The sequence below is a fragment of the Lytechinus variegatus genome, chromosome 1 (assembly GCF_018143015.1).
Source record: "Lytechinus variegatus isolate NC3 chromosome 1, Lvar_3.0, whole genome shotgun sequence".
Lineage (NCBI taxonomy): Eukaryota > Metazoa > Echinodermata > Echinoidea > Temnopleuroida > Toxopneustidae > Lytechinus > Lytechinus variegatus.
The window spans coordinates 21,198,236-21,315,294 of NC_054740.1; the positions used below are offsets into that span (position 1 = coordinate 21,198,236).

General features: G+C 34.7%; 6 protein-coding genes across 9 annotated transcripts; 4 read left to right on the forward strand and 2 right to left on the reverse strand.

The window, feature by feature from the left end:
- Positions 1 to 549: 549 nt before the first annotated feature.
- LOC121429743 (rho guanine nucleotide exchange factor 17-like) lies at positions 550 to 39,078 on the forward strand. Its single transcript, XM_041626945.1, has 13 exons — positions 550 to 582; positions 1,626 to 1,853; positions 9,158 to 9,258; positions 10,835 to 11,036; positions 15,909 to 16,030; positions 16,650 to 16,741; positions 18,171 to 18,453; positions 32,221 to 32,483; positions 33,254 to 33,353; positions 33,609 to 33,763; positions 34,471 to 34,630; positions 35,325 to 35,500; positions 36,656 to 39,078. Exons 1-13 carry the CDS (start codon positions 550 to 552, stop codon positions 37,138 to 37,140), a joined length of 2,400 nt encoding a protein of 799 aa, XP_041482879.1. The 3' UTR covers positions 37,141 to 39,078.
- On the reverse strand, positions 25,081 to 29,310 carry LOC121408975. 3 transcript variants are annotated; one of them, XM_041600739.1, is made up of 5 exons: positions 29,261 to 29,310; positions 28,587 to 28,681; positions 28,020 to 28,162; positions 27,717 to 27,816; positions 25,081 to 27,240 (listed from the first exon to the last, which is right to left on the reverse strand). In XM_041600739.1, the coding sequence occupies exons 2-5, from the start codon at positions 28,658 to 28,660 to the stop codon at positions 25,164 to 25,166; spliced, it is 2,394 nt and encodes a 797-aa protein (XP_041456673.1). In that variant the 5' UTR covers positions 28,661 to 28,681; positions 29,261 to 29,310; the 3' UTR covers positions 25,081 to 25,163. The 3 variants fall into 3 exon arrangements, with proteins under 3 accessions (XP_041456673.1, XP_041456680.1, XP_041456663.1); XM_041600746.1 differs by having other exon boundaries at positions 27,717 to 27,813; positions 28,587 to 29,304; XM_041600729.1 differs by having other exon boundaries at positions 28,587 to 29,304.
- A 6,902-nt stretch (positions 39,079 to 45,980) lies between the features above and the next one.
- LOC121408991 (steroid receptor RNA activator 1-like) lies at positions 45,981 to 51,244 on the forward strand. Its single transcript, XM_041600759.1, has 6 exons — positions 45,981 to 46,065; positions 46,797 to 46,925; positions 47,221 to 47,516; positions 48,146 to 48,254; positions 48,628 to 48,698; positions 50,518 to 51,244. The coding sequence occupies exons 1-6, from the start codon at positions 45,981 to 45,983 to the stop codon at positions 50,959 to 50,961; spliced, it is 1,134 nt and encodes a 377-aa protein (XP_041456693.1). The 3' UTR covers positions 50,962 to 51,244.
- A 3,223-nt stretch (positions 51,245 to 54,467) lies between these two features.
- LOC121409000 (alpha-N-acetyl-neuraminyl-2,3-beta-galactosyl-1,3-N-acetyl-galactosaminide alpha-2,6-sialyltransferase-like) lies at positions 54,468 to 73,918 on the forward strand. Of its 2 annotated transcripts, XM_041600778.1 has the most exons (10): positions 54,468 to 54,669; positions 58,555 to 58,764; positions 59,916 to 59,975; positions 61,031 to 61,046; positions 66,465 to 66,565; positions 67,554 to 67,722; positions 68,808 to 69,044; positions 70,051 to 70,211; positions 70,847 to 70,954; positions 71,628 to 73,918. In XM_041600778.1, the coding sequence occupies exons 3-10, from the start codon at positions 59,917 to 59,919 to the stop codon at positions 71,881 to 71,883; spliced, it is 1,107 nt and encodes a 368-aa protein (XP_041456712.1). In that variant the 5' UTR covers positions 54,468 to 54,669; positions 58,555 to 58,764; position 59,916; the 3' UTR covers positions 71,884 to 73,918. The 2 variants fall into 2 exon arrangements, with proteins under 2 accessions (XP_041456712.1, XP_041456705.1); XM_041600771.1 differs by lacking the exon at positions 61,031 to 61,046 and having other exon boundaries at positions 54,469 to 54,669.
- A 5,595-nt stretch (positions 73,919 to 79,513) lies between these two features.
- LOC121409013 (39S ribosomal protein L28, mitochondrial-like) lies at positions 79,514 to 87,454 on the forward strand. Its single transcript, XM_041600788.1, has 8 exons — positions 79,514 to 79,677; positions 81,480 to 81,582; positions 82,382 to 82,535; positions 83,244 to 83,385; positions 83,896 to 84,042; positions 84,551 to 84,683; positions 85,320 to 85,374; positions 85,965 to 87,454. Exons 1-8 carry the CDS (start codon positions 79,561 to 79,563, stop codon positions 86,032 to 86,034), a joined length of 921 nt encoding a protein of 306 aa, XP_041456722.1. The 5' UTR covers positions 79,514 to 79,560; the 3' UTR covers positions 86,035 to 87,454.
- A 4,122-nt stretch (positions 87,455 to 91,576) lies between these two features.
- On the reverse strand, positions 91,577 to 116,011 carry LOC121409019 (kelch-like protein 5). The gene is made up of 10 exons (XM_041600799.1): positions 115,933 to 116,011; positions 106,361 to 106,739; positions 105,489 to 105,685; positions 104,571 to 104,783; positions 103,811 to 104,000; positions 102,615 to 102,839; positions 97,103 to 97,265; positions 95,845 to 96,057; positions 94,738 to 94,909; positions 91,577 to 93,392 (listed from the first exon to the last, which is right to left on the reverse strand). The coding sequence occupies exons 2-10, from the start codon at positions 106,665 to 106,667 to the stop codon at positions 93,333 to 93,335; spliced, it is 1,740 nt and encodes a 579-aa protein (XP_041456733.1). The 5' UTR covers positions 106,668 to 106,739; positions 115,933 to 116,011; the 3' UTR covers positions 91,577 to 93,332.
- Between the last annotated feature and the right edge of the window lie 1,048 nt (positions 116,012 to 117,059).

Below are 117,059 nucleotides of genomic sequence, written 5' to 3' on the forward strand. Positions count from 1 at the left end.
AATGATTTTAATTTTGGTGTGAAGGGGGAGATTGTCGTCCACACCTGAAATGCACTTGATCAATTTCATGTATGGATTTAGAGCAACTGATTCTGTTATCACCAGACGATAGATGCCTGGGGATCAGTCCCCTGAGTATGTCTGTTTACATTATAAAAGCTTCCTAAGAACAATAAGGATGAACTTAATATCTAGATGCCCCTTTCTTATCTTGATAAAGATTGATATCAAAATGTAGATGAGCAGGGAGTCTCTGATAGGTTCATGGTAATTGATTGGATGCAGCCTGTACTAACCATAAAACGAAGAGTTTTGTATGATTGGAGCAAATCAACTCGTTTCATGTTGTTAAAAATTGTTGAAAGATTCTCTAACATATGTTGTCCCTTTTGTGGTTCTACAAAGCTGTCTTGATAAGGGTATTGTGATATTCTCACTTATCAGTAATGATTTCTCTTAACTCTGCTAATTGCTCCTTAGTGTACAATGTTCAGCCTTGGCCATTTTGCCCAATTCCCAATCAGAATCCCTTTGAAATTTCTTCCCAGTATGACTATGTTCACATCAGCATTAGATAGCCTTGTGAGAAAAATTACTTTGTCAAACCAAACAATGTTGAATTGCAGCAGTGTAAAGTTCTTAATTGTCTAAACTTAAACATTTAGTAAAGTGTGGGTTTGCAAGCTGTGAATATAAAGTTCACCATGTTATATGAAAATAATATTTGGGTAACTTTGCTATTATGTTAGCTACTATGGAATCTCTATATTAAATGGGAAGCTGAAGCCTTTTATGATAATAGTTATCATAATCCAAAAGCTACCATAATTTTAAGTTTTGAACCTTGAGGAAATTGCAAATATTTCAAAATTAAACACCTTTAGATCTGACTGTCAACTGTGTCAAGGCTTGAGGAAAATGATTCATATCACAAAAGACTCTGATAAACACCATGCTATGCTAAGAACAGAAATTTTCTGGCATGCACATAGTACAGTAGGTCCGCATGCAGGTGTTAGCTACACCATCTTCTGAACAGAGATTTAATTATAGAATTATTCATCATCATAAAACAGATTCGGTACATAGTGTTGTCATCTGCTAATAAGATGACAACAATAAGATCCTTACGTTCCTCCTTTTCCAATTCTCTTGTTGCCCCCAAAGTTTCCGAAACCTGGGGTGAAAGATCATTTGTTTACTCATCCTCTAAGCTATGGAATAGCCTCCCTCAAAACATCAAACAGTGCTTGACTTCTGAAACTTTCAAACATTACCTCAAAACATTTCTGTTCAATTCTTCTTAATTTCTTTTATAATTTCCTAAAAAGCGCCTTGAGCACTCTACAGAGTGGATTTGGTGCGATATAAGTGTGTGTGTATTTGAGTTTTGTCAGACGTGTATCAATCAGATATGATTATTTACGTCTGGGACCGACCTTTAACGTCACCATCCGAAAGAGGTGACCAGGGCTCGAACCTCGACCCTCTGCATCAATTTGTAACTTCCCCACAGCTTGGATTACAGGCTCACGCCTCAACGCCCAGTTGTGGCGTCAAAGTCTAGTTGTTATTATTATTAATAAAATAAAGTATGATTTTCCTCTTTTCTTTCAATGATCCAGGAGCTCATAGACAACACCCCCGATGACCACCCTGATGGTGAGTTACTACAGAATGCTCTGAGTACCGTCAACACCCTTGCCAAGGCTATCAATGCTAGTAAGAATGATGCCGATCAAGCCCTCATCGATCGCCAGATCATCCAGGAGCTGGCTGGACTCATTGATGGCATGGACGATCTCAACGTCCCTCATCGAAGGTTCGTCAGACAGTATCCTATATCAGAAACGGTAAGAATTCCTTCGTTATTCCTACGTATTGGTGCAGTTTGATCCTTTCTCCAAGATATGTTTCTTAATCAAAGGTTCAGTGGACAGTATCCTATATCAAAGATGGTGAGAATTCCTTCACTATTCCCATGTATTGGTGCAGTTTTATCCTTTCTCCAAGATATGTTTCTTAATCAAAGGTTCAGTGGACAGTATTCTATATCAGAAATGGTGAGAATTCCTTCTTTATTCTAATGCATGCTGCAGTCTACTGACAATAGGAAGTAACTTTTTGGAATGAGTTTCTTAGTAAATTAGGAATATGCGTTGTTTTTTCTGGAAATATGGAAGTGTATGTGAGTTTCAATGGCTTGGCCTTGGCATCAAGGTGAGATGCCTGAGCCTTGGGTTTCAATGCCTTGACCTTGGTTTTGGTGTTTTGGCTTTGAGGGTCTATGCATTGACCACAAGTACACTGCAAGATACAAAGCAACAAATGGAGGAATCATTCCTAAATCCATAATGCAAACCAAGGTCTCATCACTCTATGGTGCCATTTTACATCGAAATTGGTAGCTCGAGGCTTTTCTTTAAAGCTAATGAGTGATTACTGGCCTAAGCTAAAGATTAAATGATTTTTGTAAAAATAAAATGGAATCAGCCTGCCTTGTAATCAACCATAATTCAGTCACTACTTCTTGATCAGTGCAACATCTGATGATTCTATCGTCACTGTGATCATGACTGCATCACCGTTGCCATGGCAATTCCCAGCACCCATCATCCTCTTGTAATCAGAATATGAAATTGAGGATGAGGAGGAGAAGAAGGACAGATGAAAGCAGATGACTACTGTCAATCAGAGATTAAACCGTCTGTCTTCTTCCCAACCCCACAGCAATCATGGTAGGATTATTATTTAGCTTCGAGTCTGCAGAATGCAACTTGAGAATCAAAGATGGTTTAGAGAGTACACGTTCTTAGTGAGGTCACAGACAGTGCAAACTTCTGAATTATTGGTGTGATACCGCAGGACAAGTACTATGTCGAATGTTCTATATTTGTCTGTTCAGCATTGTCTTACACACTCTTAAAACAAATCAGCCAAATTGACTAGACCAGTAGTCAGCTGGGAGCAACTGATATGGCAATCACTGATATTCACATTTCTGACATATATTCTAGTCAGAAATAATTCTGTTCTCGTAAAATATGACTAGAAAATAGTCAAATATGACTAGAATAACAGTTGCACCCAGCTGACCCTATTAACTAGTCGTTTTTGACTGATTTATTGTATGAGAAGGTCAGATTGTCATGTGTAATCACAAGATATATTGTAGGTATCACAATGATTAATCATTGATTTCAACGACATACTATTAAATGTGCTGTGGAATTCGCACTGTATAGATGATCAAAAAAGATATCCACAATTGAAATCTTAAATCCTGCATTCCGAAATGTTGCTTTTGCTTCATTCAATACAACATAGAGACGCCCATGGGCAGTGACATGCACTATACAAGCATCGTCTTATTATTATTTTTATTATTATCTTTTTTTTTTTACTTGAAATTTAATTGAAATTGATTATTTCTGATTACCTTTCAAGATTAGTGTTTCTATTTTATCATCATCAGTTGGAAGAAAAAAATGTTTTTCCATATTTATTCTTTTTATGACCATCATGAGAATGTAGAACAGACAATCACCAGGCTCTGTCTCAGAAGTTTACCCTTAGACTAAACACAAAATGTCACATAATTTGAGAGTTTTAGAACTTATTTTCTTCTTGAGAAGAGCCACATTGGATTAAGCATTTATGTTCAAAGAATTTAAAAAATGCTCAGAACACTTAATCTGTTAAATTTGGAGGTAATATGATTTAATGTTAAATTAGTCCATCTTATTTTGTTTCTGGTAAATTGTGTTCCTACTTCAAATTGTCAAACAATTACTACCAATTGTAGAATGTCCAAATATCATAAGCTTTAACTCAACTTTCATTCCTGTCAAATTTTGTCATATCCCGAAAGCAATTAACAACTTGAATTATTTATAACCTACCTGCCCACTTTTGAGAACAAATTGAAGCCCTAGCATTCTAATGCCTCGTCGCCTCCACATTTCTCTGAAAAACTATCTCTCTATAGGATTCATACAATTTTTTTTTCATTTCAACTCATGATCTAAGTTCTAGAAATGTGTTTTTGGGGAAATATGAATGTTTTTATCATACAAATTCTATTTTTTTGAAGCATAACATTTCTGAAGCCGACAACCCTTCGGGTGAAACGTTTATTTATTGATGATTCTCTGGAATTTACTTTGCTAACCTAATTTGGAGGAGTTAGATTCCTTTTTCAATCAGAGCAGTGACAACTTTCCTTGATTTTGATCGGCTAGAAAGTGTCTGACTGTTACTACGGTAACTGTTGGATAAATCAGACTTTTATATATAACATCTGACTGTCTTTTCATGAAACGCTCCCCAAGAAGCGTAAGCAAGGGTATATGACCTTTAAAAAAGGTATAGGAGCATTTTTGTTAAAATTCATAAACCTAGTTAAACTCTTTCTTAATAATCCATAAGGAATATTCTATTTGAAATGTGTAGCTAATAACAAACTAATTTCTTGAAAGCAAAACCTGAAATATTTTTTAAAAACACAAGTTTTCAAGAAGTTAGCTGTAGCAGGATGCGGCAAGCCAGACGATGACCTTTGACCCAGGCTTCAGGGCTTGACTATTAACTGTTTCCTGTTTACCACAAAGAATAACAGCTTTTTTATCACCTGTGAAGGGCTTTGACATGAAACATTCATGTAGTAGGATATTTTCTGTTTTTCTTTGCTAAGAATAAAACTGGGTAACAGTGCCAGGAAATAGGGAAAATATCATCAATCCTTTCTAAAAATAACCAAATTTTATTTTTGTCCCCCACTTTGTGTGGTGAGTGTGGAAAGATATATGATAAATATTTACCTAAGTCCATATTTCACTGCCATGAACATTAGAGGGGTTGAGTTGAATTTAACTCAATGAGATGAATTTGGCATCTCTGAATGTTATTTCTCTTGCCTTTTTAAAATGGTCATCCCATTCATGTGTATTTGTATTTTTATCAAAAATTGTAATATTAGATCTTTGGTTTTCATTCTATAGCTTAACAAAGTACTTGGTGGGTGGCAAAAGCAATATTATTAAAATATGTCAAGTTTTATCACAATTTATTAGGCTAATATACTGAGTTTCCATTTGCATGGGGCTTTTCATTTGATATTTACCAGTCTACATGTAAAAGGCTGTAAAGCATATGATTTCATTGTGTGCTGAGAATGAATATGTAATAAGATTTGAGCATTTTGAATTATTTTAAAATCAAATTTATCAAGATATTGACAATTTGAAATGCAATGACTTTTTTTTCTAAGACTCAGAAAAGTTGTTTTTACTTACAGCATGAACTAGATTACTACATTGGTCTGGAAACATACTTTGTTCTCAATGTTGATAGCTTTGAAAAGATGAACTGTGATAAATAGTGCAAAGAGGAGAAATGTTTGCTTCTTTCTTGTGAGTTGGAGCCGATAGAAGATGAAGTTTCATAGACGATACTGTTGGAGAATGATTGAGTTGTGATCATTTCATTTGCATTTAATCTGGAACCTGACACTCTTCAGAAGATGAAACTTCATAAGAGATATACCCTTCTGGCTGTCAACTCTTTTTGGGGTCAGAAGGGGTTTAGAATGGGGGTGGAAGCCTAGGGCAGGGATGGGGTCAGGCTCCTCTAGCAATCCACTCTGTTATGATCAGATGGGGTTTGGAAAGGGGGGGGGGAGATGGAAGCCTATAGGGCAGGGATGGGGTCAGTCTCCTCTAGCAATCCACTTTATGATCAGATGGGGTTTGAGAAGGGGGGAAGGAAGCCTTGGGCAGGGACGGGGTGGAGCCCTTTCAGCAATCTAACCTGTAATTTTCAGATTGAACTTGGAATATTTGTTACTAATCCTGAAAAGAACATCTTTGCAGTGTAAGCTGTACTTAGCTTTAAATAGGGAACGTGCTCTAAGAAAACGGGGTATGATTCAGTTCTATACCGGTCTAAATTTGGTTCTGATAGGTGAGGCATTCCGATCAATTTACCCTGGTATTATGATTCTGAGCCAGCTCACTTTGTGGATAGTGAGTAATGAATTGGCGGTGATGTATTGATAGGGGCCTGTGTTTCATACACCGTTATCTGTCTGAGATTTCCAACATAAATGGCTCATTGTGGGACTTAGTGTCATTCATGACTCCTCTGCTGTCAATTTGGTTAATGATTTTTTTTTATTCAGAATTTTTTTGTCATTTTAAAAACCAAAATGAGAAAGTGGATGTGGCATGGTGTAATGGTTTTGACTCTTGGCATCAAATTAGGTGTTCAAGGATTCAAATTTCTTTGACTATCACCTCACAATATCGTTTGGTAAACCTACTTAAGTCAACGCTCTTTGCTACTCTCCACCCAGGTGTTAAATGAGTACCCAGTAGGATGCAAAAAACCCTGATAGTAACATGGTATGTAAAATCATGTGCTGGAATACTCCCCGTAGAAAATACTTGTGTTGTATTCAGGCGAGCCAGATTTTATCCATGGTAATTAGTCATTTTGAAGGACTTAGAACATCGTTCTGATGTTTTAAGTGTTAGTAAATAGGAATATCATGATATGGTCATATTACATTATAATTTGATTTATTTAAATGATAATCCCCAAAACAAACGTGTAGTTAGTGTCTCCAGGACAAGGTTTTTGCAGTTCTCTCTCAAAGTGATGTGAAAGAATGCATGTTGAGCTGATATGATATAATCCACAATGCAAACTGATACGATACCCATGGGATGTACGATTCTCAGTTACACACATTGCTTGGTGGTAGGGGCATGCGACCTCTTGTCAAGTATCAAGTTCTAGTTCCATAGAGAGCGTTTCATCATTACCTGTTATAAGCTACTGATATCCTTGCTTCTGATTGGTTGATTGCAAATTTAGCTTTGAAATCACTGCTTTGTGAAACGTTCCCCAATTTTTATGATTGAATGTAGGGGTGTGGAGTAAGCTGTAGTAAATAGTTGGGGGAGGAATAAATTGGAAGGGGGTTGAGTGATTTGGTGTATTGGGGGATAGGGAATTAAATAGATAAATGAGAATATTAGAAAAGTAGAAAATGGTTGAAGGAGAAAAGAGAGTGGGTTCTGATTAAGGAATAGGAATACTTGGAACAGGGTAAAACATGAATTCCTAATTTTTCCATCTTTTACCAAATTAGTCTAAATAATTTATTTCCCTCCTGCCAAATCAATAATAGTACTTATATAATCATGTTGATTTCACTATCACCCAACTGTTTTATGACCTGCACATTTAGGATTCATACCATGGATCCATTGATGTTGTAATGTTTTCCTAATTCATTCGTTTAATGAGCACTGGGACTTGAAGCCATACTCATATTTGTTATTCCACTGCTTCCCTGAAATGAGCTATGATGTGTAGTCAATGTATTCCTCCCCCAGGAATACACTTCATGAAATAAGAGGTTATCTGTAATGAATTTTCATGACTCCTGATTCACTCTGTATAGTCTAAGCTCTGAGGTGTCATTATGTTTTGCTGTTCTTTCTTTCTTTCTTTCTTTCTTTCATCAACATTACTTTTTTTTGCAAATTCTTCATTCCATTCTTATTTGTCTTCTTTTCTCCCTTTTTTCTTGTAATATACTTCTTACTGAGCAGGTATAGATACTGTCCAATATATATGTGATTGATAAAATCATTTTTCTTTCTTTTGTATTAGTTATAGATGAATATGATACTGAATGTGAGAATTCCTTATACATGTAGACTATTCCTAAAGTAATTTTGACTTTCCACCCCCTTGTTGCATAATGATAGATTTTATCTGTCAACTACATGTACACTGTTAGAAAATTTATCCTTAAATTAAAAGAAGTTCCTGCAGCAGAGTCTGGAGAACTCCTGTAATCTTACGTAATCTTACATTTATATTGTGTAAATTTACAGGAAATCAGTATTTGGTGTATGTAACCTTACAAATTTCCTTAAATAAAACACCCTTTTCCCCTTTTTAAACAGACCTTTTCTGTTAAATTGCAGAAAAATTCCTGTTTTATGACTTTACAAAATGATTCTGTTATTGCTTTCTGCAAAATCTTCTTTCTTTTTTTCTGTAAAATCAGGGTTTTTTAACAGTGTACCCTAATTTGTTATATGTTTTGACTGAAACAGACCATTGTGTGACTCCTGGGCCTCATTAGAAATAGGTCCAGCTGAACCCCTTTCACTTAATAACATATTACCATGGTAACTAGCATTCTAATGACATCTATTGGTTGATGGGAGGACATCATATTTTCAGCTAATGAAAAATATTTATCCTTTAAAAGGACAGACAGAAAACAGTTTGCCTTCATGATCATTATCTCCTTTTTGCAAATTAGAAGACAGAATATAATATAAAATATAAATCTACATTGACATGTTTTTTATGGTCAGTAATCATTCAATATTTTCCAAGAATCTTAAAGCCTATTTACGGGATAGTTTTTGTATAAGCAGTGTATTTTCTCCTTGTATTTTGATTAAAAATTTGAACTCTAAATTTCCTAATGAGAGGACAATATTGTAATGTTAGAGGCTGATAAATCCAAGCAAGAATATTGATGAATAGGCAACTCATTGTGAACCAGTGTGTTTAGCTAGACCAATTCAGCACTACTTTGTTTATAAATCCATTGTTTGCAGCAAAATATTTTCAGATTACTTTTCTTTTTTTAGTATTGAAAATGGAAAATGTGTTGCCTTGTTGGCAGAAGGGCAGTAGGTGATGCATGCTTGTTCATTTTCTGTGTGGTGTAAGCTCAAGCATGTGCTACATGAAATGTACTGCAGTGCTTTCGGAAGTTAACACCCTTCTGCTAAACATAGAAATCCTAATAATGTCCTTATTCCAGCCAAGCAATAGGTGATTTCACTTTCAGTGTTGACCTTTTGGTGTTGGTGTTACGTTTTTAAACAAGTATAAAACCAAACATTAAATGAAGATGGTCCTGAAAGGTGTCAATAATGTGATTTGGATCAGTTTTACAAACTCAGAATAGGTTTTGGAGCTAGGGGAAGCAGTCCAATTTGTGTTCTAACACCAAGACCAATGCCAACACTGGACCTGAAATCAACTAATGAGTTATTCAGAATTATTATGGAATTGTGGATTCTCATTATTTATGTATTTTTCTTTTATTTGTCAACTACAGAAAGGTTCCAAGAAGGATCATTGTTTGTTTCTCTTCTCTGATCTACTTATATGTGCCTCGGTGAAGAGGAAGAGTGCTGTCAGAAGACCTTCTGTTACTGTGTAAGTATATCAGGAGACCTTCTGTTACTGTGTAAGTATATCAGAAGACCTTCTGTTACAGTGTAAGTATATCAGAAGACATTCTGTTACTATGTAAGTATATCAGAAGACCTTCTGTTACTGTGTAAGTATATCAGAAGACCTTCTGTTACTGTGTAAGTATATCAGAAGACCTTCTGTTACTGTGTAAGTATATCAGAAGACCTTCTGTTACTGTGTAAGTATATCAGAAGACCTTCTGTTACTGTGTAAGTATATCAGAAGACCTTCTGTTACTGTGTAAGTATATCAGAAGACCTTCTGTTACTGTGTAAGTATATCAGAAGACCTTCTGTTACTGTGTAAGTATATCAGGAGACCTTCTGTTACTGTGTAAGTATATCAGGAGACCTTCTGTTACTGTGTAAGTATATCAGGAGACCTTCTGTTACTGTGTAAGTACATCAGAAGAATTTCTGTTACTGTGTAAGTATATCAGGAGACCTTCTGTTACTGTGTAAGTATATCAGGAGACCTTCTGTTACTGTGTAAGTATATCAGGAGACCTTCTGTTACTGTGTAAGTATATCAGGAGACCTTCTGTTACTGTGTAAGTACATCAGAAGACCTTCTGTTACTGTGTAAGTATTAACAGTCTATGGAGCTGGTCAATTTTGTCCTCATCACATCATTTGTTGTATTTATCAACTTATTTCTAAGGCAGAATTCTGGTTTTCAAAATTTTAAATTTCCCATTTTTTTTTTTTTTTTTTTGGGGGGGGGGTGATTAAAAAGAGGCAACCATGTTTTGATTATGAGGTGCTCATGCTAAAGTTGATTAGCACAAATAGGGATTGTTGAGACTAAACTTGGATAGTAATACATGCAATCAGTTGTACAGCTATGTACATTGTGTTATCAGGCACCTGTTTCATAATGGAATTAACAATTTTGGTAATTATATACCTACTATTATGGTATCAGGGTGCAGCAGCCAATCATATTGTGTATTCTGTGGGTTTCTTTTAGTAAGACTAGGTCAAGACCAGATTGAACAAAAACTTTGGTGTTAATCATCTGCAGTAGATGTAGACACACCGATTGGTCAATTTGACCTGGGTAGTGTTTTACAAAGCAGTTAGTCAGTGATTTTCACTTAATAATTTGTGTTTCTACAGAGATTAGTTATCGGAACATGTGATTTATCCAAGAATTATGATTTAAATAATATTAAGCTTATCTATAGTAGATGTAAAGTCATCAGTCTAAGAGTCAAGGATAATTGTCATCAATAGAACAAAGCAATGGACAAAGCTATAAACAGAAACGCTCTCCTTGAAATATGATTCTTCTCAGGGAATGAAATGAAAACCTGATGAAATCCACATTGCATCTTAAACTTGACAATGATAGAAATAGTGCATTTTATTCTCTCTTGTGGGAAGATATCAAGGTGTGTTCCTTTCAAGAGATGCCTGCAAATGATCAGGATGTTTCATGGCAGAGGCCTATATATATATTTTTTATAATTTATTATATGTATATATTTTACTTTCATTGTTGTATTTGTTTATCTCATTTTATATTCTATTATCAGTTTGTCGCCCTCTACATTGCCGATAGAAGCAAGCAAGTACAAGTTAAACTGGAAGCTTCTTCTAGAAGATGTAGAACTCATCAAGTCGACGCCCACCATCAAACGAGCCAATCAGGAGAGAGATCTCAGCCGTCTGGAGGAGGATCTGTCTATTCTTAATAATATCAGCAGCTTGTCAGATAATCTAAGCTGTCAACATCAGGTTAGAACAATCTTGAATATGTCAAAGCTTAAGATTAAAATTAAGATTTAGTAATGTTTGAGCTGATATTTTGCTCAGGGTATATCCTCTCCCCCTATTATTCAGCATAGTCACACATCATTGTGCTGTTATGGTGAGAAAAGTGTGTGGTGTGAAGTTGATGGAAGATAAGGAGACTGCTCAAGACAGATGGTGGGTTGGGAAGAGGTAGTGGTAGGGTTGGTGAAGGCCAAATGAGAAAAGCTTGTAAGGGAATGTACCGAGGAGGGGTATGGGCATGTTATAGGAAGCTTTGTGTTTGAGGTGTATAGTTCAAGGAGGAGGTTGCCCAAGAAGACATGGAAGAAGTAAGTGGAAGAGAAGAGTAGGATGGTTGGGATGAGAATGGAGGATGCACTGAAGTTGTCAAAGTAAAAGAAGGGGATTATCTGTTGATTCATAAAAATGAGGAAGTAAATACTGTAAGTCTTTCTGAGCCCTATTCAAATAAGGCAATTGAAAAAAGCATATCTATATTAAAATATCCCGAAATTCATATCTGCCAAAGCTTGTGCATTTTAACATGGTCTAAATTTTTATAAGTGTAATTACTGGCATCTTAACAGAAGAGTAGTAAGTTTGCATAACGATATTCCAGGGGTATTTATTACATCATTTTATTGGTACTCTAGAAGGAGAAAACAGCCATAGGGGAATTCCCTCAGGATGATCACAATCAAGAAAAGGCAATAAATCCACCAATCTTGACATATTAAAAACTAAATAATTCAGCAATATGTTATGAGTTGAAGTTTGATAGAGAAATATGAACAAAGAAGTGAAAAGATTTAATGGAAGAAGTCCAGGCCGGAGGGGAAAAATCCCTTCTTGAGAATCTGTAATAATATCCGGTGATAGAGCAATAGGATGATATCACTAGATACCGAGTTTCTAGGAATTGTTTACCCCCTTGCCTTTCTGCTCTTAATTTGTGCTGAGATGCTGATAAGCCATGAGTGATAGAGAAGGCACGAGATGGAGAGAAGGGGGGGAGGGGGGACCGGAAAAGGAACAGACAGACAAAAGTTGGAGATACAGTGAAAGAGACAGACAGACATTTTATAAATCTTGCTAATGACTGCACAATATTTGATGCCTCTTTGTTATTTTTATATGGTTTACATTTTTCAGAAATTGGAGGAAAACATGAAGTTTCTCCTTGTAAGTGGATTAGCCCTGGAACATTTCCCACACCCAATGCCAACCATTACTTCGAACAATAAAATATGAATGTTCATTTTCATTTTTTCCTTCAAAATTATTTGACTGGGCTGCCCACTGACCTTTCACTTTGAAAAAAAGTGTAGATCAATGTGTGTAAAAATGTCATTGTTTAAAATCATAGTGTGGTAATTAGGTAAAGTTAATAGTAAGAATTATGTTTTAAGCAGTCTGAAGTTGCAGTAGATATCTTTGTGTTTAAAGACAAGACATGCTCCCGTTCCCTGGCTCATCAAAGTAAAATCATTGAATGCATCCTGACAAACCTGATAGAATATTAACACCAATGGGGACTTACCCCCGTCAGGAAAGTACAACACACTCATCTATTTCTCTCCAGTGCCCCCGTCAAATCTTCAATTTACTTTCCACTCTTCCTACTTGCATTGCCCTCCTACTCTCCCTGCAATTAAATAGGAGGAAACCCTGGCCTAGAATCTGCCTATCCCAGACGAGCTTCTCACCGATTCATTATCCTTCAGTGTGGCTTGTGTCACGACTTGAATCGCCTGCCTGAACTGTGCTTTTAATAGTCCCATCCCTTCCCTTTCTTGTATGGTTTTGGTGAAACTGTCTGAGAACCTAAGGGAGATGGAATCAATCTATGTGCTCTCTAAATTGCTCTCATGTTTGTGGCGAGAAGAACTTTCACATCACCTTAATTGCTCAGGAATATTAATCACTCACTCCTTTACCTTTGGTTCATTCAATCATTGCAGAATGTTTTTTTTTTTGTGTGTGTAAGTCATGCTTTGAAATGTTTCCAACTGCATCAGCCTTGAATAGCTACAAATATTTCTTTAATCAAATAATTAAATCTGTGAATGGTATTTTTAAAGCTAAGTTCAAGCATGGTTAATTAAGAGTAAATCATTTCCAGCATGATTTAATAATGATAATAATGTGACTTATAAAGCACCAAATCCACTCTGTAGAGTGCTCAAGGCGCATAAATAGCTAAGAGTTAAATAAAGTTTTTAGAAGATTTTTGAAAGTTTTGACAGAGGTACATTTTTTTTATTATTTGTTATTTGTTATTGAATTATCTGTACTTATATCATTCATGTATGTTAGAAGTAGATTTGAAATATAAAAAATATATTGCAAGTATTAGATATTGACCTGACTCCCCCTAAAAAAAAGAAAATGATTCCATATATGCTTCTAACTCAGCAACATTTCCTTATTGATATATACAATCAACTCTAACACCAAAAGGAATTATTTTAATATTCAAAACTGTCAAGGCTTATATATCCAATTAATGTTTGCACAATATGGCATTGGAATAAATCACTTTCAATCACTTTCAATTAAATAAGACTCAGGATTAGTTGTGCTGATACAAGATTAAATGGAAATTAATCAAGGTTAAATGAGTGAATGGTTATTAAACTACTTTATTTTGATTGGCAGTATTTAATGAAATTGCTCTAACTTTCAATTTATTAATTGAAAAAAGCTTCTAAGATCATTGCAGTTTAAGTTGCATTTTAGACAAGTCAGTCTATTGTTGACACTTTCAATTTTACATCATCTTTTAAAGATTTCACTTTGAATAGATATGTAGATAATGCTGACTTGATTGTGTAGTTTGTATCATATTAAGAGAGCTAAATGGAAATAGTAATGCTTGAGAGATATAATTTCAATCTTAGAAATCTTCAATGCCTTGGGGATCTTCTGTGATTGATTGTTTATAATTGAGATGATTTAATGTAAATCCATCTTGAGATGAGAAAAAGAGAGTACAGTGTCTCATAAGAAGGTATGAGAATATATGATGGTATTTAATGATTATGATATCAGCCAACTCACAATTCCTGGAACATGCTTCTTTTCTCAAATCGGTCATGGTTTTGTAATCATTTTCTAAAACATTTATTGGTAGTTGATGATTGATGCACATTGTTTCTTAATGCTAGAAGGTTGGAATAGTATGTTGAATTCATAACATTATGCCCTTCTGACTCTTAAACGATGATGGGGTGTGAAATGAAAGCAGAATACTTGATATTATCAAATGATATTTTCTTTATCACGTCTCTCTCTCAATCTATGAACTAGTGTTAACTGTGTCAATGAGGGTTAATATCTTACTTGTGATGGCAATGATGAAAGGATTTTGGCAAGCAACATTGTGCAACATTCCATTTGCAGTGGGTGATGAATTTAAAGAGATGTTAATAATCATGCAACAGATTAATATAAAAGCACTACGTCAAGAGTAGAGAAAGGCACAGAATAGAGAGATGAAAGAGGATTTAGCAGTAAACTTTGAAACTTGAGAGGAAAGGGAGGGGGGATGAAGAGGAGGAGGATGAGGAAAATATTAAGGAGCAGCAGAAGGTAGGGGAGTAAAAGATGGAGGAGAAAATGAACAAAGAGGAGTAGAAGGATGAGGATGGAATCAAGAAGGAGAAGAAATTGATATTACTGAGCCTTCCATACTTATCTTTATGTGCTTCATGCATTTTATGTCTGATTTTTTTCCTTTCTCAATGTGGCCTAATAGCATGAGCAGTTTCTCTATTTGATCTTTAAATGAAAGCATTTGTCAACAAGCCGGTCTGTTGTCAGATCGAGCTTCATAAACGTTTCGAGTTTCACAAAATTACATCGAAATTGAAAAGTGACATACGAGTATGAGGATATGCAGGTATGCTTGCTGCATCGTATGCCTGCCGTTCCATACCGCTCCCTCTGTCTGTTATTAGTGGGTTAAATGGTGCATGAAGGATGAAAGAGATAGAGAGAGAGAGGGGGGGGTATGAAGATGGGGAAGAGAATAAGACGGAAAGAGAATGGAAGAAATCATGATGTGGACGATGTCTTATTGTTATGATGTGTCTTTCGCAATTCATGATACATTTCCATATTTGGCCATTACAACCAGACATTATTCTCAAGAATTTTGAGCAGACCTTCTCCAGTCCCATAGAGACCATCCCACAGCAGTGCAGCTATTTGAATACCATTTGGTTGCCATGGTGACTAATGTCAACATTTCATGTGGGGCATTGTGCCAGGGGGATGATGGATTGGTGATTGAAAAGAGTGAGGAGGAATTAATGGAATATTATTATCCTTTGTGCTGGAATTACGCATTTACCAGGAATCATTTTCATCACTATTTACCTTTTCTATGGGGGGGTGCTTATATACCTCTATTATGTAATACCTGCTTATTTTCCTCCCTGGGTAAGGTTATGAAGAATCATCAAAATAGATGTCTCTTATGATTGTATTTGTCTAATCTCTATATTCTGTAATCTCAACTTTATAGGTTAACCCCTATGATGAATGTGTTTAATTTGTTGTATTAAGATCTCTCACCATAAAAATGAGCATTTGAGAGAGATAAGTAAAAACATAATAATCCGTTTCATGAATGGCATTCAACCCTGGAATGGCATTTTAGTATGTACATTAATCACATGATGTGAGAGACATGCATCATTCGTTTGTTATGTTTTTTTTTTTTTTTTACTTATGCTTTGGACCCTTTCCTGTCATCTGAATTGTTGACTGGGAGCCAATGATGGTACAATTTGTCAAATACATTATTATATAATCATTCATTGACCTATAAAATGTTCCTCTTTGTTTCAGAATCTTGATGAGGTTATCAAGGAAATCACGGAGAATATAAGGAAAACTATTTCAGAGAGGCAGGCCCTCTCAGCTTTACCCCATACACCCGTTAATAAAGTAGAATTGACTGCCACCACTACGTAAGTCATGTGACCTATCAATAATATCATGTGACCTCATTACTTGTCATGTACCCTTTCATTACTTGTCACGTGACCTATCATTATTTGTCATGTGACTTCTCATGCTTGTCATATTAGCCAAATTAAATATTATATAACATGGAATGTATCAAGTGTTTTTAGCATAGTTCATGTAATACATAGTGGAGCCTATAATTGCTGGGTTTTTTTAATAAGCCAGTAATGGAAATGTATATTTCGATAGTATTTATGTGAAATATTTAAATCGAATGTTTCCAACATTGCAGCATATCTGTATGTATAGTTCATTATTTTTTGTAACCTTTTTCATTTTGTATGGTTTGTTTGTTAATACCTTTGTGTTCAGAATTTTACAGCAAATTATTACAAACATGTGCGTAGAATCCCAGAACAAAGTTCAAAATATTGAATGAAATTAAATACATACAGTGTTTGAATTCAAACTATATATGATGGGCAATACTAATATATGTTACCCCCTATTTATAATCCTTTGGTAAACATGAAATAAATGCTATTCTATTTTCTGTGCAATTGCTAAATTTTTTTTATTAAATGATGCATTCATATTTTTGTTTTTATATTCACACTACAGGGAAGGCATAGAATCATTTGTGTTATTCTTCAACAGCTCTGAATTAAGAAGTAATTTTGAAGCTGAAGTGGAAGAAGCAAAAAAGAAATTAGGTAAGTGTAAGTTAATCAAAATAGCTGTTTGCCTTAAACCTAAAATGGTATAAAGAGTTCATGTTTAATAGCGTAGGCCGCCTTCACAAGGAGTCATTATAAATGAATTTCAAAGTGATATAAGTGATAGGTATTGATTCCAAAGGCATTTATGCAATCGTGTTATTCCCTTTTTTCATTTTACCAATTTTTTATTTCAAAATGTCCCATGCCAGACAATGTAAGATATTAGATATTGTTTTTCCTGCTTGTTGCCTGAGAAACAGCACAGCTTCTTGATTGCTCAGATTGAGGGGAAAAGCCTCTTTTTAGTACCATACCTCTCTGTGCATCCAAACCATACATGAAATTGATCCAGAATGGTAATCACAATCCGGTATTTTTAATTAAGATGGTGGCTAGAGATTTTTAATGATAATCCTGAGTTTGGGATTGAGATTGAATTTTGGCAGCTGTCTGTCTGTGATTTAGAAGTGATGATTATTATGAACTTCAGATTGAGTATATGCTGGAAGAGTTTGAAATCATCAACAATTAACAATGTTACATAAGATACATACAATGCACAGAGATACATGTATGAGATTACTGAAAAAAAATTATTCCAATCTTTTTCTGATTTTTTTTTTTGGGGGGTTCACAATTTACATTTTAAAGCCTCTGAAGTACATTCTTCTGAAGAGTCAGCCTTTCTAATTTGATTTATTAATTTCCTTATTGTTTGAATTGTTTTGAGATCATTGGCACTCTGCCACCCCCCTCCCCCCTCATGTTTGTTTAGAATTTTGAAATGCTTCTATTTACCATCAATAACTGGGATGTATTCATTCAAATTTTTGATATTTTTTCCACCTGTATTTTGGATATTCTGGCCAAATGAGTAACATTGTTATTAACTCATTCAAGTAGTGGACAGATAGTTGAATACCCGGGGTGAGATATGTGCCACCGTTCGTAACTCCATATTCCATCCAAAATTATGTTTTCACACCAAAAGCAGACCATTGAAAGTCCAAAATGTGAGTGGATTGAATAATTTTGCATGCAATTGTAGATACATGATACTAGGTGGGCTTTGTAATGGTACCGGTATATGGAGATTCCAATTGACAATTTCAATAATTTTGTTTTTCAAGTGAATTTATCACCAGAACATGAGATTTGAAGAAAAAAAAAATTACTATGCCATATGATTTGATTATGATTATTTTTTCTTGTTAAATATTTCATCAGGGATGCCAGTTTTCAGGCAAAAGCCTTAATTCAGGCTCTGGCAATTTATTTTCAGGCCATAGTTTTAGCATTTTTGGGTACAAAATATTGTATTCTAGGTGGTTTTCAGGCCCTCTGATCAATTCCAACTGGCATCCCATATGTTCAAGAATTAGAATACAATCCTGATATTCACACCATTATTTCTTCCTTGCAGCTGCTAGTTCCAGGGACCGGTTCCCTCCTCTATTCCTATACCCCATCCCTATTATGAAGACCAGGAGTGGTATGCAGTTCTCCTGTGCATCTCCTAGTCTTGGTACAATGAGTAACTCACTCAAAGATGTCTGGGTGTGTAACAGCGATGGTTACGTTGGTCAGGTCTGTCTATTGAGCTTGACTCCGGAGCCTTCCATGGCGTCATGCATCTCGGTGTGTTCGGCTCGTATCCTATGTATAGCATCGGTACCCCAGGCACAAGAGATTTCCAAGTCACACAGGTTAGTAGTATTATATTCTCTCTATATGTCTTACAGTGTGATTGTGTACATTCCCTTTTGCCCCTTGAGTCTATTCATTTAATCTTCTTCCCCCACCCCTCTCTCTCTTCATCTTTTTTCCATCTTCTTGATTATAGCCCTCTCTCACTCATTTTATTTTTTTTTTCTTATTTTTTACAAAAAAAAAATCTTATTCCTGCCTGTAATGTTGAAAGTTCTTGAATTTATAGGTTTTCAGTTCTGGAATAGAATTATAATATTTGGCTTCAACTATCAATCAGGGTTAATGTATGTAGTAATATTATACTCCTTGAGAGTATGAATCCTTTGAACAGAAAAATTGATAATCAAATGTAGTGGTAATATACGATTTCATGTTTTTGCTTTGTAATCTTGTGGTCAAATTGCTGTCTTTAATTTTTCTGTTGTTTTGCTAATGATTTAATTTGAGAAATGTGAGCATTTTCATTCTCATGAAAGTTGATTTACCAAGGACATTCAATTATCTGACTTTTGAACATCATATGCAAAATCCACTCTTTTGTATTTACAGGTATAATTTTTAAGATGTTTGAAAATCAATCTTGTATTTTCAGCATCTTCACATTTGTATGTATGGTTCACCTTCTATTTATTTCTTGAGGTCTGTCAGTATCCGCCATCCCTCTGCTGTGATATTCCTTTTAGTATTTCATTTCACCTCCACCATCCATTCTCCGTTCAGTCCATGCCTGCCACTCATTATCTCCCAGTACCCGTCTGTTTTTGTTTAAACCTGAGAGACTCTCTTTTAAATACCTCAAATGTTTTTACCAATCCCTGCCAGAAAGAAATCCCTTGCTATCTATCACCCCGGCGTTGGTTGGAATGAAAATCCCTGTACAAACACAGGCCTGGAAGATGCGCATCATCGTTCTCCCATCATGCTCCCAATTTGCCAGACCAATTTCCGGTGTGAGCCTTCTGAGTATTCAAGATGGATAGATTAGGGGAGCATTTCATGATACAAATAGTCTGTGATTTTGAATGACTATTGTTATAAGCTACTGAAATCATTGCATCTGATTGGCTGAGAATAAATCGTGTAGTGAATATCACTAATAGGGACTTTTTGCATTTACTACGTGTAAACTCTCTACTACGCGTCGATTCATTTGAAAATGCAATTAAAATCACAATGGAGAGCTGAGAGGCTTTTGTCGAAAGTTGGTGGACTGCATAGGCGGATCGTTCAAAGACTTGCGGCGGAAGAACAATTGCAAATATTATATCATTGTCCAGAGTTAAGAGATTCTGATGCTGTCCCGATCCACCAACTTTCGACAAAAGCCTCTTAGCTCTCTATTGTGATTTGACTTGTATTTTCAAAGGAATTGGTGCATTTTAGAGAGTTTCCTCCTCGGAAATGTGACAAGTCTGGAATAAAACATTTCGTGAATGCTCTCCGTATGTATTGTTTAAAGGAATATGATATATAAGAAAGAAATATTTTGGGGTTAATTAAAGGATCCGTTCTGGATATTATTTTTTTACAAACAAATAAAATTTATCTGTGATATTGTGCCTGAAACCTCATTTAGAAATGGTATATCAAATCTCAGCAACAATTGTTATATGATTCTAATGTGGTGAGACAGATCACCTCACATGATATATTTTACACTTCAATTTTGAATGAAATTGCCACAAATATACACCCAAAGAATGACATCATGACATCAATTCTGTTGGAGGGATTTTTTCTTGTTTTGCTGCTTTACTCAAGATTTTCCCATCGTGATTCATGCAAGAATTTCTGGCATTTCATCTGATTCTGAATGTTTAAAAGCAAAATTTCCATCCTTTTGGAAAGAAGCTATTCTGTAGCTTGAATACAAGATTATGTATGTGTGGACATTAATAGCAGGATGAATTGAGCAGTCGCTACATGATTTCTGGCTGTCAGCCAACCTATCATGATATATTCATGTCAATTCAAACTGCAAAATGTCAAACATGAAATGTATGTAATGCCTATTATGTTCAGCTGATTGGAGCATAAAATTAGGGTTTTCTTTCCTCTTTGTACTTTTCTTCTGCTTTCCATGTTTTTAGTCGATAAATTGTAAGTGGGAATCATTCACTAATGGATTTGATATTCCTCAGAGGATTGATAAATAAAGCATACTTATCACAAATTCTCAAAATGTCCTGGTTTATTTTTAACCAAGGAAGTCTATGAAAAAGTCTTTAATACTTTTGTAACATGCTTTTCGTGTGTGATTATTCTAGGAGATATTAAAAAAAATAAACTGTTCCAAGTTTTAAATGAATGCAAGAGATCAAATCATGATAAATACTTCCAGTGAAGGCACTATTTTTCATTCATTGATTTGTATTTGATTTTACAATACTTATCTGGAATCTATATTTAATAATAATATTCTTATGTAGTGCGTTTCAGATCCGTTAGGAGTTACTAAGGACTCTCAATGCACTTTACAAAAATAAAATTATGCAATATGATTTAGAACATTGGAAATTAATAAATATTACACTTAAACAACATCAGCATTAATCAATTACATATGGCTTAAGAATGAAGAATAATCTAATTAAATGCTTCATTAAAAAGAAATGTTTCAAGTTGGGATTTGAAAAGTCCAGGATTATTTTGTGATTGGAGAGTATACTGGGAGGGATCTTTCGCCATGCATCTTAGTTCTTAGTCTATGTACTGGAAGTTGTTGGGTTGATAGTCTTTTTGAAATTGTGAAATGTTTTTGAAATGAGATTATGAAGAAATATCATTCCAGTTTTCAATTTTCATATAGCAAGAATTTTTTTCAGTTAAAAAATGCATCATTCTTCCGGGTAAGTGTACAAAATAATGTGAAGAAAGTATCGAAAAGCATCTTTCCAATTAATGTTCCAATATAAAAAAAATGAATTTCCTGTACTTAAAAGATATTGAAACATGATACTAGAGACTTGTGAAGAGAATATTGATTCTGCCAGCTATGACGATAGCCGTGTAGTTACTGAATCACTGTAAAAAGAAGGTGACGTCAAAAACGAGACATGGCTGGTAATCAAGTAAGGAGATGAACGATAGCGACGTATCATGTGTCATATAATTAGACCTAAAATAATCAGTTGAGATACTCAAAATTGTGTGATACTGAGTAGTGAGATTCAAATGAAGCATATTAAAGAAATTATTAAAGTTTAACTTCAGGAGTCCATTAAAGTGATGAATACATTTGAGAGAGGGGGAGAAAGTCTTTTGAATGAAGGTTACACAAATTTTCACTAAATCGTGAAGGATTTAGTAAATTCTGGTAAATCTAATATTGTGATATTCTATGCTTTCTATCATTTCATCTATTTATAATGGATCATTCAATTGTTATAAAATCCAACTGAGAGAATTCATGATGATCCAGTTTTTGATATTATCTAGTAATATAATTTTGTGGAAGAAAATAAACAAAACTTAATTACCAACTTTGAAGGAATGCATAATTTTCCATGCATTATATGATAATATATAAAGAGGAAGTTCACACTGACAAAAAGTTTATGTAAAAATAGCAGAAAAAAATTATAAAAAATATTGCTGAAGGTTTGAGAAAAATCTATCAAAGAATAAAAAAGTTATTAGAATTTAATGATTTGATTTGTGATGTCATATGCGAGCAGCTTTCTTACATGTTTTATGGTAAAAAATAAGAGAAATGTAATTTTCTCAAAAAACTAAAAATGGTTTTGACTGTACCTTCAGTATATCAATAGACAAATCATTTCCCACCCATTCCTAAAAAGAAAACAGAAATAAGTCAACACAAACCATTAAAGAATGGAAATTTATGCATTTTATAAAATTACATAAAATATGGGGCAGCAGCTTGTTTTTATATTCCAAAATTAAGATTCTAAGAACTTTTTTAATCTTCAGTCGATTTTCCTCAAACCTTTACCAATATTTTTAATTATTTTTCTGCTATTTTTACAAACTTTTCTTCAGGGTGAACTTCCCCTTTAAGCATATAATTGTAAGGGATATTGGCATAATGGATTTAGTATTTTTAAAAAGGAATTTTACCATACAAAATGATTTAAGATTGCCAAGTTTTTCCAGCACTTACAAAAAATGTGCTTGTTTCATTTTGTGCTTGAAAGGTATGGTTTTTATATTCAGGTTTATATCTGTCACATATCTCGGCCAATGAACCAAGATCTTTTTTTTGTGGTAAAGACCTGTCTCATAATTGCCCAACAAAGGTCAGTACTTATGATGTTTACATAAAAGGGAAATTATTCAGAGATATATTTATACTGAAATCCACACCAATTCTAAGAGATGCCTTTTAATGAAGACCTTCAAGAGAAGTGAGGGGAATGTCCAGTGTTCTTAGGAAGAGGGTTCAGAATTTTCTATCAAGTTTACTTGATAATGAGGATATGATAAAGTTTTTCCAAGCCTGTATGAAGCTAGTTGAGATGAATATGATTTCATTTAATTTGCTTTTCAGTATAAAATCCATTCTCCTGTAATACGGTGGACATGGCCCTTGTCTCTCCGTAATCGCTGTGAATCCATCCTTGGCAGCTCTTGATGAGTCCCTCAAACAGTCTTGTAATTAAGGTAGCGGTTGTTCTGGTTTGCTTTGATATGCTTGGAGCCAATCTAGCATCTAGCTCTAACCAGTGTTAGCTTACACGATGGACCCTATCCGTGTTTGTTTGGAGATCTCAGAACCTTCATCTAACAAGCACCCTCTCCGTCATCATTAGTAAGGGTGCTTTCATCAAGACATTGACAGCCGATCATTGCTATTCTTCTTCTGTCCTGCCCATCTGCAAATACAAATGAATATCAGATATTTAGGCAGAACTTGGTGCATTACACGCGGTCTTCTTGCTATTGATATTGCCAAAGAAAAATCTGAAGAAATTGTAATCAAAGACTAGAATTTGCTGAGCATTTTTTTTTTTTTAAATGATATTTCTCTTTAACTTGACAGAATTTTGACAGAATTTCTGTGGTAACATTTTCTTCCTACCATTCTGTTTTATTCTAAGAAGGAATTACATTCATCATATCAAAGATTAATGTATTTATCATGACTATCATGACTTGTATCAAGTTATGACATGCAGCAACAGAAAAAAAAATGACATTAAGTTGATTCTTTTCTATGCTTGTAAAAAATGCCATTCAAACATTTGTTAATAATTCATTTGATATTCAAAGAGAATATTTTTTTAATCAATATTCAGTTGGTTCATATTTTTATAAAAGATACTACTTAAGTCAGCAATAACCTTTCTTGTCTATATCTACAAGAAATGCCATCCTGAAACACTCTATGTAATGAAATGATCGAACAACAATTGAATGATTTGAGGATTGACTGATAACCTTTTCTAAATGTTATCTTTACCAATTTAAATGGTTAGACCCAACACGTAAAATGTTGGATTCAGCTATATGCAAGATTGGATATAACATGTAGAGAAGTTGCCACTCCTCCAACCTTTCAAATGTTGATTTAACATTTCAGTTTTTGGATTGAACCTTCATCCTCATTTTTCTTGCATACTGTACTATACCATTCCGACTTGTAACTGGCAATGCATTGGTAATATTATAATGACCAATTATAAACGTGGATGTCCATTTGCATAGCCTCCTCACGTAGTATAAGAATCAATGGAACATGTTTGGAGTTTGTTTAGACAGTTCTGCAGTGTTGTTTAGACAGTGTTACCATGGTGTTTGAGCAGAACAAGGTATAGGTAGTCTTGTGGATGACGGATGGATGGATGTTGTATGTGTTTGGTAAATATCAGTCTATTACTGGTGGAAAGGAGCATCCTCATTCCTGCTTCACTGTAGAAACCATTGATTAGAAGCAGGCAAGATGATCAGAATAAAGGGAGAAAGGGCTGACTGGAATAGTAAAAGATTGATGTATAGTTCTGTAATAGATGTCTTCATCTGCTCTGCCTTGAAGGATTTCTTCACTTTTATTGATTTATGTTCAATGAAAAGATATTTACAGACACTGTTATGATTTACAGAAAGTCATTGTAACAGATAATAAGAGAAATTGTGTTTTTAAGATTTATATGGAAGCATAAGAGCAAAGAGCTTACAAGAGAGTTATTAAAGTGTTATTGAAGAATACTTGATGTCAAGGCAATAATCTTATCAACAGAGATGCTAACTGATAGCTCAAAAAAATCCTGAAAACCCAGGCCGGGGTCCAGGGGCCCGCCCAGGGCCCCTGGCGGGGTCAAGGGCGAAGCCCCCTGAAGCTGGAACGTTTTCTTATTCTTTAGAGGGCTGAAATCATTAATCTACAGTAGTACATAACAAATAATTAATGACATAATAAACTTCATATCATAGGCAAGAAAGGTGCTAAAAAAAAAAAAATCATGTAACCCGTACTCATTACGGTACGGGTTAACCTGCTGCGGGTTAATATGCTGCGGCCAATGGGTGCGACTCGGGACGGGTGTATGTAGCAGCTGGGGTGCCCTTTTTCACTCACTGTACTCATCAACAAGACAATCCTATACTATTGAAAATCCATAAATCACAATTTCTATCAAAAAGATGGATAGTTCACACATATGAATTGATGAATACGCACCAGAGAACACATATTTCATGGTAGCAAATAGGTTTTCAGCTGAAAATACAGGAAAATTTGCAGTTTTCATTTTGTGGTAGTGAGTGTAGCAGCTACATGTTTTTTCTGCTTTTTGGCTGATCCAGACTTTGTCATGTTCTTCCTTTTGAGGTTTTTTGGCAGCATGACCAAGTTTCTAAGTTCTGCTGCTTTCGTTTGGACCGATTTCTTTGCAGCTTGTTCTGGTGGTACGTCAGAGCCTGGCTTGGTCTTGGAGGCCTTCTTGAATTTTGACCAGGAGGTCTGCAAGTGATAACATAATGCAGTATCTACTGGAGAATGGAGCACATTGGGTCGGTGAAAGAGTTCCAAGCTGGATTTTCCCTCAGACTGCAGATGGAACTTCACTGTCTGAACAGCACTGAAAGTTTTTATCTCTAGTCGGTTAGTCTTTTGGTTTATGTAATTGTTCATAAGGCTAAAGTGCTGCTCTACTACAGGCGCTGTAATGATGGACAAGCATGCCTTGACTACTTTCCCCAACATGGGATACCCATCTACAACAGCAGCCCACCAGTGATCTGCACGAACTGCCTTTTCATCAACAAAAGCAGGTGGCAACATAGGATCACTATTAATCCTTAACACTTCATGTATGTATGCATCCTTGTCTTCGTCACTTGATATCACTGTAGGAAAGTGATGAACTAACTTCTTCATTGTGTTTGTACATTCAGATCTGCCAGAGCACACAGCGATTGGATCAACAGCAGCTAACCTCTGCAGTGTTACATTCACCAAGGGAAGTTTATTCACCAAGTACTTTCCACTGTCAATATAGGCTGTTTGAAGTTTTTCCAGAAATTGAGACTTTGAGTGCTTTTTCTTAGCAAGAAGCTTCTTAGCCTTTGATCCCATGTACATGTTGCTCAAATCTTCCAAGTTCTCCTTTGCATCAATCTGTAACGATTTGATTTGTTGTGCTGTGATGTTCTTGATCTTTTCAGTCTTCACAAAACATGCCAAAAAGTGGGTGGCTAACTCCATATGCTCCTCGTGTGCTCTGTGCACCATTGGTGCTCTCTGTTCGAAAGTTATGATGAAAGATTTGAACATGGGAAGTAGGGACAGATACAAGTGGATATGGATGAAAGTATCTATTCTTGTGTAGAAGATCCGTTCAACGATGCGTTTTTTCCTCTTTCTTCCATCTTCTGTGAGGTTTTTTTCCCTACAGACTTTGATGATTTTGGAAAGCTTGCTCAGGTTACTTGTAGAAACACCTTCCATAATCTCATCGAGGACAGATTGGTAGACTTCTCTCTCATTCCGGGGCAACCATGCTGAATACATAACAGTCAAGGCATCTAGCATTTCCTCACTGGGTTGTAAGACATCAAGAACTGACAGCCATCTGTGTGGTCCTCTTTGTTTTGGGATGTGGAAGCTGCATTGAAGAATGTTACAGATTTCCTCTAAGTATTGCCGTAGATCAGTAGAAAACTTGAACTCGGTGTGCAAGTCATCAACCAGTCTCTCTACAACATTGTTGAAGTGACTGCAAAACCTACGGGAGGCATTGTGTATATGATGACATACATCACCATCGATGTCAAGCAAATGGTTGGCATGATGTTGACGCAGGAGGGTTTCAAACCCTCCTTTTTTCCCTCTCATGTAGTTTGCGGAATCACATAGCACAGAAATAAAATTGGACAGAGGAATGTTGTCATCTTTCAACAGTTTTACTATTGAATCAGTTATAGTTTTGGCACTGACAATGGTAAGAGTCAATGAACTGTAGTGCTGAACAATTGTCTCTCCTTTTTCTGGGGAGAAATAGGCTACCATAACACTTAGAACTTTCTTGTTATTATTACTTGTTGCTTCATCAAGATTCAAGGAAAAGCAGTTGGTCTGCATCTGATAGACAAGACGCTTCCGGGCAACAGCCCCAATGCCATGGACCATTTTATATGTAGCGGAAGCCCTCCCCAGTTGTACACCATCAAGGGCCATTTTGTCCTGGGACATTTCTTTGGCATAGGCAACAAGATGTGGAGCATCGCTCAGCTTGTAATTGTGTTCCGCCATGAAGGCTAAAGTCCGTCCTTCAGCATGTGATATCCTATCTTTCAGGTGCACAAAGGGGTTGGGAGTCTCGCTGTAAAGGAATAAATAAGAAATTCAATCAGCAAAAACACAAGAATATAATACATGATAACTTCAAAATTAAAATAATATAAATCTTCATAATATTAATGCACATGTATGTGCACTACCATACTATAATTTTTATTTAAATCCGAGCTAAGGTCAATTCAAAATGCTATCATCACATGATGGTAATTCACGATTGAATCTGAATGCTAATGACAATCTGTTAGTGATTATTGTCAATTTGTTAGTATAAATGAAAAATCTAAAAAAGCAAAATTCCTCATTGAATATCAAACTAAATTATTTATAAAGATCAATGTAACAGGGTGGGATGCATTTGGAATTATGATTAAAAAAAAAAAAACAATGGAGAAATTTTAACTTTGGCCTCTGTCATACAGATTACAGTAATTTCATAACATGATGGTTTAAAAGATGAAAATGTACTCTAACTCAAGAGAAAAAAAAGACATCACGCACATCCAGTGGCAGTCGTAGCGCGCTCCACATACAGCATCCATAAACCAGGCGGTGAAGTACATGATGATGTAGAAGTGGGCCGTTTCAGGAGTAGCAACTTCTGAGGTATTAGTAAAAATAATCCAAACATGTTGATGGGTTTATCCAGTTAAATAAATAACAGCATTGTCATGCTAAACATACAAAAACTTTTTATCATGCAAACAAAAAATAAAGAAAGTAAACAATTAAGTACAAAAACATTTTCTCATGAAAAAAAATCTGGAAAATAATTTTAGAAAGACAGTAAAAAATTATACTCACGTTTGCTTACAAGTTTCAGTGGCAGGATGAACATTGGGAGGTGCCCCATACGGTATCCCTGAACCAAGTGATGAGCATGAGGTACTGGGTGCTGCGGCTGCAGTTTCTGGTGTGGGGACAGCACATTCTTTCTGAGCTGCAGCCTGATTAAAATGAGTTGAGTTTGAGCGTACAGAGAAACATTAATTTCCTATTACTAAGTACACAGCAAATCTGAGTTTCTTCAACTATAATACATGTACTGACAAATGTATGAGATGGCAGATTTAGTATTTATGTGGCTAATAAAAGAAGTTCTAAATTTGTGATAGCCTCAGAAAAACAGGTATGTAAGGCACTAAACTGTAAAAAGGCTCTTGATAAGCATGTGCCATCAGCTGAACCCATAATATATAAACATAATTATATGAACGAGAATATGTTTAAAAAAAAATGATATAAAACAGTAAGAGGGGGAAAACTGTACGAAAAATGCTTACAATACTTGAAGTATATGACTAATCCCCATACAATAAAGACCAGATTTAAAAGAAGTTATGCAATTTAACTTGTGAATGTTGGACCAACCTGAAAAACAGAGGGCAACAGTTGAGCTCCCTTTCTTGCTCCACGCCATTGTCTGTGGCCTTTTGATGTTGCATGACCTCTCAGTGCTTTGAATCCTGCACGAAAGATAGATCACTTATAGGTGTAAGTTATACCGTATAACATTTTTGTTGGAACTTCGTAACGAATAAATGTAGGCCGAACATTACACATCATTCTGAAACAGTGGAACCAAAAGAAAGTCTAGGGTCGAGAGTCTACTATGCCTCCATGGCCTCAGTCTATCGGCGACTTAATTTTTAAAGTTAATGATAATCTACAACTCGGCTTGGACTCTAGGCTCTAGCTACTAATGTCCACGAAACATATAATTTTTGTGCTTGTTCTCTATGGGAACAAACACAAATAATGAAGAAAAAAAATCAAAGCCTAAAAAGGCCAAGTTATACCAATTACAGTCTACGAAGTCTAACGACTCTAGCCTCTACTCTTGAATTTGATACATGTTATTTAGCTCTAACTTAATACATTTGAATCCAAAGAAAACTGGGGAAAATAAGTGAATCACTGTCTTAAAAAAAATCAGTTTTGCACGACTTTACAAATTACAGAAAGTTTACAAAAATTAAGTTTTGCATGATTTTACAGGGATTTTAAAAATTCACTTTAAATTTCAAAGCCGAAAGAACACCCACCTGATGCACCGTAATTGATCTGCTTTCCATTACACCACATGCAAATCGCCATCGCCATTTGTTTTTTACTCCTTCTTCTAAATCTCTGACACATCCTTCTTCTCTCTCGATGATTTCAGACATTTGTAAATGGTGACTGGGAAATCAGGGTCGAAATGCAGTCCACGCCGATTAGCTGAAATCCCGCGGCAGACAACCAATCACTCACGCAGCAGCAGGCAATTGCAGCCACACCGGGCCGTGCTTCGAGCGGTTCTACCGGGCGATCGCCCGACTGGGATAGCGCTGACACCCGTATCCCTGCTGGGTATAGGGCGGCGTTTGCAACTGCTACAATGTATTGCTCGCGCGTACCGTGCAAATACAGTACCAGTTAAACTTCATGCTGCGTACAACGCTAATAATTTTCCGTCTGCGCAAATTGGCCATCCAAAATTGAAATTGCGCTCTCCGTAGCGATTTGGAGGGGAAATTTTTACGGATTTCACTTTGACAATCAATTTTTTTTCCGGAATATTTTTCAGCAAAGGAAAAAATCCGGAATTCCGGAAAAATCCGGAAAATTAGCAACTCTGTATCAAGAACTATTTGAAAATTATACACCGTACGTTTATTTTGTGATTTCACTTTAAAGTTGAAATAAAAAGATTCACAAGTGCATATGTTAGTTTGGAATAAATAATATCACTGTTAAAAATCCAGCTCATACAGTATATGATTTCAACAAAGGCATCCAGCTGTATGCAAGCCAAGGTGGCATTGTAGTATTTATTTGATTATCCATGGTTGTGATGAATCCCCCCTCATCTTTTTAGAGCTCAATTTCATTAAATTTGCCTTAAAACAATTACTTAAAAAGGAACCATCTTCAAGGTCTTTTGATATGCAGGTATAAATGAATTGTCTTTGATCTTTATAGGAGCATGCAACATTCTCATGTAATTCAGTGCTCCTTTCTAAACTTACCTCCCCCCCAGGCAAAATTTTCTTTACTTTCCTCCATAAATAAGAATGTATGTGCAGAACAGAAGCATGAGTAAGTTCTGCTCTGCTTGCCTGGATACCTGTGTCCCCAACTATGTGCTTTGATAAGATAGGTTTGGATATTGAGTAACTTAAGATGGGCTAGCGAACATTTTCAGGTTTGCACCATGAGTAATGTTTGAACATGATTCACATTATTAGTCTTTTAATGAATCGCGGTCCGAGTTGTCCCGACCCCCTTTTAATCTTAGGCAGTCTGTATGTGCTATGTATGTATGACACAATTCACATTATAATATTGTATTAGTTTTAATCTTGGCCTGTAGCTACACGTCTTGAGTAGAATGGATGAATATGTTAAGAAAGAGAAGTCAGATCCAGGTTCTATTTTCTTATTATTTTTCTCCCATATTGAAGAGGTTGATCATTTAGATCATGATTCAGATGAACATGCAACAAATTTTACTAGTATGAAGTAACATTTGGAGGACAAAAAAAATCAACAAATATTCTTATACAAGATATTTGGTTTGATGTACTTATCAATGAATATCTTTCGATATTTGTCTCTCTTTTGTGAGCTAAATATATGATCTCCTCTCTTTTTAGAGTAATTTTTAACCACTTTACAATTACTTACTTATTCTATAAATTACACATGTAGCTTGCCTTTTGTTTTTGCTTTCTTTAACCACAACAGTATGTAAAAAGGTAATTTAATTATCTGTTTTTTTTATAATTCAGGTTTATCATTATTGTGAGAACTTTTTTTTGCATTTTTAAGTGACTCATTAAGGATGTATAATGACTAAACTGCTAGTTTATTCTATTTTAGCATATAAAAACACTGTTTTTATAGCAACAACCACCTTCCCTTCAAATTTGAGATGAATATACTGTACATGTATGAGATTGTTTGTTTTCTTCAAGATTACTTATCATGGTTTAGCAGATGGCAAAGAAAGTATTGACTGACACCTTTTTTCATCCACCCAAGGTTTCCAGATGTCAAAATTTAAATTATTTTCCTGAAAGTGTTTTTTTTAGGTCAGTCCTAGGAGTATATGATTAACTAATTGAGGAAATTGCTTTAAATTAGTTCAGAAGGTTTTTGTAATCACTTGATGTTCTCTATCAAGTCAATGTTAGTATTTCATATGTAATAAATATGTGTATTTCACACAAGAATAAGGTTCGAATCATTCATAAATTTTGACCTAATTGATTTCATATCATTATCTAACCAATATCTTTCTACATCTGCGTTTAAGGCAAATTTTTTTTTTAAATGTTTGCAATGCGCCTTAACACCCTCTACCTTCAACTTAACGTCTAAATGTGTATTATGACGGAATAAACCCATTCATAGACTTCGCCCTTTTGTAGGATAAATGCATAAAGTTTGATCTATTTTTTCTCTCTACAGTTGTTTTATTCACCTTTTTGTTTTGTTTACATACATATATATAATAGGTATATATTGATGATGATGATGGGGTCATTCACATTTTTATGTGCAACTTCATTTCATTATGATTTCAAATTAGGGCAGCAGGCGCAAGTGATCACGATGTGATCCATGTACATTTGATTGCAAAGTGCTCTCTGCAGCCCAAATAATATGGTAGCCTCCTCTTTGAGAGAAATCGTAAGCATCGACGATGTCAGACAGGATATTGCTTCAGTTTCCCCAATTATTTTTTGGAAGTAAAATTTTACAATACTTACAATGAATACATAAAGAATGCTATCAGAGATGTCCTATACGTATTTTTTTTTTTTTTTTGTTGAAAATTTCTGATATCTTCTGGCATCCATAAGCCCTGTAACGGAATGCCATTTTTCGTGCGGGAAGATGCAGTCAGAAGCTGGAAAGAAACCTTTCCAACATGAACCACCCAATTTACATCACGTATTGTTACCTCAGTTCATTTTATCATCATTAAGCAAAGAAATTTCTTGTTATCTTTCTACAGACGGTCTCTGCGCCTTACATCTCGGTCCAAGAGTGCAGAAGGACGTAGCTTGGTGAAGTCACCGTCTCACTTCATAGGTCCAGCTGAGTTTAACTCTGTCCAGAACTCACCTGTCAACCGACAAGCCAGTGAGATCATGGCGTTTGATTCAGAGGATAGTGAGGATGATGTAGAGGTCAGATCACCGGTCATTGGTCAAGAGACATCTCATCTTGGACCGTTGATGGTCGATGAGAAGCCCATGGAAGATGAAGGTAGTTCAGGTATGTCATCAAGGAGGGTGATCTGTTAGAATGCATGCCAATATATCTGCATCTGGGTCCTGTTACACAAAAGTTACTATTATGGTATCTCTGCCATCCAATGATAAATACCATGGTAATGCTGATCAACAGCCAATCAAAATCAAGGATTCCATGCAAGTTACCATTAGATGGCTAAGTTACCATAATAGTAACTTTTATGCAACGGGGCCCAGGTGCATAAAACTCACCATCAACTGTTACTCTGTCTATCTACCATTGATACGTTGCTCATATGCCTTCAAAATAGTGGTTTCCACTGAAGTCAGGAATAGAAAACAAATGGAGGTACAGAGGCAAAGGTGTTTTTTTTTCTTAAGAGATGATATATGGTACTAATGTTATAAAATTAAAAAACATGAATTATATTGTTACAAGTGAATATGTATGAAATTATTTTCCCTCATTATAAATCCAGCTTAAGGACTGGGGGTGGCAAGACCCAGGGTCAGGCAAAAGAGGCAATGATGAATAGTGCCACTACCTCGACCATCATCCAGATTCTGCCTTCCTGCCGCACACATACAACAGCATTGCCATAGATACCCAGTGTTCAAAAGTGATATGAAGCATGGCTAGTCAAGGGTTGGATTGAAAGATGACTTTCATAACCCTGATCAAATTTTAACAGAAGTTTGCATAAATAGGACAGAATATTTGTTTTGATAAATCATCATTCAATATGACCATCTTGTAGACGGTAACCCTAACTTTGCCTCTTATTTCTTTAGATGATGGGGAGCCTGCTGGCAGGCCTAGTCCCAGTGGAGAAGAAAGAGATGATCTGGAAGGCAATCAACCTACCATGTGGCTTGGTACAGAAGATGGATGGTGAGTAAAATGGATGGGGTGGTAGAGGAGGAGGAGAGATGATGAAGAAGGAGAAGGGAATGGGAGGAAGGAGAATGAAATGGGAGGAAGAGGTGAAAGAGGAAAAGGTAGAGAAGAAGGGAGTGGAGACCTAGGGGAGGAAAATGAAAGAAAAACAAGATAACGAAAAATAAACCCTGATCAAAAAAACATTACTATGGATATTATAGCAATAATCATCATGTACTAACTGAAAGCACTTTGTTTCCATCACAGCATCTATGTATACCAGTGCACTGACAACATCCGTACCAAGAAGAGTCGAGCTAAGATCCGTCATCTTGCAGCAGTACAGTGTATCCTGTATCTAGAGAACAAAGTTTTTGTTTCTTTGGCTAATGGTGATCTAACAGTCTACAGGAGGGACTCAGGTCAGACCAAATATTATATCTTTATTTTTATAGGATTTATTCCAAGTTAAACTTAGCTAGTCGCAATGAACAATGGATTTCAGAAAAAACTCATGAAAAGCAAGTTTCAATGATCTACAAATCATAGATATATGTAGTAAACGATGAAAGCCTGATGTTTTGAAATTATAAATGTAGTCTGAATTGGATATGCTGCAATTTCCAACACAGAAAAAAAACCATGAAGGCCCATGTATTATTATTACTTTGACAAAATTCTCTATCAGCAGAAAGCTAATATTTTATTTCTTTGTTGATTTCCAAGCAGCGTCATTTGGCACACAATCTGTTTTTTTTTCATGCAAGTACTTTTGCATCATTTTGTTGGATTCTGTTCAAAATTATTTTTGTGATCATTACCACTGCTGAAAATTACAACAGGGTGCAGGATACAACAACTATTTTTCTTTCATGGGGGCTTGAAAATGCATCACTATCATAGATAATAAAAAATAAAAATAATCATCACATTTGGTCACTTCAGAATTAAACATAATCTGAAGTTTTCAAAATATTCAGAGAAATGTGAGATCAAACTTTATTGCAGGTTTGCACTGATTCACATTTCATCTATTTTCATCAGGCTGGTTTTGCTTGCTAAAGTAAATGTTTTTATTTGAATGATTATCTCTTCTAACTCCTGTGATTTTATCTCTTTTTTTGTACAGGTCACTCCTGGGATACAGATAATCCCATCACAGTGTCCCTCGGGAGTAGTACCACCCCTATCAGTAAAATGGTATCGGTCTGTGGTAAGCTCTGGTGTGGCTGTCAGAATAACATCCTTATTGTGGATCCTGTTACTCTCAGCATAGAGGTAAGAAAATTGTTCTAAATCCACCATTATTAACTCCTTACCCCACCCTCCCTTCTTTTGCTCTCCTCTCACCCATTTCTCTATATTTACTCTGTTGCGTGTATCTTATAGTTGGGCTCAAAATTTAGTGAACCCCTACACAAAATACACTCCTTCATGCTGAGTGTCAAACATAGACAACAACACTAAAATGTTCAGCAAGGCCAGAGAAACAAACTTTGATTTATGTAATATTTCATCACATGATTTTACAATTACATATCTAAAACATGACAGAACTTGGACACTTTAAGTGTTTGGGGGTTTTTTTTGTGGGGTTGGCTAACTTTTGAGCACCACTGTATGTGTTGTGACTCAGTGGATAAGTCTCTGGTTTCAAATCCTTACAGAGCACTCACATTCTTTGGCAAGGTGTATATCCACATTTGCCACTCTTCACACAGGTGTAGTAAATGGGTATTGGTATACAGTAGGAAATAAATCTATCAGGGTTTCCACTCTAAAGCCAGGTTAATGCAGTGCTTAGAAACATGGAATTAAGCACTATATGAATGCTGGATATAATTACTGATATTATTATCTGGTTACTGTCACAAAAAATAGCCAATATTTTTATCTGTATTAGATTCCCCAAATACCAAGCGGGACACAAATTCTTACGGTATTGTATCTAATCTTGCTTTCATTTGATTTCTTCTCTGACAGCATAAGTTTCCAGTATGTAACGATACCCATGAGGGCGGTATACTGTATGGTATCCTGTGGATGGGGTGTATGGGTGTCTCTTCAGAGTAGTGCAATTGTAAGGCTCTTCCATGCTACTACATACCAGATCATGTGTCAGGTTGATGTCACACAAACTGTTCATAAGATGCTTGCAAGTAAGTTGCTTCTGTTACGAGAGACTAGTTTGTGATTGATTGTAAATTCTAAATGCAAATTTGCAACTTATAGATTAAATTTTACTATAGCAAGTCAATTTAATTTTTTTGTGTGTGAAAAGAAACAAAGTAGTAATTGATTGCAATGATTATAACACATGAAATGACTGACAGTGCTCCCTTAGTCCTAAAGTATTATGATATTAAGACCTGTAATCAAGTAACGAGTACCTTCAAACGTTATTCTAATGTTTGTAAAGTCCTATATCAAGCTTGACTCTTGTCATAACATCCTTCAGCAACTAAGGTTTTCATCTACATCTACTTCCAATCAATACAGGTGAGGTAAAGGGGTATCTGTTGGGAATGTATTTCTTTAAATGCTGAAGTGCATTGTTGGTGACTTTTCTTAAAGGTCAAGTCCACCCCAACGAAAACTTGATTTGAATAAAAAGAGAAAAATCCAACAAGCATAACACTGAAAATTTCATCAAAATCGGATGTAAAATAAAGTTATGGCATTTTAAAGTTTTGCTTCATTTCACAAAACAGTTATATACACATCTCGGTTGGTATGCAAATGAGGAACTGATGGCATCACTCACTCACTATTTCTTTTGTATTTTATTGTATGAAATATGAAATATTTTTATTTTCTCGTCATTGTGAAATGAAGTTTCATTCCTCCCTGAACACATGGAATTATTTTAACAGTTTGTGCTTCAGACAAGGTCCTAACCGTCAAATTCGTTGAAAATTGAAATATTGTATAATTCAAACAATAAAAAACAAAAGAAATAGTGAGTGACATCATCGACTCTCATTTGGATGTAACTGGCTCGTTCATATAACTATTTTGTTAAAAATAAGCGAAACTTTGAAATGTCATAACTTTTTTATTTTACATCCGATTTTGATGAAATTTTCAGCATTGTGCTTGTCTGAATTTTCTCTATTGATTCAAACCAACATTTTTCTGAGGTGGACTTGACCTTTAAGCTGAGGTTATAATTGCGGAGCACCAATGTATCATATCTGATGCCACAAGCACTATATGTAGTATTTAAAATATTCAGCAGAATAATATCTTGCAAGATTGTTTACAATTGTCTCATTTAGAAAAATAATTTTTTCTTTTCCCTTTTTTTTTTCAAGGTTCTGATGCTATTATTCGCCAACACAAAGCAGCTTGCCTTAGAATCACAGCCCTTCTAGTATGTAAAGACCTTCTATGGGTTGGTACAAGTGCGGGCGTGGTCCTTACATTACCCCTACCAAAGATAACATCCTCCTCCTCATCCCTCAAAGATGTCCCCAGTCCTTCCGGGTCAGCTCAAGGTCATACCGGTCATGTCCGATTCCTCACCTCAGTGGAAGTCCCTACTAACACACAAACATCAATCACCGCAGCAACATCGCCCTCGTCCAATGGTCGAAGGACAGGCCTCCAGGTCATGCAGAATAATAACGCAGCGTCGTCGACACCGGAAGGCAGGCGTGGCTCTGGCGGGAATCTCCTTGGCTCCAATATCATGGTGATAAGTGGTGGAGATGGGTATGAAGACTTTGGAGCTACAGTGCCTAATGAACTTGCAGGAAAGGAAGATAGTACAAACCATCTATTACTGTGGCAGGTTTAGGAGCTCTTCAGTATCTATGACAACAGACCAAATAATCAGGAATATGCAAATGAGGACTACGGGCTGTCTGAGAATGACGCTGTCTGAGTTTGAAATTCCTTTCAAACCAGGGTAATGTGCACTGCCTTTGATTTCAATATGAATCACTCTCTTGCTATCCGGTGATCTGATCGTTCCATGGAAGGTTGTGTTCTGTCTCATTGGTGAACATGTGGTCATCATACATGGAGGTCAGGTGATATCATGTGACTGGTCATGTGATAGTCACTATGTATTCATGAAATAATACTGCTATCTCCCCATGGTTCTACCTACCTGAAGTTTAAAGTCTCTGAATGAAATCTGATGGAATAAAGAGTTTTATAGTATTCAGCTGAATATCTTTTGTGTCTTTCTCTTCACATCTATTTATATGTACGTTTTGAAAGCACAGTCATTGTTTACTCTTCCCATCAAAGTAAAATGGAAGAGCGAAATAAAGTTTTTCACAAAAGAGACGTTATTTAGCTATTTTCATCATCACACATTACTTTGGAATATGAAAAATTGTTGATTTGATATAAACAAGTTCTGAGTGTACTGGAAATTCAACTACACATAGTTCTATATTCACTGTATTCAGTTAAATTTTCTTTTTCGTGTGATGTTTCTATGTTTATTGGTGCAGAAGAATTTTGTTCCATTCTTGGCTGTATTTTGCAGCTTTAGTGTTATTTTTTATTCTATGTTTCATCCAAATGCTTATTGATGGTGCTATATGAAACATCTAATGGCAACAGAATGGATTGAATAAAACACTGGGATAGTTGCAATGTTGTATACCAGCGTAACACTGTTATGCAAGATAATAGACAGATTTTGATGTCTTAGTATGCATTTTTATATAAAAAAACACATGCATCTCCTATGCTATTTCATCCAAAAGTTGAAGTAAGGAGTGGTCTCTATTAAACACAATGTAAAAAAAAATTGTTAGATCTTTGAAACCAAGTATTGCTATGCATTCATAAATTACTTTCAGAATCTAAACCCAAGGCACTTATGACAAATGTGGATATATCTTCTTTAATTTAATATTTGATCAGATATAGCTACTCAACTACTTTTGGTTTCTTTTCTGAAGGAAAATAAATCTTTGGAGACATCTTTTTGTGATATGAAATATATATGTTTTGCAATCTCTCTACTTTGTTTTACCAGAGTATACTGTTTTACATGAATTACTGATATTGTCATATTACTTTATGTGCTGAAAACAATTGTTTTTATGTACAACAAAATCTGAATAGAAAGGAAGTCTCTGTTTCTGATTTTAATCTCACATTCTTAGATGAACAAGGTATTGCTTTCAAATATAAGTTTGTTGGGGGAGAATGATTGATTTGTTTCAATTGTAGAGGTGTTGTGGCACAGTTGATAAGCCTGTGGACTTTACAATAAGGACCAGGGTTCAATTCCCACCTCAGCGTCCTTTGGCAAAGCGTTAACCTACATTTGCTACTCTCCACCCAGGTGTAGTAAATGGGTACCTCAGAGAAAGAAATCCCTTGATTGCTTGAGTACCCAATCAGGGTAACTGTGCTAAAGCCAGGGTAATAGTATGCAGCGAATAGAAATTTGTATTAAGCGCTATATAAATGTTGCATATTATTATCATTATTATATTGTGAGAATGCGCATATTATTGCAAACAGGTTTTCATAGCAATTGTTTATGCCAGCCAACGACCTCTTGATCTTAATACTTCACTATGTGACTCAAGATAATAGAAAAAATACTTTATACTTCTATGTTGATAATATCGAGCTATAGAACACTGATGCAGATTTTGATCACTATTTCCTTAAATTTAAAATTTATATTTTCACATCGTCTGCTTCTTTCTTTCTGTCTTCATTTATTTTTTTCTCTCTTTCTTTCTCACCCTCTCTTCTGATCTCTATTTCTTTCATTCTCTCTTTCTTTCTGTCATCCATCCTTTTGTTTTTTCTTCATTTCTTCCTTATTTTTTGCTTGCTTCATTTCTTTCTATCTTATATTTTGCCTTCTTTCTTTATTTCTATCCTTTTCCCTCCCTTTTGTTTGCTGTTGAGAGACAATAAATATGTATTTATTATCGTGATTCTCAGTAAGTTGGTCAATCGTTTTTGTCATTCCATTTATTAACTTTAATAGTTATCAATGTTTAATGTTTGCAGTTTAGTATAAAGCACATGGGGTTTACTTACCAGTTAAATCAATTTACAACAATTTTTTCAATGGTTTCTACCAACACAACAGCCAAACTTATGAATAATGTATTGTGATGTTTTAATTCAAGTCATTTAAGTGATAATTTTTGTTGGTTGTTCCTTGTACATGCATTATTGTGACATTCTTCCCATATTTGGTCAGCACTTGCTATTTGCAGCCCTATTTATGAGACATAATTTTTCATCATGAATGCTACGATTTCATTTATGAATTGATTAGTTTTCCTTTGCCTTGTTTTTCATGGCTATGGTACAATCTGGCCCACTCTATCATCACTTGAGCTAATTAATGTTTGATCCAACTTCCCACATCTTTACTTACCATTCTTAATTTTCATTTTCTGTCTAATATCCAGTTGGGCTAATGTTATTTAATCCTGCAATAGTTGGACAAATATTCATTTCAGCCATGATGGAGTGGTTATAAGTAAACAAAGCACTTATTACACCAAATATGAAATGGACTAAGTGATAATTTACCCAAATGGTCATTGTATCGTCTGGTGATAAGACAAAATGAAAGGAGGACCAAAATGTGTTTTGCCCAAATAAGAAAAGCTTATCTTGAAATGAGACCAATTGATTTTTGACCTCGCATACTTAATCCCTGTATCTTTTAATGCTCTTCAGTTGTTCAAGATCTAGATCTCTCCCATTCGCTATTATCTATTTATCACTTTTCAATCATGTTTTGTCTTTCTAAATTTATTACCATTTCACTGCCTTCTTTCCGATAACTTGATAAGTACAGGCATCTTCAAGGTCCTATCTATTTGAACTTACAGCAACTGTTAGACCCCACATAGTATTTGACCAAAGACTGACTCTGTGTGGTTGCATGGGTTTATCTTTCAAAACCTCTCACCACTAGTCAGGGAATTTCCCTTATTACATGAAGGGGATACCCCCCCCATTAAAGAAGGATGTATTCATGTCATGCAAATCTTCAGTAAAGACTTACTTTATATGAATAGCAATATGGTGGAACATTAGAAATCATTTAGATTAATAATCAGTTTAGCATAAAAGGTTTGAGAAAAAAGATGGACAACAACGTTCCTTTGCAATCGTGTTATGGTACAGTTTTTGTATTACTGCATTTTTTATTTTTAAGTTCAATTTTGATAACTGTTTGTTGTTTCTGTTTTGGTCATGGTTGTTATAGCAGTTGTGTCAGTCATAAGCATCAATTGCATCAATGTATCACAAAGATATCTCTCATTCAATAGCTATTATCTATTGAGAATATTATTGCTAGGACAAATGCAGAACTGAGCTCATATGCAATGGTATGGGTTGAATGTATGAGGCAAGTTGAAAAATGAAATTTTGAATGAAATATGTGCATATTTGGTTTCAACTTTTTTTTCTTGATTTCTCATCCAAAAGATGCGATATCTTGCTGGAAAAGGGTATATATACAAATCATGTGTCAGTAGGTAGCTGGGGTACAATTTTAAATTTCAGGAGTGGTTAAACAGACAATTTTCTTATTTGAAGATTAGTCACTTCATCGATGACAAATGTTTGATATCTATTACAAAATTTGCTCTTAGCCAATCAAATGCCATGCTATAGTAGCTTTTAACAGTTATTGTATTTTGTTATTGATAAGAAGCATCTGAACCAGAGACATGAGAAGTAGAGAGTGAGGAAGTCTTTTGGGATCATGATCACCTGGGGCCCGTTACACAAAGCTTAGCAATGATCATAGAACAGTTGTTTTACAATTGATTCCATTGACTACAATGTACAATCAATCGTAAAATCAAGCTTATGATTAATCACTAACCTTTGTGTTAGGGGACCCTGGCTGGCAGAATGGTGGTACATGTAGGTTGCTTGTGCACGCCGAATTTGAATTCCTGTGCGGCTGGCATAAGGGCATTAACTCAGGTGTGCACTACTTGAAAAGTACAGTGGGTATAAGAGTTAACTTAACGTCCTGCCCTGACCAACAGGAATGGAAATTCATGTGTATAATTCCTAACGCCTTTCTGCCAGCCAGACAATGATATCAGCTTTGAGAACAGAGACGGTGTTATTAGAAATTAGTCATCGGATTAATGACCTTCTGGATCTCACATGATGATAATGCCACTTATTTTATATTACCTTGCGAATGAAAAGACAAGAGAAATAGACGGCTAACTCTTTTGGAGTTGGAATATTTTATATGTGATGTGACTATACACTATTGTGATGTTGGTATAGGCATACGTATCATATTTAAATGAAATATATATTGTATGTAATGTAATTTATGTATAGAAAATATCTATATAAGTACAAGAAACAATGCCTACAGAAAAGGTCTTACTTTTTAAACAAGAAGATATGGATTATTGTATATTAATATTTTAAATTGATTGGTGAATAATGATGAGTGGAAGACATTGTGGCATATATCCTAGCATGCTAGTAGAACATTAAAATGGTACATTTTGTTAGTTCTACAAGCAATAAAACTTTAAATACATTGAAAATTAAATCACGTGTTCTGATGTTGTATGTATGGTGGGTTTTCAGTCTCGAGTCTTGGTTGAAAGAGGGATGATAAAATGAGAGGGGGGGCGGGGTAGGTTGGTGATGAAAGAAACAGGGAGAGGATGGAGTTTAAATAGATGTGACGACAGAGAGAGAGTGAGGGGTGTAGGAGAAGATCAGAGCTGCCAAGTACTACTGATTTTCCGTATTTAGTACTGAAAATAGAGAAGAATACTGATGGCTTCATGCAAAATACTGATTTCCAAAGTTTCAGTGTTGTCCTATGATATTCCTGTGAAAATACTAATTTCCTCACCAAAATACTGATTTTCAGCCTTGAAAATACTGAAATGTTCTTGTTCAGGTTGGCAGCTCTGGAAGATGAATAGATGTGAGTTAAGATAGATAAGAGTAAAAGCTGTGGGGGGGGGGTGGAAGTCAATAGCATAGGAATTTCATGAAGGCAACAGGTGATTTTGCCCTCATAAAAGCCGAAATTATCCATGCCTATGAGAGACCATCTTTATTATAGTCACTGGCGGATCCAGGGCGGGGGGCACTGCGAAGCAAAATTAAAATTTGTATTTAAAAAATGCCATGAAAACAGAAGTGTGCCCCCTCTTGAAATTGAAGACTTTTTTTTGCTTGTCAAATTTTTTTTCTGGAAAATTTGCCCCCACCCCTTTTTGAAATTCCTGGATCCGCCACCAATTACAGTCATGGTAAGATCTACCAAAACCAGAGTCTAAGAATATCTAGGAAAAAATTAATGTTCAATATATCAAGACAATATTTGCATAAACATGATTGCTTGTTAAACACAAAAAGTCGCTCTTGAAATGAAAGAATATCCCCAAAGTATTCAGCACAAGCCCATATGTGAAAAAGATAAATAGCCCCTAAAATAGACATCATTTCCTACCCTGAAAGAGAGGGAGAGAGGGAAGGGTAGAGGAGAACGATGGAAAGAGATAGAAGAGACAGAAGTAAAGATAGATAGGATGAAAGGGAAAGAGAGAGGAGGGAGTGGAGAGAGTGAGGTATAGAGATTAATGGGATGGGGAATGGATATGAAAACATACTGAATTGAGGGGATTAATGACTTGTGAAAATCCGGGCCCCTTGACAAAAATGTTAGCAATCAATCGCTAAATGAAATGGCCTATCACTATCATTGTTACATGCACATTTTGCTTGGTAGACTGACTTGGAACCAATCACAATAGTTCTTTAAAATTAGTGATTAATCGCTAACATTTGTGCACGCCCCTGGGAACTATTATTTGGTTTACAGGAGGTGCTGATTCAAATTTGACTCGCAAAAAAAGAGAAAAGGTTTCACTTCAAAGTGAAGGTCATTAATTTTTGACAAGCAAAAAGGGGGATGGGGATTCACTACAAAATGATGGTCATTTTGGTTATATTTTTCCATTTTGCCACAATCGCCAAAATTCTAGGGCCATGCCTTTGTGTTACGGGGCTCACGAGACTGTTACATGAAGATTGTCAGCACTGCATAGTCAACACCACTAGCGTTCCTACCGGGGGGGGGGGGCAGAAGAGGGGGCAGACTGCCCATCTGACGAGTCACAACCCATGCAAAGACTTATTCCCCCTCTCCCCGGCCCCTGACGAGTCAAAACTGATCCATGGCCCGCTCTTTTGAACTTGAAGAACTTTTTTTTTTGCTTGTCATTTTTTCTAGTACGAAATCCCTTTATTTGTGGTTGAAAACCTTTTTTTTGCTTGTCATTTTTTTTGGCGGACGAATTTGCCCCCCCCTGTGGAAAATCCTAGGTACGCCACTGGTCAACACCATAACTTAAGTAAATCCTTGGTTTGGTTTTTATTGGCTGGGAGGAACTTTGGTCCGTTACACAAAGAGTCGCATTTATAAGACGCAAGTTAAACTGTCAGAGAATGATGGCAGAGATTAACAATTTTCATGAAAAGGTGTTCAGGTAAGATAATAATTTCAACAACATGCTTTCAAGAGTAAATTTCATTTAAAACTCCTGACATGATTGCCATTTGAGTAACAAACACTTTTATTACCCCTATCCCTTTATTGTCTTTTAAATTGACAGCTAGGAAAATATATTATGAATTGATCAAAGTAAAAACCGAAGAATCTAGAGCTGAGTAATACATTAGTATTTTACCGTTTACCAGTTTGGATAGATGTCTGGTTATTTAAGTTAAAGTTTGTTAAGGACAATGTATTGGTCAATTCTAATTTTAAGTTCATGTCTAATATTTTTGCAACACCAGCTAACCTTTTTAAATGGAAATTAAAAGAAAATGATCAATGTTTTTACTGTGATCAAGAAAGGTGATTGCAGTCATATGTTTTCTCTTGTAACATATGATAATATTTTGGAAAAAAGTGGAAGAAAATGTACAGAAATATAATTTGCCAAATTTTCATTTCCAGCCATGTCATATACTATCAGGAATTTCATTTAGATAAAAAAAAATGATGTAGATATAATTTTGAATTATGCTTTATATACTATTTATAAATGTTTCACTGGAAAAGATTCTAAAAGGAAAATAAAGATTCAAAGGCTGTTTAATATTTTGTTTTACCTATTAAGATATCGTTTACAGATAGAAGAAAATGTGAAATCCAGAAAACCATGTATTTCCCTCCAGAAATGGAGGCAAATGTTAGCACTGTGAATAAATTTTGTGTGATGAATAAAGAAGACCAGCAATGGTTATTTTACAAAAAAAATAAGACCCAAGTTAAACTGTCAGAGAATGATGGCAGAGATTAACAATTTTCATGAAAAGGTGTTCAGGTAAGATAATCATTTCAACAACATGCTTTCAAGAGTAAATTTCATTCAAAACTACTGACATGATTGCCATTTTTATAACAAAAACTTTATTACCCCTATCCCTCCTCTATTTTCTTTCCCATATCTTCAGAGCAAAAAAAATAATTGTTTAACAGTAGTATATGCAAACGATGAAACAGTTGGGCAGTTCCATAAAATAATCAACCTTTTTGTACGTCCGACCCCCATTTTCTCAAGTATTACTTCACTTCATAAACTGACCAAGTCATGGTCATTTGAGAGCATTACAGACTCCGGGTACAGACTTTAAAAAAACCCAGAAAACAGAGACAGAAAATTTCATGAAGGTTCCACATATAGGGGGTCGGACGGACATATTTTATGGAATTGTCCAGTTGCTCACAATATATATTTCGTATCTTAAACATTGAATTGCGAATATTTCAATTTTGAATCACAATTCACAACAAATATTAATTAGAGCTAAAAAGTAAGTAGGCCTATTTCAGTATTGGAGGGGAAAATTGTACAGAAGAAATAGTGAATGATATCATTGCCTTTCTTTTTCTATGGACAGGAGTGATGACTATATACTCTCATTTTTTTTTAAGTACGACCCCTCGCCAAGAGGGAGAGAGAGAGAATTAAAGGAGGATGAAAAGGGAAGAAATTAATGGGGGGGGGGGTCTTTATCCTTTAACTTCACAAGGCCCTATTACTCAATGAAGAAAATGAACCCCATCCCCTTTAGATTGTTTTGACCCCTTTGAAATACTCATTTTGTAATCATGGTCGTCTCACCGCCTCCCCCCCCCTCCCCCCCAAAAAAAGGGGGGGGGGGAAGCAAACAAATGACAGCCAACCATAGGCGGCGGAAGCGGGGGGGACGGTCCCCCCCTAAATTTGAGGAGGGGGGGACGGTCCCCCCTAAATTTGTTGTTGATGACCTTTTTTTTTTTTTTTTTTTTTTTTGCTTGTCAATTCATTTTCTTACGTCCCCCTATAATTTTTGGGTTGAGAACCTTTTTTTTTTTTTTGCTTGTCAAAAAATTTTTGGTTGTCCCCTCCTAATTTTTTTTGCTTCCGCCGCCAATGCAGCCAACCCAAACAGCTGAAAATTTCAGGATTAAACGCAAACCATAGCATAATACTGTCGGGAAAAATATTTTAAACGCCCTCGTCTCTTAGTTTGACATTAATAGAGTTTTGTCATATATTTGTGAGTGAATCCCGGGATATATACATGTCTCCGATCCGAACGGGAATTTCCCTGTCATACTGGCCACGCCCACATTACATGAATGTCATCGGGATTCTCTACCTAACTCTACCGCACAATCCAAAATTTTACTCCGGGAAAATGGAAGAAGAGATGAGATTAGGTGAGTATCATTATGCATTCTATAATTCTAAATATTGTTTGAAACATTGGCATTTGTAGAAGCTACGTCTTAATATTCTTATTAAAGGCTATTTAGAATAAAACAAATAATTTGCTTGTCTATGAGTAAGGTGACGTGGCAATGAGATTCTGTAGTCCCAATGGTTGTATTTTGTGTAGGGCTGTATTATTGTTAGACTAAGTAAAGGATTGTTCTGCAAATCTGTTCCTGTTGTATTCTGTTGCTCTGTTGAGACTACCGTCTTGATCCACTGTTTAATACTGGAGGCTTGCTAGAATACTTGAATTGAGTGTAAGTGTGCTCACCTAGCCAGTTGCGTGTTGGTTTTTTAAAAAGGATTTTAATTATAGAAATTTCATCATTTTATTATAATTTGTGACTATATTACATTATTAGTAATGATAGAATAAATTGGAAGAGCTATGTTTTGTTCTGATTTTGAAGTATGATTTTTTTCATCTCAGAGCAACATGTATAATGATTTTATTGTGGACCCTAGGGCCTTAGTTGTTTAGGATTGTGTAAACAAGGACTAAAATTGAATTGGTGAAGAATTTTAACAAATATTATTTAACAGATAATGTTATCTCTGCACTAATTATATTCTTCGGGTATCAATTTTGATTTGTAGTTATCTGTTGGATGATGTGTAATATGATTTAAAAATGGTTATCCATGCATTAGTTATTTTTGGTTGCCTTGAATGACAGGTAACCGTGACAGAGGATGGAATGACCCTCCAAGTTTTTCTTATGACAAGATTTCTCAGACCACACCAAGAAAGAACCTTCTCAACCAAAGGGTGGCTATGCCTCAAAACTACCCATCTCCTAGCACAGGTAAGAATGATGCTCTCAAGCCGGGGGGGGGGGGGGGGGGGGGATGGACCTCATGCATGAGGCACTATAACTTTTCCTTCTTTTACCACATTGCAATTATTAAACTCAATAGAAATTCATGTCTTTTACAGTTTACAATAAATTGCTCATAACCTCTTTCCAATTTTCTTATAATCTTTCACTCAGCTCTCAGATATTTCATGATTTCACATCTGAAATTTTTTTTGAATTCCTAGATAATTTCTTAGGTAGCCTATTAAATCAATTGTATTCCACCCACACTTTTTGGCAACAGCGACCCTCTCTCCTGCCTCTGGCCCTCCCTCATCCACTGGTCCTCCTCCGTCTACTGGAAAATCACCATTTACTGGTTCTACCTTGACCTGTGGACCTCCCCCTTCTACCGGTCCACCTTCCGGTCCCCCTACTGGACCTCCTCCACCGTCTTCATGCCTCCCAGGGACAGGTCCAAGCAGAGCTATGACATCATCAGGGAAATCCCCTGATTGTGGAGATGGAGGGGATGTTTCTTGTGAAGCAACAGTTGCCATGTTCAGGAAAGTCTTTGAAGAATGTCAAGATAAATTGCAGGTAGGTTCATCATTTATATCACTTGAGTATCCCATGCTTCTTTGAAATTAGAAACAAATACATTGTTTACCCCCCCCCCCCTGGGCTTCTGGTAATTGATCCAAGTTGATTTGCTATTTCATTTTTGAGAGTCATTAGGGCCTGCAGCTGTCATTAGTTTGGATTTCTTCTTTTTTAAATTGATGTTATCCTTTTCGCAATTGTGTTAAAATATAATATGAGCATATATATCAGCTGTAATGTAAATGTAAAAAACTTTTATATGTTTATTGAAAGGAAATGAAATGGTGTCTTTTTCTTTCAAGAAAATGCTGAATAATCTTGGATTCTGTCAGCCCAAAATGTCAAGTCCTAACATGCTGTGGCGATGTTTAAAACTTTGTGGCATTATATTACTTGGCTTGTGTATGAAAGCACTTTCATTTAAAAACTGTGTTTAACAATATCATTAGTATGTTCATGATAGTTTTATAAATATATAAAATCTCTTTGTTGATTACACTTGATTAAATTGTAGGTAATTATCATATTATATTCATGTTGGTTTACTTTATGAAAATTATAAGACTCTCATTTTAGAAATTTAACTATTGCTTGAAAATTTGTAATGATCATCATGTTCACTGCAGAAACGTGTAATATCAGATATTGAGCGGAGACTAAAGCTGTTAGAAGGTTCTTGGCAGAATAGGAAGTTGTCATCACCTGTCCAAAAGAGGACTGCTAGATTAGCTACAGGTATTCACACCCTTCACTATTTTTTTTTACTGATACTTTTTTTTCAAATGGTGCTATTTGTGTTTGGTTTCAATTTGTTTTGTCAATGTTTAAGATGATTTGCGATAATTCAATAGAAACAGAATAATGGAAAGGTATTATACATGTACATGGATAAATGCTAGTCACATTTTTTATTGATGTAATGATTATTATTATAATTATTTGTTCATAATAGCAAATGGAAATTGTAGGTATTTGCATTACAAATACAGAATTATTGAGTACTGATGATGATAGTAGATTGTGGACATGATCTTGTTCATTGACTCACACAACAGTCTTTATGCACATTCTAAAAAAATTATTTGATTTTCTCCTTCTCCCCAAACAGAGTTACAGGCAAGGAAGTATGACAGTGCTCATGAAATTCATCTTTCCCTAATGGTAGACCATGTTAGTGAGGTAAGAATTCTATTCATTTATTCTCTCAAGTGCCACTAAAATATGGCCTCTGTTATGTATTTTTCTTAAGTGATTTATTTATTGTACATGAATAATAACTGAGGAAAAATAATAATGACTTTAGATAAATTAAAAAGAAAGTCTTGTGAAAGTCACAGTTTTTTATGTTTGATTTAGAAATAAAAAAAATTGAGATTGGATCTTTCCAACAGAGAGTAGTCTGTGACATCAGAATTTTTTTCAGTCTCCAAGATATCTACAGGACAAAAAAAAGACCAAAGTTCTAGGATAATGATGATGATTTCAAATTGCTCGCAAGTGGCAATGTTGTCCCCGCAAAATCTCAGTCACAGCACAGTCTGTGAGAGGTCTCACGTAATTGTGGCCATGTCTCCATGATTTCTCAAAAACAAAATATTCTCTACGATTGATAGAGACTTCGCATCTTGGAGATATATCAGAGACTGGAAGTAGTCTTTTTAAAAAAGAATTGAAGATGTTTAAACTTCTTGCAGCTACTCGCAGACTGCATAATTTTCATTACATCTTGGACACATTACAGATATGTCTCTGCAAATTTTTGAGTTGCAAATAGTTTGTTTGAACTTTCAATCCCAGTGAGGTATCTTATCAGCACAGTCATATGAAAATAAACCCATTTCAGTATGTTACTTTCTTAAGATGAAGTGATATCTTTGAACTTGATAACTGTGCATCTTATACTTCACACATTTCATGTAGGGAGTTGAGATTATGTGAATAATGTATGATAGCAAGCCAGAATCCAATGATAGGGTGGAGCGTTGTGGCCAAGTGGATTAGTCTTTGGACTTTGAAACAGAGGGTCGTGGGTTCGAATCCCAGCCATGGCGTAATTTCCTTCAGCAAGAAACTGATCCACAATGTGCTGCACTCAACCCAGGTGAGGTAAATGGGTACCGGTAGGAAGTAATTCCTTAAAGGGGAATCCAACCCAAATAAAAACTTGTTTTTATAAGGAAAAGAAAAATCAGACAAGTTGATAGCTGATAGTTTGAACAATATTGGTTAAAGAACAAGAAAGTTAAGAATTTTTTAAAGTTGTAAATATTGGTAATCACTATACCCATGGAGACTTCAAATTGGCCACATATGGGATGTCATAGTGATGTAAGGCAAGGACTACTCTTCCATGTACTCCAATACAGATTATGGCTAAATTGTCATTTTTCCCAAAAGTTTTATTTCAAATTATATTTTTCTTTCATGATGACATAAAACAATATACTATCTGGGTTATATTTAGATTACAGCCCCCGGGGAATGGGTACTTAGGAGAAAACCTCAAATCCCTGATAATAAAGTACATGGCCTATGGGAAAGTTGTCCTTGCCCCTTGTCATAATTTACTTACACAGTTGCCAATTTGAAATCTACATAGTATTAGTGATCTCCGTTTTAAAACAGCAATAACTTTCTTATTGCTTGTCCGATTTCTTTCAAACTTTCACCATTCTGTTTAATTTATTTTTCTCCTTCCCAACACACCATTTTATGGCCAAGGCTGGATTCCCCTTTAAAAAGCTGTGTGCGCTATGAACGCCTAGCTTAGCCGGGTAATATAGGAGCGCCTTGAGCACCTAACAAGGTGGATATGTGCGCAATATAAATACCCTATATTATTATTATTGTTATTATTACTAGTAATGGTTTGTTCATGTTTCTGCAGGGTGTTAAGGCATTGTTTTGATGTGATAATTGCTTATGATATAAAGTGTTGAATTAATATTATCTGTTTATACTTTGTTCTATTTATCATATACTTCACCCTTTACTGTAGGTTAGCCAATGGATGGTTGGGATTAAGAGATTAATTCACGAAGCAAGGATAATCCTACCATTCACAGAATTAGAAACACAGGATAGTATAAGTGCTGAAGATAGACCAAGAACTATAGACCAGGAACCATCTGTTCCTACTGCCAAGGATGAAGATAGACCAAGAACTGTAGACAAGGTCCAAGAACATTCTTCTGTTCCTACTACTAATGATAAAGACAAGATCCAGGAACTCTCTTCTATACCTACTGCCAAGGGTGATGATAGACCAGGAATTGTAGACCAGGTCCAGGAACCATCTTCTGTTCCTACTGCCAAGGGTGATGCCGATTCATCTATTCAGGGTCCAAGCGAGAGTGAATGTAATGAAGAATCAAGGAAAGAAACTGAACAGGTGGAGGAGGATAGGAAAGGAATGGAAAATATGAACATCACTAAGAGTTGAGATACAGAGACAATTCAGCATAAAGAACTCTTTGGACCTAGATGAAGAAGGAGGACCATTAGTTTTCAAAGAAATTAAGGATGATTGTGGTTTGAAGCAGTTCTCCCAAGATTATACCCCTAACATACAAGCAGAGGCATGATAGCCACATATTAGTGAAGGTTTGGTGAAAACCAGTTTAGAGTAGTACTCATAAATCAGTGATATGTAATTTTCAATATTTGAATTGTGACATCTCCGAAGTTATTAATGAATTCACAAGTACATTATTTGTAATTGTTATGAAATATAGAATACATATTTTACAGGGGCCGTGGAACCAGGGTGGGGGTGCTGGTTGGGCTTCAGCCCCCACTTTTTTCCAAAACCCTGTACAAAAATGTAAAAGTGACCATCTGATGGTGATTCTTTGCATGGTCAGCCCCTCCATCTTTCTAAACCGTTACACTGCTCCTGTTTTATACATCATAAACATAAAATTGACAAACTGAACTTCATCATAATGATAATTTTTTGTGTTGTATTTGATATCACAAAGCAAAATTCAGAAATATTATTACAACGATTTTCACCAAACTTTCATTGATATCTCTCCCTTTTCTGCTTTTTGGACAACCAACTTATTGTTAGGGTGAACTTCTTCCTTTTAGAGACAGGGTAATAATCTCAGTAAATATATATTTTTTTAGTCAAAAGTATTATCCCGTAATTTGGACATCTGTATTATCTTGCTCATTTTAATGCAAAGTGCTAATTAGTATTGATTACTGTAATGAATACATTTCATGAAGTGGGCCTGGTGGTTCTGACTTTCATCTTTCAAGCAGAGCATCATGGGTTGGAATCCTAGTAATTTCCTTCAGCCAGAAATTAGTCCACATTATGCTGCACTCAACCCAGGCCAGGTGAATGTGCACCCTGCAGAAATAATTTCTTACATGCAGTGAGTGCTTGAAGTACTTGAGGGATGTTTCACAAAGATTTAACTATGACTTAAATCACACTTAAATGCCGACGCATATATGAAACGCAACACGCAATCCTATTGATCAATAAGCAGTAGTGCGCGTCCTCTTTTGCATGATCTAACCAATTTGGTTGTGCCATTTATACTGCGCGCAACTAGGCATGTAAGTGCGACTCTAGGTCATACTTAAATCTTTGTGAAACACCCCCAGTTCAAGCTTAAAGCTAGATAATAATAGTGTACCTCAGAATTGATTATTTTTGTATATAATGCTGATTTTTTTTGCCCTTCCTCCCTTTCTGTTGAATCAATTGAATTTATTCTTTTGAACCTTCTTTAAATGATCATTTATTAGACCATTATTGTCTGAAGCAAGGTGGACTTTGGTCATCATTCCTTTTTTCAGTTTAACCTCATTTTCTCACTATTATTAATTTATATGTTTGGTAAGACTTAATTATTGACTTGAGAGAAAGCAAGAGAAGAGGAGGTACCCCATAGGTTGAATGCAAACCAAGATATGTAATCCTTTATGTTATTATTACCCTAGATGTATATTATATATTTTCAAGAAATAAATCATGAATAAGAAAAATTTGACATTGATGTAAAATTATTGGTGTGATAGCAGAAATGGATGAAAATTTTTTGTTTAAATGTATAGAAGAAATCTGATAATGAGGAATTAGAAAAAGGAAAAAAAATTATGTAACTATAAAATTTGAAGGGATAAAGCTTTTTTCTCAAGGCATTGATTGAGGTATAGATATTATTTTAATAGTCAATCAATAAACAATCCTTAAACAAGATTTTAGTCAATATTTATTTATCATTTGAGCAAAGGGGAACTGTTGTATCCTCATATGCATACTTCTTACACATTTAAAGGATTAAAACCTTTCTCATCAATTCCTTTAACTTTGTTCAAACTTCCACGAATCTGATTTTGTGATTGATTTTCATTGCAATTTGAAGTCAGTAAAAGACCAAATACCAATGAGAGACAAAGTTGCAATATGTTATATTTTTCACTTTTTTTGTTTTATGTATTATTTTACAAAAATGCATTAATGATGTTGTTGCTTTTGCACATGATGGAATAAATGGTCGAGAGGAATGGGAAAGTGGATGAGAGAGACAGAGGGGAGAAGAAATATTGTGTGGAAATTTGAGTCTGTACGCAGAGAGAGAGAGGAGAAAGAGATAAGTGTTTCAGTGGAGAAGAGAGTGGGTGTTTGTGTGTGTGCTTTTGTTGTTGACTTTATTTTTAGGGGGAGTTGATTTGTGTCTATATACAATTCATAAATAAGATTACAACTTCATCAGTACAATTCATTATTTCCTTCATTGTGATTTATTCAAATGATAATGCTTGGACTAGCCCTTTAAACTTTACTTTTGTGGTGTCTCCTCTTAGCAGTGCTATCAATTGCATGTATCATAAAATCTGTCAATTTGGATCTAGTGGTTTATGATAAATCAACAAAAACTTTTTTATGTATGTGTTTATGATTTGCACTGAAATATGTTTGATTGGCAACGAGGTAAAGTCATCAAGACAATCTGATATTTATGTTTTCCTTTTCTTTTTAGGGGGAATTTATACCTAAAGTCAGGATTAGCAATTTTTTAAATCATGAACACGATTGGTATCTAAGTAAATGATTGATGTGAGCACAATTTAGCCCAGAAAGGGACATTCTTATCACTCTTTCTAATCATGAATATGATGTGTATAACTTGAAAGGGGTACTCCAGCTTGCAAATAATATAATTTAAGCAGATAAAGTCTGAGAAAACTCCACAGAAACTTGATTTCATCAAAATTGGACAAGAAATAACAATGTAATGACATTCTTAACTCTTATTATCTTGAACAGTTCTATGCATGTCTTCATGAATATGCAATAAATAGGTTGATGATGTCATAACACCAGTTATTCTTTTTTATGTCATCTTTATATGAAATTATATTCAAATTTTGTCCAGCTGAAAAGAAAAAGATTGACACTGGAAAGCCTTCTGAGATTGAATGTGTTACATAATCATTTCAAGGACTTTATGTGTGAATAAATAGAGATGACACATAGATCACTGATTTTGAAATAATGCATGTGCGTGTAGGGGGAGCTTCCCCCCCCCCTTATTCATTCATCACTGTAATCACAAATTATGCATAGGCCCCATCTCGCTAGACAACATAACAAAAACTTGAATTGTGATCAGAATTTTAATTATTTTTATATTGATTTGAAAATCCCTTGTCAATGTCCCCTTGACTTAACAGGCAACACAAACGTGAATTGCGAGCAAAATTTTGATTTTAAATAATAGCCCTATATAGCTATAGTGACCTTTATATTCCAGACCACTTATTTCTTTCGATTTCCTCCTCTTATTTATTCTCTAACCCTCTCATCCATAGTTTTTTCTTTCTTTTCGCTTCCTCTCCCCCACTTTTTTTGATCGCCGGGGGGGGGGGGGTATCCCTATATGGATCCGCCCACTCGGCACCTTCTCATGGGATTGTCATGCGCCTAATTTGCTAGTTTTTCTAGTTGAAGACACCATGAATTTTTCTGGTAAACAAGCGGGGTAAACAAGTCAAGCCACGGAAATTTAATTGAAGATGTTGTATTTGTTCAGTCAATTTTACGAAAAGGCACAGGATTCATATTGATATGGCCTTGATATAATCAGGGAAGTGAGAGGGAATAGTGTGCAGCAACGACGACGTGTTGGTGAGTTTTAGTTAATTCGACTTGATTGAGAAATCAATTTGTAGACCGTATACGAGAGAGAGGCGTGAGTCGAGTGAGGATCACTGAGACTGACTACAGACTAGCGTGTGAAATTTCTTATGCACATAACTGAACGGGGGATATCATGTTTCCGTGATAAGTGTCATGTACCGGTATATGAAAAAGATCACAATGCAATGTGGTGATGATGGTATAGACCCCTATCCATAGCAATGGCCTGGCACTTCATTTTTTTCAGAACAAAAAAATATATAAAAAATAAAATAAAAAGAATTTAAAAAGAAAGCCTGAAATATGATGATTGTTATTGTAATTATGCCAGCATTTAAAATTCCAACACTGGATCTGGATGTATACGATGCAGGGCCCTCCTGACCTTAGACCAAAAGCTTTGGTCTCTGTTATGTTGGTTGTTCTGCTGAAATAGTACCTAGCAGCTCATCAACCTTGTGACAGACACACTGACTACTGAGAGTACATGTATACGAGGAGATCATTTGGGTGTGGAAACGACTCACAACGAACAACAACAATGCTGAGATATGATGGGGTGTCCATACTTCGCGGACTTTTCAAAAATATTTATCAGGCTTAAATTTGTTCACAAAATATTCATAATTTATACAAATCCAATTCAAGAAATAGTGACCTCATTGATGGCAAGATGATTGTAAACTATAAAATCATGGACAAAAATGTAAAGTAGGTCAAGGGGTTTCGCCGGTATCGCGATCTCAAAATTCTATTCCGATCGGCGATTGCGCGCTGCGCAGGAAAACCGTTCTGAAAAAGGTTAAAGTGTGACCTAACTTCGGGGACCAAAATTTTGGGGAAATTTTAAAAAAAGCTCAAGTTCAAAAAGTGAAATATTTATATCAGATTGACGGCAAAATGCTATACAGTGCGTGTAAAAAAAAATGGGACAGTTTTGAAAAGTCTATACAAAATTTGTTTCAAAGTAGTTTTCAGGCTTGAGCGAACACGGGACGTTTTTGTTGGGGGTTCAAAAAGAGGCTTGCGCCAGAAAGGCAGAATATGAGTACTAAATGATCAGATTTCTTGCTAATCAGCTGACTTTCTCTTAACTTTTTCATTATCTGTGCCATATTTTCGAGTTGTCAAATTTTATTTACAAATTGTTTTATTTATTTACTTGAATTATTTTGTTCTTTTTTCAATTAAATCTCTTTTATTTTGAATTTTCTCTCATAGGGAGGAAAAGACTTTTTCAACCCAAGCAAGAAGATTTGAATTATTAATTGGGAAAACTTGTACCATGTATGTAATTATTTAAATCCTTTTATTATGTAAAACAAATTATGTTGTGGTACCTTTAAAAGACATGAATCCTTTTTTCAACGGGTTATTGATGGCTTGACCAAGTTTAAAGGACAAGTCCACCTAAGTTGACAAAAAGTTGATTTTAATAAAAAAGAGAAAAATCCCAAAAGCATAACACTGAAAATTTCATCAAAATCGGATGTAAAATAAAAAAGTTATGACATTTTAAAGTTTCACTTAATTTCACAAAACAGCTCTATTCACATCCTGGTCAGTATGCAAATGAGGAGACTGATGACATCATCCACTCACTATTTCTTTTTTAATTTTATAAATATGAAATATGAAATATTCTAATTTTCTCCTCATTGTCAAGTGAAACAATGATTAATTCCTCCCTGAACATGTAGGTCTGTGTAGATAGCATTGATTTATACTATATGGTTCAGTAACTTCAGTCAAGTTGGTCCTTATTGTCAAATCTGTAAAAAATGAAAAATTGTATGATTCAACCAATAAAAAACAAAAGAAATAGTGAGTGATGGATATCATCGACTGACTCACCCAGTGTTGTGCATATCACTGCTTTGTAAAAAATAAGCTAAATTTTAAAATTCTATAACTTTCTTATTTTACATCCGATTTTTATGAAATTTTCAGCGTTTTACTAGTTTCATTTTTCTCTATTTATTCAAATCTCTGAGGGTGGACTTGACCTTTAATTTTATGCTTGACAGGACAAACAGGAACGGATTCATGTCTTTCAATGGCAATGGTGTATTGAGTCAATTTTGAAGGAGCTACATGTAAATATGGCATATCGGGAAAATGTAATAAAAGTTGTGAGCAAGTGAAGCAAGCACTAAAAAATTCCCACTTTTTTATCACGATATCAAATTTTTTAATAGATTTTGGCATAAAACTCAGAAAATAATATCAAATTTTACTTTCAATCTTTCTTTTTATTTCCCTTTCTCTTTTTTTTCTTCATGATTTTTTTTAATTGAAGGGGGGGGGGGGGGCTTCTCCGAACCCCGCCCATCTGTATGACACTGTTCAATAGGCACCATAACCTTTGTACATTGTAGCACACAATGAAAGGAATTGAAAAAAAAATACAAGCTCTCCTATACTTTGGTTAAAAAAATGTTTTTGCTTGAAGAAGGAATATTCAAAGCTAAAAGAGATCTAACAACAACAGAACAATTCAAGCAAACAAATAGATTGGAAAATGAATTTTGACTGCATAATTTGAAAATTGTGGCAAAGATAATGGAAAGGTTAAGAGGAAGTCTGCTGATTAGCAAAAAGTCTGATCATCATATTTACCATTTTTTGCCATTCTGGCGCAAGTCTCCTTTTTAATCCCATACAAGAACATGTGTTCGCTCAAGCATGAATGAAACTAAATTGTTTTAATGGCATTTGAAAGTTCAAACTTCAGAGCACCTATAAAAACCAAAATATAGACATAATTTGAAGCAAAAATTTTATAGTCAGGGGTTGTGCTGAGTATGAATGATAGGTGTGTTTTTAAAGGGATTATTTCAAGCTGAAAAAAATGAAAAAGATGAAAATACAATGAGCAAAAGTAAAATAAATTAATTGAATCATATAGTTTGTCATCTTTTTAAATATTTAAATATGTACTGTCATGACACATGAATATGTAATAGGTGGGTTGATGATGTCATGTACCCACTTTCCCTTATGTGTGTGTAACAAAGTTCGTTTCAGTAATTATAATTTTTCAGATTAAAGGTAAAAGAGAGTATTTGCAGCAAACAAGTGTTTCATGAGAAAGTCTTTTAAATCAAGATTGTCCAAATGTTATACATCTACATCTGGCACATGAATGTAAACTTATCTTTGTAAAATCATGGAATCTTAGCTCAAAATCAATAATTCTGATGATCACTAACACAGAAAAGCATATGTGGGATATTGTATTAATATTGCTTTGAAAAATACTCGACATTTAATGAAATTCCATGCTTACTTTGCTAATTTCTCAGCAATTACACATTTTTTTTTCCAGAGCTGTTTGGCACATATGAAGTTATGAACACTTAGGTGGTAATATCATTGGATTCTGTTCGAACTCATTTTGAGATCGTTACCACAACTGGTATTTATCTCTAAATCAGTAGTCAATTCTGTTTTTACATTTGGAGGGAAATATGTGAATGAATACAATTTTATATTAATATAATAAAAAAAATAAGTTAGGGATAAAAATCATCAGCTCGCTCATTGCATGATGATACTGTTTCACTGAAATGAGCCATAACTCTAAAATGTCATTTTTTCTGATTTTAATGATTTTAATGAAATTTGAACTTTTGAAGTGCTTTATTTTTCTGTTTAAATATTTTTTCAGCCTGGAGAAACCATTTAAGATGGTCTAGTGTACACTGCATTAAAAATTGGACTTTGAATCGGCAAACATTCATTTCTTTAATGCTCTCAAAGATAAGACGATATTCGCAGTCATATTTTGGCATGATCCGCCTATAAAGTAGATGTGAGTAAACACACGTTCTATGTGGATTACGAATTTCATTAATTTGTTCTCAAACGCAGGAAAGCTGCTGTAGAGAGAGAGAGCAATGTTCAATGCCATCTGAGCTGGATTCAAGATGGATCAGCAAACCATTGTGACATCACAAAGGATATTTTAACCACATACCTCCTATATGCCTCAGTACTTCATGATCCCACCTTGTTTATTTTATATGTTACTGTGACGAGAAGGAGGATATAATGCCATACAGATCTACCCATAGACCCATGGTAAGAAGTTCTTGCTTTTTATGGTAGTAAAATAGTATCTGTTTTCTGTATTATTCATGATGTACTGGTGGCTGTTTCATAAAGCTGTTCGTAAGTTAAGAGCAACTTAAAGAATGACTATGGGATTATGAGATCTTAATTCCAAATGGAGTTTGATATGATGAAACCATTCTTTATAGCTGCATTTAAGTTTTAAGGATTAGGAAACCACTGCTACATGTATGCATGAAGATGTTATCATGCATGTATTAGAATTTAGAAATGAGATTTGAAGATTGCTTAGAATGCCAGAATGCCAGAATATTCCTTGAGTTAGGGAATATTGCAAAAATTGTAAATGAGTGCAGTATTGAGTACTTGTAATCATGATAACTTCAGTTTGACTTAACCTAGACTCATAATTTGGTGTGTATGATACTAGCATGGATCCCAGGAAGCCTATCGATTTTGAGGTCAAAGGTCAAGGTCACAGGGACATGTTTTCATCTTTACCCTTCTGTAGTCCTTGTACATGTAAATGCGATAACTTCAGTTTAACTTAACCTAGGCTCATATAATTTGATGTGTATGATACTAGCATGGATCCCAGGAACCCAGGAAGCCTATCAATTTTGAGGTCAAAGGTCAAGGTCGCAGTGACATGTTTTCATCTTACCCTTCTGCAGTCCCTGTAAATGTAATAATTATATTTTAACCAAGGCTCATATAATAGTGTGTATGATACTAGCATGGATCTCAGGAAGCCTATTGATTTTGAGGTCAAAGGTCAAGATCACAGTGACATGTTTCCATCTTACCCTTCTGAAGTCCTTGTTAAGGCAATAACTTTAATTTAACTTACAGTACAGTACATGTGACCTAGGCTCAAATAATTTGGTGTGTATGATACTAGCATGTATCCCAGGAATTCTATTGATTTTGAGGTCAGAAGGTCAAAGGTGAAGTGGCCACCTTTCACTTTTCTTGCTTGACCAATAACTCCATTTTTCGCGTTACAGGCGGGCAAATTAATGTGTTCGCCTGAGCGACACTTGTTTTTATAGCAAGCATGAACTGTCTTTACAATATGAATACTGATTACTGAGTAGACCTATTTGCTTCTTTGTTGAATGAATTTCATGTTTATAAATTATTTTTTCTTTGAATTTCAGAATGGGATACCTGCAGGCTACAGAAAGTATGCTGAACCTCACTCCAAGTCTCTATGCTGTGTAAGTTCATGCTCAGTATTTTCTTATTCTTTCTTCACCAGGATTTTCTAACAAGTTTATGTTGTACTGAGAGTAATAAACATGAAAGGAATGGAATTTCAGGATACAAGTATGAAAGAAGAGTTAAATGAAATATGCAATTAATGGACTTGAACACTTACATGTAGGTCATAATTTGAACATTTTCTGTATGATGAATGGAAGATATGATTGAAGTATATAGAAAATGAGTATTCTCTCTTGATTATGAAATGATTCAAACATTTTAGGGTTTCGTTTCTTAGAAAAGTGAATGAAAGACTTGTATATAAAAGATAATTGATTTTTGCATGTTTTCAACTTTGCATCATTAGAGAAATGTTTAAAGGTCAAGTCCACCTCAAAAATGTTGATTTGAATCAATAGAGAAAAATCAGACAAGCACAATGCTGAAAATTTCATCAAAATCGGATGTAAAATAAGAAAGTTATGACATTTCAAAGTTTTGCTTATTTTCAACAAAATAGTTATATGAACGAGCCAGTTACATCCAAATGAGAGAGTCGATGATGTCACTCACTCACTATTTCTTTTGTTTTTTATTGTTTGAATTATACAATATTTCAATTTTTACGAATTTGACGATTAGGACCTCCTTGCCTGAAACACAAAATGTTAAAATAATTTAATTCCATGTGTTCAGGGAGGAATGAAACTTCATTTCACATGACAATGACGAGAAAATAAAAATATTTCATATTTCATATAATAAAATACAAAAGAAATAGTGAGTGAGTGATGTCATCAGTTCCCTCATTTGGATGTAACTGGCTTGTTCATATAACTATTTTGTTGAAAATAAACGAAACTTTAAAATGCCATAACTTTCTTATTTTACATCCGATTTTGATGAAATTTTCAGTGTTATGCCTGTTGAATTTTTCTCTTTTTACTCAAATCAAGTTTTTGTTGGGGTGGACTTGTCCTTTAATTTATTTTCTGCAATGATTGTTAACTTATGATATGTAATGCCTAACTATTAAATGATGTTTCATTTGCCTTTCAAATCCATGTAGTATTGAAAATGATGTGGTAAGTAAGCTCAACAAGGGTTATGCATTCAGCTTCATTGCTTTCTTTCTTCTTTAATTCTTCTCTCTAACTAATCATTATTTTTCTCCCACTCCTGATTCTGGTTTTGGTTGATTAGCACGGAAAGGGTTATATTAACTTGGTATACAAGCAGTTGGATTATTACTTAGATCAAATCCCACATGGGCTAAACCCATTTGGTCTATTAATTCGGTCTAATTATCATTTGATCTACTCTACACTTTGTCTTATATCCCGTTTTTGCCTAATTCTGATTCCTAATTTAGTCTCATGCCAGTGGAGTCTACTTTCAATTTCATCTATTTATAAGTGATTTTTAAAATTTGTTATCACAGACTATTCATCTAATTGAATATGGTGTTGAACACTAAATGAATAATAATAATGGATTTGTATAGCACACGTATCCACCTTGCTACATTGTAGGTGCTCAGTGCGCTCCTATATTACCCTGGCTGCTGTGCACAGTTCTTTGAGGAATCACTTCCTTCCAGTACTTATTTACCTCACCTGAGTCAATTGCAGCACAGTGAGGATAAATTTCGTGCTGAAGAAAAACAGGCCATGGCTAGGATTCGAACCCACGACCCTCTGTTTGAAAGGCAAGAGTCAGAACCACTAGACCATGACACGCCCTAAGCACATCTAAATGGACTTTAGAATTGTTTAAATATAATAAGCCAGTTCGTAGTTCCTTTCTGCGCATGATCAAAAGATTCTACGCATGATCAGAAGAAGGTCATTTGTACTAAAGTGACATGGTGCTTTAAAATCTAATGAGATAAGCACCAACTTTGATGTCTTGATTATTCTTTTGAATTGTCGTTTTCATTTACATCCACAAAAAACAACAATGCTTCCACGAACGACAGGTATTTCAGTTTGTCAAGTACATTGTGCAACATGCTAAGATATGCATTCAAAGTAGGAATGCAACAAATACCTTCATTAAGTGTTCATTGGTGTGCTATTCTAGTCACCTGGTCTATTCAATTTCTTCATCCTGCTATGTAAGGCAAGCTTACGTAATATCTTGCTTTGAAATCTGCCTATCATGATGAAAGAAATGAAAGGTCATTTGACCAAAATTGCCCATGAAGTAACTACGAACTGGTCTATTGGTATAGCCTTTATACTGGAAATAAGGGTAATGGGCTAGATGATAATTCCACCAACTGGTTAGTAGACAAACTGGTTAGTAGACAAACTGGTTAGTAGACAAACTAGGATTAGACCAAGTGTGATGAGACCAAATGGAAAGTAGGCAAAGCAGGCATAGACCAATCAGTAATTTACCCAATGAAAGGCTGAATATATATTTCTTTGAAAATAAATGGAAAGTCAGTTCTTATTCAAGATGAAATTGCAAAATTTGATACTTTACCTTGATACCCCCAAATGGTTCCTTTGCAAGATAAATGATTTGAATTTCAAAGTTGCGAACCAAATTTAATGATACGATGGGGGTTGATGTTCGGACACTTTTATAGTTTTAAAGCCTTCTTTTTGTCTTGAGATTACATAAAAACTATAAATTGAATAGTGGTAATCTTCTTCAATTTTGTTCTTTATAACATTTCCTAACACTTTTTACTAAATATTGATAAAACTATGTTTGTTACCTTTTCCAAATGGCTGTTTAAAATCAAATGTGTGGACACACAAAAAAACTGGGTATATAATCTTACATGAAACTTACAGGCCTATGTATAGGGATGTTCATCTTAACACTAATTTCTAACTTGTTAATAGTGTTCGGCTGATAACATCTTTTGTTAACTTTTGAATATTATTCTAGTAAGATACAAACTAAATTTACATCTTTATTCACTTCCATTGACACAAACATACAATTAATATAATGACACACCCTAAAGATTACCACTAAATATCAAATTTGATTTTTTTTTCTTTTATGTGCTTTCATCTACACTAACAGATTTCTGTTGAACACTGAACATCTTGGGAGTATTTCATGAAGATTATTGTCTGTGATTTTTACCTATCATTTGTTATAAGCTACTGAAATCCTTGCATCTGATTGGCTCAGAGCAAATTTATATCACTGACAAGATGCTTTATGAAACAACCCCCATTGGCTAATTATTTTTATTTTGCAATACTTTTCCCTTGGATTTATTTCACTAAATACATGTATTGCACTAATGACAACTATTTACATGTACTCAGTTGACACTCTAACTTTGGGTGATTGGTTCTAGTAACAGGTGTGGTAATGGATTATAACTCATACATCAGTTTTGTTGAATATTGATGTTGTGACAGGCTCATGTATAGTTATAATAATATTGGAAGATGGAGTATTTATTTTGTTTGAATTGTATACAGGATGTCTAGTTTGTCTGCAGTTCTGCACATTTGGGATCAGTGCAATTTCATAAATCAAAGAATACATACAACAGCCACAAAGTTTGCATCTGCAAATGTGCAGTGCAAAAATTAAAATTTTAGTCAAACTTATGAACATTATTTTGACTTAAGTCATTTCATACAGGCCTAAAAATGTAGTTTTCCACGTAAAACTTCTGTCAACGAATGTCTCTTAACGAATGGTATACACTGTACATACACAGAGCATCAATGTTCGTTCAATGTAACAAGGAATGATATTTGTTAAAGAGTGTTCTTCTTATTTGAATGAGATTTTTGACACACAGTATAGAAAAAACAATATCAAAATGAAACTTTTGTGGCATGTTAGAGAAATTCCTTTTTAACCTTCAGTCCAATTTTGGGTGGACAAACATCCTAGTAGTATTAGAACTGCAAAAAAGGGAAGAGAGGTCATAAATTGTAATGATATTTTTTAATACAAATGTACAATTTGATGATGTTTTTATTATTATAAAGAATAAATTGAATTTTAATTTGAAATCGAATTGAATTTGAATGAACCTAACATGGTTCCTGCTCTATTTGTGTGTGTGTGTTATTTTACGAAATCAATCAAAGAAAATTTGAATTGATTTGAATGAGACACAGATGCAATGGGAGATTAACATAGGCAGGTGGGCTATCATGTGCAGTGTATATATGCAGACTCATTACCTTCATTAACCAAGTACGTCCTGTCTGGGGTTAGCAGGATATTAGTGAACTTACTTTATTTGAGACAAATTAACTTGTATAGGTGTGAATAGCTTGTAATAGGGATTAAACAATGATGCATACACATCTTTCCTTGTGCAATATATTATAACAGAGAACTGGTGATGCTTTTAAGGTTTAGAGCAAGAAGGCTTTATGTACATGTAGCTGCAGTCTCCTACTTAAGTCTGCAGGCACAGACCCTAATTGAATCTTTGATTAACAGGTGGGTCTTCAGAAAAGACTAGCACATATAAAACTTGCTTTTGAAGGCCTTCAGTATATTCATTAGAGACAGTGGTCCGTATTCTGAAGTCGGGTTTAACTTAAACTCAGGTTTAAAGTTGTGGTTTAAAGTATGGATAGCCAATTGCTACATAAATCACTAACGGTAGAGATATCATATTTCAGCTCATTTGGCTCTCAAATCATTCATAATTGTCTAGGTAGTATAAATAGATGATTGTCTTCACCATCGATGAATCAGGAAAGAGCATAGTAAATATAAGAAACAAACAATTTATTTTAAAAAATGACACTTTTGGCTTCCAATAATTTTAGCACAGAGTTAGACCATGGTCTACGTTAAACCTGACTTCAGAATATGGGTCAGTGATTATCTGTTTCTGAAAATCTGTAATTCCATTTCAACTTGATCTAAAAATGGAAATTCCGTTGTGTCACTGAAAATGACCTAAATTTCATTTTGCAAAGGTTTAATTACATGAATTTTTACATGAAAAGTATAAGAACCAAATGGATTTTCCGTTTTCTTTTTATCGGTAAAATGGAATATCACTGTCCCTACATTGTAAGCTGTGTATTCACACCCTTTAACCCAAGTGAGGGAGATCAGGGGTCCGTTGCAGAAAGAGTTGCGTTTAAACGCAAGTAAAAAAATCAATCGCAAATCCCAAATGCGCGCTGTTGATTGGTTGAAAATCATGATTTTTAGAGTTGCGCATGATTTTTAGAGTTGCGATTGATTGCAAAACTTTCTGCAACGGGCCCCTGCACAGCAGTCCTGCTAATCATACTTATTAAGACAATGCGCCTGGGGCACTAGTGGTCTTCTTGCGTGCATAATAATCATTGGAAATGTTGTTTTGACCACTGGTACTACTGTGTATTGGGGATTGTCTATCTTATTTTATTGCATCAAGGAATAAAGACTTTGATAGGATTGTTTTGGTAGGTTTTAATGACTTTGAGGATATCAGTGAATCATCATACCAGGGAACCAGCTTGATTATTTTACAGTGGCCCTGAAAAACAAACAAACAAATAAATGCTGGTAAAGACATGCAAACCTTTTGGCGGATGCTAGAAGCATCATACATTAGATTTACAGACCCTACACTGTGCCACCAAAAAGGAGTTTGTGCGCAAACTTGCTCTATTCTGATTGTTTTTCCCATCAGACGGGGTGAGACTAATTTACTATTAGGCCTTAAATAGCCAATCAGCACTCACTATTTTGCGCCAGTCTGATTACATGCCTTTTGTTATATTCTTTTGTTGTGTTCACTTCCATTCATTTGTACGTCATACTCTGAAGAGTGCTCAATGAAAAGTTTTAGTATGGCTCTCCTTCGCGTTATTTTCAAACCTTTTTAAATGTTAACTATATTCCAGTGACCATTATGGTCTCCATGATCAGTTCTAAGTACATGTAAAGTGTATGGTCTCAACTGTCCTGTGGGTATTGTGTGTATGTACATGTATTACATGTATATTACCATCTTGTAGTATGCTGTCTTCTTTTATTTTATTTTTTTAACTTAAGAATCACATTCCAGGGGAGCATTTCATCAACATTATTTTTTTTCTGACAAATTGTCTGATTTGACAATTTTCTTAGGTTATGATTGACTGAGAAGCACAACTATATGTTACTATGGTAACTGTCGGTTAATGACAACTTGTCAGTACTAACAACTTTTATGAAATGATCCTCTGTTTTCTTATTCTTCTCATCTAATGTATATTCTAGGCCCCGTTTTACAAAGAGTTACGATTGATCCGATCAATCTCAAGTCTATGGAAATCCATCAGTGTCATAACTTTTCCTTTTGGAAATTTGCTCATTGTCTTTTGAAAACAAAGAGAAGCATACTGAATTGTCAAGAAAACAGTGAGTGTATGAATATAAGACTTGTTTCTAGAAAATATTTTGAACAAGCATGTAATTTAGATGTTGACATTGCTGGCTTTCCATAGTTGCGATTGATTGGATCAATTGCAGCTCTTTGTAAGATGGGCCTCTTTTGTTATTTTCTATTGGTTCAGTGTGGTTGCCCTAATATCTTTGCTGTGATTCTTCTCTATGGGATGTTGGCTATCATCTTTATGATTGTCTTTATCTGCTTTAGTACTTCGTCAGGACGCCAGTTAGTAAACTATTTTCTTTTCTTTTAATGTTTTGAAGTATAAAATATATCTTCTGTGATAACAAGAAATTTGTGATCCACTTTCATGTGATTGATATAAAGGAGATTTCTGTTGTGTAACAACAGGTTGTTTAAATTGGACTGAACAGAACTGTTTAAATAGATAATGAAAGTAAACTTAATAACTTATACATCATAAAGTCTTGCGAATTTGCATGCTTCAGACATTGTAAATGATGATAATTATAATAATGATAATGAAAATAATAGTAATGATGATGATGCTGATGTTGAAAATAACAATAATAATAATATGATGTTTTATGAAGCGCACTTCGTCAGAAGATACTTATGGCACAAGCCTTTCATTATTTTCAAGACTACATCTGAATGAGCATTTTATTAATCAGGAGAAGGAACGTGTCTGCACAAATGGCAAATGTTAATAATTGAGAGGTAAACAAGGCATAGATGGATTAAATTTTAACTTTTTAATCTTATTTTATTGATGTCATTACCTCTCAGTATATTTACCATTCTGATATTACATTATTAATGCAAACATGTTCTTTCTCCTGGCTGATTAAACATTTTTGATAAAAAGAAATATTTTTTTCCCATGACTTAGGTTATTATTATTATAGAATAAAGTTTATTTACATCATGGGATGTGGTCGTTTACCCTTCAGTTGCCAGTTTTGAAATTTCTTTTTGTACTTTTGTTAAAAATATGTAGCTGTTTACTTCACTCCCTCCATGGGTTAAAAGAATAGAAAATGTAAATTAAGATTTAAAGTTGAATGTTATAGCATGAAGTAGTCTGTGCAAATTTGATAAATCTTTGTGATTTTTCATTTGAAAAATCAAACAATCAGACAAATATAATGCATCACTACATGCATGTATGCCTGGGAGTCCTTTTACATTTTGTGAGACACATTTACACATGTACCCAAGTGACTTTCAATTCTTTTATTTTCAAATTTAGATATGAGCGAGATAAGGATCCCTTCAGTTCCAAGACCTTCTATAAGAGAAAAACAAAAGAAGATATTGAACTTTATAAACCAAAAGAAGAGAAAGGAGAACATATTGAGGTATTAAGGAGAAGATTAACTGATCTCACTGATGGCTACAGAGATATTAAAGATCTTAAGGTAATATTGATAAAACGGGCTGTAACACAAAGCTTAGATATCATTGATCAATTAAGTTGATTGCATAGAATACAATGTGCAATTAAACGTGAAAATCAAACATACGATTAATCGCTAACCTTTGTGTTACAGGACCTAGGAATTGAAAAGTTTTGATATAATGATGAAAATGATCAGCATTAATATGTAATTCCATAAAATGTGTCAGGTATACTTGTATGTCAAATATCATTCGCATCTGATGACAATATAAAATGCTTTAAAACAAATCTGTCCCCATGAAGGCTCTATCCCATTGATGTTTAGGCCTGGTCACACCGGTCGAGTGTTGTTGGAGCGGTAGGGAAAGAGGGTCGAATTTCGCTTTCAAAATTGAGGAAAAAATCGAAAACAAAAAAACAACTATCAAATCGAAAATGGTAAATGGTAGCGAGCGGTGATGATTTTTTTTCTCCGCTCCACGACCGCTCCAATAATGCTCGGCCGGTGTGACCATGCCTTTAACTGTAAAATAGGCAGTGCTGTTGAGTGGTTGTGCTTACCTTGATAAAAAAAAAGAAAATGAGTTCTGATGAACATTCCAACATTTTACTTTTTCAAATTCTATCATAACCACAGTCAAATCAATGTTCAGGAAGTTTCTGTTTAAAAAAAATGCAATGTGAGGAACATCTGGTTGATTTCTCATGAAAAATAATCACCTATTAAAAGGATCGAATTCCATGCTGCTTCAAACCCCTCCTGGGGATTTCACATCCTGACATACTGAGTCGAATCCAATACATGTTTCATTTAATTCTTAATATGCCAATTTAATTACAGCTATATAAGATAAATGTGTATTATTTTGTGCAAAGTGAAAGAGAGATAATAGATGTACCCATGGGTAATTCATCCTATTTTAGTACCTTAAAGACCCTAGATGGGGGTTATAACCTATTTAATATTGTAGGGCTTTATAAAGATATTAAACTCAGACCATTAGCATTGTAATTGTACCTGTTGCTGATTATTTTAAAAGATATTTAGTTAGTGAGAAAAAGCCAACTCATGTTTGATACTGCATTTTTTGTTTCCATCTGTAGAAAAAGTATTATAATCATTGCAAGACCTGTTCAGTAGTCACCAGCTCTGGACGTCTGCTCTTTCACCAAGCTGGCGAAGAGATCGACTCTGCGGAATGTGTCATTCGTATGAACAATGCCCCTGTTGTTGGATATGAGGAATATGTGGGAAAGAAGACAACCTCACGGATTGTGTGCTTCCGATCTGTTGCCAATTTGAAGAAGAGCATGTTAACTGGCAAAGGATTTACAAAGGAGGTGAGAAAATACTTGTATTTCAGGATAAAACCTTTGGATAGATCTGCAGTGGTAATGTGAATAAAAAGAAAGTAAGAAAGAGAGTGAAAGAAGTGAAGATGGAAGGGTGAGAAAGATAGATTAAGAGAAAATTGAAATGAAAAAAAAAGATTTACTTAAGGAGAGACGCACTTATTTTTTTAAAATAAAAATACAACAAAAGAGGAGGGGTGGGGGGGGTTGGGTAAGAAGGTGGAGAGAGAAAGAGGGAAGAGATAGTGCAGGCACAATAGATCATGTCTTTAAGGCTACATGTAGGTATGTGAATTTATTTAATCAAAAATTAAAGCACATCTGTTTCAATTTGCAAGAGAATATTAGGGGACATCTCATTATATTACATAGGTCATGTAGATTCGAATCAGTGATAGGTCAATACGCCATCACGTGACCATAGCTGCGAGGATCGCATTTGTTATATTCTAGGTTTTGACGTCACCTCGGGGAATATACTGCGTTGTATTTTCAATTGCGGCGTTATATCCACTAAGGTGACGTCACTCGCTGCATACAAGTTGCGTAACAAGTGTAAACATGTACGCACTAATGTTAGCGCGTCGATTGCATGAAGAACGCGCTTGATGTATTAAAAAAAATCTATTATGACGTAGATGGATCAGAGCTGTAGCAAGAATTTCGGGTTTGAGCCAGATGATGAATGCAATTTCTGATGACGAATCCACATATACTATATAATATAACAGATATTGCCTGGTCCATCGTTTTAATAAATAACATTTCTACTCCCCTCCGAAGCTATATTTTTCCCTCGGGATAATATTTTCCCTCAGCGCTGCGCGCTTCGGGCAAAATATAATCCCTTGGGAAAAATATAACTCCGTCGGGGAGAGGAAATGTTATATTCAAACTCTAGGTAGGCAATATCTGTATAATATTATATACTACGTTATGGATGGTTTTCTATGTTATACATACCATATTTGGGTTATTATTATCCTTGTAACAGGTGGTAGTATGGGGTGCTGAGAATCCTAGCCATGGTAGATGGGCCATGTCTAAACTTAAGATGTTCTTCAGGCAGTACTTACAAACTAAATGGTTTTCTCTCAAGGATGGAGGTGAAGAGATAGCCAACGCAATCTTTGAATCAGAGACAGGTATATCAAGGTAAGTCACACCTGGGTCCCATAACACATAACCTAATTGTATGCTTAATTTTGATGATTGATTTACATTGTAGTCAATGAAATCGTTAACAAAATATTCTATGATGATTTCTAACTAAGCTTTGTCATTTAGGACCCTTGATACCATTTCATCAAACTTGTCAGTTGTCTATTCTTCTTCTGGCCCATGTTTCTTTGGCACAGCAGAATGAATCAAATGTCAGAACTCAATTACAAAGGTTGGATTCTGGTTTTCCAGGTATAACTGACATGGGCCTAATGTGGTTACTCACATATCTTTTCAAAGTGTAAATTCACTTGTTTGAAATCAGAAATTAAATGAGGTTAGTGTTTGGATTGTTATACCTACAGTTAACCATTCATATTTTATTGTAACTAACTGCATGATACCTAAAATATATTTGAGTGAAATCGAAATGGCCAATACTAGAATCGCCCATGAACTGTTTCCTGTTTAAAAAAAATATTCGTAATGATATTATGTAAGCCTTCAAGATCTTTAAATAAAATTTGTGTTCTTATGACGAGATTGAAATATATATCTTTATTACCAATAATTTAATTTAACTCAACTTGTTACCGAAGTTGATAAGTATTTTTCATCCATTTTGACAGGGAGAAGTCACATACCTGGCTTTCTACTGGTTTATTCACCATGCTCTTTGCTCTACAAACCTGTGATAATATTACAGTATATGGAATGGTGGATGAAAACTACTGCAAGTAAGATATCTATAGAATATTATTTTTTTATTTATACTACTCTTTCAATTAGCTATAAAAGAGAGGTTAATTTGTCTGGCGAAGTGACCTGATAGTCAAATAAAGAAGTGGGAAAGTATTTTCAATATCTTCCTGTTGAAGTATTAGTTGAAGGCACAGTTTGGAAATAATTTAGAGCTTAAATAAAGCTGAAGGCCTTTTTTTCTCAATTCGTAATGTGTACATGATTAACTGCTCATATTGATTTTGTTTGTCTTTGGCAACTCATACTTTGTTTAAAATGAGATAAATGAAATTTGTATTTATCTCCCTTAATTTGTGCCAATTCACAGTTTCTTTAAAATCTATGGTTACTGACATTAAAACCTTTTTACAAAGAAATACTCATTAGTATAGTATTTTATATTATCTCTAAGTCATACTGACAAAAAAAATAAAACAAATCCAGGGGGTATGTATGTGCAATTTTATAAAGGGGGGGGGGGGGGGTGGGTGGGATTTAAAATCAGATGTATGATTGTAGATTACAAAACTCATTCAGATTTGATGATATATAAAGCCATATTCTTCTCTTGGTGAAAATGTTTCAATTCTAGCATTCATATCAGGAATGGATATTCTATAAGTGAAATTAAATGTGTTTGCCTTTTTAAATATCCTTTTTTTTATCTAGGTTACATAAAGAAATAGAAGCACCTTACCATTACTATGAAAACCTGCCATGGAACGAATGTGAGTTTCTCAACATGCATGAGAACAAAATGAAACAAGGACATCGTTATCTGACGGAGAAAGCCCTCTATCGCCGCTTTGCGTCCATGTTCAATTTAAATTTTAAGTATCCAGCGTGGGACCTGACCAATGCATCACATGTTGATTTCAAGAGCCCATTTAGAGAGAAATACATGAAGGAACACACAAAGAGGTGACACTTTCCAGATCAAGTGTTAGTGTTTAAATAGACTACTATGTGTGGATGATCAATGCAAATTGCGGTGTTAATTATTAAAGTGCCATGAAGGTGTTGTGTTTAGATAGGATGCTATGAGTGGGTGATCAGTTCAAACTATGGTGTCAATCATGTGCAGTGTAAAGTGCTTGTTTAGCATACTATTCTTATATGATAATTGAAAATTACAACAGATACTTTCAAGTTCATATGAACAATCATGAAGTTTTACCAAAAATGAAACAATATATAGCAAATCATATTATGGTAGGCAAATTTTTTTCATTTTACCCTGATAATATCGATGAGCAGCAAATTCATCAAAATGTGAGGTAATAGAATTTTGATATTCATTTAAGCACTAGAAGTTTAGTCCCTTTTGAAATAACAGTAAACTTCAAATGCATATACTAAACCTATGCACACAACGTCACTTAGGATGACACCATGCAAGAGCTGAAAATCAACATTATAATGTCATGTGATCACACTGTATAATGTCATGTGATCACACTATGTATTGTCATGTGATCACCCTGTATAGTACATTTCAGTACTATCAATTCAGTAATATAACTACTCAGCAACCGCAGAATAAAATGTGATACAGTTTTATTTGTATAATTCTAGTGACGGTGTTTGTTCAGATGTATGTCTGATGCTGTATTCTTTCGTTACAAACCTGATCAAGGCTTATAATGAGTTTATTTGAATTTATCTTACATATATGAGTTCCACAAGGATAATGCAATTTGATTCTATTTAGGTGAGATGTACATCTAAGATTCTTGATGTGAGCTTTAAATAGATCATCTAACTGTTTGAAATAAAGGCAAATCAAATTACGTATATTCTTATTTCTAGAGATAAGTGCCTATCACTTTGAATCTATAGATTAAAACAATTTTTTAATATGAATGAAACTTATTGTTGTATAATAAATTATATTAGATAGAACTGTATTTCAAGTGATTAATGTTCTATATAGATATATGTAGATTTGATATTCCTGAAGGAATTATTTGCTCTATGCCTTGAATCTCACTGTTAAATGAAAAGGTAGATGAATGAAAAGATTAAAACTCAGAAGAAACTATGCTCCACAATATTCAAGAATGATACTGCTCAACTTTATAGTATTCTTTTTTTCTTCATATTTACAAATAAGCCTTTTTGTGAAATGGTTCTGTATTCATTGTCTTATGAAACAAATTTTTTGTTTTATCAAGTTATCTGTATATATGGCTACCCGTCTATCTTAGTGAAGTATGTTATCCGAGTCCTGTATCTGGCTACATCTTCATCTCTTTATTATTATTTGAGTCTAGCATTTTCTAAATTTATGCTACTTAACGATCCATTATTTTATATTTTGCCTTTTTGACTTCCTAATTTTCTACTTATGGAAAATGATGTTATTTTCAATTTATCTAACATTTGCACAGTTTTTACAAGTTAATTTATGTTAATTTAGTTTGAATAGTGGATCGTTTCTTGAAGCTTGTCAGCACTGAAAAGTTGTCATTCTATGATAGTTAGTTACCATAGTAACCAGTGCATATCAGTCAATCAAAACTGAGGATTTCACTAAAATTGCCAGAGCTGACAATCTATTTAGTGCTGACAACTTTTATTAAACATATTTACCATGTCTGAGAGTATGGGGAGAATTCAACAGTTTCAATGTCAGCACAAATTTAATGACGACATTACACATGGGAGATTGAATCGATAATAAACACTTTTGAAAATAGGCCTAACTAAAGAAATTAACAAAATGATAAAGATTAGAGATTTAGAATTGATTACTCATAGACAGGGATTTTTTAAATATATGTCTCAAATAAAAGTATTGGTTTGAATAATTTGCTTCCTTGTATGGAATGGGGAAGTATTTTCAGCATGCAATTTCTATTTACAACTTTCTAATTACATTGACTTATATTATATTGGGGGAATTAGATAACCGAGAGAGTGCATAAAATGTTATAAGATTTTTCAGATATTCAATTGATGATAAAAATGAACAGTCACTAGTACGTTTGTGTAAGATTTGAATGTGAGAATAAGTATCTCCAAACTGTCCAATATTTTGTGCAAAACCATGCACAAAGTTGTAGGATTTTTGTTTCTTCTGCAAAAGTTATGTGTAAGTATTGATAATGATTATAGTAACATTTATGTAGGGCTTATTACATTGCATCTTTAAGCGATTTACATGTACAAAATGCTATTAGTATACAGAAAAATCAATTAGGACCAAAGTTTTATGGCCAAGGTTTATTTGTTTTGTAGTTCCAAATACCCTTGATTCTAATCACTCTTATTCTTGTGATCTAAGCTGTTGATCAGACCTCTCAATTTACTTATATTATTCTCCTTGATTTTCACCTTAATTTTTTGTCTCAGGTCACATGATCAAAGTCAAAGGTCATGTACGGTCAATGAACTTTGGCCACGTTGGGGGTATTTGTTGAATTACCATCATATCTCTGTAAGTGTATTGGTCTAGTTCATAAAACGTGGAAATAAGAGTAACCAAGTATCACTGAATATCTTGTGCGAGTCATCGTAGTTTTCAAAGTCAGCACTGCTGCTATATTGAATAGCGTGATGCAGGTGAGACCGCCAGAGGCATTCCACTTGGTTTTCTATCATTGTAAATGGTTTCCCTTTTATCATGTCTTGTAAAATAGTTATTTTTGTCATGTATGAGTTGTGTTTACGTACTTATGCATTTCATCATTGTCATGCATTTCATACATAATTTATGCATTTATATAAATTTTTGTGAATTTTGATTGCATTTGTAAAACTCTGTATGCTGTTTTAATTTACACTTTGATTAACCAATGTATTCTTGATTTCATGCCATTTTGTAATTCCATGTTGATTTTCTTGCCTGAATTTTGCCAAATGTGAACCAAAAATTTGATGAGTGAATTTTTGCTTAGTATTAGCTTGTGCAATGTGAAACTCATTATAATTAATTTTATTCCATTTGATCAATGTATGAATGAAATAAAAAAAAACGTTGTTTTGTGCAATCAGTGAAGATTGGACCACTTGAAAAAATGTTTTGACAGTATTGTCATTTCTTAATGATTGTGAAACATACACTATTAATGTATTCAAGTATTTTAGAGCAACTTTATTAAAAGGGAAGATAACCCTGGTGTAAAGATGCTTCTATGAAAGAAGGAAAACAAAGAAACATCAATTTATAATACTAATGATCAGTAACCGAAATATTTGGTGCTTATTTTAATCAAGTATTCTCATTTTAAAATGTTATGTCACAAAAGTATTTTTGTGTTTCATGTAGCCCTATGTTTGAAATGAAATTGGAAAGAGTTGAATTTAATTTATTTGAATTATTTGTTTGATTACACTTTGATAGCATTTGGTTAAAAATGTGATTAAAGTAATTTAACATTGTTCTTGGTCCCTTTTGTCTTATACATGTATGTGAAAAAGTCTTAGTACATCATTATAAAGCTTGTTCAATCATTTATGAAAAAGTTCATCAGTTAAAGGACTTATAGCTAATAACAACATCTTTGTTAAAGCCTGTGTATAGCTTTGGTAAAGGGTCAATAATGTGATTGATAATCGAATATCATCTAATATGACAGTCTTACTGAAGCGTAGAGACCGTTGGATATTTTTCCAACTGCACTTCTCTGAGAAAATTTCAAATATTCAAATCTTGGATATATAGCGCCCTCTCTCGGCGATGCTTGTTTTAAATTAAAAAATGGGCATTCAAGCACTTATCTTATAAATTTAGTGATTAGATATCCAAAAGTTACAGACAAAGAACATATCTTGAAAGTTTCAGCCCATTCCATGATTTGGAATAGGATTTAATTGAAAGACAAAAACACACAGATATCTTAATTTGATCGGGTGACCCGATCAAGTTAAATTTCCATGTAAAATCGCAAAATTTATCCTGTAAAACACATTTTCATTTCATATCCTCCACATCATAACTGTAATAGGGCATATCCATTCATATTAGCTAGCAATGAATTGGAATAGTGATAGGTGCATTTTGGTGGATTTACCAAAACTATACACAAGCTTTAACAAAGTCAATGTGAAATATCAAACAAAACAAAATATCTGAAGATGAACTATAGCCTGCCTGAAATCTAGTTTGTGCAAAGGAATTAGTCAAGAAGACCAACCAATTTACAACAATTTACAACATAACTCCTGACATAGTGTAATCATGCTGTCACAAGTCTGTCTGTGTAACTTTAAACCTATATTTATGTTTTAAGGTTTGAATGGAGCATATGATGCACAGATTTTGGCGTAAGTGAGTCAGTTCGTCTGACCATTTTCAGAACACTTAAAAATGTTCATAAGGTTGGATGTATCATACATGTATCTGGATGACTCTTTGACGTAAATTGCCATGGTTTGGTATTGCATATTAGATTGAGTTTCAACTAAAAAGAGTTATGATTTGATATTCATTCCTTCAATTATTATTTTACTAATTTCTGTGCAACATGTTCACACTTTTGCCAGGGCTGTAGTTGTGGCTGGTGCTTCCGAGTCACAAGGGCACTAGAGAAAACCATCTTCAAAAGACTTTGTTTAATTGCCTCAGTCCAATGTCAAGACCAAGGCTAGCAAAAAAATATGGCCTCTTGGCTGGCCTCAACTACATCTCTGACGTTTGTGATATTACCAACCATTTTAGATGTAATAGATGTATCAAATTCAAGTCTTTTTATCAGTACCGGTAATTGTTAGAGCTTACATCCCTTTTTTTGTATTTGAGTATAATCCAAAACCAAAGACAAGAAACTTGCCAATTTGAAATCTTCCATCTTTCTCACTTGCCAAGATTGATATGGTATATAGGTGTATTTGATAGAGGAGGATCATTGTTATAATTTGAGAATATGAAGATAAAGATCTCAAAAGAAATTCAAACTCTACATTTGATATAATTTTTATATTTGTATAAAATGATACCCTGCTAAATGTTTTTATTTAATTGCCTGTGTGATTATGCATGAATGCTTTATAAATTGGTGCCATGTTGAAAATGTATATTCTTTGTGCAGCAATCGTATTGAACAAAATTGAAAATTCCAATATGCACAGTATATGTAAATATGCAATTAATTCTATTTATATTTAATGATCAAACAGAATTAGTGTATTCTTGTAATGTATATAGATGTATTTTGCACTAGATACACATAGCGTTGAATATATTTTTAAGACATCATGTATATAAAAGTCATTCCATTTTTGGTCATGTATTCAATTACTGTAGGTTTATAGTAATATATTTTACATAGTAGAAAGAAGTTAAGTAGTGTAGGGTTTTTTTTTGGGGGGGGGTGGGGTGAAGATGCATAGTTTTGCAAATTTCATATATTCTAAACTCTGGTTTGAATTTAATTAGCTGTAAGATCGTGCTAAAATTAAGTAAAATCAAAATATGACAACTGTTCTTTTTCCTTTCAAAATTTAATTTTTATTTGACATTCTCTTTATACTAAAGGCATGGATGCATGTGTTAAGTGTAAAGAGAATGTTAATAAAAAATACATTTATAAATGAATTGCATAGGCCTGTATGTTACACAAATTTATCATCAAATGCAAGAGGAATCATGTGTATTTGTACTCCTCATTTTATGAGCTACCATATCAACTCGCTCATGAAGCTATTTATGAAGAAATCCAATAGGAGCCAAAGAGATAAATGATTTTTGCCAATTTATGAATGTTCAACCATTTATGTTGTATTTGTTGAAACAGATTTCAAGAATTATTTTGAATACTTGTATTCAGTGTGAATTTATTTTACCATATTACCTTTCCCTTCTGTTTTTCATTTCCCATTAACTTGTATCCTCATTTCTTTATTTATTACTTTATGATAGAGTGTTGATCAAATACTTGGGAATCTGTAACGTTCCCTCATGAGTACCAGTTTGTGTTATTTTTTCTTAAAGCTGCAAAAAAGGAAGAAATTATGACTTTGTGATGAATGATATGAAAGTTTTCTTATGAAGAAATAGTTAAATGGTCAGAATTTTTTTTCTTTTGATCTTAAATATCCTTAAACAAGCTTTCTGGGTACTGTTGCACAAATAGTTGCATTTAAATGTATCGATTTGTGCAACAGGTCTCGGCCTGGTTTATTATTGTTCTGTTGTATGCTGGAAACTTGGCAAATTAAACCAATCAATCAATCAAGTAAAGAAATATATTGCATATCAAAATTTTGTTTAAATGGTTATTTCAAAATTAATGAAAAATCTGACACAAACTGAAGTGTATGTAACTTTTATGAATTCTCTACCTTATACTTTAGATTTGTTAGTAGAGTGAGCCACCATGAATCAGGCCTGTATTATGTGAAATTTGATGTGATATGTATCAAAATCATCTATTCAGTATCCATAAGCCCATCTGTGACCAAATTTAGCCGGGGAAAAGCGTTTCAAGTCTGATAGGGGGAGCTAACCCTGGTGATGATTCGGTTTTGATATTTTTGATAAAAGCAGAAAATCTTGAGAAAAAAATATTGGCAAAGGTTTGATGAAAATCCACCAAAGAAAGTAAAAAGATTTATGGATTAAAAAAAAAACAATGTGTGATGTCATGTCAGCCCCCCCCCCCCCCCCCGCCCCCTTATATCATGCGAAATAAATTCTATGATATCAAATATTCAAATGGAACAATGATGAATGAAAAGATTTTAAAGGGTTTAAAATGAAAACCAAGTCCACATACCAGAGATATAAATTTTTGGTATGTGGACTTGGTTTTCATTTTAAACCAAGTCCACATACCAAAAATATTGGTGAAATTTTTATGAAAATCCCTCAAAGAAATCCAGAGATATAAATTTTTGGTATGTGGACTTGGTTTAAAATGAAAACCAAGTCCACATACCAAAAATTTATATCTCTGGATTTCTTTGAGGGATTTTCATAAAAATTTCACCAATATTTTTTTCTGCTTTTATTAAAACCAACTCATCACCAGGTTAATTTTTTAAAGGGAATAATTGATCAAAGAGAGAAATAAACAATATTCTAGCTGTTGTCAGATGGATTTGTTATATGATTATGAGCAAAAATGCTAAAACAGGTGTCTCAAAGTGGGTTTGCACAATTATTTTTAAATAAAGATATATGCAAAAATCAAAGAGATATATTTGTGTGTTCTTTTATTGGTTAGATTAAATTGTGTGGAGAGTAGGTGGGGCATATAGAGTATTCAGAAAGAGGGGTAGATAGAAGGGGATCAGTGAGAGAAAGAGAGAGAAACCATCCATCCACCCATCCGTCTACTGGCAGATCCCCCCCCCCCCCCCCCCCCCCCGAGAAACAAAACTAAAATTTGTAATAATGGAAAAATGCAGTTGAAACAGAAGTTTTTTTTCTTTGCTTGTCATATTATTTCTGGGACGAAATATCTAAAATTTTTGGTTGCAAACCATTTTTTTTTCATTTGGTTGTCAAAATTACCTTCGGAAAAATGTGCCCACCCCCTTTTCGAAAATCTTGGATCCGCCCCTGCGCATCCATCCATCCTTTTTTGCTGTCAAAAATTAACCAACTCTACACATGGCCTAACGTTAGCTGGCGCTGCTAGACATCAAATCGTCGAGTATGGCTTCAAGTTTCAAGAATATATCTATGAAGTACAATGTTATTGCGGAAAATCTGAAAAGAGCACCTAAGCCTAAAAATGTCACATTTCGAGGAAAGGCAAAGAAAGACCCGATGGCAAGTATTACTTTATTTTTTATTGACTTTTCAAAGAGTTGTTTGCTGCGTGCTTTATGAGCGGAGATTTAGACTACAGTCCCAGCTACTGATTATCATGTAAGGCCTAACATGCCTAATGTCAAGATTTTAAAGGTGCGTGTTTCTTATTGAACAATTGCAAATTTTCTGAAATCTTAAGGTGTGTGTGATGTATTTTGAATTTCTGAAACAATAGATAGAATTTAATTGAGGATGAATTGAATTGTGTATTTGTAATGCTGGGAGCCAGGCTGGGGAGACTACAAGGCAGTTGGTTTTCATACTTCGGAACGATAACTTGAAGTCGGATAAGAATCAATTTTATGAGAGAAAAAGAGGGATGAAAAGGTAGGAAATTCATAGAATTTATCAACATTGTATAGACCAGAACTGAATCCCACTTCAAAATATATGTTCATACCAAGAAATCAGATAGGAAATGTTTTGAGAACAAATATCTGTCATCAATCGTGAGTCATGTGCTGGAGACTGCTGTGGAAGTAGCGAGACAATCAACCAGACATAGATCTAGAACTGAGCCGAAATATTTTGCGAGTGTGACAAAAAATTGCTTGTAAAATTGATGTATGACGGGTGGTCGGTCCTAAAAAGGGGTGCAAATGAGCACATTTGAAATTGTCGTATTCGTTGATCGCCAATATTTATGTGCATAGAATCTGAGTCATCATTGTAAACATCAATGTTGATATCAATGTAAACTTGGGATCTGATCAATTTTCTGCACAAATGAGATGAGAATTAGGTAAAACTTATCAATATTTTCGCAGATATGATGCTTAGAAAATTAGATGGTCAGTAAGGGGTAAATCCATCCATACTGCTACAACTATACAAAATCATGAAATGCTTCCCTGTCCTCATTCATTTTCCTCTTATTAAGGATGGTCATTCTGCCCAAATAAGATGAGAAGCTACATGTATAAATGAAATACACAATTTTGGTCTTGCAAATATGAAAAGTAGAGCAAACTTCGCTAAATATGCCTAGCTGCAATTATTCTGTCAGACCAAGTGAATATTTATCATTTAGGAAATTTTCTTGTTTTTGTAAAAATTCACTTTTGTCAGTTGTAATTAGGATAAAATAAATGCTACATGTATTTTACAACTGAAAGGAAAAACTATGAGAAAGGGAGGGATTAAAAGCCATTAAAATTCGTTCCAATACAAGGGTGCAGTGTAGAGCTATGATGTTTTTCTGACACCTTAAACCACTCAACCACAAAAAAATTGATGGCAGATAGGATTAAGAGTTTGCTAGGCTTATTTTAAATCTCTATATTTCAGATTCTTGCCAATTTGAGGGTTGCTGGACATTTTTGCAAATTTTTCCAAGAGTAGGCCTTTAAAAAAACTCTAAATTAGGTAGGAGCAAGTAAAAAAAATGGAGTCCATCCATTAAAATGTTCAAATCCAAACTAAAAGGGTTTTTTTTGCAATAAGTCACTCATTACACACTAATAGAGGGCCCCGCAGAAATGTGCTCAAATTCAGCTTTTGAGCATCCTAGTCTGTAACAAATAAATAATGCCAAAGATTGTAATAAAACTCGGATCATAAATGATTGGAATCTAATATTTCTTGTTACAAAAATTATACATTAAAGACTTTTTTTAGTGTTTGTATATTGCATAGACTCAACACAGACAGGGTGTTGCAGACTACAAGTGCCACAAACAGTAGGTTCATTGCTCAAATCTATGTTGTGTATGTTATCTTCGATTTGCTATTCTTATGTTACCATCATGTTCTTTGTATAGGAAATATATCAAGATGGAGTAGGGTCTCGTCTTCCTCAAGCCTACTTCAAGTGGAATAGAATCGGATATGAACCATCACCCGTTCACTGGATTGATAAAGGAGGTAAAGATATTGTCTTTTTATTTGGAGGAGATAGTAGAGTGGGGAAGTATTAAGTTATCATGCTAATAATTTTTTTATGAAGGATCTTAATTTTTATGCTGCCAAATGTTTTCAGATATGTTGATATGTATCTTAATTGCTTTACTCGAGATGATTATTCTGTAAAAAAAAGAATCTCATCTTAGTTGTGGAATAATGATTATAGTGATAGCTGCAATTATAGGATGCTCTTTTTCAAGGATGTAAAGCTTACTGTAACTATTATATCCCAAGCTTTAGTAGGAGCTGCAGCTTCATAAAACCACAGTCTTCTTAGGATGTGATGCTCTGGTGTCATTTTGTGAACACAAGGAATAATGAATGTATATAAATAAAGCTGGATGTTCACTTTAAGAGAAATGCCAGTAGTTGAGAAAGGCTTTCATGAGAAAGTCTGTAAAACAAGGCTTAATTGTCAGTATATCATCGAGGATCTAGATCTGGTACAGTTACATAAACTGAACTTTGTGAAATCTTGAAATCTACGCTGAAAATGTTCACACTGAAGATCACCAACACAGATAGCGCACGTGGGACAGTGTATTATTATTGCTTTGAATGTCGGCCTGATGCTTGACCCGAATCCTGTGCTTATTTGCTAATTTCTCAGCAATTACACAATTTCTTCCAGAATCCTTTGACACATATTTTTTATTTATAAACAGACATGTTGGTGGTCATTTCATTGGATTCTTACGAACTCATTTTGATATCGTTACTACAACTGGCATTTACCTTTAAATTGTATTTTTGTTTCCAGTTGATTGGGAGAAAGACCCTGTAACTGGTGATAGGAAGAGAGTGAACCGAGTCCCAATTGATATCCACTACCCACCTGAATCTCGTATGGGATTATGGGGAGGAGAAGGATGGATAGAAGGATACAGAAAATCAAAAGGAGACAGAGGAGTAAGGTAAGGAGCTCTCAGTCATATGAGGGATAAGCACCAATTGCCTCCAGAATTATGAGAAAAAAAACACCATAAATGTTCTTTTTCTTCAATACTAATTGGGAAATGCAAGATACATGTACATACCTTAAAAAATAGCAAAATAAGTGTATGTTCCCAAATCAAGTACTTTGATTATGGGGCATAGCAAGAAAGATGAGTTGAAGTTGAATATCAATCAGTTACAAATTTGCATTTAATCAAAGGACTTATACTTGATTTTGGGACCTACGCTTGATTTGGATATGAATATAAGTTTCTCTCAATGCTCCATAAATACACTTTAGAATGAAGAAATATAGCTTCATAGCAAGTCTTCATTTTTTTTTCATCGACTTGCTGTCACAAAGTGATATTTTTCAGTGACCCTACTCATTCAATATCATAGAACTTGGATTTGCCATTGTAGATATTTATTTATTCTTTACAACATTTGAATTATAGATTAAAGATGTATATATTATCTTATTACTTTGCTGTTTTTTAGTCAACTGTTTTTGTATTGTAAACTTTATATCATAGTAAAGAAAGTTCATAATAATTTTCTGTCACTGCTCCCTGTCTTTAATGTCCCTTCTCTTCCTCTAATATTCCATCTTAAAATTTAATCCTGCTTTCTTTGACTTTATGATTTTAATTCTCTTTTTTTTCAATCTCATGAAATCATTTTAGACTAAGGAAAACCTGGAAGCCCCGAATTGCCAAGAGAAAGTTGTACAGTGAAATCCTGGATAAAAAGTTTGAGATTCAAACAACGAATCGAGTCATGGACCTCATTGATGAAGCTTATGGCTTTGATTTCTACATACTACAGGTTTGTCATCTAATAAAACAATTCAAGTCATTGCAAATTTTTCTGGTCTAGTTTTTTAAAATAATACACATGACATAGCACATATATCGCAAGTTTATACAAAAACATTATTATAAGAAAAATATGAAGCAGAGAGAAAAATCTATGAAGGGGGATACTTTTAGTTGAGTAAAGGGATAATTTGTGGAAACAGGTTATGATAGCCACTCTCAATCTACTTGAATACTAATGATATATAGCTAAAATTACAGACATTTGAGAGCAATGAATAAATAAATCGGAAATAATTATAGATGGCCACAGTTCACAGGATTGTTTGCGGTATAGTCATTGGCGTCCAGTGGCTTAAAAGGGTCTCATAATACAGAGTTATATATATTGTTTTGTATTGTGGTATTCAACTTGGGGCCCTTTTATACAGGCTTACATGTACCATGCTTTTAACAGTCAATATTTTTCTATCTAAGATGTATTAACAATTAAGATGTATCTCTATTTAAATATTTACAGACACCAGCTGAAGACTTGAATTCATTAGTAGGAATGATATTGAAGAGACATCTCTTACTACGGTTAGCCAACCCTCAAGATATGTATCCAGATGATCCACAGAAGAGAGATCAAATTTGCAATAAATATAAAAGATTTGTCATACCAGTAAGTTCTTCCTGTTACCTTATCTCATCTTTAATGTAAGATTCCTGTATTGCTACATTGGTTTAGATATATAGCAATTATGAATTATAGTTATTTATGCCCAAAGAAATAAGAATTATGATAATTTGTTGTCATGTATAAAGAAATTACACAAAATTTATTTTCGGGCATATAAAAAGGAACTACAGCGTTATACGTTGACATTCATTTTAAATAATAATTTTCTTTTCAGAGAAACCATATTTGTAGACAAAAAAGCTGGTGTCAAATTATTACGAGTGGTTGTTACTTCAGATTTATATTTGAACATATAGAACAATATATAGAACAACTAATAAATTGGTATGAACAACTAGACATCTATGTGTCCAATGGTTCTTTATTCATAACTCTTTTTTCATGGATGATTTAGCATCAACCTTTTGAAGAGATGAATGGTGGACCAAAAAAATCCTCTGGTATCAAGTTTTGACTAAAGCAATAAATGTTGTCATTCCCCTTATCACAGAAAGAAGAAGCAGAATGGGTCGGACTGACACCAGCAGAAGCGTTTGCTAAGCAGAGACAAATAGAGGCAGCAGCTAATCCAATCAGACCATTACAAGAAATCTATACTGATGAACTTATAGCCAAATATAAAGGTAATATAAGACTTTCACAAGACATTATACTGATGACATTTTAATCAAATTTAAAGGTAATTTAAGACTGTTACAAGACATGAAATAATAACAATCATCCATATTTTATTGTTCAAAGTAGAAATCAGAAATAGAAGTCCTCCAAAAGTTCATTTTGCTCAATTTGATTGTGGTGCCTGGCAGCCACTGAGCAGCACCAAATTGATGTTGCTCTAAAATATTTGGATTAATGCCAAACAGGGTAGCAGCAACTCCCCATCTTTTAACGTCTTTTGGTCTGACGCGGCCTGGGCTTGAACTCCTGACCTCCCAGTTATGAGGTGAACGCTCTAATAACTGAGCCAACACTCTTGCATACTGATTAAATTCTAAACATTTTGCAATTTCCTTTTATTTTCCCATGTAATGCTGTATGAATTCATAGAATTAGAATTTATATTAAAAATTGATATTCACATCCAAAATTATTCCCTTGACCTCTTTGATTTAAAAGTGTGTATTTTTTTTTCTACCAAATATTTTTTGCTCTCCCTTTCTATCAATATCTGTTTTATCTTTTCTGCTTTTCTCTTTCCCATCACACCCTGACTCTTCTCTCTATCCCCCCCCATCTCTCTCTCCTGCTTTCATATTCAGAACATAAAGAGAAAAGTGATGGTCTGTTCACATTCAGTAAAGAAGAAGAAGAAAAGTAAGTTGGAATCCACTCTTTCTCCCTTAGGCTTTTTAAATCTTAATATTAATCAAAGACATTATCAATACTGTATTATGTATTTGATTTAGTTTAGTACAGTGCATTGGCAAGCAAATTAAGGGTAAAGCAATATCAATATCATTTTAAATACTAAAGTATCTTTTAAAATGTGTATTTTGGGGGGTAAAATTGGTGTGAAAATTTATTGTATTTATCAAATGGTAATTCGATCCCTCATTCATACATTACTTAAACAACTCTCAGCGCTTTCATTCCTGTTCTCAACCTCGGCCTCAACGGCACAGGATATTTCAATTAAACACAACTTTCTCACCACATACATGCATGAAACATCTTGAGCGACCGTGTTAGGATCAGACAGAGAATGTAAAAAAATTAATTGAAGTTGATCTAATAATGTACCAATCATGGAAACTTCAAATTTACCCCTTTTATTAACTGTTATAAGCCTATAATCAATATTTGTTCAGCTGTAAATCTCTTTATGTAAGACCCCTAAGTTCCGGTAAGTTAATTGCATTCATTCATCACTTAAATTCAATTGTCTGTTCATTTTCTTGTAACAGAGCAAAGCCATTCCTTCAGAGGTTCTTTGGAAGTGGATCCAAGTCAAAGGATGATGGAACAAGTGTATGATGATAGTTGAAGATATCACAATGTGTATGTCTGTGTGTGGACATTGGACATTCTAGAAGGAACTATGGAACTGCTTTCCTGCCAAGCTGAATGTAGACAGAGGATTTGAGATTATACTTAGCCTGCAGTCATTGGACTGTTTTATATCTGCTTGGTCCATGAACAGATTGTCTAAAATACACCATCATGGCTCTAAACACTTGGTCTACTATCGATTTGGACTACCTGTAATTAGTGTTTGGTTCAACAATGATCAAATATAGTTCTCACTTGGTCTAACTATCTTTTGGTCTAATTTCCCCTTTTCCTACTTATTATTTTGCATTTCATCAAAATGATAACTTTGTTTATGAACAGCTCATCTAATCGCCTAGACTCGGTAGGGTTAGACCAAATGGTTAGTAAAGAACTGGTAAGACGAACTTGTCGATTTGGGATTAGACCATGTGGCATGAGACCAAATGGAAAGTAGACCAAGTGGCAATTTACCATTTGACATGCCTTCACTCTGGAACACCTACCAAAGTTCTCTCTGGACAGTTACTTCAAATTGTATGGCAATAGAATGAGAAAAGTAAGAATGTACTTGTGACAGCATCCCTTTTTGTTTTACAAGATTATATGTCCTCCATGGTACAAACAAATGAAATTATTTTCAGTAGCAACTGTGCATGTAATTACACCCCCTATTTGATGTACAAGTTCTCTACTAGTAATCCAAAAAATAGCATAATGGTTGATGTAAAGAACCCTGCTGTACCTCAATATTGTCTTTGGATAAAGCATCTTCTTCCACTAAGAATTACAAGATCATTGAGTTTGTTGCATTTTAAAAAAATCCTGTCTTTGAAAATTCATTTTTGTCTGAAACGGCTGTTTATATGACCCTAATGATATTTCAGGGAAGTGCGCATCAATAGGCTTTCATCTGAAACTGATGAATAAAAAAATTCAGGAATGGGCACTATTTTGGCAAGAAATCAAAATCTGAACATGACCAAGCATTTCTTTATATTGACCCTAATTTTCCTATTTTACTAAAAACAGCAATGATCTTGCACCTCCTCCTCATGAGGAAAATCTCACGAAGCATCTTCAATTATTTTCAATGACAAATTTACTCTCTGCCAATTAGTAAAGTTTTTTTAAACTTCCATGAAATAACTCAGAATTGTGTGACAAGATCAGTCTGGACCAATCCTTTGTACTCTTTGGTCCCATTTCATGAAAGTTTTTAATCGAAATGTTTAATAAGAGCCATCAAATTCACTGCACTGGTGAGAATTTGGTAATTGTTGTTTCATATATTTGATTACCAATAAAAGAGAGAATGCAATACATGAACATGTATGTGGTTATGGTATCCCAAATGAAAATATTTTTCTTGACATGGTAAGCAATAAATATAACAAACATTACATATTAATGAAAGATTGTTGTTAATGTATTTCTTTTATTTCATAATTTGTCTTTCCATAATCATACATACATTTTAAATATACCAATGTACTGGGCACATATTGCCTTCTTTAAGACAAAAAATCCCCTACATTTATAAGATAGCATACAAATGTGTAGTATTACATTACAGGGCCTGCTATAATTTTCAACTACGTAATATCTCTGGTTCTAGCTCTTTATACATCTATTGTATAAAAGTTTATAATAATATCCCTGCTATGACAATGCATTTTCATTGTAAGAGGGAGCTTGCTGAACCTAGTTTGCACTGAAGCTTTTTGCATAAGAAATAGGTGACTAAGCAATAATTTTGTGAAAATTTAATGTGTTGACTATCAAACAGGTCACATTCAAATATAGAACATATGAAAAAATATAAGTGATGATGATGGTGGTGGTGATGGTGCTAATGGTGATGATGATGATGGTTATGACGATGGTGGGTGATGGTGATGATGGTGATGACGATGATGATGACGGCGATAATGATGATTATGATATTTATTAAGTTCTTGTATAGGCTGTGCATATCATATACCTGTTAATGTCTATTAATGAACGCACATATAATAATCAATATTCTCAGCAAGTTCTCAGTCAGGTTAATTTAAAGCCCACTCTTTAAAGGAGCACTTGCTTTTAATACTCATATACCCTGTACATACGAAAACCGATTGACGTCATTCATACTTAATGTGTTTTACAATAGAGATACAAATTTTTGGCTTCATGCTGTGTAGCTTATCCTGTAAAATAAGTTGTAAAAAATGCAACAAATTATCAAAAGGGTTTAAAAAAATCAATTGCAGTAAAGTAAAAACTGGCAAGGGACAAGGCTACCACATTTTTGGATACAACCTACAAGCATATGGAGTCATTGCATACACAATACTGAGCTAGAGTTGCTACAATGCTTCTTGAAACCATCTATGGCAGAATGAGACATAAAAGAATTACACAAATATTTCTAAATCTGAAATTCTTGGTAATACAAATACCAATGTTAATTTTTAAGGCCTATCCCTTCAATAAAAAATTTGAGTGACTATTTATATAATATTGACTGGCCTTGAGGGGAACATCAAATATATTGCCAGCAAATGAATCATATTGGCCCGAGTCTTTAGACAAGGGCAATATGGGTCATTTAAGGGCAATATATTTGATGTTCCCCGAAAGAAGAGCCAGTCAATATTTTTATTATCATCCAAATCAGATATCTAGAGCAAAAATCATAATAATGGGGATATTTCTTTTAAAAATAGAGTTCTATTGTGTCATGTTAATATCGGTCTAGGCTCTGCACTTTACCATTATGACGTACTTGCAAGCGCTTGGATTCAGCGTTGTCTTTATTATGACGTATATTGTTGGTGGGCGGATCCTTATGAAGCGTATCTCTTTATACGCATCCACAAATGCCCGGATGTGAGACCAGGGAAAATACAAAGGTATATTTTGCTTCGTCTCTGCATGCAAAGTAAATACGCGCATTGAGACCGAGGAAAATACAAACAATATACCTACCCTTCCCGATATTCAGAAAATGTAGGGCAATACGGTTTTGTAAATGACCAGCTCAGATGTCTGATACGGGTGATAATTAAAAGTACACCTTTCCGTAAAACAACTTTGAATAAAATACCATTTCAATGATACCTGCTATATTTTTACCTTGAAAATATACTTCAGGAAGGGAGCAGTTTGCATCACGTTAATAACATACAAGTTAGGATATGTTTTCTTTTTTTCTTACATGAACTCACTAAGAATTGTCTCATTTTTTCTCAATAAGATAATATTAATAATGAAAATAATAAGTATTTTAGCATACTCTCAGCAAATTAGCCACACTGGCAATCTACACTAAAAGTGGGTGTTATATCTTAGTATTTACCCCCTCCCCCTCCTTATCCTATCCCATTGGATTACATGTATATCAATAAACATGTACATATAACAAATCATTGTTGTTACTAAATACTATCTTACAGCAACTTTTTGGTTGTTATTACATTAAAAAATATGCATATTTCAGCCACATACAAAGAGTTACATATTAATAAGCACCTTAACTTGGTGGGCATGTTTAAAGGCAATAATACAAAATAGAGATATTAACCCTTTGTAGACTGTATGATTATAAATAAATTTCCCATAGATCCAGCCAGCATATATTCAATCTCACTCTCCATTGGCTTAAAATTATTTTTATCTTCATTTTCTCAAAAGGCTTTCAAATTCATCAAACTTAGGATTCCCTCTTTAAAGAGATCACGAGTTCACCCTTGTAAAAAACAATCTTCATCATTTCAACAAATAAAGAGTAAAAGGATTTGTACTTATGACTATATCATATCTTTGATTTATCTTAATTGATTAAATACAAATGAGTACATTATGATGTATTTATTTACAAATGATTGGAATGCAAAAAGAATTTAAATGATAGTATGTATACCACTTCCTGCATACCCTGTGGCAGAATTAGCAAAAAAATATGATAACATTATGAAGGAATTTGAATTGTAGTATTGGTAGAATTGGTAGAATTACAACCCTATAGAACCCAAATCCTGTGTTCACTAAATGTTTAACATATGAAGCATCAAAGTAAACTACAAGGAAAAAACAAGTGAAAATGAATGAAATACAAGGCATAAGCGATGTGGTGTCTCGCCCACTTGTGGAAGTAACCAGAAATATTGTGACTTGCAAGGGCATGCAACAGAATTGTATCAAAAGTTCATTGTAAAATAAAAGGGATGGAATAACACTTGTCATAAGGGTCTTGCATGTAAACTTTAATGTTGACCTCAAAATGACCTTTGACCTTACCATGTGACCTCCGAACACATGCATGTCTCCTAAGTACAGCTAAAACCCAAGTTTGGTTCAAAAGTGACTTACAGTGACCTCAAAATGACCTTTGATCTTGGTCATGTGACCTGAAACTCTGGCAGGATGTTCAGTAATACTTGATTAACCTTATGTCCAAGTTTCATGAACTAAGTCCATATACTTTCTAAGTTATGATGACATTTCAAAAACTTAACCTTGGTTTAGATTTCAATGTTGACGATGCCGTCGGAAAAGCGGAGCCTATAGCAGAGCTGCCAACCTGAACAAGAACATTTCAGTATTTTCAAGGCTGAAAATCAGTATTTTGGTGAGGAAATTAGTATTTTCACAGGAATACCATGGAACAACATATTAACTGAAACTTTAGAAATCAGTATTTTGCATGAAACCATCAGTATTCTTCTCTATTTTCAGTACTAAATACGGAAAATCAGTACTACTTGGCAGCTCTGCTATAGCCCCGCTCTGCTTTGCAGGGGAGACAAAAATGTATACTTTGGTAACATTCAATCCCCATTACTTTCAAATGATTTTATGACATTGCACTTGTCTACTCAATTCAACCTCGTTCACATTGATGGTGGATAATGTTCTCCTCTACCGAAGTGAACATTAAACACTTTAAACATGAAATATTCTTTACTATCCCTCTCAGAAAATGAACTGGAATAGAAATTTTCTTATTCAATTCTTCTCAATGTCAATAAAATGAAAATGCAATTAATTTCATGACATCTACTTTATGAACAACCACAGGAATGACATATCATATTTTGCATAAAAAATAACATTAATCTTTCTCTATGTCAGCCTCTGTAAACAATAAATAAAGGAAAATCTACCCAAGATGAACCAATTAATACAAAAGAAATCTTTTTGACTAAGGACTAAGAAATTGAACTAAGAAGAGGCAAATGACACATTTTGCATCATCTGCTTCCCAATATTAAACACAAAACTTCACATCTGATCACTGGGCTGTTATTTTACTATTGATTATACTGATTCAGTATGCTAATAATAATAACGGTATATTTACCCAGGGTAGCCACTTCAGTTCCAAAAACTGTTCTCCCAGCGGACCCTGCTATTATTATTACCCCGGCTAAGCTATGCTACCTATTCAGGTGCATACAGCTTTTTGGGGAATTACATCCTGCCGGTACCCATTTACCTCACCTGGGTCAAGTGCAGCACACTGTGGATGAATTCCTTGCTGAAATTCCCGCCATGGCTGGGATTTGAACCCATGGCCCTCTGTTTCAAATTCCGGGGACTAATCCACTGGGCCATGACGCTCCACTTTGGTAACAAGTGTACAAATTAACTTAACAATCACTAAGTTTTATATTACAGGTTCCTGGGGGTGTTTCACAACAATTTAACTTTGTCTACAAAAACACACTTAAACTTCTATTCTATTTGCATGTGGAATATAACACATCACAGCATTGGTCAAATCATGCTTAGAGGATGAACATTACTGCATAGTCATCAATGACGTTACACATTAGGTACTGTGTATGCGTTGAAATTTAAGCACAACTCTTTCTGAAACACCCTTTCATGAAAGGACTTGTCTGACATTTTATCCAACAAGTGCCGTTTTATCTGACAGTTACCATTGTAACAATGCCTCTCAGCAAATCAGAATCAAGGAAAGTTATCAGATCTGTCATCTTGACAGACAAAAATGTTCACTGAATGTTACTCTTCATGTCTATGATACTTCATATTTAAAATGCTTTCAAATAAAGCCTCTCATATAACTTATACATATATACTGGTATGTGTTTAATGTAATGTAATGTACTATGTATAATTCTTATATTACTTCAATAATACATGATCATATTATAATTAAATAAAAGACCTAAATGTTCTCACTGTAAACCACTTGGCAATATTCATTACCTAGACCACTTCGTCATTAGAGCATTTCTTTCTCATTTCAAAGAGATAAAAGCTCTCCCACCCAATGCAACATTTATAAAATAAGAATCTCAGGGGATTGTTTCCCAAAGATTTAACATCACACTTGCATTCTGAGTTGCATATGATGTATAATGCATTATCATGTTGGTCTTAACATGTTCAAGGGACACCCGCTACTGCATAATCATAACGATGGGGTTATGTGTTAAATATATGCACATGAGAGCCAGAGCATGACACTAAATCACACTTAAATCTTTGTGAAATACCTTTTTAACCAACAGTTTGTTATATATGTTTATGGCAGTACACCAGAGACAGAAACTTCTTTCTTATTATTTCAATAAGAAGCTCTCTCGATGCAATGCAATAGTTGTCGGCTATAAAGCATCATTTGTGAGATTACGTCACATGATAAGAACATTCTTCATCATTCATTTCACTGGATTTCCACATACATCACACAAATACAGATTAATTACAGAGATTAATCAACACACATACCATTACATTCATTTTGGCACATAAATCATGTCCAATAAACAAACCTCCATACTGTATGCTGGCAATCATATACAACATTATATGATCTTGTCAAATAAATACATGCAGTTTACACAGAACATTGCTATTGAATATAAAACAGCTCGTCACAACAACATTACATTTCATTACAGATGAACATAAGTACAATGTAGAGATGTTTAAAACAGCTTTTAAAACCATAAGGAGTTGTTGTTCAGTTTACAAATAACATCAATCAAGACATGACTCATTACAGTATCCTCTTCATGTTGTAATAGTCTACAGAATTTTCAGTAACTTTTTTCACCACCAACACTTTCAAGATATCGGTCATTATCTCAAAAAGATGGGAAATTCCCTGATTCAATGATTGATTTTGAGAGTCATCGCTGACGTCAGCCTTGGGTCTCATGAGTATCCTAACATCAAACCCATTGGATTCCAAACACTTTAATCCTCATAGGATTTGATGCAGGATTCTCTTGGCCTGGTGGCCAATTGGTTAATAAAGACTCCTATGTTACAGGAACTTGTACAACACAGGCTCCAGCACGACCAGGTGTGAGTGAGGCAGCCTAAAGTTACAAGGAAAGGAAAAATATTGGAACAGATATGTTACATGGGTTTTAAAACAGAGAGAAAGGGTCAATAACATACACATAAAAGCTCAATCACAAAGAGTTTTCAATATAGTGTAAATGTACCAAAGAAATGATTATCAAAATTAGGAGTATAAGTACCAATTTCATTTTTTATTATAATTTCCATGATTATATTTACTTCTTGATTCTCTGAATAAGTTATTGTGCTTTTCATCAAAATACTTGTAGAAATGATAGTTTTACAACCCTAACCCAGCTCGTTATGTGTACTCTTTCTAGTCATATTTCAATCTCAACATTAACATTTTGATCTAAACTTTATATTATCATTTTTTTTGTAGCACAGAAAGTGCCATACCCTCTAACCCTCTTTTTATCTCAACCCTTTCTAATAATTACACCATTTGCAAGACATCTGTAAACTACTTCAATCTCTCATTAAATGTGCTACAAAAGTGAGATAATACACTAACCCAGTGGACTGTACTTTCATGGATGATGATGATAAAAAGTATTTGCAGTATATCATTACAATTTCAAGCAAATTTCTAATCCTTGGCTGTGCACAGGATTTATTATTAAGGTGGAGAAGGGTAGAAAATGTGAAAAAATATTCAAGTAAAAATGGGATGAACAGAGAGATTTGCGGTTACATCATGTAGGTTAGTCCTGAAAAGGACTGATTGTTTATCTTTCTGGTTATTACTGAAAAGAACTGTTTTCTTGACGTTTCGAACAGATAAGCTTTGCTCTTCGTCAGGAGTGGGATGCATAAGTGACAGTTGGGTGGATTTATATGAAAAATATGCAATAAAGAAATGGTTTCCAAACTTCAGGGATAGGCCACCAACCACCCCCTGCAGATCTTATCCATGGTTCTTAAGGCGACCTGCACACCTTACAATTGGTCTGCGACTCAATTTTGGAATAAAACGTAGTAGAATTTGATGCTAATATTGAGACTTAGAATATCATACTGTGTAATGTTTGAAATCATTGTTCGAATACCTATGTTGAAATCTGTGACTATTCTATCATCCTCAGAATAAAAGTGAATTTAATATCTAGTCGTAACAACGTCATAGCAGTTGTACGATTGGCTACGATTTGAAACTAATTTGGCCTTTACTCCAAAATAAAGGCTTGCAATCTTTCAAAATGGTTATATTAGTATTCTTTCAATTAATTTGAACCTCAAATAAAATGATATGTTCCATTCACATTTTCAGAAAATTAGCAAAATGCGATTCGTTCCAAAATCGCGAACAGTCGTAAGGTGTGCGGTGGCCTTTAGAAATACTAAGAGCTTGGTACTCACTGTAGACCATTCTCCTGTTTGTGGATCATAGCATTCTACTGCACTCAGGTACGTCTGGCCGTCGTATCCACCCACAGCAAACAAACGATCTCCTAGTACAGCTACACCTACAGCATCTCGACAAAGACTCATTGGGGCTACCGTACACCACGTGTCTGAACGCGGGTCATATCTGGTTAGAAGAGATTAGAAATATTGTCAACACAATGATGAGGATCTGTAAAAACTGTAATGCAGTGTTACTTGTATTTCAGTTATGAACCTTTACTCTTTATCTAGACAGAATAATTTTGATTTTTAAAAGGAATTGAAATCTCATTCATCCAGCAAATCAAAAGCAAATATGATACGATGTAACTTCTGGTTTCCATGCCTAAAGAGTGTAGAGTTTTCATGATACACCATGTATTTTTTTTGTTGGCCCTGAAAATGAGAACTCAAACTTGACGTTTCGAAAACACACAAAGAGTGTTCTTGTTGTCTTCAAGAGAAAGTAAGAATAAATATGATATAGTCACCGCAAAACATCTGATTTTTATTGTTTCAAGCTCATCACACTCTTATCATACATGTTGTATAATATGAATATGAGCTTCCCTATTTCCTTCAAAGAACACAATTATTCATTTTCACTTTATAACATTGCTCTACTCACACAGACGACCATTTGAAAATACATTACAACACCCTTGCCCTCCCTGATCTAAGACCTTACCTCTCTACACAGTCAAACTGTTTAGAACTCTGTTGTGTAGCTGGTGCATCATGTCCTCCTATGGCATACAAACAACCATTACATACAGCCACGCCCAGTCCCCTCGGCGTTTAGACCCTTGCCCTCCCCGATCTAACAGCCACACCCAGTCCCCCTCGGCGTTAAGACCCTCGCCCTCCCTGATCTAAGAACTTACCTCTCTACACAGTCAAACTGTTTAGAACTCTGTTGTGTAGCTGGTGCATCATGTCCTCCTATGGCATACAAACAACCATTACATACAGCCACGCCCAGTCCCCTCGGCGTTTAGACCCTTGCCCTCCCCGATCTAACAGCCACACCCAGTCCCCCTCGGCGTTAAGACCCTCGCCCTCCCTGATCTAAGAACTTACCTCTCTACACAGTCAAACTGTTTAGAACTCTGTTGTGTAGCTGGTGCATCATGTCCTCCTATGGCATACAGACAACCATTACATACAGCTACACCCAGTCCCCCTCGGCGTTTAGACATAGGTGAACATAGAGACCATCTGTTGGTGTGTGGATCATAAACCTCCATGGATCGTAAGCAAGAGCTACCATCACGACCACCTACAGCATACAATCTGTGAAAGGAGGTGGATAATGATCAGGATTACTAGTAATTCAATTCATAGTATGTACTTTGTAGAGTGCTCAAATATCTATTATCAACAATTCATAGATATCATATGCAAATTATTACTCAGTTCTATTGTATTTTTTTCTTTTAATACTGTAATAAAATGGGTTTTTCATGTCAATAGGGGTATTATAACTGCAATTAACTAGTACATGTATATGCTAAAGTAACTTTTTTTTTAGAAACACTTGAGCACACAAAGAACAATATAAAAACTGGAACATGAACTTGTTCAGTGATCAAATGCCTTCATATAGTTATGAATTATTCAAGCCACCTTTATTCCCTTTAAAAGTACCAAGTTGCAAGTTGAAGACTTTGAACTTAAGTCCACTGTTTACACTTCAAGAAAGAAAGAAAAAAAATCTTTCTTGCATGTACAATTCAATGTATCATCCAGTTTTAATTTCGGATAACATGAATTGAATACATGTACTTCAACAAAATCAACTACTGGTTTCATGATAACGTAAAATTTCATACTGCATCAAAAACGGAAAGTATATTTCAAAGACATAATTAATATCACACATGATTGGAGGTTATTAGAGACAGCAGACACAGCTTGAGTTTCCTGTCTTGGATTTCCTCCATAATCACATCCATCTAATAATCACTTCCTTACTTTCTCTACATTCACTTTATACATGTATGAAAATATACATGCGTTGCTATACACCAAATATAACAAAAATATAAACCTCAAAATATGTACTTCAGTTTAACACATGCACAATCAAAAGATTTATTTCAAATATGAAGTTTCACAATGTCTTCATCTACTTACTCTTTATCAAATATTACACACACTATATAAACTTCATTAAATTCATCACAAGCACAATTTAATGTTTGATATAAAACAAAACAAAAAGTTTTTCAATATATTCTTCTACATATACATAAGACTCACAATATGAACTTAATACAGTGCATCATATGTAAAATCAAAAGTTTGATTACAAAGTTTGAAGTGTTAAGCTACTTACTTTCTGTCTAAGACTGCTACTCCTACTGTACTTCGAGGGGTTGACATGGGTGCCACATAACTCCATTGTTTACTGTGAGGGTCATATCTCTCTACTGAAGCAAGATAGCTCCAACCATCGTGACCACCAACAGCGTACATAGGACCTTCTAGCACTCCAACACCTTCAGAGAAAACAAGTCAAATGTATTTGAATAAGAACAAGAGAGCTAGAACCAGGAGCTGTAATAAAAAGTTTAGCGATTGATCGTAGAATTGATTTGTACAGTTGATTAGATATAATGATTAATGTAATCAAGCATACAGATCAGTCCTATGATCAAAGACTCAGCTTCGTATTAAGAGGCCTAGAAAGGCAGAAAGGGTAAAGCTATCACTGGTCACATTAACCCGTTGCCAACGGGAGCCGGATATATACGGTTCCCTAAAACTTATTCATGTACGGGAGCCGTATATAGTCGGTTCCGCAAAGGCTATTACTCGCATCCATTTGCAGGCTTTAAAAATACAATTTCATACTATGTTTCTGCCTTTTCTGTGTTATAATTACAATGTCCATTAATTAAACTACACATTCCAGAAAGTCATACGTTTTTACCTTTTGTTTCTATAGTTTATAAAGCATTATAAAACGAGTTATGCTTCGAAGAGAGTCCAATATTGGCGTACAGTGGGCATTGCCGCGATGGAAGCTTGATTTCAACGATTTTCAGTTTCGCAGAACCACGTATATACCGTAATCAATAAAAGTGAGGGAAAACAATGGGAGCAGCGAAATGCAACCCAAAACGCACGCAGAGCTGCGTGCGTGCGCTGATATGATCAACGATAGATCGAAAACGATCGATACTTTATAAGATTGCTTGTGAGGTTTCAAAAAGTCCGGGGTTCGATCCCGGCCGCGGCACCTATGCCCGTGAGCAAGGCATTTAATCTACAATGCTCTTTTATCCTGCTTTTCAAAGAAATGAAAATGCTATATGCATTACTGCTAACTAGATGTGCACTTCTTTTTTAAAAAAATGGCGCCGTTGATAAAATATAGAAGAAAAATCATGGTTTCAGTTTATAACACATCGATTTTTGTTTTCTTCTTTCATTTAGGTGCATTATTTTGCCTCTTGAAAATGGCTGTCATAATATTCAACTTCATGAACTGATCAAGCTAGATCAAACTAGAAGAGAGTACACGACTTTAAGTTGATATCGATTTCTATAATCCTAAACAAAAAGTGTATACAGCTGGCTATTGAGAATACCTCGGATCGTACGTACACTCTATTTTGTTCTAACGATACGGATGTGGTAATTGATGGAGGCATGGCCCCCTTTCCTTTGAAAATCACAAAAGGGCATCCAGCGAAGGTCGATAAAGTTGCCACTTACTAACAATGTAAAAGAGTGACTTGAAAGGGAAGGATGTACGGATGAATTCACACTTTGTCAGTTTGGTTTAACACCAAAGAGTGATAAACGCCGTGACATAGGCATAATCATGCTAATGAAGACTAATATGTGTTATTTACGATGTACAAAGTATATGAAGCATGTTTTATCCATATCAGTAATCTCATATGAATTTTCGAAAAAAATCTAAGGTTTCCCCAATTGATTTTATTCTGATTGAGTATGTTATCGTGGTTTGGTTTGACCTGCATATAAAAAAAATGTGATGTGATAGGAATCCAGAGCATGGAGTAAATATGCATTCCATGGATATATTATTCGAGAAGATAGAGGAAATGAAAAGCAGAATATATTAAAATAAAATATTTATGTTTATGTCTGCAAACAGGCCTATAATGCTTTTCACGGAACAAATGATGTAAGCCGGGTAATGAATAAGTAGAGCGCCTTGATCACAATGTTTAGTGGATATTATATGAATTATTAATCATTATCATCATGCGGCTCGTTTAATTTTTTTTAATTGCTTGTTAGAAGGGTGCGAGAAAAACGGCATAAAGCATATTGTGATTCCATATACGTCCATTCAGTTATTTGTTTCATTTTTGGCTGTACTCCATAGAATATAACAGACGTTCAACTTTGATAAAGATAAATATGAGATAAAGCAATCAGTACATGAATTGATTAATAAAGACAATTAATTAATTAATTAGAGATAATATATATATCACTTAATATGAGCTGGAATATGATATTTAGGCAGGCGAGAATGGCCTTTCTATGTATCTCTTTTGAAGCACGCTCTTCCTCTTACAGTTCTCTAATCAACTCGTTATATTTGTATTTTCATCGGAGCTCTTATGGATTGTTGGCTACAAGGAAAAAGGAAGTGGAGAAATAAAACATAAGAATTATTTTAATACATCGAAATTCTGTAAAGGTGAATGTACCGGGTGAGAAATTATATACACTTACGACATTTTAGAATTATACTTTGGCAATGCAGGTTATTATTTTCAGAGTCCTTTTTCATCTTGACGAAATTGGATATTAAAACAAACTGAACGCAGGAAATAATAATTTCCGAACGGAAAGTTCCTAAAATGTTAATCAAATCATATATTGTCCGAAAATTTGACAGTGAGTGTGGCGAAACAAATGGGGGGGGGGGGTTAAATGATGGAATATAATTTATATGCACTAGAATAAAAAAAGGGTATAAAATAGTAATGGTGTAACTTGGGTTGCGATTTCATTGCTGACCTCTATTTCTCCCCCCCCCCTTTGCTTGTCAGAAAAAAGTACAGAAAAAGTAGCGCATTTATAGTCCCCTCCACCAAGAATTCCTTGGTTCACCGCCGATCTCTGACAACTAGAATACCAGCAAAACCGAAAATGTCTTTCTGGTCACACTCATTTTTTTCCATTTTAAATTGACCAACATATACTTAAGTTATTTTTTCTTGCATTTTCCATGAATTACTAATCATTTGTTGATCATTAAATCCTTTGCACATAAATGTCAAGAAAATAACCACACACGTTCTAAACTAGTGAAATAAATGAACTGACAATTGAGTAAGTTCACAATAAATAAAACGGTTTGCAGGGACTTATTGTATATTCTTGGATAATGAAAGAAAGAAAGGCAGAATGTCTTGTTTTTAATACAATTTTAATTACTAGAATCATTTGATACATAATATTCATTTTTTTACACAAATACATGGCAACGTCTCCGTTGGATTTTGAATTAAGGAAATAATTTGGAGGTTTTTGTTGAACATTTCTCGACGACGTATAAAATCTAGAAATCATTTGAAATTGATTATGGGCCGAATATGCCGGGCACCTATCCTAATGTAGGTTCTATTTTTTAGTATGGGTTGGGCTTGGAGGGCCGGGTTTGGACATATTTCTGTGATGACGAGAATATACTCAGAAGGGAAAAAATAGAGAGAGGGCCGGGGGGCACGGAACGGGAGATGAAGAAGAGAGAGAGAGCATAACCCACTTGTCTGCGCAGTGTTGTAGTACATTTTTTTCGATTAAAAGCGCCTCGTATGAAATTGAACCCTCTCCCCCCTGCGTAAGCTACTGATTGAATAGAAGGGAAAAAAGTAAAGGGAAAATAGAGGAGAGAGAGAATATAAGTAGAGGTTGACTAGAGGTAAGGGGATTAGAGAGAGTAGAGGGGATGGCATTCATGACAATAACAATAATATTTTTCAATCGAATTAAACTATTTTTTTTTTATTCTTTACATGTAAAATATTCAAATGTTTACATAATATCAATGATAACAATTATAAACATTACTATCAACACTAACAATGATAATAACAAATAATAAAAGAAAATATAACAATCGGATAATAAAAAAATAATAATAATATTGATAATAATAACAACAATGGTTAAGATTATGAATATAATAATGATAAGACAAAGAAAAAGATAAAATAAAAAAGCAGACGAAACAGAAAAAAGATGAAGGGAGAAGATAATGGTGATCATGGGGGATGGGGTGGGCTAACTTAAGTAATTGGATGATAAATGATAAATAATCTTCATAATAATTGTCGTATACCACCTTGCAAATTTTAATCGAGAAGATTATGATTTCTTGTTCAGCAAGTATTACTTGTATGCATATAACGATATTTTGAAGATTCATGTTTTGGGGGGCATACTTTTAAAAGGAAATATCATATTCTTCATTTTTTTTCATTTTGCATGAAGAGAAAAACAGAGAGAACAAAATTAAGCAAAATAGGACGACGGGAGTAAAAGAATGAGAATAGGTATAAAGAGAAAATAAGACGACGAAGAAAAAAGGCGAAAAAAAGAAGCACAGGCAAATTCATAACAAGAATAAATAGAAGGGAAAAAGAAAGAGAAAACTTAGGAGATGGAGGTGTAGGATTACACAATTATCAGTGAAGAAGAAGGAGGAGAAAATGAAAAGGGAGCATTATAAAAAAGGAAGAAAAAACAAGGAGGATTTCATTTGCAAGAGGAAACAAAGCAAGACTATATCAAGGGAGAAGGGGGGGTCTATAAATAGGAAGTATAAGAACAAAAAGATGAGACAGAGATCGAACAAAAGAAGAAAGGAAATGAGGATGATAAGATAAGAAGAATATCGAAAAAAAAAGAATATGAGAAGAAAAGAAATGAGAATAATAATTTTGATAATAATAAGAAGATCGAAAAAGAAGAAAAGGAAGAAGAAAGGAAGGGAGAATATTATGATAATAGTAACATTATGAGAATATTATGATAATAGTAATATCGAAAAAGAAGAAGTCCAAGAAGAACTTCAAAACCCACATCACCAACAATACATTCTCAAAGAAGTCACTCTGTACGGACATAATTATAGCACTGGAGCGACAGGTGAGCTGTGAACTCCGTGCAGCCAAAACAGGAAATGAACTACGCATGCGCGAAAACTATCGATCGATCAATTCACTCATCGTGGATCGCACACACGCTTTTGTAATCAACGATCCAGCTCGCACGCACGGAACAATGGAGCTGTTCGAACTTGACATGGCCGGCTGATTAATCTCGTTTGGGGTGTTAGAACCTATTCTACTATGCCGTCGCGAACGGGCTAATACCTTTTATTATGAAATAAAAATGAATAATAGATACTTTAAAACTTTAATCGATTAACATCCTTACCCAATTGCAAAAAGTGATTTATGGAACACCATGTGGTGAGTCTTAGAAGGTCTATGAAAAGTGGGTAGAGGTAGAAGTGAAATGGAAAGAAAGTGGAAGGTTAGAAGTTAGAGTATTCTTTTGTGAAAATTAGTGTAGTCCTTGCAAGGACTGTAAACAAGAGAAGTTGAGAGGTTTGAGTAGTTGGAGAAATGAGAGAAGGCGGGCTTGAGTTGGTGATTGGAGTTGCAGAGCAACAGAGAAGATTAACGTTTCATGTGTAGGTTGACTGTCCCTCGTTTTGACTGTCTGTCTCACTCCTGAAGACGGATAATCAACCTGCCCAAAATGTCAAGTCTTTGCTCATGCTCTGGACCATAAATTTGACATGAAATTAAAAGGTCCCTCTGTTGAAAGTGATCAGGATGTTTTACCTAGACCATGTCTATGAGTCCCCATAGAGGGCAGCATATTCCATGTTTTAGAAGCCGGATAATAGCACTCCACAGTATTCAATGTCTTGAGTCCATCACGACCTCCTACCACGTAGAGCTTATCTTCAATGACTGCCACCCCAAACTGTAGTCTTCTTCCACTCATATGACCTACGTGAGTCCATACATTGGTACGAAGCTCATACTTCTCAATGTTTGTAGCACCTGACAAAAGAATTGCAAAATTAATAAAATATAATTTCCTGATAAGTTTATAATGAGTTGGGAATAGAAAATATATTTGCTCATGGAAGTGATAGGTTAATCTCAACAACAATAAAAGTGAATAGATTTCCTCAATGTACTATTGATATTTTCTCATTCACACATATTGGGACTAGCATGCTTATTGTATGATAAACCAATAGAATAATCATGTACTTCTTCAAATAAATCCTGTGACCTTTCTATTATAAATTAACTTTGTACATGTAGGTGCATCAATTAAGGCATCAGAAAAATATGAAAAAAATGAATAGTCATAGTTCTTCTCCAACAAAACCAGATTTTCATAAGAAAAGAAAACTGAAAATCTAAACATACAATCAACAGCAACAGCAGTTGCATGTAGTCTATTAAACGTTGCAAGAATATTATATTTCTGTCTTTAAAATCGGTCAACTGATTGAAAAATATTCTTTTATACAATCTATTGCCAGATGTTTTTTGAAGGTTTGCATGGTGGCGTGTGCAATCACTGATGTGGTTTACGGTACACCCTGTGGAGTATTATAGAAAAAGTGAATAGAGGAAGAAAAGAGTACCGCCGAGCGAACACTAACTCCTAAAGATGGACAGTCAACCTGCCCGAAACGTCAAGTCTCACTACTGCTTCTACTCATCATCTCTACTCGTCGACTCAAGCCAGCATCTCCACATCCATCCTACTACTCAAGCTGTTCTCAACTCATCAATCTCTTCTGGTTTACAGTCCTTTTCAGGACTACATTCAAGAAAGATTACTCTACTCTCAAATTTCCACTTTCTAACCTATCTTTTTCATTTCTTCTTCTATCCACTGTTTCTATAAGACTTCACATGGTGTATCAAAAACCACATCAGCGAATAATCTATTGCCAGTATAACTGTTTGAAATATATATTTAACCATATTTGGAGAGACTAGAGAGAGCATACCTTTAGTACTATCCATTCCTCCTACAGCATATAGAGCTCCTACAGTAGACTTTCTTGGTTTGGTTCTAGCACTCTGCATTAAAGGTCTTCTCTCTGGTAATAGATGATACTTCATTGCATCCATTATTAACCTCTGACATTTATCATCTCCTTTAAACAATGGGTTGTTATCTACAGCATCACTTAGAAACTGCAATTAAAGAATTTTGAAAACATGCTTTATTAAGATTTTTTTCATCAGGAATTACACATGTTTAATTCAGTTCAATTAATATCACTGATATTTATTTTTGCGCTAACCACAGCACCAAACCTGAAATGAGGCTGGTAGATAGACAGACTTCACTCAAGAGTTCAACTTTCAATGATGTGATTAGTATTAATAAATACATTGTCCTGAGGCTAGGTTTGGTATCAGAATTGGCAACAGGGATTTTTTTTGTTTAGGAAAATTGGCATTGGCATTTTCTGTTTTTGAAAAAAAATTCTAAAAGGGAAATTCTGTAATGGAAAATGTACATAGCATTTAACATGATTTTTTTTTGAAATAGTGCATTTAACATAATTTTTTTTTTAAATAGTGCCTTTACTGAATTTTTACATGAAAAGTAAAGAGCAACAGGATTTTCCATCTTGATTTGCCAGTGAATAAAAACCAATGTCCCTACGTGATATTAGCGTGTGAACACTGAACTTGAAATCACCCAATGAATAGTCATCACATGACCCTCCCTTCCCCTGTCAATCATTCTCAACTTACTTGTGGTGAGAGCAGTGGGAGTCTGATATGTTCAAGCAGCTTTGCAATCTCAGATTGTCTAGATACCACATCGTAGTTAGCCCAGGCCAGCAAGGCATAGTACACCGTCTCTTCATTAGGAACATTGAGATCATCGCTAGAGAAGAGGTTACAAACTTCGTCTGATCCTAGCATTAGAAACTCCTGATTCTGAGTCACCTCCACTAGATGTTCCTATATCACATGTTCATGACAAAGATAAAAACAGAATTAGCTTCAATGACGGTAGGGAAGGCTATTAAAGGTCACCCACCACCAGCAATATCAGTGTTAACCCATTGACAAATGAATTAAGTGATTCCCGTAGGATTGTACAGGGACTATTCAGTTATAGTAGACAAAGGGTTAAAAAGATGTGATAGAAATAAGAGTTGCACATATAGATTAATAAATATTTAACAAATTGCCATAAAATGTCAGTCTTTTATCTTCTTATTTTTCCTGTCCAATCCATTGGGTATGTGGTATACATGTAGCATATTTTCATTGTGGTTTTTACAAGCCCTTCACAATTTGCTTCACAAGACATGCAAATTGGCTAAGTACTACATAGTGATAACATTTTAAAAGAGACCATATATTATGAGCATTATTCTGGGTATTTGGTATAGTGTTGTATTTGGTATAATGTTGAAATTACCATTTTATTGCCCGTACAACCTTTCAACCAACTCCCATGAACAAAAAAAAAATATCTTGCCCTTTTGTCTAACATGTATATTAAAGATTTGCACTGAATAATTAATAAAAGGCAAATATCAACAATAATGTTAAGATACATGATCAAGTAATTAAAACAAATTACCACTTAGAGACAATGAAATGAATGATGTTGCTTAACTTATGGATTATAATAAACAAATCAATGAATTCACTCACCATAGTGTAATTATGTGCTGCCCTGAGTAGATCTGTACAGCTCTGTCTATCAGCAAATGATCGGATTCCTAAGCAGTTAGATGGGTGGAGTTGTTTGACAAGAAACCCACAACAAGCTTCTACAACTTCTGACAACTGTAGGATACTAGCTGTGGCAAGCAACCTTTCAACGTTACTCTCTTTCAACACTACTTCACCTGCGGGTATTAGAATAAGCACATATTGAATGACTTCATCTATTGATCTGTAACACCATATAATGTGAATTTCACACATGAATCAAAGGAGCTGCAGTATACAATGGTTTCTTCATAAAACATAAAGGGATTTTGTGAACTTGATGAGAGATGAGGAGTATGCTAGTCATACTAGCAAAGAAGTTACATTGTTAATCTACTAGTAAATCTGGACTTTCATTAAGAAGGGTTCCTTTCTCATGTCCATTGATGTAATTTTTTATATTTTAGTATGTACTATCAAATGGCTTATCACATGGTTTAGGTATACAGTAACCTAAGTATGTACATTGTATGTGCAAATGTGCAAAAAATTGTATAAATGAGAACTTGCACTGGGATGTCATTTACTAATAATATTTCTAAAGCACCAAATCGACATTGATTATGTGCTCAGGGCATTGCAGCAGGTTAAGTTTGCAAGAGCTCTTTAAAAGGAATGTAATCAATTGTATGACTAATGCACATGAATGCTAATAGCTACATTAAACATTTATGATTCATAGTTTCACTTGGTAAAAAAGATGTATTATTACCAAGAAGTTAACAAAGAAAGTAGGCATATAACCTTGAAGTCCCTATATAAAGCCTAGATGACAATGATGGAATACAGTAATGATTGGGTAAATAGCTAACCTGTGTAGATATACTGGATACAAGCTTTGAGTGCAGGCGGATCCATACTCCATAGCTGTATCTCAGTCTCCTGCGATTCCCGTAGGTTATTAGTAAACATCGCTGCGAAGTAATCAGACACCGAACTCAACACCAATCTATGAGCAGGGATCCGTACGTCCCCAGCGATGAGCACCACGTCCGTCAGCTGTCGTCTGTGAAGATAACCCTGCATCTTCTTGAAGGTTCTCTCTGCATGGTTGATGGAGAAGAAATGCTCCCCCTCGGCTTGGTTTTCTTCCATGCTCTCTCCCCATGGAGCCCCCATTGAGGCTAGAGAATGGGAGGAGCCATTCAAGCTGATGCTTCGTCTGGTTGCCAGTTTGATTGCCACAGGTAGCTGCAAAGAGAAAATAAAAAAGATAAACTATGGCTATTACTCAACAAAAATCAAGAGAGTTAGTGGCTTAATAAAGCATAAAATTTGAGGGGACACAACATCGCGTGTAATAAAATTTCTTAAAAGTTGAGAGCAAGCAAAAATTAGATCTTTTTAAAATGAGAATTTACTTTTGTGATAGATTTTGACAAAATATTCATAAAATAATGCTAATGGTATATCTACCAAGGGTAGCAACTTAAGTTCTGAAAACTGTTCTCCCAGCGGGAGGTAAAGGTAAATGCTAGTTTTGGTAACGATATCAAAATGAGCTCTTACAGAATCCAATGAAATGACCACCAAAGTGTCTGTTTGTATTTAAATGTATGTGCCTAAGTATTTTTTGAAGAAATTGTGTAATTGCTGAGAAATCAGCAAATAAGCACAGGATTCGGGTAGAGCGTCGGGCCCGGCATTCAAAGCAATAATTATACACCAGATCTAGATCCTCAATGATATACTGACAATTAAAGACTTGTTTTACAGACTTTCTCATGAAATAAGTGTTTACTGCAACTACTGGAATTTCTCTTTAACATTAACCCGGCTTTAGCTGGGTTGCCTTGGCGCTCAAGAATTCAAGGAATTCCTTCCTAAAATAACATTGTATCTTACCCTTTTTCCTCCTTTGATTTTACTACTATTTTTTTTTGAAGGGGGGGGGACATGCCCCCACCAACTCCCATCTTGATATCTTTATGCCAGTGAGGAGAGCAGTGTTTCTTAAACATATTGTCAGACCTGACAACTTTCCTTGATTTTGATTGGCTGAAAAACATGAGGGTCTGACAATTAAGGTACATTGTTAATGTCCAATAAAACTGAATTAGTCATCAATAAACATCTGATGAGTTGTTTCATTAAATCCTGTCTTACAATGGTCTAAATCCTTCTCAAATATGGAAAGCTAGTGATGGTGCATTTCATTAAACATTAAAATTTCCAATTTTCACAAATCATCAATCAATAAAAAATGATCCTGTACTTTTGTAAGATTTGGGAATAATAATTAGTGAAATATGTGACCCTCCACCCCCAAAGCAGCAATATGTTAAAAATTAAAATTGAGAAATTGAACATATTTCTGAAGTATTTCTTCATACTATGAAAAAATGAGCATAGTCCAAGTGATTGTTGGACACAACTTTTTTTTATGCCTGAAAAATTCACTGATATTATATAGAATGCAACTCTCAAGGAAACTCTGAACTTAAAACCTGTGCCCCCTTACTTTTTTAAACTCTCATCTCAACAATTTTTTTTCTCCATCAAGTCAGGCAGTAAGGCTACTTTTGTGGTGAAATGTTGATCATCATATTAGAGCTAAGGTTCTGCTTTTAAAACTAATTAACATATCAAAATCAATTTTGGGCAACTTGGTTTTTTTTTGTTAGTAGGGGTCTACACGATTTTTTTTACAGAATATATATGTATTATGGATGCGGAATGAGTCCCAACACAGAGCTGGGACCAAGAGTTTTTTTTTACTATCTAATTTATTATAATTTCCTACAGCAACATTAATCATACATTTTAGAAATTGAAGCAATAGATTTGTAGAGCACATAAACTATTCACTAAAGTATTATTCTATGCAAGTAAACTTTAAAGAACTAATGCATGTTATTAATGAAAAAATGTTAACTTTACAGTTGGTGCTATCCAATTTTTGATGTTGTAACCCGCACCCGTCGCGGTACGGGTTAACCTGCCGGTATGCCTCCCATCGCGGGTTGCGGGCCGGGCCGAGTTCATTCTCAAACCCGCAGACCGTCATGCAAAAAAAAGGGGAGAATAAACGACGCATAATAAAAACATTCACAGTGAAAATTGAGTTAAGATCATGTGCTTCTTACGTGGAAGAATCTTTTAGAGACGTAGATATTTCCTTTTAAAAAATGCCGGTGTATTTTTATCTTGTGAATAGTGAACAGGACTGAGTCTGAGACAGTTCAACATGATAAATACATCGAGTTGCTCTTACAAAGGCTAGTGCATGCAGCGCAGTCAAAAGCAACCGCATGGGCCAATGAAACTCGATGTTGAGTTTCCCGTCCCATTTTTTCCAGCTCATAATGAGGAACCAATTTCATTATTCATTATTTTTTCAGAAAATGAAAGTTTGACCTTTTGTAACCTTTTAACGCACTTTATTCTGTGGAACTTGAAGCCAGGGAAAAATTAATCATTTTTTTTCGGGGGCTCCATTTTCATATTTTTGGTAATATTTCAGGGGCTCTTTTCAAATGCTACGTTTTTGTATTTTGAGGAATACCTGTTCACTTATTAAATGAATTATTACTTGTTGTTTAATATTGTACGAATTTTAAAGTTATTTTTCATGCTTAGAATCTTGGATGTGGGTGTGTGTGGGTGAGTGCATGTGTGTGTGACTGTGAGTTGAACTTGATATAAATGAATTTAATATCTAATTTTTACTCTAATTCCAGTACTTGGCCATGTAATAAAGGCCCACACACCCTTACTTTTCCTGAAGTTCTTTGAAAACGCAAATCTCCACGAAAATTGTATTTCTCTATGGGGGAGTCTAAATTTGGTGAGAATGAACTCATTAATAACTTAAATATACATGACAATGAAGAAATCATCAAACTTCATTGGCAGTTTTGAAAAATATACCCGAAATATAAACTCTGTCTGGAGCAGAAAATAACCATCATTGAGGCCTTTACAAAACGAATTGTCCCCCGGAGCTCTGGCAGAGACACGGAGCTCAGACTAGCTAGCACAAGCGCCAATGCGTACGTGGGTGAGCCTCCCGTCGGCCTTGTAACAGATTGAGCTTTGATGATTTTTTTGTCTGATATTTACCTCATCCCCTGGAAAAATAAAACAAATGATTTTTAAGTTATAATTAGCAAATAAGATAAGTTATTTTGGATGTTACTAGGCCGTATGATAACTCACCAACGCGAGGTTACTAGACTTTGGGATTCATTGAGGTAGCTCAACCATACCTCGAGCGATGTTCATGCAGGCTTCACCACTTCTACGGTTGTTGAGAGGAGCCTGCACGAATATTCCTCGAGGTATGGTTGAGCATGCAGCGTCATTCCATTCACAAAAAAAGAAAGAAAGAAAAGATTTACAGGTATTTACAAGATATACAAGTAATTGTGTTACTGAAAAGCTTATATTAATGTTTTAAATTAGTTTTGAATCTAGATATCCAAATAATTTATTTTCAGAATTTGATTTTCAAACGCGGGCCAAATTTCATAACGCGGGCGGGCGACGGGAAACCGAACATCGAGTTTTAGCGGCCATATTGACGAATGAAATACAAAAACAGAAGGAAATGACATAGAGATAAACGTCGAGAAGAAAAAATAGACTGTATCATTATCCAGGTATTCATTGCAATTTTGATTGCTTTATAGACGAGGTCCCATAGAATTGAATATTGTAATTATGATTGTTGTGAGTCGCCGTGTCGACCGACCTGGACTGAAAAACAACATTGCCGTCTGCCGATCCTTGCTGGGCAGCCTGGGCTAGCTAGCGCGCTGAGCTGCGGCTCGCTAGCTCAGAACCGAGGCGTTTATTGCGTAATGCTTTCAATTTCGAGATCAGAGCGGACCCATTTCGTGGTACAAAGTCACCCCAAAAAACATTTTCTCTCCGGAATAAAAGGCGCATTTGCAAATTGTAAGTAAAATCACTTTAGGCTAGGTAGTAGCCTATATATTTTCCTGATTTGAGCCTGTATAGTGCGGGGATTGCAGAAATGTTTTTCATTTTTCAAAGATAAATTGACTTGCGGGTTAAAACCCGACGGGTCAGCGGGTCCCGCTTGCAAATTATTGGATTATACGGGATGGTACGGTTCGGGTTTTCACTTGCGGGTTACAACATTACCAATTTTCCAGACTTCTAGTAACAGGGGAATAGGGTTGTTGTTCAAGAGTTTTGAGACTACTCAAGCAAATGCTTTCAAGATTACCATTATATAAACCTCGCAGTAGTGAAGATGTTCCAAATCCATCATCAAATTCAAGAGGTCTTCGGAAAAGATGACAGATTTTTTTTTTTCTTTTACTTTTAGTTACCGAGTCTAACCATGGAGCTAACAGAGAAGGAGAACCATCTTCCAATTCCTCTGTTAATCCTTTGTTATTGCTTCCTTCGGGCGAAGGAACGATATCTAACATCAATCGGCGAGCCGCCAGGCGAAAGTTAGAGCATGCTTACATAACGCGATAAGCCCCCTCGTAAAATCTGAGGTCAGAGATTTTTTGAAGGACCCTGCGAGGCACCGCCGGAAACAACGTTCTCCCACATAACTTCCCCCGAGCTCAGTTTTTTTTTTTTTAAATTGAAACACGACTTGCTGTTCTTCTAACATCCATATCTCTTCGTACGGATTCCTGATGTACGTCTTTTATGTATGGTTGAACTTCTGAGATGATCCCCTTTGCATACATACCAAATACGTTGCAATCTGAATTGACTCAACAAAATTACAAACGGAGGAAGTTGGAGATTGGTAATTTTCAGTATGTCTGTTTTTCTTCCATGGTTAAATCTTTTCCTACCCGTACCTGTTTTAGAAATTATAATAAGATGAAAGAGCATATTTTGAGCTAAATTTTCATGCCAAGATCATTTGCAAGAGTACAATAGAATCGATAATATAACGACGAATCTGCGGGGCATTTCTCTGGCGATTGTCGCATCGTGGAGTACCCTCCGGTTCCCCACGCATTCCTATTTGTGTAAGTTGAAAGTGAGTGTAATGAATGACGGGAGCCGTGCTCGCTCAGCTCTTGTCTCTGTATCGTTTTTGGAAAATAGCAGGGGCCACGGAGCGAACAGATTTAATTTACAAACCAGTAAAAAGGAGAACAAAGTATAAAAATTGTTATTCTACATAAAGAAATTAAAAACAACATGTTTGGGACCACAAAGAAGTATACCCAGTTCTATGTCAGGACGATTCATTTTAAGTTACAAAGTCATTTGGAAAAAATTACAAGCGAAGTTTTACAATTTTTAGGACCAAAAATAATCATGATTTAAAATTATTTTAGAGAACAAAATAAAAGATGATTACAATTATTGAATTCATATCTTTAGTTTAATCTAAAGAAAAAAAGGCTTCCAAAATATAAAGTGTCCGGACACCTGACCCCCCCTCATTTCTAAAACATTCTATTTCTGTTCTAGATATATTAAGAAACACCGAATATCATTATGATTTTTGTTAGATTAGGAGATTTTTTGTATGTTTAAGATTGTACTTTTTTCTTTCTTTCTTTCATATCCTTTTTCTGGCATCATTCTATCCTTCCTCTTTGCCCTTTTTTTATTCCATCCTATCTTTCTTTCCTGATCTCTCTCTGTTCATTTTTCTTTCCTTGTTTGTCTTACTCTCCGTCCTATTTTAAATTTCCTTTTTTCCTTCATTTTTTCTTTCCACTTTTCTTTGCTTCCTTCTCCCTTTTCTTTTCATTCTTTCTCGATCCTTCCATTATTTTCTTTTTTTAAATTCTCTCCTTAATTTTTTCCTCCCTCTCTTTCATCCTTTTTTTCATTCTTTATTATATTTTTCCCTGTAATTTGTGTCCTTTTTTCTTTATTTCCCTCCCTCCCAGGGTGACCAGACGTTCCGTATTTCCCGGGATTGTCCCGTATTTTTCTCCTTTGTCCCGGCGTCCCGACAAACCCTTCCCGGGACGCCTTTTTGTCCCGTATTTAAGAATATTGAACAAAATGTAGTTAATGCATTTAAAAGTGGTGATTTTTTTCATCAAATAACCAACAGATGACGAGCAGAGATAACAATGAAACTAATTTGGAGATGTAATCGGTGGAACAAATTATTTAGTTTTCATAACTAGATCTTGTTGTTTCAGCTTTCGTTTTGAGTCTTGTTGTGTATGATGCCGCTGTTTCATCTAATTTTTAAGTTTGACAATGTTTCACTTTAAAATTTTACTCATTTCTAAATAATGTTAGTTTTTCAAAATTCTGAAAATATATTAAAAAACACCAAACTTCATTATGATTTTTGTTAGATGACTTGATTTTTTTGTTTGCTTGAAGTTTGAACTTTTTTCCTTTTTCTTTTGTATCATTCTTTGTTCATCCTTATATCCTTCCTGCTTGCCCTTTTTTGTTCCATCTATCTTTATTTCCGATCTTTTTTCCTGAACCTTTCTCTCTCTCTCTGTTCATTTGTCTTTCTTTCCTTCTTTCTGTTACTTTTCTTTATCAAATTTCCATTCCTTATTTCCTGAATTCATTCATTCTTTCTTTCCTTAAACTTTTCTTTGCTTCCTTCTCACTTCCTCTCCCCTTTTTCGTTCTCTCCTTCCATTATTTTCTCTTTTTGTCATTCTCTCATCTCTTCATTCTTTCCTCCCTCTCTTTCCTCCTTTCTTTCATTTATTTTATTTTTCCCTCCAATTCTTTTCCCTTATAATTTTCTTTCCCTTCCTTCCTCCCTTCCTATTTTCTTCTTTCTTTGTTTCTTTCTTCCAAAGAATGAAGGAAAATATTTCTTTCCTTCATTCTTTCTTTCCTCCCCTTTTTCTTTCTCACTTTCTTTTTTCCTTTCTCTTCTTTATTTTGTCTTCCACACATCTATTCATCTTCCCTTCCTTTCTTTTTTTGTCTTTCTATATTCATTTCAAAGAATGACGGAAACCTTTTTTCTCTCTTTTATTCTTTCTTTCATCCTTCTTTTATTCTAATTTTCTTTAATGTTTTTCTTTTCATTTTCCCCTTCAGTTCATTTTTCCTTTCCTTTTTCCTTTTCTTTTGTCTTTTCTTTCTCTCCTTCATTTACCCTCCCCCTTTCAATTCTTTATATTTTTCACATGTCTAACATTGTGTATCTTTTTTGATGTTTTTTGTTGATTGTCCCGTCTTTCTTTCTTTCAAAGAATAAAGGAAGCATTTTTCTTTTATTCGTTCTTTCTTTCCTCATCCTTTTTCTTGTTTCTTTTATTTCTCTCCCTTATGTTTTCTTTCACACATCTTCCCTTCCTTCTTTTCTTTTTCTTTCCTTCTAAATTCATTTCAAATAATGACGGAAACGTTTTTTCTTTTATTCTATCTTTCATCATTTTATTCTAACATTCCTTTTTTTTCTTTATTTTTTCCTTCATTTTCCCCTTCATTTTTTTCTTTCTATCCGTTCTCAATTCAACTCTTTTCTTTCGCCTTTTCATTCCCTCCTTCATTCTTTCGTTCACCCCCCCCCCCCACCTTCCAATTCTGTACATTTTTCCCCAAGTCGAACACCGTGTAGCCTCCTTTGTTGATCTTTTTTTTTAAGACCTGGCTCGGTCGATCCGCTCATGCAGCGTACTTTGTCGATTGTCCCGTATTTCTTTTTGTGAAATCTGGTCAGGCCTGCATTCAGCTGGTTCCAAAACCAGATTTTCGTCTTCGAAATCACGACGTTCGAAATCGTGAGCCGCCATGTTTGCATAAAATTCGTGAAGCCGATGTGAAATGCATTATGGGTGAAAACACTACTGCGCAAGCGCAAACCCGAGCTGTTGATCGCGTCGATCAACTTTCCTTATCTGATTTACGAGCGGCCTCTGTAATGCGCCGTGAGGGACCCTGCTGAGAGGGGATTAGCGGTGCCGCGCATGGGGCAAAGCGTTTGAGAGAGTCAGATCTCCTTCTGTTAATAGCTCTATGGTCTAACTCTTTGTGATATTTTCTTCTTGGGTAAATTGTATGATCTGTCCAAATATTCAAATTGTCACGCTATCTTTGATTCCTAACCAAAAGCATATAGAGATCAACAAAATTGTCATATTTGGTCCATAACATAATCATACAAACTTTAGATACGCCAATGTATAGATATAGTGAGTAATTATATTACCAAACATGCACATTATATGATGGGGTGTCCAAACGTTGAAGACTTTAAAAAAAATTCATCAGGCTTAAATTTGTTCACAAAATATTCACAATTTATGCAAAACCAATTCAAGAAATTTAGTTACCACATTGACGGCAATATTGTGAACTATAAAATTGACGAAAATGTGAAGTAGGTTAAGGGGTTCCCCGGTATCACGATTTCAAAATTCCATTCCGATTGATGAATGCGCGCTGTGCTTGACGTTCTGAAAAAAGTGTGAACTAACTTAGCGGACAAACGTTTTTGTGGAGATTAAAACAAAAACTCAAGCTCAAAAGGGGATAGATTTATATCAGATTGATGACAAGAATCAGTCAATACCACAATGAGCTCAATTTTTTATATCTGCTTGCAAACTGATGATATTGAGATGTTTGTTGAGAATATCAGATTTATTTGGGGGCGCTAACGGTGACAAATTTGCCAATATTTTCATGAATACTGAACTCCTCCTAAAGAAACTTATGCCACAGGGTAATTTTAGGTCATTTTTCACATTAACGATGTCAGATTTTAAGGATATAGGCTATTTTTTAAGATAATAACCGTCCGCGAAGTATGGACACACGCAAAGTTTGGACTCACTGCCATAATGCGCAGCATGAATAGAATTAGAATAGAAAGATGATGAAAAATGGTCTTTATATTCTTTATAAATAAAAAAATTGTCTTTATATTCTCAAAATGATAAAATATTGTGAACATAGCTCATCAGTGATGTTATTTTCTTGACCTTTTCCATTGAAAACACATGTTCGTATACCATTTTCACGTGATAAAAAAAACATGCAAAGCTCAAAGAGGGGTCCAATTGAAAGCTGATCTGATATGGTAAAATACAAAAACGATTTTGGCAAAACTTTTACACATTTATATTTTGAAGGTATTTGCGTGTTTTCCGTGAAAGTTTGGTGAATTTCATGAGAATATTGTGTCTGATATGATTGAATAATCGGACTCGGCCTCAAGCTACATGCACCCATCGGCCATCTCTGACTGTGTGTAGAGTCCCATTCCTACACACATACCACCACTCTCCAGGCACCATCACGCAGTCATGCATTGAACGAACCGAGCCAGGCCCGAACGAAATAACAAATTTCCTATCAGCTACAGAACGATAATTCGCTGTTCTATGTTCAGCAAAATGTGAACAAGTTGTAAACATACTACCTAAATTCCACATGTGCAATTACCACGGAAATCAATGTCATTAAATATCATGTATTTTGTAAAGAACATTACCCCTTTTGGTGAAAGTTCGCTCTCGCTCCAGCTGGCAGGATCTCAATTAGTCAACATAACCTTTGACCCGATCGATCTCAGCTGATAGCCAAAACAACAGCAAAGCAAGCAAGTTAGATACATTTGTTTTCTCAGTCTCGCATCTGAGCTCACGTACCCTCTATCTTACCTTTTCCCCAATCAATATCTCACAATTTCCCCCTATCCATGGGCGGAAATCTCAGGGGGGACAGGGGGCCATGTCCCCCCCCGGGGTCCCCCCTACCAAAAATAGTAGGGGGGGGACACAATGTCCCGGCCCCTACTATTTTTGGTCTTTTAATTATGATGGAGAAAAATACATCACTTCACAATCGAAATAATACATGTATTTTGGACTAAATTACTTTCCATTTTGGGTTGGGTTTTTTTTTTTTTTTTTGCTTGTCAAATTTTCCAGGCCCTATGGTCCCTCCTAACTTTGGGGACAGATTTCCGCCCATGCCCCTATCTCAGGGGCAGATAATTGTTCACATATTCACCCCTCCTCTTCTCTTTCTTCCAATCATGCACTATAAACCGGCTATAAACCTAGCTTGATCTATTTCTTTTATATTTCCACCCCAATCCACCCCCTCCCCAATTCTCGGCATCTTGTTTTCCCAATAAACTTTTACCTCCCCTCAAATGCGTCACTTCATCTTCCTCATACAACACAGACAACAATAGAAGGAAAATCAATACATTTTGCTGCCAAATATATAAATATATTTATCTTCATAATTCTTAGACAAACTAATAAACAATTTTTTTATCTTATAGAATATGTAGGCATTAACTCTTTACATCCAGTAAACACAATTATTGCCACGTCCTTTAATCATATGAAAAAAAATACATACACAAGAAGCAGAAGAAGCCTATTAGCAAGTAAAGTTCACCAACCTGAACCTGTAATAGTAATTTTGTGCAATGCATCCCTAGCCTGAAGTCACAAACTTTCAGTTGGTAGTATATCGATTCTTAGAATTATTCACTCATTTTTAAAATCCATTACCGGTATGTTATGTAGGGGAGTTGTGGATATGTTGCAGCCTCATATACATGACTGCAAACATACCACAATGTTATATTTTAATGATTACTTT

Coding starts and splice junctions, on each gene's coding strand:
- LOC121429743 (XM_041626945.1), top strand. CDS start 550: ATGACTATGTTCACATCAGCATTAGATAGCCTT. Junction 1,854..9,157: donor AGTATCCTATATCAGAAACG/GTAAGAATTCCT, acceptor TGTCAACTACAG/AAAGGTTCCAAGAAGGATCA. Junction 16,742..18,170: donor AGAAGCAAAAAAGAAATTAG/GTAAGTGTAAGT, acceptor TCTTCCTTGCAG/CTGCTAGTTCCAGGGACCGG.
- LOC121408975 (XM_041600739.1), bottom strand. CDS start 28,660: ATGCAACATCAAAAGGCCACAGACAATGGCGTGGAGCAAGAAAGGGAG. Junction 27,817..28,019: donor ACTGAAACTTGTAAGCAAAC/GTGAGTATAATT, acceptor CTAATACCTCAG/AAGTTGCTACTCCTGAAACG. Junction 27,241..27,716: donor CGCTACGACTGCCACTGGAT/GTGCGTGATGTC, acceptor ATTCCTTTACAG/CGAGACTCCCAACCCCTTTG.
- LOC121408991 (XM_041600759.1), top strand. CDS start 45,981: ATGAATGTCATCGGGATTCTCTACCTAACTCTACCGCACAATCCAAAA. Junction 46,066..46,796: donor GGAAGAAGAGATGAGATTAG/GTGAGTATCATT, acceptor CTTGAATGACAG/GTAACCGTGACAGAGGATGG. Junction 48,699..50,517: donor TGGTAGACCATGTTAGTGAG/GTAAGAATTCTA, acceptor CCTTTACTGTAG/GTTAGCCAATGGATGGTTGG.
- LOC121409000 (XM_041600771.1), top strand. CDS start 58,735: ATGCCATACAGATCTACCCATAGACCCATG. Junction 58,765..59,915: donor GATCTACCCATAGACCCATG/GTAAGAAGTTCT, acceptor TTTGAATTTCAG/AATGGGATACCTGCAGGCTA. Junction 66,566..67,553: donor AGTACTTCGTCAGGACGCCA/GTTAGTAAACTA, acceptor TTTCAAATTTAG/ATATGAGCGAGATAAGGATC.
- LOC121409013 (XM_041600788.1), top strand. CDS start 79,561: ATGGCTTCAAGTTTCAAGAATATATCTATGAAGTACAATGTTATTGCG. Junction 79,678..81,479: donor AGGCAAAGAAAGACCCGATG/GCAAGTATTACT, acceptor TTCTTTGTATAG/GAAATATATCAAGATGGAGT. Junction 84,684..85,319: donor ACTTATAGCCAAATATAAAG/GTAATATAAGAC, acceptor TTTCATATTCAG/AACATAAAGAGAAAAGTGAT.
- LOC121409019 (XM_041600799.1), bottom strand. CDS start 106,667: ATGGGGGCTCCATGGGGAGAGAGCATGGAAGAAAACCAAGCCGAGGGG. Junction 104,784..105,488: donor CAGCACATAATTACACTATG/GTGAGTGAATTC, acceptor CATGTGATATAG/GAACATCTAGTGGAGGTGAC. Junction 104,001..104,570: donor TCCCACTGCTCTCACCACAA/GTAAGTTGAGAA, acceptor CTTTAATTGCAG/TTTCTAAGTGATGCTGTAGA.